This window comes from Desmodus rotundus, chromosome 6 (assembly GCF_022682495.2).
Source record: "Desmodus rotundus isolate HL8 chromosome 6, HLdesRot8A.1, whole genome shotgun sequence".
NCBI classification, from domain to species: Eukaryota; Metazoa; Chordata; class Mammalia; order Chiroptera; family Phyllostomidae; genus Desmodus; species Desmodus rotundus.
In genome coordinates this window covers 52,644,476-52,788,654 of record NC_071392.1, presented here as the reverse complement: position 1 = coordinate 52,788,654, position 144,179 = coordinate 52,644,476, and the positions used below count along the sequence as shown (strand labels likewise).

General features: G+C 38.8%; 1 protein-coding gene, 1 non-coding gene and 1 pseudogene across 5 annotated transcripts; 1 reads left to right on the top strand and 2 right to left on the bottom strand.

Annotated features, from left to right (window-relative positions):
• Positions 1-55,778: 55,778 nt before the first annotated feature.
• Positions 55,779-143,795, bottom strand: RALA (RAS like proto-oncogene A). Of its 4 annotated transcripts, none has more exons than XM_024558303.4 (6): positions 142,962-143,233; positions 125,791-125,865; positions 77,910-78,062; positions 68,027-68,235; positions 62,645-62,819; positions 55,779-57,547 (listed from the first exon to the last, which is right to left on the bottom strand). In XM_024558303.4, exons 3-6 carry the CDS (start codon positions 78,021-78,023, stop codon positions 57,425-57,427), a joined length of 621 nt encoding a protein of 206 aa, XP_024414071.1. In that variant the 5' UTR covers positions 78,024-78,062; positions 125,791-125,865; positions 142,962-143,233; the 3' UTR covers positions 55,779-57,424. The 4 variants fall into 4 exon arrangements, with proteins under 4 accessions (XP_024414071.1, XP_053782336.1, XP_024414067.1 ...); XM_053926361.2 differs by lacking the exon at positions 125,791-125,865 and adding an exon at positions 86,365-86,532; XM_024558299.4 differs by lacking the exon at positions 125,791-125,865 and having other exon boundaries at positions 142,962-143,232.
• LOC112303732 (small nucleolar RNA SNORA38) lies at positions 103,943-104,072 on the bottom strand. The gene has a single exon (XR_002974681.1). It is a non-coding gene; the product is annotated as a small nucleolar RNA SNORA38 (small nucleolar RNA).
• LOC112302796 (dynein light chain 1, cytoplasmic-like) lies at positions 136,168-138,455 on the top strand (annotated as a pseudogene).
• Positions 143,796-144,179: the final 384 nt, after the last annotated feature.

Genomic DNA, 144,179 nt, shown 5'->3' with positions numbered 1-144,179 from the left:
AGAGTAAGTTGAATCATGTAAGCTGAAAAAATATAGGGATAGAGATGATTAACTAATTTAAAGCTTAACATAGGGCCCCAACAGAGTCACCCAGACCCTCTGCTGCCCCCAGGTCTAATCTATTCTGAGATGGCCTTACCCAGTGTGGGTTTAAGATGACTGCCAATAACTATTTTCCTCTTTTTCCTCCTCCTCCTCCTGTTCTTCAGTAAACTTTATTTTGACATAATCACAGATTTACAGAAGAGTTACAAGGAAAATATAAAGAATTCCTGTGTACTCTCTGTAAATGAAAACACTTCCTATGTTTCTCCTTTATCTCACCCTACCACCACACTTCATTTCACTCTGACACCAAGTGTGTGGTAGTTTTTCCACACCTTAAGCAATTCTGCAACACCAGCTGGGTGTAGGAAAATTTAACTAAATTCCAGCACTATCTACCTAGAGATAGTATCAAATCCCACAGGTTAAGAGCTCAGTCCTACAAGACCACTCCCTCCTTTTCAGATGCCATCCCAATTCCAAATTGTCACCTGTGTTTCTGACCAACTAGCCATTAATTACAGGTTCCAACAACTTTCTCCTCAAATTCAATTACCTTCATAGAGAAGCTCACAGAATCCAGAGAAACATTTTCTTCCAGTTTATTATAAAGGATGTTATAAAGGATACAGATGAACAGTCAGATGAAGAGATATATAGAGCAAGGTCCAGAGGGTCCCAAGGACAGCAGCTTCTGTCCCCATGGAATTGGACACCCTCCCAGTATATAGATACTTTCACCAACTCAGAAACTCATCAACTCTTGTTCAAGAGTTTTTATAGAGTTTAATCTCCAGCCCCCTATGTTCCCAGAAGCTGGTGGGTGTAGCCAAAAGATCCAACTCTGTAATCATTTGATCTTTCTGGTGACCAGCTCCATACTGAAGCTATCTTAGGGCCCATCCTAAGTCACCTCATTAACTCAAAAGGAGCCTTTTATGAATGACAAAAGACACTTAGGAAATGCCAGTGGTTTTAGGAGCTCTGCGCCTCTGCTCCAGGAAACATACCCTTTAACCAGATTCCCCAGTGGTTAACTTTTTGTCCCATTTGCTTTAACATTCTTTTTCTCGTCCCCTACTTTATACATATATTATTTGCGTGTGTGTATAATGTATGTGTGTGGGTAAATGAGTTGCAGATGTGATGACCCTTTACATCTAAATACTTCAGTGTGTATTACCGAAAAATAAGAATACTAACTGCAACACAATTATCAAAATACAATGATCAAGATTAAGTATTGAACTTGATGTAACAGCAGCAGATAATCTGCAGACCTTATTTTAATTTTAATGTACTGATAACATCATTTTATTTTTATTTTTTTAGTTGTCCCACTTTTTCCCCTTTATTCTCCTCCATCCTGCACACCCCCTCCCACCCACATTCTCCCCCTTTACTTCATGTCCATGGGTCATATATACATGTGCTTTGGCTTGTACATTTCCTATACTATTCTTGATCTCCCCCTTTATATCTTCTACTTACCATTTATGATACTTATTCTCTGTATATTTCTGCCCTCTCTCCCCACCCACTCCCCCGCTGATAACCCTACATGCAATCTCCATTTCTGTTATTCTGTCCCTGTTCTACTTGTTTGCTTAGTTTGTTTTTGTTTTAGGTTCAGTTGTTAACAACTGTGAGTTTGTTGTCATTTTACTGTTCATATTTTTGATCTTCTTTTTCTTAGATAAGTCCCTCATTTAATAAGGGCTTGGTGATGATGAACTCCTTTAACTTGACCTCATCTGGGAAGCACTTTAGCTGCCTTTCCATTCTTAATGATAGCTTTGCTGGATAGAGTAATTTTGGTTGTAGGTCCTTGCCTTTCATGACTGTGGATACTTCTTTCCAGCCACTTCTTGTCTGTAAGGTTTCTTTTGAGAAATCAGCTGATAGTCTTATGGGAACTCCTTTGTAGGTAACTGTCTCCTTTTCTCTTGCTGCTTTTAAGATTCCCTCCTTATCTTTCATCTTGGGTAATGTAATTATGATGTCCCTTGGTGTGTTCCTCTTTGGGTCCAACTTCTTTGGGATTCTTTGAGCTTCTTGGACTTCCTGGAAGTCTATTTCCTTTGTCAGATTGGGGAAGTTCTCCTTCATTATTTATTCAAATAAGTTTTCAATTTCTTGGTCTTCCTCTTCTCCTTCTGACACCCCTATGATTTGGATGTTGGAACGTTTGAAGATGTCCTGGAGGTTCCTAAGCCTCTCCTCATTTTTCTGAATTCTTGTTTCTTCATTCTGTTCTGGTTAAATGTTTCTTCTTCCTGGTTCACACCGTTGATTCCCAATTTCCTTCCCGTCACTGTTGGTTCCTTGTACATTTTCCTTTAGTTCACTTAGCATAGTCTTCATTTTTTCCTCTAAATTGCAACCATATTAAACCAATTCTGTGAGCATCCTGATTACCACTGTTTTGAACTGTGCATCTGATAGGTTGGCTATCTCTTCGATGCCTGGTTATATTTTTTCTGGAGCTTTGATCTGTTCTTTCATTTGGGCCATTTTTCTTTTTTGTGTGTTAGCATGCCTATTACATATTAAGGTGCAGAGCCTTAGCTGTTCACCAAGGCAGGGCAATCTTTGTCGCTGTGTTGTGATGCTGTAAGTTGGGGAGGGGTTCGAGAGGGAACAATGTTGCTTGCTAAGCTCTCTGACGGTTTTCAGTCACTTCCCCCACTACTCACAATCAAATTGGGCCTTTCTGGTGCTCATTCCCAGGTGGGTGATCTTGTGTATGTTCTAGGACCCTGTTGATCTCTCCAATGAACTCTCCTGTGAGGCTGGGAGTTTCTCTCAGTGCTGTCTCAACCCCCACTGGTGTTTCCAATCAGAGGTTTGAGGCTTTATTTCCTCGCACTTGAACTCTGGGATGCGAGGTCTGTGTCGCTCCCCAGTTGTTCCTCCCAGTTTATCTGCACTAGAATGTGGGACCGTCCAGTCCACAATCTGCCTTGCCAAGTCCCTCCGCCTTGCCCACCCTGTTCCTCCAGCCACTGCCTTGACTCAGATCCTCTCCAGTGGTAGGAGGAGTCCGTCTCCGCTGCTCCTACCAGTCTGGATGAATGTTTCTTCTTTAACTCCTTGGTTGTCGGACTTCCATACAGTTCAATTTTCTGTCAGTTCTGGTTGTGTTTTGTTTTTGAATTTGTTGTTGCCCTTCTTTTGGTTATGTGAGGAGGCACAGTGTATCTACCTGTACCTCCATCTTGACCAGAAGTCTGATAACATCTTTTGTATAGGAAAAGAAAACCACAGGTTATGAATTGTGTTCTGTTGATCAGCTTCTTTAAATAATGAGGAATTCCCCTCCATAAAGTTGTAACGTTTTGCATTCCCACCAGCAATATATTATTGCAGTAGCACTATGAGCACTACACTTATCCATATCCACTGAGAAAAAATAGGTTCAAGTCACTCACCAATAAACTCAACTTCCGGGAACTGAGTCTATGTCCTGAGTGATCTGATTTGGGTCATATGTTTTTCCCATTTCTCCCAACCAGAGTATGGCACTCTAGTTGGGAGAAATGGGTTGTGTTAATTAGCTTAGTCTGGGTCACATACTCCTCTGGAGGAGCCTAGGGGTGGATTTAGGCCCTCTTGAAGCAAGGTCGGGGCTACTGCTCAAAGTGGGAGAATGGTGGTTTCCCAAAGCATAGTTGGGATAGTATTTCTACAAAATAGAGCAGGGTGAAAACAACAAAAATATGCAAACATACACATATAGATGACCAACATACACATATACCCCACATATGTATATCCACATATACCCCAAAACAAAAAATGCCTACTATGCTTGGCAAAAGAAAGACATACATCAGAACTAGAGCATAGTAAATGATGAGAACAATGATCCTTCTTGTGTCCTTCATATAAGTCACATATAATTTCAACTCACTCTTTTTTACATATTTTGTTCTCATTTACTATGTAGATTTGATGTGCACTTTTTAAAGTAATGGGCTGGAAAGGAATAAGATATTTGGGAATTTAAAAAACCTAGAGCATAGGTAGACTCAATTGAATTTTCCTTTTCATAAAGTAAATATTTTTCTCTTCTCTTATTTATAACACCACTTTAGGAGAGATATTTTGGTCTATCTAGTACCTGTTTTATTTATTTATTTTCAATATAATAAATTCTCACAACAGCTCTAGGTAGCAACAGAGAATTTCATATTTATCCCACTTTTGAAAAGTATGTACTAAAAAATAAAAGTGTATTGAAATAATTTCACTAAATGTTATTCAAGTAAGTAAGCTTAAACTAAGTTTTGTTGTTGTTTTTCCAAACCATAGGTCTTCAGAAATTTTGAACTTCCTAAAGGAGCTTAGATGCTACTTTTCCTCTCAATTTCTCACCCCCCCCCCCCAAACTTAAGAACTTTCATTGTTAGAATGTTTGTTTTTCTGGCTTTTTGAATGACAGGATTTTCATCTTCTACAGAAACCTGAGAGCTCTTGGTGTAGGGTGATGGTTTGTTACTGTTCCACATTTCTTCTCAAGTTTGTTTGTCTTCTGACTACAGGCTTCTGAACGACCAATTAACATCATAACGGACAGATTTTAAGCTTCTCCTGCTCCCAGCACTATCTCCTCCACAGTTTCTTTAAGCCCAGAGACAGAAACCCTCCCAGATATATCTTTTCCAAAACAAACTGATTTCTTGTTTTAGATCCAAAGAGTATTTGGAAAAGTACTTTCTGAACTTAAGTGCTTACTTAGTGTACTTTGAAGTACACACATTTAATCCCCCTAATCATTAAACCTCAAAAAGTCCTACTATTCCTTTTCCACAATTAACTTTATTTTCTACTCAGTTGAGATCAGAAATGCCAAAAGAACAAAAAACCCACCCCAACCCATTTAAATTAGTCTATTTCCATTCCTAATCAACAATTAGATAAATATTAAATAAAGGAAACCCAGTTGTGGACTTAAGAAATCTCCAAACCTGTAGAGAATTTTTATGAGTTTATTTCACATGCATGCCTGCCCAGGTTCTCTTTCTCTCTGGAGCATACCACACCTTTCTCTCTCTTCTTCCCTCAAGGTGCTTACCTTTGCTCTATCTCCCTGCTAAGCTCCAAGGGCCCTTCTTTTACCTCTGTAACTTGTTTCCTGAGCCCGCCCACCTCAGCTGGCTCACTTTCTACCACTGTGACCTTCTAAATAAACTTTCACTTGTATTTGGGGAAACAGAAGAATTTATTTCAGCAAAACTGATGGCAATTGCCAGAAGCAAGATATCAAATGCTCCAGAGAATGACAGTCCTGCAGTTTCTTTTATGTATTTAACATTAAGGAGGGAATGTAAGAAGATTACATGAAGATGGAAGAAAGCAAGGCTGGGATTGGATTATAGGATAGTTAACAAGATTATGTGCTCTCTTGCGGGTGGTTATTTCAAAAGTGTGTTAACCTAGATGCACAAGAACAGTGGACAGGGCAAAGATACACCTTTTACTAAAGAAGTTACATGCCTGGGGTGATTACCTAGCATGAACTGCCCAGTTATGAGTTTATAATCAGATCACCCTGTGATGTTACTTTCTGTATAACCCCTTTATTGTCTACACAGTGATGGCCTCTCTGCATCGTTCTCTTCATGTGGGTTTAAAGAAGGAAAATACAGAACAGTGTTTCAGGGAGGTATTGAAGGATGCAGGGAAGAGGAATGGGCCTTCAGAGAGAGAGGCAGGACACTCAGTCCTTATTTAGCTATGTAACCACAGCTAAGTCACTTATACTTTCTGAGGATTAGAACATGATATTAAAGAAAATTTCTTCAGAATTTAATACAAAAATTCATAATTCTTCCAAAAGTGACAATGAGAGTTTTCCTGACAGAACCACCAAAACTTTGTAATCTCATAAAATCAGATTTTCTGGATAGAAGTCATTTGTATGTATTTTCTAACATAATGATAAAATCTGTCCTTTCAGTTGGACACTTATATTTTAATTGAGTGAAGGTAAGAGGGTGTATTCCTATTGAACCTACTTTTTTCACCCAACACAAGGTAAACTAGAGGCCATTTAAAAGTGTTGTGCAGACAAACTATGGAAGACAAGCCTTAGGAAAAGGAGAGGAAAGCAAATTAATTATTTCTTTAAAAACAACTGATCTGACTTTGTACTGGGAGGGCATGGAAAGATCATTTGAGGCTCTTCAGTGATGCTGGCTACTTTCCTAGAAAATCCTATACCCAAAGTAAACAGCAATTATATCTTGGAACACACATTTGCCCACATTCTATGTCTGTAAAATTGGATTCAATGTGAAAGAATTTTGGAATAAAACAGAAAAATAATGGGACAAAATAGTCCCTAAAACCTGTTTTCAAAATCAAGTGGTCAAAAATGAATTTCTAAAATTCCATTTGGCAACTCTGGATGCTCTCATTACAAACCGGGGAATTGTTTTGATAAATGACCTTCATGTCTGAAGGATTTGCCTCCAGGACTTCTAATTTAAAAATATTTCACAAGGTATGTTCATTATTTTATAAGGCAAGTAATATCTCCAATTTTCTCTATCTTGTTACTTAGCCTAGCGACTACAATTAATCAACCCTTTACCCCTTCAAAAATAAAAGTAAAATGATTTAACCACCAGGAAATGTCTTAGGGGGGATTCTTTTAGATAAGTTTTTTTCATTCTCTTAAATGTTTATTACAAGCATCTGGATATGTAATAATGAACCAAAACAGAGGCACTGATCTCCTGAAGCTGGATTCTAAGGAGGGGAGACCTATAATAAATAAATATATAACATCAGCTGGAGATTAGTGCTGAAGAGAAAAACAAAGCATCATAAGGATGCAAGGAGCAGGTGGGAGGCATATGTTCCATTTAAGAAGGGTGGTTTAGGAATACCTCTCTGATAAGGTGACATTTGGGCAGAGACCTGAATGAAGTTGGGGAGTAAACTATGGGGTTATCTATGTCACAGGTGGGCACAGGTAAGCAGGTTCTTGGTGATCAAGGACAAAAAATTGAATCAAACACACAGAAAGTTTATAGAAGAAAGAGAGAGAGCAGATTTATTAAGTGATAGTACACTCCACAGAATATGGGAACAGGCCAATTCTGAGCAGAGATTGATCTCCGGGGCTGGAGGAATTCTGTTCTTATAGGGCGGATCCTTCCTGGCTAGTTTTGGTGGGCTTTTATTGCCCTTATACAAGTAGTTTTAATGCTTTAAAGCTACTCTGCATGTGGTCTCCCATGATTTTCCCTGATTGGCCACTGGAGAAGGAGGTTGCACAATGTTAATTTATTATAATGCTATTATAATGAAGCAGGGGTCTTATAGCATCTTCTGCACAGTTGCCTTCACGAGTCACCATAATTCAGTGCTTTTCCAGAAAGCAGGAACAACTGGTCATAGAACAGCGTCTCTGTCCTGTGTGGATGTCCTTTATCTTAGCCCTGGGGCACCTCTGGAGTTTCCTCCTTCCTGACTATCTCTTGCCTCATCTAGAGCAGTAGTTTGCAAACTTTTTCTGAAAAGGACTAGATAGTAAATATTTTTGGCTTTGCAGGCCACACAATCTCTGTTGCAACTATTCAGCTTTGCCTTTGAGGCAAGAAAGCAGCCACAGGCAACCTAAGTGAATGGGTAAGTCTGTGTTCTCCTAATTCCTTAATTATGGACAGTGAAATTTGAATTTCATGTATTTTATAAGTGTCACAAAATATTATTTTTCTTTTGTTTTTTTCCTAACCATTTTAAAATTTAAAGTACACCCTTAGCTCAGAAGCAGCACACAAATAGTCCATGGGCTATGTTTGTTGACCCCTGATCTTTGACCACTGATCTCAAGTAAACACTCCAGGAGAGGGAACGATTAGACCTGGAACCAGGAGCATGCATGCTTTGATAGAAATCAAAGGAAAGGTCCATCTAGAGGCATCAATTACTCATCATGGAAGACAGCCCCCTATACTCATTCCAAATTAGTTTTACCTGGTTATGTCAACCTTCTAACTTTAAGTATCTTAAGACCAAATCTGTCCTATACTGGACTCCCTTTAGAAGTCAGACACCACATTGCAGAGGGTAGGATGGATTTTGGAGAAAATCCTACTTCTTAGAGGAAGTAGGTTTTGAACTTGTTTTGTAACAGAGTGAAATGCTCAGTCTCTCCAATTCCATCTTATTCCAGCCTGCATTGTCTTCAGACTAGTGTTCTTCAGATTAATCACTCCTGCTATTGGTTTGAGTTTTTAAAAGAACAACCCTTGCTAGAAAGTGCCTTTCCCAAGGCGAAGGGGGAAATTTGTACAAAAATAATGATAGTTTGTCAAAAATTTGCAGGGGCCTCTCAAGACTGGGCTTAGATCAGCCAGGGTAAAGGACTGGGAACAAAGAGATTTAGAGATTTTGAGGTCTTCCTCAGATCCTTGCTGATGCCAGATATCTGCAGTTTTCAATCACCTCTTGCCTCTCCCATTTTCACTTCCCTTGACATAAAAGAAGACTAAATGTTGTACTTCCTTAAGACAGTTTTATAGAACCACAAATGGCACCTTCTCAGTAAATAAAACTTTCCTTACTCCAGAGATCTGACAGTTTGAGTTTTGGCCTTTGAAGCCAAAGACTTTTGGACCAGTAACAGTTTGATTTTGAAAAAAGGACGCAGTTCTAACAGACCGACAGGAAGGTAGAAAGAACATTCTGGTTAGAAGAATAACATGAACAAAGCCCTAAAAGTACTACAGTAGTGTGTTGTGGATTTCAGGTCCTTAAGATCCTGCTCCAAGTAGTGTGTTCCTGTGTGTGTAGGCCTCTAAACAAATTCTAGCCTACATCAGGATCACCTGTAGGGCTTGTTGAAACCAATTACTATACCCCACCCCTAGGGTTTCTGATTCTAGAAGTCTGGGGAGGGGTCATAGATAGGCATTCCTCGGAAGTTCCCACATGATGCTGATGCTGCTGTTCCTAGTAACTCACTTGGAAAACCATTGCCCGCAGGGTTGTCTGCTCCACAAGAAAGGTGAGGTCTAGCAATCTTCTAAGGCCTAACCGTAAAGATGGGGTAGTTGCTGAGACCAGCTCTAAAATAAAATGGTGCCAAGCCCATCGTAAACTTTCTTATGCATGAATTTCCTTCCCCTGCTGTCTTCTTTCCTACAATTATGCAGGAGGGTTCAAAATTTGTAAACATTGTTTCATGTTGTGCTTCTGTTTCTATATTTTTAAAAAATGCCATAGAGACATGTTTTTCCATCAACAAATGAAGCAACAACATGGAGTGGCATACAGCATACTGAGCATTGAGAAAGAACACTAGAGTTTCACCAGAAAGACAAAGAAATTTGGAGATATTTTGAAACTGACTCACAGAGTGAGTTTGTGTATCTTTCTCACAAATTATAGGCCCAAACTAAACTAAATTCTCTAGCAGTTAAGGATATCATAATTAAGCTTCCTGTTTACACATTTTATTGATTCTTTTGTCTAAACCATTTTTTAGAGTAGCAGGCAGAACTGAGCAGCAAGCACATTTTCCTTTGAAACCTTTCACTCAAACCAAATTTCCAGTGATTAGCAAGAAATCTGGATGGCAGACAATTGGAAAAATCAAAATGCTCCAAAAGAAATATGTTTTTAAAAACAGAAAATGCCAAAAATAAAAATTATTCTTTGTGTTCCAAAATTAAACAATGACAGTAATATAAACACAACACACACTCATATCTTAAAATGGCACTTCAAAAATATTCGAGTTGATATTGAACTAGAATCTAATTAAGAACACAGAGCAAAAACTCAAAGTTTGAATGATCAGAATAACTTCTGAGTGCTGAGCTTGCTGCTGTCCAATCCTATCTAAGAGCTAAGGCCTTGTCTACAGATTGTGTGGCCTGACAGGCTAAGGACTGTATATCACAACCCTCTTCTTGTGCACCCAGCTGTGGCTTACTGTGCACTTGATCCAAGGGTGATTTATTTCAGGCTGGCCAGCAACCTATGATGTGGCCTGGTGACAGAGTCATCTAGCTGTGAGAGCTAAGGGCTCATTGTGGACTGTAGCTAAGGTGAGGATATGAAAAAGCCCAGTTGTAAAGGAAGGACAGAGTGGGCAGACTGACAAGAAAGAAGCAGAGAGGCCATGAGTGAGAAAGCATGTGGCCATTAAGGGATAAAGGTATAGAGTTGTTCTGGATAGTCCTCTGGTCCCAGTACACATGTGTTCTTAGACTCAGCTCTCTTTTCCTTGATAGAAACTCATGTGGGTTTCTTTAAAGGTACCTAATGTCATTAGCAGCTATGTTTCTCATAGTACTGCCATTGTTTCTAACTGGGAAGGCAAAACTTTTACTTTAAAACATTCTAGTTTATAATCTGGGGAAAGAATGGTTTAGAATTAGGCATGGCTAAAAGGGCCCATTTTGAGCTCCCCACAGGGAGACAAAGTACACTGGGTCCTAGGGTCCTATTTCACCGAGGCCATCAAAACAGGAAGTTAAGAAAAGGTAAAACAAGGGGGATTCAGGGCGCTGTCCAGACTTGGCTTTCACACAGAGCTGCAGGCTACACCAAGCAGGGAGAGCTGACGCTCTTACACAGGTTGTCCCTTGACCCCGTGAAACGGACAGCAATTTAAGCAGAAACTGTACATTGTTGGATATAAACTGGGACAGACTAAGATGGGAGGTATGGGGCAGGGGGAATGTACCCACAATTTTCCCAGAAGACTGAACAGTGCCTCCCAGGTGAGACAGAGACCTCATCGTCTCCATTGTAACAAAAGCTCCCTCTAGAGTCAGGGGAAGGAGATACAGGCAGTGTTGTCAGAAGCTGGATGACCCACCTGGTACCTGCAGCTGAGAGAAAACCAGAGATGGATCCGGAAAGAAGTCAGAAGGTGAACACCAACAGCTGAGACAAATTTCACCTTGCTTTTCATCAAACTTGTGTGTTTTTGTAATTTCTCTTACTTCTTTCATTTTTTCAGTTATTTTATTTGTTTTGGGGGGGTCTTTTGCTCCTTTTCATACAGCATTTTAATTTTTCTTCTTTCACTTCACTCATATTTCAAATAACTCACTACTTTTGGTCTTTTACTTTTTATTCAGATTATATATTTTTTCATATTATTGTTATTCTAAATCCCACACAGCACTCTTCCCTGGCCTTAATCCATTTTGCCATCCTCCTGAGCTTTATAACTGTTGTTGTAAACTTTATTTTCTGTAGTAGGCCATGTTCCTATCCCTTACTCTCACTATTTATCCCGCATCTAACCTTGCATAACTGCTCTTCTCTTTTAAGTCAGCTCACATCCTTTTCCCCTCTTATAAGACTCTTATTTCCTTTCCACATTTTATAAACAATGGCTAGTTGGGCAAAATATCATGATTATTGCTGTACTTCTCCAAAAGAACTGAAATTTGTTTACTATTTGTTTGTACTTTAAATCCCATAGAATACTCTCCCTCTGTCTTACTCCATTTTGCCTTCCCCCATCCCTGATCAATAGAGTGAGGAATTTTATTTCATTTTTCCCCTCTCTCAGCCTGGGCTTTATGCCTTACTCTTATTAGTTTGCTACCCCCATCCTCTCAAAATCGCTTTTCTTTACTGTAGACATTTCATATTCACTTTTCGCTTTTGTACAACATTCTTTTTCCCATTCCACCTTTACTAAACTTCATTCAACTGTTGTTGCTATTGACCCTGCTGTGGTTTTTCTGCAATTTTGCTTCTGTTAGTCCAATACATTTTTAATTTTAATTCAAACCTCAGAATATACCCTTCCCTTTTCTTACCCCATTGTTCTCATTGCCCTTCCATGTTTTACTTACATTTTAAATTTGTTCTCTCCCTTTCTTTGTGTCAGTTCTATCCCTACTCTTATCAATTCTCCTCCCACTCAATAACATTTTCCCCTTTTAGTCATCTCATATTCCCTTTGTAATATCTAATAATATGTGTAATCTCTATTCACCTTTACTAATCTTTGCCCAGTTGTGGTTGAAATTGCTGATCTGGAAGGGGGGTTGCTTTGGCTGACATAGGTTTGCTTGTCTGTTAATACTGCTTTGTTAACCAACACCCGTACAACAGCATAAAGGGCAAAGAGAGAGTTGTAACTACCAGTAAGCCCACCAGAGAGGAAAATATACCAACAAAAAAGCCATCAACAAGTAAAGCCCAAGTACAAAAAGAAAGCCCACACAGAAGAAAGTTCGACTCTAGAGCATCCAGACAAGAAGATCAAAGAGACCACACCACCAAGTCCCACAAAACTCCTACCACAGAAGTCCATGCCACAAAGACAGGTAGGAAAACCAGAGTATCCTGAGATGCAGAAACAAACAAAAAGAGTCACCTAAAATGGGGAGACAAACAAAGAACCTCAAAGCAAAAGAAATTGAAGAATTCCCAGTAAAAGCAATCTACCAGACATAGAATTTTAAAATATGGTTATAAGGATGCTCAAGGAACTCAGTGACAACTACAAGGAACTGAATGGGAACTACAATAGCATGAAAAAGGGAATAGACACTATAAACAAGAACCAGGAAGAAATGAAGAATACAATATCTGAAATAAAAAATAATGGAAGGAATTAAACACAGGATGGATGAAGCAGAGGACCAAATCAGCAAGCTGGAAGACAAGGTAGAAAGAAATACCCAGGTAGAGCAACAAAATGAAAAAAGACTAAGAAAGTATGAGGATAGTTTAATGGAACTTCAGGACAACATGAAACATAACAACATTTGCATCATAGGAATACCAGAAGGAGAAGAAAAGGAGCAAGGAATAGAAAACCTGTCTGCAAAAATAATAACAGAAAACTTCCCTAACCTGGATAGGGGAAAAGCCATGAAAGTTCAGGAAGCACAGAGGGTCCCAATCAAGATGAACCCAAAGAGGCCTACTCTAAGACACATCATAATGAAAATGCCAAATTTTAAAGACAAAGAGAGAATCTTAAAAGCAATGAGGGAGAAACAGATAGTAACACACAAGGGAGCTCTGATAAGACTAGTAGCTGATTTCTTAACAGAAACACTACAAGCCACAAGGGAATGGCAAGAAATATTCCAAGTAATGAAAAACAAAGGGCTGCAATTAATACTATTCTACCCAGCAAGGATATCATTTAAAATGGAAGGTGAAATAAGGAGTTTGCCAGACAAAAGAAGTTTAAAAGAGTACACTTCTACCAACACAGCATTGCAAGACATGCTAAAGGAACTACCTTAACAAGATGAAGGTATAGAGTGAAAGAGTGAGGAACACAGGTACAAAAGGAAAAAATGGCAATGAATAATTAATAACCTTAAATGTAAATAGATTAAATGCTCCAATCGAAAGACATAAGGTAGCTGAATGGATAAGAAAACATGACCCGCATATATGCTTTCTACAAGAGACCCACTTCAAACAAAAGACCTGCACAGACTGAAAGTGAAGGGTTAGAAAAAAGTATTCCAAGCAAATAGATGGGGAAAATGCAAGGGTAGCATATTTATGTCAGGCAAAATGTCAAAACACAGGCCAACCCTGGCTGATGTTGCTCAGTGAATTGAATGCCAGCCTGCAAACAAAAGGGTCACCAGTTTGATTCCCATTCGGGGCACATGCTTGGGTTGTGAGCCAGGTCCCCAGTAGGGGGCACATGGAAGGCAACTGCACATTGATGTTTCTCTCCCTCTCTTCTTCATCCCTTCCCCTTTCTCTAAAAATAAATATAAATAAGACAAAAGCCATAAAAAGAGACAAAGAAGGTCACTTCATAATTCTAAAGGGAAGAATCCATCAGAAAGCTATAAACATTGTAAATATATAGGCACCCAACATAGGAACACCCAAGTATATAAGGAAAGTCTTGGAAGACTTTAAGAAAGACATAGACAGCAACACATTTATAGAAGGGAATTTTAACACCCCACTGTGAACAATGGACAGATATTCCAAACAAAGAATCAACAAGGATATTGTGGCACTGAATGACACCCAAGATCCAATGGTCTTAACTGATATATACAGAGTCTTTCACCATGAAGAAGCAAAAATATATCCTTTTCAAATGCACATGGAATATTTTCAAAGATAGACCTCATGATAAGACACAAAACAAGCCTCAACAAATTCAAGATAGTTGAAATCATATCAAGCATCTTCTTGGATCAAAATGGCTTGAAACTAGAAACCAACCTCAAGGAAAAAAACTCAAAAACATTCAAATATATGGATACCTGGAGACTGAATAACATGTTATTAAACAATGAATGGGTAAACAATGAGATCAAGGAAGAAATCAAAAAGTCTCTGGAAACAAATGAAAATGAATACACAACAACCAAAAACCTATGGGACACAGTGAAGGCAGTCCTGAGAGGGAAGTGAGTAGCAATCAGGCCTACATAAAAAAAAGAGAAAAATTTCAAATAAACATCCTAATCCTACATCTACAAGAACCAGAGGGACAACAACCAACAAAGCTCAGAGTGAGTAGAAGGGAAGAAATAATCAAGATCAGAGTAGAATTAAATGCTGCAGAGACTAAGAGAACAATCCAAAGGATCAATAAATCCAAGAGCTGGTTCTTTGAAAAGATAAACAAAATCAACAAATATTTACAAGACTCATCAAGAAAAAAAGAGAAATGACCCAGATAATAAAAATCAGAAACAAAAGATGTGAAATTACAACCAATAACACAGAAATTCAAAGGATCATAAGAAATTACCACGAACAGCTACCAGCCAAGATGGAGGCATAGACGGAAACAATTTGCTTCCTTGCAGAACCAAAAGAAGGATAACAACCAACTTAAAAACAAAGAACAACCAGAACTGCCAGAAAGTGATTTGCATAAAAGTCCAACAGCCAAGGAGTTAAAGAAACATTCATCCAGACTGGTAAGAGGGGCAGAGATGGGCAGGTGGGGAGGAGAGGATGCAGTGAGGCAAGGCAGCAGACTGCACTAGCGATCCCACATTCATGCACAGATAAGCTGGGAGGAACAATGGGGGTATGAGACAGACCAAGAAATCCAGGGTTTCAACACAGGAAATTAAAAGACTCAAAACCCCTGACTGTAATAAATCTGTGAGGGTTGCAGTGGTGGGAGAAACTCCCACCCTCACAGGAGAGTTTGGTGGGGAGACTCAGGGGGTCCTGAAATGTACACAAAGCCACCCACCTGTGACAGCACCTGAAAGGGCACAATCTGCTTGTGGGAAGGGAGGGAAGTGATGGAAAGTGGTACAGGAGTTGAGCAAGAGGCTCTGTTCCCTCTCTGACCCCTCTCCCCCAGACAGTGCCACAGTGCAGCAAACAGTGTTGCCCTGCCCTGGTAAATACCTACGGCTCCACCCCTTACTATGTAACATGTGCACCAAGACAAAGGAATATTGTCCAAATGAAAGAACAGATGAAAACTCCAGAAAAATAACTAAGCCACAAGGAAATAGACAACCTATCTGATGCAGACTTCAAAACACTGCTAATCAGGATACTCACAGAATTGATTGAACTTGGTTGCAAAATGAAGGAAGAAATGAAGGCTACACAAAGTAAAATAAAGGAAAATATACAGGGAACCAACAGTAAAGGGAAGGAAACTGGGACTCAAATCAACAATTTGGAACAAAAGGAAGAAATAAGCATCCAACTGGAACAGAATGAAGAAATAAGAATTTAAAAAAATAAGGAGAGGCTTAGGAACCTATGGGACAACTTTGAGCATTCCAACATCCAAATCATGGGTGTGCTAGAAGGAGAAGAGGAAGAGAATTGAAAACTCATTTGAACAAATATGGAAGGAAAACTTCCCAATTGGACTAAGGAAATAGACTTCCAGAAAGTCCAGGAAGCCCAAAGAGTCCCAGAGAAATTTACCCCAAGGAGGAACACACCAAGACACATCATAATTACATTACCCAAGGTTAAAGATAAGGAGAGAATCTTAGAAGCAGCCTGAGGAAAGGAGACAGTTACCTACAAAGGAGTGCCCATAAGACTATCAGCTGATTTCTCAAAAGAAACATTGCAGGCAAGAAGGGGCTGGGAAGAAGTATTTAAAGTCAGGAAAAGCAAGGACCTACAACCACGATTACTCTATAAAGCAAAGCTATCATTTAGAATGGAAGGGCAAATAAAGTGCTTCCCAGATAAGGTCAAGTTAGAGGAGTTCATCATCACCAAGCCCTTATTATATGAAATGTTAAAGGGAGTTACCTAAGAAAAAGAAGATGATCAAAAACTATGAACAGTACAATCACAATAAACTCACAACTATCAACAACTGAACCTGAGAAACAAAAACAAAAACTAAGCAAACAACTAGAACAGGAGCAGAATCACAGAAATGGAGATATCATGGAGGTTTTCAGTAGCATGGGGGAGGGGGAGAATGGGGTAAAAAGATACAGGGTAAAAGAAGTGTGATAGGTAGGCACAAAATAGACAGGAGGAGGTTAAGAATAGTACAGGAAATGGAGAAACCAAAGATCTTATATGTATGACTCATGGACATGAACTATGGAGGGGGAGGATGCTAGAGGGTGTGGGGGAGCTGTGCAGGGAGGAGGGAGATAAAGGTGAGAAAAAAATTGGGACAACTCTAACAGCATAATCAATAAAATATACTTTAAAAAAAGAAATTACCACAAACAACTGAGTGCCAAGAAATTCAAAAACCTGAATGAAATGGACAAATTCTAGAAACATATAATCCTTCAAAACTGAGTCAAGAAGTAGAAAGCCTTAATAGACATGTATCAGCTAGTGAAATTGAATAATTAATCCAAAAATCTTCTAGAACACAAAAGCCCTGAGCTGGACAGATTCACAGTTGAATTTAACCAAACATTTAGGGAAGAGGCAACCCCAATTCCTCTCAAACTATTCCAAAAAAATCCAAGAACAGGGAAGACTCCCAAACTCTTTTTATCAGGCCAGTATTATCTAATTCCAAAACCAGATAAAGACACAACAAATAAAGAAAACTACAGGACAATATTGCTGATGAACATAGATGCTAAAATCCTCAACAAAATATTCACAAACTGAATCCACCAATACATTAAAGAGATCATGTACCATGATCAAGTGGGATTCATCCCAGGGATGCAAGATGGTACAATATTTGCAAATCAATAAATCTAATATACCACATAAACAATACGAAAGACAAAAACTACATGATCATAGCAATAGATGCTGAAAAAGCATTTGATAAAGTGCAGCACTCATTTATGATAAAAAAAAAACACTTAGCAAATTGGGAATAGAGGGAATATGCCTCAACATAATAAAGGCCATATACAAGAAACCTACAGCCAACATCATACTGAACAAGCAAAAACTAAAAGCTTTCCCTCTAAAATCAGGCACAAGACAAGGGTGTCCACTTTCACCATTTCTATTAAACATAATATTGGAAGTTCTAGCCACATTGATAAGACAAGAAAAAAATATAAAAGGCATCCAAAGTGGAAAGGAGAAAGTAAAGCTGTCACTGTTTGCAGAAGACATAATACTGTACACAGAAAACACTACAGACTCCACCAAAACACTACTTGACCTAATAAATAATTTTGGAAAAGTTGTGGAAACAAAGTGAACATTCATAAATCGATGGCATTTTTTTTTACACCATCAATGAAAAATCTTAAACAGAAATCAGGAAAAAAATCCTATTTACTCTAGCAACAAGAAGAATAAAATACTTGGGAATAAACCTAACCAAGGAGGTAAAAGACCTGTAGTCTGAAAATTACACAACATTGAAGAAAGAAATTAAGAAAGACACAAATAAATGGAAGCATATATCATGTTCATGGATGGGAAGAATTAACATCATTAAAATGTCCATACTACCCAAAGCAATCCATAGGTTCAATGCAATCCTTATCAAAATACCAATGACATATTTCACAGATATAGGATTAATATTTCAAAAAATTATATGGAACCACAAATGACCTCAAATAGCCTCATCAATTTTGAGAAACAAGAAGAAAGTAGGAAGGATCACCATACCTGACATCTAAGTATATTACAAGGCCACAGTAATCAAAACAGTGTGGTACTGGCAAAACAGTCTGGTACTGGCATAGACCAAAAGAACAGAATAGAAAACCCAGAAATAAACCCAAGTCTCTATGGTCAATTAATATTTGACGAAGGAGGCAGAAGCATACAATGGAGTAAAAATAGCCTCTTCAACGAAATGTGTTGGGGATATGGACAACTAGATGCAAAAAAATGAAACTCAACCACCAACTTACACCATACACAAAAATAAACTCAAGTGGATAAAAGACTTAAATATAAGTCACGATACCATAAAAGTTGACATGTCATAGAGGAGAACATAGGAAGGAAAATCTCAGATATTCCATGCAACAATATTTTCACTGATGTGTCCACTATGGCAAGGGATATAAAGGAAAGAATAAACAAAAGGGACCTCATCAAAATAAAAAGTTTTTTAATGACTAAAGAAAACATCCATAAAATTAAAAGGGAACCAAACATATGGGAAAACATATTTTCCAATGATACCTCAAACAAGGGTTTGATTTCCAAAATTTATAAAGAACTCACATGACTCCACTCGAGGAAGACAAACAATCCAATTAAAAAGTGGGCAAAGGACCTGAACAGACACTTCTCCAAAGAAGATATACAGAGGGCCCAGAAACATATGAAAAGATGCTCAGCATCACTAGGCATCAGAGAGATGCAATTAAAACCACAATGAGATACCATGTCACACCAGTCAGAATGGCCAGCATAAACAAATCAACAAACAAGTGCTGGTGAGGTTGTGGAGAAAAGGGAACCCTAGTGCATTGTTGGTGGGAATGCCAACTGGTGCAGCCACTGTAGAAAACAGTATGGGATTTTGTCAAAAAACTAAAAATGGAACTGTGTTTTTACCAAGCAATTCCAGTACTGGGATTATACCCTAAGAATCTTGAAACACTAATTCAAAAGAACCTGTGCACCCCAATGTTCACAGCAGCACAATTTACAATATCCAAGTGCTGGAAGCAACCTAGGTGGCCATCAGTAAATGAGTGGATCAAAGAATGGTGGCACATTTACACAATGGAATACTATGCAGCAGAAAGAAGGAGGTCCTATCCTTCACAAGAGCTCTGATGGAACTGGAGAGCATTATGCTGAGTGTAGTAAGCTGGCTGGTGAAAGACAAATAACATATGATCACACCTATAAGGGGAACCTAGTCAACAAAACAAACAAGCAAGCAAAATATAACCAGAGACATTGACATAAAGAACAAACTGACAGTAAGCAGAGGAGAGGGGGGAGGGAGATAACAGGGGAAAGAAAGGAAAGAGTGCTCAAGGAACATGTATGAAGGACCCATGGACAAAGCCAAAGGAGGGAAGGATAAAGGGTAGGAGGTGGGGGTGGTTGAGGTGGGGGAAAGTGGTGGTGGGAAAATGGAGACAACTGTATTCGAACAACAATAAAAATTAATTAATTAATCAATTAATTAAAGAATCCCAAATTACCCATAAAAAAATAGGTAGGACCCTAGAAGAAGCCTGTGCAAGGGAGGGGTCTTAAAGCCTCAGCTTCATTAACTTCATACTAAATTCAACTCTGCTTACAAGTGAGAATATGATCCTAAGGCACAATGTGACCTTAGACACCTCTCTCCAACAATTATCATGTTTAATTTAAATAAAAAGTTCCCCCCAAAATTATATTTACTATCCTCATGCTTTACTTCAGTGTTTTTAAGCTATAGCTAATGAAACATTTGTGGGCAAGACCAGCACTTTTTAAAGGATGAAATAAAATAGAATAGAGAAGAAAGACATCAGGGTATATCACATGATTTAAGGATAACTATTATTTTGTGAGGCTTTTTTTTTCAGTTTTATAAATATATATGCTGGTGATTCTTAAACTCTTTGGTTTCAAGATCTTTCATGCCCTTAAAATATAGAGAGGACCCCAAAAAGTTTTTGTTTATGTGGGATATATCTATTGATATTACTGCATTAGAAATTAAAACTGAGAATTTAAAAATACACTTATTTATTACTTTTCATAGTAATAACTGTTCTGGTCACCCCAAGGAGGCACGATGAAGCGAACAATGAGCAGGATGTCTAGGAGGTGACTACCACCTAGGGTCTTTCTTCTCTTGCTTTGGCTTGCTAACTGGCTCTGTTACCAAGCATGTATTTTGAGCTGCTTGGTAACAGGCAGCAGAGTGCTCTTTGCTGTACTGCTCCCCGATGGAGAGCTTATACTTTGAATAGTCCTGCTCCATGCTGCCTTTGCTGTGTCCTACCAAGCCTATGATAGATATAACCAACTGAAGTTGGAAGTTTCAATAACTGGTGTTTAGAGCCTAGAGAATGAGATCGAGGCCCTTTTTAAAGCAGCCCTGGGTCCTGTGTCTCAGCTTTTGCCAGATGCTACCCTCTTCAGACCCCTTGGCTACCTGGGGAGTACCTGCATTGATGGAGTGAACAGAAGTGGAAGTTTTCACACTCTGCAGACAGCATTGCCATCATTACACATGCTGCTGCTTGCTGGAGATCTGCTGCTTTCATCCCTGCACTAGGACATCCCTAATTGAGATGGGACACAAGGATTAGCACAATTAAATACACTTCAGCAGTGCACTTTGCATTGGCCTTTGGCCAACAATCAGCCCTGTCTGCACATTTTTACAGATACTTGGGTCCAATCAATGGTAGCAACAATTCCTTATCCAAGGTTGCTTACTTATGGGAAAAGAACCCTGGGAATCTGTTGCCTCACAGATACCCAAAATATAAACCAAGGTCACACATACCTCTGCACATAATGAAACCACTCACCAAGACGCTTATCTTCTTTTCACTTTCAAACATTATCGATAGTAACCAAGGCACACATTTCACTTTGCAAAATACACAATGCTGAACTCTTGAAGAAGGCACTCAACAGAACTCCCTAACCTGTCTCAGATACAGGTGTCATAGAGCAGGGTAATGGCTTATTTGTTATAAATTCAAATTCAATTAAATGAAACATGGCACATTTCAGTCACCAGTCAAAAATCAGGGGTGGATTTTAATAGTGAACTTGACTCCATTTCTGGTATTTGAATGCTGACAACTTTCAACTCTACTCACCTTTTCCTCTTGCCCTATATCTGGGAAGGAAATAAAGCTCACGAGCTCCCTCCCTTTGTGCCAACAAAAAATTCAGATCACATAAAATCTGGTCTACATGAGGAAACTCACACTCCAGTCCCACCCACTATAGTGGTGGGTACAACTTTTCCAAAATTCTAATTTTCCCCCAAAAGCTCAAATTTTATCATTGGCAACAAATGTTAATAATGGTTTTCTTTAAAGTGACACACAGACTTCATTCATTTTTGAGAAAATACCTGTCAGATACTCAAGTAAGAATAAATCTAGTTTGTCTGCTAGGTATTGTTGCAAAAAGTAAAAATGATGTTCCATGAAAAATGTAACTAGTTCAGTTTGCAGATCAAACAATGGCTCAAGTGCCTTTCTTAGACAACCATTGTACTTTGGTAAGCAGCAAAAGTGCTCTGTGGGTAATTATTTCATACACAGAATGTTAAAAAGATGTGTCTGCAAGGATCAAGATCTGATCAAATTAAAGATATTTTACAGCTTTTTCAAGAATGCTTTTTGCACCCTGGCTGGTGTGGCTCAATGGATTGAGTGCTGACCTGAGAATCAAAGGGATGCCAGTTCGATTTCCAGTCAGGGCACATGCTTGGGTTGAGGGCCAGGTCCCCAGCAGGAGGAGTGTGAGAAGCAACCACACACTGATGTTTCTCTCCCTCTCTTTCTTCCGCCCTTCCCCTCTCTCTCCCTCCCTCCCTCTAAAAATTAAAAAAAAAAAAATAATGCTCTTTGGCCAGAGCCAAGGAGTGGAGAGAAGGGATTAGATATGTCCCCTGAAGGTATTAAGTTAGGCAAAAGTTGATGTTCATTATCCCTACATACCCTTGTGGGCTGAAGGGCCAGGTGAGTGGGACTGGCTGTTGACAAACAGTACCATAGAAAGTGTTCTGAGACCCTCTGGAGCTGCTCCTTATTGGGACTGTAAGTACCCAGCATACACTCCTCAAAATAAGAAAAATGAAATAAAACAAATAAAAGGAATGTTCTTAAATGATATTGGCTTTTAAAAAAGTTACCAGTGCATGGAGATGAAGAATGAAATGACTACTAGTACAGTTTGGTGCCACTGCCTTGACTGGTCCTGAGGCACCAACAAAATCACAATGATTGCTTTTCACTAGTAGTCAACACAGTGAAAAAGGACAATTATGTCTGATATTCAGAGTCAGGTGATTTGAGGCTGTGAGATGAAATAGTAGTATATTAGACAGGAAAAAGCAGGAGACAAAGTATCTGGAGTTAAAGGTTCTAGTCTGGCCCCTATCCCACTCAGCATAGAGGGTTACATGTAGAAGAGAATTAATAAATATTTTTAGGTGATTGATGAACTATGTGAACGTAGGAAATCACTTAGCCTCCCTGGGGCTCAATTGCCAATAAACTGAGGCAAACTACATTTGGAAACAGACAAGTAAGGATGGTTAAATCTTAAAGGATGCATTTTTAAATATATTTTATTGATTATGCTATTACAGTTGTCCCATTTTTTCTCCCCTTTACTCCCCTCCACCCTGCACCACCCCTCCCACCAGCATTCCCCCCACCTTAGTTCATGTCCATGGGTCGTACATATAAGTTCTGTGCCTTCTCCATTTCCTATACTATTCTTAACCTCCCCCTGTCTGTTTTGTACCTACCATTTATGTTTCTTATTCCCTGTGCTGTTTCCCCCACTCTCCTCTCACCCCTTCCCCACTGATAACCTTACATATGGTGTCCATCTCTGTGATTCTGTTCCTGTTCTAGTTGCTTGCTTAGTTTTGGGGTTTTTTTTTTAGGTGTGCTTGTTGATAGTTATGAATTTGTTGTCATTTTACTGTTCATAGTTTTTTGATCTTCTTTTTCGTAGATAAGTCCCTTTAACATTTTATACAATACGGGCTTGATGATGATGAACTCCTTTAACTTGACCTCATCTGGGAAGCACTTTAGCTGCCCTTCCATTCTAAATGGTAGCTTTGCTGGATAGAGTAATCTTGGTTGTAGGTCCTTGCCTCTTATGACTGTGGATACTTCTTTCCAGCCACTTCTTGCCTGTAAGGTTTCTTTTGAGAAATCAGCTGATAGTCTTATGGAAACTCCTTTGTAGGTAACTGTCTCCTTTTCTCTTGCTGCTTCTAAGATTCTCTCCTTATCTTTCATCTTGGGTAATGTAATTATGATGTGCCTTGGTGTGTGCTTTCTTGGGTCCAACTTCTTTGGGATTCTCTGGGCTTCCTGGACTTCCTAGAAGTCTATTTCCTTTCCCAGATTGGGGAAGGTCTCCTTTATTATGTATTCAAATAAGTTTTCCACGTCTTGCTCTTCCTCTTCTCCTTCTGGCACCCCTATGGTTTGGATGTTGGAACATTTAAAGTTGTCCTGGAGGTTCCTAAGCCTCTCCTCATTTTTTTTGAACTGTTGTTTCTTCATTCTGTTCTGGTTGAATGTTTCTTTCTTCATTCTGCTCCTAATTGTTGATTTGAGTCCTGGTTTCCTTCCCATCACTGTTGGTTCCCTGTCCATTTTCCTTTATTTCACTTTTCATAGCCTTCACTTCTTCCTCTCTTTTGCGCCCATACTCAACCATATCTGTGAGCATCTTGATTACCAGTGTTTTGAACTCTGCATCTGATAGGTTGTCTCTCTCTTCATCATTCAGTTCTGTTTTTGGAGCTTTGAGGTGTTCTTTCATTTGGGCCATATTTCTTTGTCTTGGCACACCTGTTATGTGGTAAGGGGCAGAGCAGTAGGTATTCACCAGGGTGGGGCAACCCACGTTGCTGCATTTGGCACTGTACATGGAGGAGGGGTCCAAGAGGGAGCAATACCACTCGCTCGGCTGCCCACCAGCTTTTAGTCACTTGCCCTGCTACCCACAAGCAAATTAGGCCCTTCTGGTGCTGATTCCCAGTTGGGTGGGCCTTACATACTCCAGAACCCCATGGGTCTCCCAGTGAACTCTCCTGTGAGTCTGGAAGTCTCTCCCACTGCCACAAACCTCACAGATTTTTGCAGCCAGAGGATTTTGAGGCTTTTTTCCCCCAGACTGGAACCCTGGGTTGCATGGTCTGTCACACTCTTCAGTTGTTTTTCCTGGTTTATCTGAACACAAATGTGGAACCACCAGGTCTGTCAGCTGCTGCCTTGCCATGTGTCCTCTCTGCTCTGGCTCCCCTTCTTTGTCCCTCCTACAAGTCTGGGTGAATGTTTCTTCTTCACCTCTTGGTTGTTAGACTTCCATACAGTACAATTTTCTGGCAGTTCTGGTTATTTTTTGTTTTTAAATGTGTTGTTGTCCTTTTTTTGGTTGTATGAGGAGGCAAAGTGTGTCTACCTATGCCTCTATCTTGGCCAGAAGTTCCTAAAGGATGCATTTCTATAGGGGAGCAGAGCATATGAATAATTTGATGTGCCAATTCACGTGTGAGAAGAATACCCTTTTCTGGTTTTTTTTTAAGTTGATGATAGATGGTTGGCAACATCCATTCAAATCCTTACAAAAGACCCCCATTTATTTGGAGCAAGGTGAAGAGAACAAATCCAAGTCAAATGAAAAACTACCTGTATTGGGTTGAGCACTGCCCTTCCCCCCTATTGAAAAATTCATGTTCATCCATAACTTATGGTTGTGACCTTATTTGGAAAGAGAATAAATTTAATGATTGATGTCCTTACAAGGAGAGGGAGATTTGGAGACAGATAAAGACACAGACAGGAGAGAAGAGGGTCATGTCACCATGGAGGGGGAATTAGAGCCATGCAGCTGAGAGCTGAGGAAGGCTAAGGTTTGTTAGCACATTCCAGTAGCCAGAAGAAGCAAAAAAGTTTCTCCCCTACAGGTTTCAGAGGGAGCATGACCCAGCCAACCCTTTGATTTCAGACTTCTGGCCTTCAGTATTGGAAGAGACTAAATTGTTCTAAGCCACTCAGTTTTTGGTAGTTGTTACAGCAGCCCTAGGAAACTAATACAGCATCTTAGAAAGTTTCCACTAGAGAAAAGTCAGTGTCACAAATTATGAATAGTTCCCAGACACTCCAAGGAAAATTAACACAGTGTCATACTTTGCAGCAGGAGAGTTTGAGCATCGAGGGATGGGGAGAAGTTGAAAATGAATTAAGACTGAAGTGTAAGGAAGGTAAAAGAATTAATGAAATTCTTAGGTATTCACCAGGGTGTGGCAACCCACATATGGATTTTCCTATTCTGGACATTTGACATGGAGACCAAAAGTAGATTAGTAGCTGCCAGGAGTTGGGGAGAGAAGGGAATGGGGAGTGAGTACTTAATGGGTATGGAGTTTCCTTTTGGGAAGATAAAAAATTTCTGGAATCTTCAGTAGGTAAATGGATAAATAAACTGTGGTACATCCAGACAATTTAATAATATTTAGCATTTAAAAGAAATGAGCTACCAGGCCATGAAAGGACATGAAAGAAACATAAGTGCACATTCCTAAGTATGATTCCAACTATATGACATTCTGGAAAAGGCAAAACTATGGAAACAGTAAAAAAGATTAGTGGTTGCCAGGGATTAAGGAGGAGGAAGGAATGAATAAATGAAGCACAGGATTTTTAGGTCAGTGAATGGACATAATAATGGATACATGTCATTACAAATTTGTCCAACAGCAAGAGTAAATCCTAATGTAAAATATGAAAGGTGGTTCTAATGCCTTGGTAGCATATGTAAACACCAAACCTAAGCCAGAGTGAATGAACTTGAATCTCAGAAAAGAAAATTTAAGAACAAACAGCCAACTAGGCTTTTGCCAGACCAGTGTTGCCAAATAAGGCAACACTGAAGTTATAGCCAATCAAATAACTTATTGGATTTGGTTTTGCATCTTCTCTATAAAAATCTTTCTCCTTGCACCTGTTGATGGAGGGCTCTTGCTGTTACTTTTTATTTGGTACTGCCAGATTCAAATTGATTTTTGCTCAAGTAAGCTCTTCAGATTTTAATGTTATCTCAGTTTATCTTCTAATAATCACCGTATGCTGGATATACACATTACAGCTGAGAAGAACAGCTCTAATACATTTTCCAACTCCAGGATGCTGTGATGCAGTGATCAAACAATTCAACAGAAATCTCAGAGGAAGTCTCAGGTTGTTAGGTATTCTGAATTCACAAACACTTTCCCTGCCAGACTACAGAGATGTGGCACTTTTTTTTTTTGCACCTTGGTTTTCTTTACTTTACAGTTTATTTTAGAGCTATTTCTATATCAGCACATTCTTAATCATTGCATTACAGTCTCATAACAGTACAGGCATTTGTGCTACAAGAAAACACTAAATTGTTGCCATGTTAATCATACACGGGTGGGAATTTTGTATTTGCTTATGCATGATTTCTTCTGCAAGAGATTCTAGGTGAACACAGAAAGCTACATCCTGCTGAAGTGAGCCACAGAAAGAATCCACTAGCTGCACACAGGTCTACCCCTCAAACATCCACCAGAGACTATGGCAGAATGATGTGTTCTAAGCCACACCCATCCAGGAGATGTGGTGCTCTCAAAGAAATGATTCCACTCTGGGAAGAAGAGACCACTCAACCTGCATTTCACTTTTACAACTAAATGCCTAACCTCTTTTTCTGGATACCTCATTCCAAAACACTGGAACAGCAAAATTACAAGCAGTTGAGATATTTAAAGAGACATTAAACTTCTTAAATGTAAGAGAATCACACTTTCTTCTGATATTAAAAAAGGTTCTAAACACTTATGTGGGAGAGTCTGATTAACCTGGTTGGAGAAAAGGAGTGACAAAACTGTTGCCAGGAGGTGACACTTGGTGTGCAGCTGGGAGACTGGCAACCCAGAAGTAGCCTACTGGAAAAGTGAGGCTGGTGAGCCATGGCCTTATGGAGAAGTGTGGTTCCCCTAGTGCTATTGGCAGCAAGGAAAAAGAGAGCACAGAGGGAGGAGAAATATCTTAGTGGCCCAACAGCAAACTAGAAAACTCAAGAATGACTTTTTTCCATCTCCTCCTCGCTCCTCAACACAAGTTAGTGGCTCCTAAACTCTTTGGGGTACACAAGAATCACCAAGATTTGTTGAAAATGTAAATGTAATGATGGGCCCCAACCCAACATTCAGATCCACAAAAGAAGCATCCCAGGGGATTCTGGTGTAGATGTGATTTTTAGGTCACAGCCATAATTATTTTAGGAAAAGCAAGCACGTTTTACAGCTACAATAATAACTGACATTGAATCTTGCCTGTTTACAAAGGGCTTGCACATCTAAGGTCTTATTGGAGACTCAGAATTACTCTGGGGAATCACACCCCACACCCAATGATTTCTGTTTGCAAATCCCCAGGCAGCCTCTCCAGGGCCTAGGTCAAAACAAGACCAGGGATGGGTTACTTTCATGGTTCTCAAAGCATGAGAATCAGATCACTGGAAACTTGTTAAAAGTGCAATTTGTAAGACCCCAGACCTATGGACTCAAAGATCCCAGAGTGGAGCCCAGTAATTTTGATACCAGCATGTTGCCCAGAGCAAGGAAATGCCCAAAGCAGCACTGGTGAAGTCACACTGCCAGCGCAGGTGAGGACAGATTTCCCCAGCCCCAGACAAAGAAATGCAGGAGGCCTTGCACAGAGTGTGCATGAGGATAGCAAGAGTGATTAACAAAGGGTAAAGCTCTCCTACTCTCTTCCAGTCTCAGAGGACACAGCAGCACTTGTACCATAAAGGTCAACACGGTGGCAGGGGGAGTTGCTGTCTGTCAGTCTAGACTGGGAAAAGGACAGGATTAGCTGGGAGAGCTGGACCCTTCCAGAGTGCGTGGAAGTTTGGGCTGGGAGATTTAAATGGAGGAAAGGGAAAAATGCACCCCTTCTTCCTGTGGCACCCACCAACATAGACATGTGGGCCAGTGCTTTTGCAGGACCAGCAGGCCCTGGAAGCCATGTGGCTGGGCTGTGGGCACCAGGCTCCGGATTGCACACGATGGAGTCTCCACGCAGACAGCCACAGTGGTTGGCAGCAGCCCTGGGACCCTGGTGTGGAAAGTGGCAGTGGCAGGCATAGCAGCATAGGCCCTGCAGGTAGACTCCAGGAAGGGGTCTGAAGCCAGACAGTGGCAGGAAAAGAAGCTGAGCTGCCTGGATGGTTGTGCTGCAGCTGCCTGCAGTTCCTAAAGGATGGTATTTTTTAAATGGGAGAAGGAACTCCAGGCACAGCCTTGGACTGGTCTGGCAGAGGGTGGTGGGGTTTTCCTCTGGGTGTTCTGGAGGGGATGGGCTTGAAGGGAGAAGCCTGCCATCCTCCCAGATTGTGTAGATTTTGGATAAAAGATCTCTTTCCTTTTTCACCAAACCTCTGCCTCTGGAATTTGCCTATAGGTGGTGGTGGGCAGCCAGCCCAACTTTCTGTTTGGTGACAATCTGGGTTTTAACAACCCTCCCCAGGTGATGCTGAAGACTGAGAACCACTGGGTTCCCTCAAGCAGACCCTAACACCTAATGGCATCCTCAGTGTTTAGATCCACACTACTGAGCATGGCCTGCAGTTGGAAAAATCATGGAGGGTGAACAGTGTTGCAGTAGTGATCCAGGACAGTCCTGTTTCTAAATCTTTCCAATAGTCATATGCAAACCAGTGCCTTGGGATCTGCCTATTTTTTCTGCTTTCCTGTATGACCACACTCTGTCCATATTTCCACCTCTCTCCCCTGTAAGTGTATCTAATGTTGGATAAACCTTATCAGAGCCTGACTGGTTCTCAGACCCATCCTTCCCTCCTGAAGTTCACCTAGAGGCCACTGATTTTTAGACCCAGCCTGAGCTCACTCAAGTCCTGGTTTAAGCTGTTCCTAAAGAGGGGAGTCTGGAAGGAGCACAAGCTTCATCCTCCAAGACTATATACTCTTCTTCATCTGCCTGTCTGGGTCCTGCTGCTAGTTCACACATACTACTAATTGTGGCTGCTTGGTTCCTGAAAGCTGAGAATTCTCTGCCTCCCACAGGGAAATATCTGATACCACCTGTTTCCTGCAGAGCCAGGCTGAAACAAATCCTTTGTGAAAGCTTTCCTTGTACCCACCCGACCCCCTTTCCAGGAAGAGTGAGCCAGTTCTTTTTCTGGGCTCCTGTGGCACCCTGAGCTCACCTTATAACATGTACCTCACTGCATTATGTCTTTATTTACACTGCTGAAATCCTTTTTGGACTCCAGTTTCTATGTTTGTTCCTGGCCCTAAAGAGGGGTGTCGGTAAATGCTTCTTAGAGGGAATGAATGTCAACCCTCCTCTGCATTATCAATTTTTAACTTTGGGGGACAGTGCAGTGTCCCTGAACTCTGGTTCTCCAAACTGAGGCTGAGGTAACAGATCCCAGTCAAGTTCTCAGTAAGGAGGACATATAATTTATTACTCATACTGGGGCACCTTGAAGAATGAAAGGGGCAGTATTAGTAATGACACCAGGACAACAGGCATAAATGGGGAGTGGCACCAGCAAACTGGGAGGAGATGTGGTCACCCCACCTAAGCCACATGGTTGCTTGGGCCACTTGCATTCAGGAGCTGGGTTTGGCCAGACTGGGCCCAGGTAGAAGATGGACACAGTTGGGGGAAGAATTGGGGACAGGGGTGTGAAAGGGTTTCATGCCTGAGGCAGATAACTATTTTCCATGGAGTCTACAGCCGTCCCAGACTTATGATGGCTCAAATTATACTTTTTTAACTTTACATTGTTGTGAAAGTGATACACATTTGTATAAACTGTACTTGGAATTTTGAATTTTGATCTTTTTCCAGGCTAGTGATATGTGGTAGAATACCCTCTCACGATGCTGGGCATCAGCAGCCACAGATCTGAGTCAGCTATGTGGTCACAAGGGCAAACAACCCATACTCATCAGTGTATTCATTGTGTTAAGTGATTTTGCCCAACTGTAGATGATGTAAGTGTTCTGAGCATGTTTAAGATAGCCTAGGCTAAGCTATGATGTTTGATACTAAATGCTTTTTTTGACTTATCAACTTACAATTAATTTATTGGGATGTAACCCTGTCATGAGTTTATGAGCACTGTAGTGCCAAATTTTGAACTGTGGGAAGGCCAGTTTATTTAAAAACAAAACAGAACACATTTTAAAGGTCTAATATGACCTCCAGCTGCCTTAGTTATTGCCTCATTTTTTGCATTTTTTCTAAGGTCTACTTCTCAACTCCCATTATTATCTCCTGTTTCTCCAGATGGTCAGGGACCCCAGGAAATCACCCAACCTAATTATAACCCCAATCTGTTTAGCATTTGGGTTTGAAAGCATTTTCTTTTAATATTTTTTTAATTTTCAATTATAGGTTATATAAAATTCAAGTATACAGCACAGTCATTAGACATTTATATACCTTAGGAAATGATCCCCCCAATAAATCTAGTACCTTTTCTGGCACCATATATAATTATTACATACATAATTGACTATTCCCTATGCTCTACTTTACACCCTCATGACTATTTATAACTATCAATCTGTGCTTCTTAATCCTTTCACCTTTTTGCTCAGACCCCCAACCCTCTCCCCTCTGGCAACTGTCAAAATATTTTCTCTATCTATGAGTCTGTTTCTGTTTGGATTGTTCATTTATTTTGTTCTTTAGTATATAAGTGAAATCATATGGTATTTATCTTTCTGTCTTATTTTACTTAGCACTATACCCTCTAGGTCCATCCATGTTGTCACAAATTGCAAGATTTCATTCTTTTTTATGGCTGAATTATATTTCACTATATGTATATACCACATCTTCTTTATCCATTCGTCTACTGATGAGCACTTAGGTTGTTTCCATATCTTGACTATTGTAAATAATGCTGCAATGAACATGTGAATGCATATGCCTTTTTGAATTAGTGTTTTGACCTTCTCTGAATAAATACCGAGGAGTGGAATTGCTGGATTCTTCTTTGTCTCTTGTTATAGCCTTTTCTTTAAAGTCTATTTTATCTGGTATAAAGTATTGCTACCCCAGCTTTTGTTTGTTTGTTTCTATTCTCATAAAATGTGTTTTTCTATCCCTTTACTTTCAGTCTGTGTATATCTTTTGATCTGAAGTGAGTCTCTTATGGACAACATATGTAAGTCTTAAATATAGATATATTTATCCTCACCTGAGGACATTTTTTTTTCATTGCTTTTAGTGAGGGAAGAAAGAGGAGACAGAAAGAGAGACAAAGGAAGAGGCATCAGTTGGTTGCCTTTTTGTATGCACCCCAACCAGGAACTGAACCTGTGAACTTTTGGTACATGGGATGACACTCCAACCAACTGAGTCACACTGGCCCGGGACACCCTGTTTCTTTTGATTGGAGCATTTAGCCAATTTACATTTAATGTAGTTGTTGATAGATATATATTTATTGCCATTTCATTATTTATATTTTTAACTTTTTTTCTCTTCTTCTTAAAGAAGACCCTTTAACATTTCTTGTAATATGGGTTGGATGGTGATGAACTCCTTCAGCTTTTTCTTGTCTGGGAAGGTTTTATCTGTCTTTCAATTCTAAATGATAGCCTTGCTGGGTAATCATGGTTGTAGGTCTTTGCTTTTCACCACTTTGAATATTTTGTGCCAATTCCTTCTAGCTTGCAAGTTTCTTTTGAGAAATCAGCTGACAGTCTCATGACAGCTTCCTTGTAGGTAACTAACTGCCTTTCTTTTGTTGCTTTGGAGATTCTCTCTTTGTCTTTAACCTTTTGCATTTTAATTATGATGTGTCTTGGTGTGGACCTCTTTGGGCTCATCTTGGTAGGACTCTTTGTGCTTCCTGGACTTATGTGTTTATTTCCTTCTCCAAGTTAGGCAAATTTCCTGTCATTATTTTTTTCAAATAGTTTTTTAATTCCTTGTTCTCTCTCACCTCTTTCTGGCACTTCCATGATGCAAATGTTGATACCCTTGATACTATCCCAGAGACCCCTTAAACTGTCTTCATTTTTTAAGATTTTTTTTTCTGTTTTGATTGGGTGTTTTTCTGCTACCTTATCTTATAAATTGCTGATTTAGTCCTCTGTTTCATCTAACTTGCTGTTGATGCCTTCTAGAGTACTCTTGAGTTACTGTATTCTTCAATTCTGACTGGTCCTTTTTAATATGTTTTCTGTATCCACTTTTTTATGTTTTCTATATTTTTGTTGAAGTTCTGACTGAATTGATCTATTCTTCCCCTAAGTTCATTGAGCATCCTTATAACTACTGTTTTGAACTTCGAAGCTGATAGATTGCTTGTCTCCATTTGTATAGATTTTTTTCCTGGAGTTTTGTTCAATTCTTTCATTTGGGACACATTTCTTTGTTTCCTCATTTTGGCTGCCCCTGGTGTTTGTTGCTATGTATTAGGTAGATCTGCTAGGTCTGCTGGCCTTGATAAAGTAGTCTTATGTAGTAGGTGTCATGTAGGGCCCAGTGGCACAATCTTCCTTGTCACCCGAGCGAGGTACTTTAGGTATGCTCCTTGTGTCAGGTGTGTGCAGCCTCCTGTTATAGTTGAGCCTTGATTTCTGTTGGCACATCAACGGGCAGGATTGACCCCCCCCAGACCAATGGGTCACAAGGACTGGCAGCAACAGTGGAGGTGCTGCTGTGCAGGGGCCCACCCCATCAAGCAGAACTTGCCTCAGAAAGGCTACTTGGTGCCTAACACATTTACTCTTGTGTGTATTTCTTATGGAAGTGGTTGGGTGGTGCTGTAGCATGGTCTGAAGCTGCCCACTGGGTGGACTGTCTCTGGGGCTTGCCAGGTGGTGCAGGGGAAGGTCAGCTGCAACCTATGGCCTTCTGGTAGGTTCCCAGCATGAGCTATAAATTGAGCTGTAAAGGGTTGCCATCTGTGCTGGGCTTGGAGCTACTTGGGAAAATCCAAACTGTGAATCAGGGCCAGCTGCTTCTAGTGCTTTGCTTTGGGCTGCTTAGCAAGAGGTAGGGGCACACTGAGGGCAGATGCTACTTGTTTGGGGTTTTTGGACCTTTGAAAGATTTTTTAAAAATCTAAATCATGAGTTAAAGCAGGACTTTTATATGCAAATGCCACTGGAAGTGGCTTGGGTGGGCCCCAAAGTTGTATGGGGCAGTGTCTAAGGAGTCACTAAGGAGGGGTGAACCATGCTCGCCAGGTTGATGGAGATTCAGATATGGCACCTGCCTGTACCTATAGTGGGAGGGCTCAGAAAAGGAACAATGGCCTCTGACAGCACTTTCCTATGGGAGAAATCTGACCCCCCTTCCCTTGCACTGAATCTAAACAATTCACTTCCTCTCCATTTGCCCCTGGCACCTTTCAAGCTGTTGTGCCAGTGCTGGAGCTCAGAGGGAGTGAGTCCAAGTAAGTCCATGAGTGGACCCTTTAAGAAGAATGCCTGGGACTGCAGAAACCTTTCATCTCACTCAGCCACAATCTCCACTGGTTTTCACAGCCAGAAGTCATGGGAACTTCTGTTCCTGGCACTGGAACCCTGGACTGGGGCGTCTGATGTGGCACTGGGACTCCATACTCTTCAGGGGGGCCCACAGTCAAGATATCTTTCCTGATTTTTAACAGCTCGTGGGTGTGGGACCAGCCAATGTGGCTTCTTCTGTACATCCTTAGTTATAGGACTTTTGTTCGGCTAGACAACAGGCAGTGCTCAGTGATGGTTGTACAATTTCATTATAGTTTTGATGTGTTTTGGGGAGGATTTACTTACTCTGTATCTCAACATGAAGAAATCAGAATGCATTTTCAGGTGCTTGTTTCTTTGGGGCCACACAATGGCTTTCTGGGAGGGGAATGCTTGGAATGACTAGATGTCTGTCACAGAAACACAGGACACAGCAGAGTGTGAATAGAAGGAATTGTGGGTATATAAACATACCCTCTCCCTTGCTAGGCAGTCTTTGACACCATTAAACAGAATGCTTACCATTTACTGTCTTACTGTATCAAATCAGAGGGTTAAGTTATTCCCATGACAAAAGGACCCCCATATTACCAAATGGTCCCTCAAAGAAGCAGCCTCTTGTGTGCGTATACATATCAGATCCTTAAATGCTTAACAGAGGGAGAAAGCAAAAGTTGGAGTGTTCTAAGTTGTGGCTTATTAAATGTCATTTAAAATGAAGATAAAATGAATCTGAAATTATGATGTTACAAAAAAGTACTTTTCATGTATTTATCTTTAAATGGTCATTTTACTAGTAATTTTATTTTACTTTACTAGCAGGAACTTGAAAGGCCAGGTATTCAGCTCAATATTGGACCCAGGGAGAGGTAGGTGACTGGTTCTCATTACCACAGCTAGAAGGAGGCAGACCTGAGCCTCTGATTCAGTCTGCTTAGACCCACACCACCTCTGAGCCAGGGCCACCCTATCACCTGCTTCCAGCCTCCACCCTAATGTACCAGGGCCACTTCCCTGGGTCTCTTCAGGTCAGAGTAGTGCTTTCCTAAATGATTGTTACAATGCCACCTGATCATAGATCTCCAGTGCTTGGTTTGTAGGAGCCCAGGTGTGGCTTCTCTCTAGACAAGAGAGAAGAGCATTGTCTAGCAGATAACCTACATGTGCTTCCCCACACATAACTCAGGACTAATCTCAGGACCCACTCCTCACTCACTACACCCAGGCCACATGCATCTTTTCCATCTTTTCCCTTCTCTGCATGTGCTAAGCTTCCTCCCACCTCAGGACCTTCTCCCATGTGGTTCCCATGGTTGGAATGTTCTTGCCCTTACTGGATTATCTCCTGAATCTTTTCCTATAGAAGACTGAAATCTCTATACATGCTTTTTGAGATCATCTGTCTGGTTACAACTCTCTCCTCATTACTTAGTAGTACCTAGCACAAAAATACCCATGAAATGACCTAGAATTTAGGTGTTTTTCCCTGCTAGCTCACATAGAAACTTTTGCAGTGACACCAGAACTGGGAAAGCTTCCAACACCACCACGCAATTTTAGATTTTTCCCAAATTCTAGGTTATCTTTGCTCCACCCTGAAATTAAAAGTCAAAGGGGCCTGTTACTATTCAAATATGAACATTCTAAATAATTGTTTACAAACAAAAAAGACAAGTAAAATTTGTGTAAGATACTGAATTTGTGAACAGTAATCATTTCTTTTTTTGCACAGTGTCATTTAAAACCTCCATGGAAGAAGATTCTATTCACAAAAACAACCAAAAACATAAGCTAGCAGGGAATAATTTAAAAAGAAATATGTAAAAATGATATTTAAAAACTATAATACTTTGTCAAGAAACATAAGGATTTTAGTAAACAATGACGATTCTCTAAATTAACATTTTAAATTCACCTATGTGTTTTGCACTATCCAAGTCAAAATGCTAACCTTAAGCTTCCTGAGTTTTTTACCAAATGATAATAAAACACAACTGTATGGAGGAATAGCATACAAAGATAGCCCAGAAACTCTGAAAAGGAAAATAATGAAAGGGGGACTCGCCCCCCTCCAAACACTAAAAGACACAAACAAGAATGTCTGCAGTGGCATTATTGACAATAACCCAAAATTAGAAAACATCCACATGATCATCAACAGTAGAGTGGATAAATAAATTGTATATTCATAGAATGATGCAGCAGTAAGGAATGAACTCCTGCTACACCCAACAAGGTGGGTGAATTCAATAGATGCAGCGATGGGTGAAATAAGCTAGTCTTCAAAGAGTACATACCATATGATTTATTTACATAGAAATTTCAAAAATTGAGGTGATAGAAGCTGGAAGAGAAATTACCTTTGGGGTGTGAAAAATAATATAAACTGAGCCACTTCAGAATGGACTCGGAGCTGCCATTCCAGAGGCAGCTTGCACATTAAGTGTCTTGCACGTCCTACCCCTCAAACCTTTGGAATGTTAAAGCTGGGCAAAATAACTTTGGACTGGGCCTAAAGCCGCATTGTATTCTGAACAACTGTTTGTTATGATTATGGGACTGAAAGTTAAAAATTCTCTTTAGAGTTACAATCACTATATTATTTTATCTGCACTTATAGGAATTCCTTCCTTAGTTTACTAATAACCATGGAAACATCTTCTTTCTATCCATGAAATTATTCCTCAGGCAGAAAACTGTACTTGAACAACAGTAAAATTTGAAAGTATTTAATAATAATAATAAAGAAATTATTCCCCTTCCCTTTCTCATAAATACTTCTTGCCTTCGCCTCCTAATGGAAACACTATTTGGGTTTCTGCCTAAATCAGTGCTTCTTGAATAGCTATTCTTTTGGATCTCAAATTAAATGCTTGTTGCTTTGGCCTTTTATTTTTAGGTTAATAGAGGGGCAAAAGAGAGGATTCTGGTGTGATGGTTACACTAGAATATTTACCATATTTTTTCGGACTATAAGACGCACCCCCCAATTTGGGAGGAAAATGGGGGTGTGTCTTATAGTCCTAATGTAGCTTACCTGGCTCGCTGGCGGGGGGGTGCTTATTTATGTTATTAAATATTTTACCACATTTTTTGCTTCAAAATTTTTTCTCCTATTTTCCTCTAAAACCTAGGTGCATCTTATGGTCTGAAAAATGATACTTTTTAGAAATTCAGTGTTAGAATTTACCAGAAAACGCAGCAAAAAAAAAAAATTATTCAGCAACATGAATAAATTCAAAAAGTTAATATTGAGTGAAAGAAATCAGACATAACTGAAAACACACTGTATGATTCCATTTATATAAAGCAAAAACATAGTCAAAATCAACCTATGATGTTAAATGTCAGAAGTGTTTACATCTAGAAAGGTGAGAGCAAGTAAAGTTTCAAAGGATGCATGAGAGAGGTTCTGAGGGTTCATATTTTTGTTTCTTTTTTAAATATATTTTATTGATCATGCCATTACAGTTGTTCCAATTTTTCTCCCTTTTATTCCTCTCCACCCTGCATCACCCCTCCCACCAGCATTCTCCAGCACCCTTTGTTCATGTCCATGGGTCGTACATATAAGTTCTGTGCCTTCTCCATTTCCTATACTGTTCTTAACCTCCTCCTGTCCGTTTTGTGCCTACCAATTATGCTTCTGATTCCCTATACCTTTTTCCCCCATTCTCCCTCAAACCCCTTCCCACTGATAACCCTCCATGTGATCTCCATTTTTGTGACTCTGTCCCTGTTCTAGCTGTTGGCTTAGTTTGTTTTGTTTTTTGTTTTTAGGTTCAGTTGTTAATAGTTGTGAGTTTGTTGTCACTTTACTATTCATACTTTTTTGATCTTCTTTTTCTTAGATAAGTCCCTTTAACATTTTATATAATAAGGGCTTGGTGATGATGAACTCCTTTAACTTGACCTCATCTGGGAAACACTTTATCTGTCCTTCCATTCTAAATGATAGCTTTGTTGGATAGAGTAATCTTGGATGTAGGTCCTTGCCTTTCATGACTGTGGATACTTCTTTCCAGCCCCTTCTTGCCTGCAAGGTTTCTTTTGAGAAATCAGCTGACAGTCTTATGGAAACTCCTTTGTAGGTAACTGTCTCCTTTTCTCTTGCTGCTTTTAAGATTCTCTCCTTATCTTTGATCTTGGGTAATGTAATTATGATGTCCCTTGGTGTGTTCCTCTGTGGGTCCAACTTCTTTGGGATTCTCTGGGCTTTCTGGACTTCCTGGAAGCCTATTTCCTTTGCCAGATTGGGGAAGTTCTCCTTCATTGTTTGTTCAAATAAGTTTTCAATGTCTTGCTCTTCTTCCTCTTCTTCTGGCACCCCTATGATTTGGACGTTGGAACATTTAAAGTTGTCCTGGAGGTTCCTAAGCCTCTCCTCATTTTTTTTGAACTGTTGTTTCTTCATTCTGTTCTGGTTGAATGTTTCTTTCTTCCTTCTGCTCCAAATTGTTGATTTGAGTCTTGGTTTCCTTCCCATCACTGTTGGTTCCCTGTCCATTTTCCTTTATTTCACTTTTCATAGCCTTCACTTCTTCCTCTATTTTGCGCCCATGTTCAACCATATCTGTGAGCATCTTGATTACCAGTGTTTTGAACTCTGCATCTGATAGGTTGTCTCTCTCTTCATCACTCAGTTCTATTTTTGGAGCTTTAATCAGTTCTTTCATTTGGGCCATATTTCTTTGTCTAGTTGCACCTGTTGTGTTGTGCTAACAGAAAGATAAGCATTTTGTAATAAACATATGGTATACATTATTCCTTCAAAGGAGGAGGGCCTGAGTAAAAGATAATGCTGACTGCTAGATCATCATTACCAGAAAGAAGAGTCATAGATTGACTATTTTTAAAAATTTAATAAATACTTATTGAGCATCTACTTTATGCTAGGTATTGTGCTTCATACTGGGGAATACAGACAGACAATTACAGTTCAGCATGATATCAATAATGGAGAGGAATTCTGTGGAAACCATAAAAAGGACTCCTGTCAAAGACAAAATCCAGACAAGTAAGTAAACTGATTTTATTCATGTATTGGATTAGGAAGAGCCCCTGAATCTGAAGATCAGAAAGTCTAGGTAGTGTGGTTTTGCCTTAGTCATTTATAGAGAGTATACAAGTTACAGGTATGGGGGACTTAGTGTTGGGATTTTTTAAATATAGTTTTTTAACAATCTTTACCTGAAGATATATTTTTATTGATTTTAAAGATTTTATTTATTTATTTTTAGAGTGAAGGGAATGGAGGGAAATGGGGGAAGAGACACATCAATGTGCGAGAGAAACACCAATTGGCTGGGTGCCTCTCACACATCCCCAACTGTAATCCAGGCATGTGCCCTGATTGGGAACCAAACCAGTGACCCTTCGGTTTGCAGGATGATGCCCAACCAACTGAGGTAACCTATCAAGGCTGTTTTTATTGATTTTTGAGAGAGAGAGAGAAACAGAGAGAGACAGAGAGAGAGACATTGATGAGAGAGAAACATAGATCATTGCCTCCTGCATGTGCCCTGACCAGGGATTGAACCTGCAGCCTTTTGGTGTACAGACAACACTCCAACCAACTTAGCTACCCAGCCAGGGCTATTTGGATTGTTTTGCAATGAGGAAAAGTCTCAGTCACCTAAACAGGAAATGTTTATCTCTGTGTCTAGCTTATTTCAAGGGGACAAACTGTTCTAATTTTAGCTAATCACTTATAAGACAAAGAACAGGACATTGGCCAGGGACAAAAGTGGAAGTGTCTAGGTTTGTTTGGCCTTGTCACTCCTACGCAAGATTTTGTGTATGTGTAAAAATGCTTTTCTTCTTTTTCTAACTGGTAAAATTTCAAATACATGGAAATGTAGAAAGATTAGTATGATAAATTCTTATAACAATTTTCTTTCAATAAGTATCAAAATGTGGTCACACTGATAACCTCCTCCCTCCCTCTCTCCCTCTCTCCCTCTCTCCCTCTCTCCCTCCCTCCCTCTCTTTCTTTCTTTCTTTCTTTCTTTCTTTCTTTCTTTCTTTCTTTCTTTCTTTCTTTCTTCTTTCTCTCTTTCAACAAATCCTAGACATTGTGTCACTTTCATTCCTACACCCTTTGATATGCATCTGTAAAAAATATTTAACCAATTTTGAGTTTCAGGATGGCTTCCTAAAAGAAGTGACATCAAAGCTGATATCAGAGGATGAGTAGCAAATTACCTGGTGAAATTGTAGGTGGCAGGGCTGGAAAGAGGAGTAGGGTGTGTTCTAGATGGAGGGAACAGCATGTCAAAAACTTCAAGGTGCATTTTGAGAAGAAAGGGAGCCATAAGAGATGAGTGTGGAGAGGTAAGCTGTGTATCTTTCATAAAAAGTTCTGTGAGCCTGGGGTTCTAGAAGGCCTAAATTAAGTAGAAGTGAGAAAGGAGGAGAGGCAGTATTGAAAGATTTCTCTAGCCTACCCACATGGAGTCCTCTTGGAGCAAGTCCTTACTGTTCTGGGGTCCACTTTCAGTTCTTCCCTGAAGTAGGGAACATATCGCCTAGTGGGCCTCAAAGCTTCATTCAAACAAGTAAAATATGTATTTGGGGTCTCAGTTCTCTTGTAGAACATCCCTCCCATTCCTGCTGGAAGAGGTGGGCAGGCTTGTCCACCACCCTCTGGGCTGTTAGATTAGAAGTAGGGACTTGTCTTTAACTGGTTTATTCCTTCTGAGATCCACTCAGAGAAGTGGAAAGACCTATTTCCTTGAATGAAAGAATGACGACATTATACAATATGGTTGAGTTCACAGGTCAGAAAAGATCTGACCTGGCCACAGAGATTTTGAAACTATCTGCAGAGATGGCACTTGAGGTGAGAAGTGAGCTTAGACCAGTACCCAAAAGAATGACAATATTTAAGTGCCTGGCAGAGGAGTCACATTACATCTTGGTATCATTTCCTTAAGCTTCATAATTGCCCCTAGTTCCTTATTTTTCTTACATTTAACTGTGTTCCTATAGTAAACGTTACAAAACCCTTAGTGTGGCAAAGTTCTGTGGCCTTGTCTTTGGGGATAGTGAAGACAGGAGGAGCCTGGGATATAGGGTCTTATTCTACAGCCGGTTGGGGTACAGACCTCAATGAGGTGAGAGTGAGGTTGAGACAGGATAGTAAGAAGCTAGGAGAATTCCTTGGCAAGTGGAATAGGGAAACTGAAACAGACAGCTGAACAAACTGGCTGAACAATTACAGCCAGATACAAAATGTGCCCTACCTGGAGATAACATCTAAGCCTCAGTTGTATTTCAGGACCAGGTCCAGAAAAGCAGGAAACCAGGTGGAGGATACTAGAACCAACTGCAAGGACAATAGACCCCCTGCCCTGTCACTAACCCATCAGTGGAGACCAAGACCCAAAAGGGCACACCTGGAGAACTGATGAATATTCTACTGAACCCTCCCCAGAGATCTACCCTAAGATCCCCACCTACAAGAAAGAGGAAGCTCTCAAGACAAAGGACCCAGCCTGTGGCTCTCCCTCTGGGGAGCAGCCAGTGCCATTCCCTTTACCTCCCCGTACCCCACCCAACTTCTTTTCCCACAGACCCACATCTCCTAAATTCGTAGGCAGTGGGCAGCTCGCAGATCGTCCCAAGCCAATCCCCTGACCCTGTCCCCAAAGCTCCCTTTTCTCTGACTTCCCAGTGGGCTAAGGCAGCCCAGCCTAGGCCCTCCTGTTGCTTCTTCTATGCTAAGCCCTTCCTTGTTTTACTGTCCCCAGCTTTAATAAAAGTATCACCTGGACTCATGTTGTGAAATCTTTCTTACAGAAAGTCAAGGGCCCACACACTACCAGCTGGTCCTAGGCAGACCCACTCAGGGCCAAGCCCCCTGTCCCCATAATAAGGTGACTAGGATGACAGGGAAGCAAGCTGAGTCCCTGGGAATCAAACAAGTGGGAGAGGGGAGGGGAGGAGGAAAGGCAAGGGAAGCCAGACTAGCCAAAGGAGGAAACAGTTAACAGAATAATAATGGGGAACCCAGCACAGAATATATATTTAATAAGACTCACTTTCTTTACCAAAAAATTAATTCATTATATGAATTAATTTCATATAATGGTCATAATAATGGTCATTAAGACATTATAATGACCATTTATTAAATGCTATGTTATTAGCAACTTTTCTGTGATTTCATATAATTCTAGGAACACTTCACTAAAGAGCGGTTCTCAGGCCTCAGTCCACAAATGAGGAAACCAGGCTCTAAACATCATTCAGTGCCTTGTTGATTTTACTGATTAGATGCTAGAAATGATTTAAGTTCTAACCTAGCCACTTTATAACTGTGGGATATGTGGCAGGTCCCTTCATCTCCAACCCCTCAAGGCTTGGAACCACAGGCCTACACAGCTCTAATGCTCCCGTGCTCCCACTCTTGGTTCCAAGTCTCAATATCACCATTTTACAGATGAGAAAACTGAGGCCAGATGCAATCCTGGTCTAGAACCTAAGCTTCTCATGAAGAGCCTCTCATTTTGAAGCAGAAGCTGCTTGCCAAATATCACCAAAAGTGTCTTTTCTCCAGTTCTGCACAAGAAAAACATGCCCAGAGAAGGAGAGACTAATCCCAGGTCCTGATACAAACACAATGCTAGAGAGACCACCTGACTGCAGACCTGATCAGGTCTGGGCGCCTCCCTCACAGCGCCTCTCTAGGAGAATGGCCAGCAAGGAGTATCTGGTTAGTAGTTTCCAGGCACTGCCAGGTAGTCGCCTCTGCCTGGGGATCCCCTCTCCTAGAGCAGTCGCCATGGAAACAGCTTCCCGGATCTCCAGAGGGTCACAGCTCTCCCTCCTGCCCTTGTCAGTGGTATGCATCGATCATTAAGATAGTGGGAGTTCAGTGACATGGACGGTAGCTGGGCGGGCGTGGGCAGGGAGCTAAGCCCCGACAGGATGTAGTAGAAAGGCACAGCTTCCTCTTTTGAGTATCTGTTTCTCTCGAAACCTCTCCAAATTCCCTTCTCCCCTGACCCTACCTGCTTCTCCTCCCAAATCCAGTTTCAAAGTTGGCACAGTGGTGTGCTCTAGGAGTGGTGGTCACTGGCCAGGGCAGGGTGGAAGGGGAGAATTGTTGGAGAGGCTGCACTGATACTTTCCACAGAAGGGGGAGTGGGTCTCAGGCAGCCACTTGAGGAGGGAAATGCCACCCTGGAAAACAGAGAAGTCTATTCAACCAACTGAGGTGTGCTTGGAGGGAGGGAAGGGTTGGCTAGAGTGCAATTGTAGGGAGTTCTAATGCCAGGCTGTCCCCACTTGTCCTGCTGGAGATGGCCAGCACAGTGAAAAATGTGGGTCTGTTGCCACAGAAGCCAGGCTGACATTCCTACATGGCAGGCATTTATTCATTGGCATCTATGGGTGAGTGGGACAGTGGGGAGGGGAGTGGCTTTATCAAATATTCTTTGGACCCAGAAGGTCTAGGTGCTATTCCTCAGATGGCCATTGAACCTGGCTCAGCCCAGCTTGGTGGAGAATCTGTGAATAGAGGTCAGTCCTCCCTTCTTTCCTTTCTTAGTATGTATTAAGGAACTAACTATGAGCCAGGCTTGTGCCAAGTACTAGAGATACAGTAATGCATAAGACAAGATTCCATCCCTCAAGGAGACTGCATTGTAGGATGCATCTGAACCTGAATTCTAGACTGCAATGCAGCCTATGCTCTGAAGGAAATCATTTGTGCTGAATGTAGTGACCAGATCATACCAGATGTGGCCCTAAATTTCAGCTTCATTGAGCCATAATTGACACATAAAATTAAAAGATATTTAAAGTGTGCATCATGGTGATTTGACATATATAAATTGTGAATAGAAGCCCCCAGCTAGTTAATTAGCACATCTATCCCATCATATATTTGTCTTTTTTACACTCTTTAAAATTTCAATTATAGAGTTTTCAACTATAGCCACCATGTTTTACATTAGATCCTCTTATTAACCTTATAAGTTTGTACCCCTTTATAACTTTTCCATATTTCCCCCATCTCTAACCCCTGGCAACCACATTGCTACTCTCTGTTGCTATACATTTGATTTTGTTTATAAAAGATGCCATATATAAGTGTTACCATGCAGTATTTGTCTTTCTCTGTCTGGATTATTTCACTAAGAGGATATCTTTTCTTGATAACACATTGACCATGTCCCCCAAACTGCCCCTTCCCATTGCTAGGAGTTGAGGCCTTAGGGCTGTCTTCCCAGGCTCCTGCAAGGTATCCATCCCACCCCCTCTTCTCAGCATGTTCCCGGTGGTCTCAGATGGATGAAAGGTTTCACTCAGAAGAACAGAGCTGGGTTTGGGGACCTCAACCCTTACCTGAACTGCAGTCCCAGTAGGGAGTAAGTGGGGCATGGACAGGGACATGATGTTGAGGTTTGAGGGATTTGGGGATGGTCAAAGAAAAGGTATGCCCACAAGAGGTGGAAACATGCAAGCTTTAACAAAGTTGTGCTTGAACAAATTTGATGGGAAAGGGAGTCCTCCACAGCATGAGAACATCAGAGCACTGGCACCATCTAGAAGAGGAGAAGGGCAAGGGGGTTTACAGGGGATAAGGGATGGAGAGGGGTTTACATCTCTGGGAGGAGTTAGTTTCTCAGCAGCACGGTGAGGAGTGTCTGGGTTGAAGGGTAGCTTGGGGTCTTATTACTACTAGGCTCTATCTTATTTATGGTTGGCAGACATGAGGTAAGATACTTTTCACAGTGTATATGAAGCAGGAAAGCTCTAAATGGCTAAACATCTGTTTTGGAGGGCCAATTTTTGAAGTAAATTGATGTGTAAAACTTTGAGTTGCACACTGGCGGGCCTTTGAGCTAATGGGTCTTACTTAGCCCACAGTGAAGAAATCAACAACCTATGAAGGCCGTCTTTGGCTCATTTATATAACACATGGACTGAATGAGGATAGAAAGGTCTGTTGGCCTTCCTTCTACGCACGAATTTGACTCAAGGGCCTCTCAGATAGCAAATGAGGATACCTCATTGTGGGCATATTTACCCTCAGAAGACTCCGAAGACTACCATTTAAGGTCCTTCACGATCTGGCCCCACTGGCTTCTATACTGCTGCTAAGTGTTGTGATGGCATCCTGGGTAGATAGTCTTCTCAGATTACAACTTTCCTCGTGTCATTATCCCACTTAAAAAAGCTTAATCACTCAAAAATGGCCACTTTGCCCCACAAATTGGGTGGCTTAAAACAACAGAAATTTGTTGTCCTACAACAACAAATTTAAAAACAAAAACCAACCAGAACTGAGAGAAAATCGAACTATATGGAAGTCCGACAACCAAGGAGTTAAAGAAGAAACATTCATCCAGACCAGTAGAAGGGGCAGAGACAACAGTCAGGGCAGAGAGGACTCACAGCAAGGTGGCGGCTAGTGGACCAAGTGAGGTGGTGGCTTGCGGACTGGGTGGTCCCACATTTGAGTACAGATAAACTAGGAGGAATAACTGGGGAGCCAGAGAGACCATGCAACCCAGGGTTCCAGTGTGGGGAAATAGAGCCTTAAAGCCTCTGACTCAAAACACCTGTGGGGGTTGATGTGGCAGTGGGAGGAACTCCCAGCCTCACAGGAGAGTTTATTGGAGAGACCCACAGGGTCCTAGAATGTACACAAACCCACCCACTGGGAATAGCACCGGAAGGGCCCAATTTGCTTGTGGGTAGAGGGGGAAGTGACTGGAAACTGGCAGAGAGCAGAGCAAGTTGCACTGTTCCTTCTAGGACCCCTCCCCCACATACAGCCTCACAACGTAGCAATGTGGGTTGCCCGTCCCTTGTGAACACCTAAGGATATGCCCCTTTTATGTAACAGGCACATGGAGACCCCCCCCCCAAAAAAAAAGTCCCAAATGAAAGAACAGATGAAAGCTCCAGAAAAAATACAACCAGGCAACGAAGAGATAGCCAACCTATCAGATGCAGAGTTCAAAACACTGGTAATCAGGATGCTCACAGAATTGGTTTAATATGGTTGCAAATTAGAGGAAAAAATGAAAGCTATGAAAAGTGAAATAAAGGAAAACATACAGGGAACCAACAGTGACAGGAAGGAAACTGGGACTCACATCAATGGTTTGGAGCAGAAAGAAGAAAGAAACATTCAACCAGAAAAGAATGAAGAAACGAAAGTTCAGAAAAATGAGATGAGGCTTAGGAACCTCCAAGACATCTTCAAACGTTCCAACATCCAAATCATAGGGGTGTCAGAAGGAGAAGAGGAAGACCAAGAAATTGAAAACTTATTTGAACAAATAATGAAGGAGAACTTCCCCAATCTGGCAAAGGAAATAGACTTCCGGGAAGTCCAAGAAGCTCAAAGAATCCCAAAGAAGTTGGACCCAAAGAGGAACACACCAAGGGACATCATAATTACATTATCCAAGATGAAAGATAAGGAGGGAATCTTAAAAGCAGCAAGAGAAAAGGAGACAGTTACCTACAAAGGAGTTTCCATAAGACTGTCAGCTGATTTCTCAAAAGAAACCTTGCAGGCAAGGAGGGGCTGGAAAGAAGTATCCACAGTCATAAGAGGCAAGGACCTACATCCAAGATTACTCTATCCAGCAAAGCTACCATTTCTAATGGAAAGGCAGCTAAAGTGCTTCCCAGATAAGGTCAAGTTAAAGGAGTTCATCATTACCAAGCCCTTATTATATGAGGGACTTATCTAAGAAAAAGAAGATCAAAAATATGAACAGTAAAATGACAACAAACTCACAGTTATTAACAACTGAACCTAAAACAAAAACAAACTAAGCAAACAAGTAGAACAGGAACAGAATCACAGAATGGAGATCAAATGTAGGGTTATCAGCGGGGGAGTGGGTGGGGAGAGAGGGCAAAAATATACAGAGAATAAGTAGCATAAATGGTAGGTAGAAGATATACAGGGGGAGGTTAAGAATAGTATAGGAAATGGAGAAGCATGGACATGAACTAAAGGGGGAGAATGTGGGTGGGAGGGGGTGCGCAGGGTGTAGGGGAATAAAGAGGGGAAAATGGGACAAATGTAATAGTATAATCAATAAAATATATTTAAAAAAAGAAATTTACTGTTCTACAGTTCTGGAGACTAGAATCAAGTCTAAAATCAAGGTGTTGCAGGACCATTCTCTCTCTGAAGGCTCTTGGGGAGGAATCTTCTATTTCCTCTTCTAGCTTCTGAAGTTTGCCAACAATTCCTGAGTTCATTGGCTTATAAAAGGTAGCACTCCTATCTCTGCCTCTCTTGTCACATGGCTGTCTTCTCCCTGTGCGTCTCTCAGTGTCTGTGTCTCCTCTTCTTACAAGAATACTAGTCATATTGGATAAGGTACTATCCTTAATGACCTCATCTTGGGCTGATTACATCTTCAAAGATCTTATTTCCAAATGAGGTCACATTCACAAGTACAGGAATTAGGACTTCAACATATCTTTTTAGGGACATAATTCAACCCCTAATACCAGGTGACCTGACTAACTTATGATTAAATGAATGTGATGGAAATATGGAGGAGCTTCCATAGACCTTTCTGAGGGGGGTTTCCTTTGATCTCTCTCTCTGTCTCTTCTTCTATCCTGCTGCCTAGAACTTGGATTCTGATGTTAAAGCCAAACAAGGTAGAGGAGTCTGGGTGTGACACAGTGTGTAATATATTCCCAGCCCTGGACAGCCAACCTGGACTTTTACTTTAGAGAGAAATAAATTGCCAAGTGTATAAAATTCCTTATTGTGGGGTTTCTAACCCTATAGCAGAACCCAGTTCTAACTACTTACTACACTTCATGTTGTCCTGGACTTGGGGCTTCTTTGTGAGATTTGGTTTCTCCTTGGAGTTGCCAAGGGGAAATGAGCACAGGTCCTTTTACTTTTAAATCTTCAGACTAACTTGAGAATTCTATCCTGCATACACTTTCTCAGAGACAGTCACTGGCACCTAATCTCTCTCTTCATCTCTGACTTATCTCTCCATTCTTCAGTTCAGAGGGTCTTAATTTCTCCTAGGGCAAGAAAATAACTGTTCTCTTACATTTATCCAAATCGATGATGTCTGCCATAATCTGCCTGCCCTGAGTCCCCTGGGGCTTTGACTTTTGAGATTCAAAACACTTATCTCTTTCTTTTGTCTCAAAGATGTAGTTTGAAAGTCAGAAATCCAGAATGGACATTTTTGTGTTGCTTGCATGCCCTTTTTCTGTGACTGTGAGCCCAGGTTCCTATAGCTGATGCATGAATAGGGGAAACGTCACAAGGGACCACAAATGACCAGGAATGAGCATTCACCAAGATGTAGTGTCAGAAAATGCCAGTGCTGTAAAAGGTGTTTAAGAATTTCCCCCGGAAAAAGAGGTCTGTGTTCAAATAGGTTTGAGAAAAACTCAGAATATTTAATATGCTGATATGCACTGTGAGGTAGATAGACTGCAATATACCCTAAATTAAATTTCTACCCAGAACCATTTACCAACACATCAAAGCACAGGAGGGTTCTGTCTTCCAAAATACATTTCTAGATAAGCACATACCTTTGGATTGCTGCAGAGACAAAAATGTATCCAGGAGGAAACACATTGGTACAAATGGTGGCCTTTGGGGAGCCAGGGTGGGAATTAGGCTTTTTTCCCTCTCAGTGTAGAGCTTTTGATGTTTTTGGCTTATGTTTACCATGTGCATGTATTAAAGTAGATACAATAAATTTGTGGAAGTTTATATGAACCTAAAGCTGGATATCCAGTTAACATATTTAACTGAATTCTCCTTAAGAATGATAGCTGCCACCCTGTACTGAAGGTCGTCATAAGAAATATCCCACAGAAAGTCATCGTTGAGACAGATGTAAGGATGACATCGAGGACACCATAAAATAGGAAAACAAACTAAAAGCAAACAAACAAAAACAAAAAGATGATTTAACTGCTCTGGTGTGCAACTGGATCTAACAATTTTTTTAAAGCTTTAAAATGCAGCCAGAGCAGTGGCTGGTGTAGCTCAGTGGATTGAGCATGGGCTGTGAACCAAAGGGTCGCCAGTTTGATTCCCAATCAGGGCACATGCCTGGGTTGAAGGCCAGGTCCCCAGTAGGGGGCTCGCGAAAGGCAACCACACATTGATGTTTCCCTCCCTCTCTTTTCTCCTTCCCTTCCCTCTCTCTAAAAAACATAAATAAATAAATAAAATCTTTAAAAAATATATTTTAAAAAATGCAGCCAGAGTTGAGATCCACAGGGATTAAGAGTGATCTTTTTTAAAAAAAAACATAAGTGTATATATTTATATTTATTTTTTTATTAAAATTTTTTTATGATCTCACCTTTAAGTGGAACCTAATCAACAAAAGAAACAAGCAAGCAAAATATAACCAGAGACTTTGAAATTAAGAACAATCTGACAGTAACCAGAGGAGAGGTGGGAGAGGATAATAGGGGGGAAGTGTTTTCAGGAACAACTATAAAGAGTGATCTTTAAGTCCTCATTCACTAGCTGTATCTCTTGTGCTGGAAAAGGCACTAGGCACAGGAAATTCAAAAGTGAGTGAGTCAGTCTCTATTTTCAAATGGCTTCTGGAGCTGGAAGTTGCTTTGTTTCTTATCAAAGACTGGTCTGGAAAGAGCCTCTGTGCACCCACCTCAGGTTCCTGGTTTGTACCAGGGCTGGCTGGGGCTGAGTTCGCCTGTTCAGAACTGAACTGAGTTTAACAAGCCAGCCTTGGAAGATAAAGAACTTTGGGTCACCTGGAGGCCTAAGAGCAGCTTGACCCTTCCAGGCACTCCACATTTCAGATCACCCTGTCAGGCCTAGGAACTGTAGAAGGGGTCTGCCAGCTTGATTTATAACCTGGACTAACTGTTGGCATTCTGAGTTGGAGGGAGGTCATTGGAACCTTCAATCTTGTAGCCAGTTGGGCAGAAGCACAGGTAACAACCTGGGCTTGTGATCAGCCTCTGAAATGGAGAGCATTCTTGTGGGAATGAACCCTTAGCCTGTGGAATCTGATGCTGTCTCTTGGTAGATAGTGTTAGAACTGAGTTGAATTGTAGGACACCCAGCTGGTGTCATAGAGCATTGCCAGGTGGTGTAGGGGGAACCTCCCCCACACACAGTGGAGCTAGGATATAGAATCCAAATAGCTATATACCTAAAAGCAGAATTCCTGGATCATATGATAACTCTGTTTAGCATTTTCAGGAGCTGCCAAACTGTTTTCCAAAGCAGGTATACTATTTTGTAGACTCACCAGCAGTGTATGAGGATTCTAATTTTGCCACATCCTTACCAAGACTTGTTATTATCTATCTTTTTGACTACAGCCATCCTAGTAAGTGTGCAATAGAATCAGTTGGTTTTGATTTGCATTTCCCTAATGTGTAAAGATGTTGAACATCATTTCATGTGCTTATTGACCATTTGCATATCTTCTTTGGAAAAACATCTATTTGAATTCTATGCTCATTTAAAAATTGGGTTAATTGTCTTTTTATTATTGAGTTGTGAAAGGTTTTTCATATAATCTAAATACAAGTTTCATCAGTTGTGTGATTTCCAAATGTTTTCTCCCCTTCTTTGTGTTGTCTTTGTATTTTCTTGATTGCATTCTTTTGAAGCACAAATGTTTTTAATTTTGATGAAGTCCAGTTAATCTGTTTTTCTCTTTAGTTTTTTGCCTAATCTCAGATACTAAAGATTTATTTCTATATTTTCTTTTTAAGCATGTTATAGTTTTAGCTTTTACATTTAAGTTAGTGATTCATTTTGAATTAATTTTTTGTATATGGTATGAAGAAGGTGTCCAATTTAATTTGATTGTATGTGGATATCCAGTTGTCGCAGCACCATTTTGAATTGTTGTAGTAAGTAACCTTGTCCTAAACCCATCAACTATAAGTGTTAAGACTTTGTTTCTGGACTCTTAATTCTATTCCATTGATTTATTTGTCTGTCCTTATGACAGTACCTCACAGTCTTGATTAGTCTAGCTTCGTAGTAGGTTTTGAAATCAGAACATTGTTCTTTTTCAAGATTGCTTTGGCCATTAAGAATCTATTGAATTTCTATATGCATTTTAGGATCAGTTAGTAAATTTCTGCAAAAAATCATTAGGGATTTTGATAATGTTTAATATATTAATAATTTGGGTGAGTACCTACTGCCATTTTAGCAGTATTAAATCTTCCAATCCATGAACATGTCTTTCTATTTATTTAGGTCATTCTTTTTTACAACATTTTAAAAGTTTTTAGATTATGAGTTTTGTACTTCTTTTGTTAAATTTATTCCTAAGTATTTCATTCTTTTCTCACTATTGTATATGGAATTATTTTTCTTAATTTCATTTTCAGATTGTTCATTGCTACTGTATAGAAATACAACTGATTTTTGTATATTGATATTGTACTCTGTAACCTTTTTGTACTTGCTTATTAATTCTAATAGTTTTTAATGGATTCCTTAGGATTTTTTTAAATATACAAGATCATGTCATCTGCAAAAAAAACTTTCCCACGCCCCACATTTAAAAAATTAGTTTACCTTTTAGAGCAATTTTAGGATTGCTGCAAAATTGGGAGAAAATTACAGAGATTTCCCATATACTCCCTGCCCCTCCTCCATTATGAATATTCCCCACCAGAATTGTACACGTATTACAATTGATAAACCTACACTATTATTATCACTCAGAGTGCACAGTTAACATTAGGGCTCACTCTCAGTGTTGCACATTCTATGGGTTTGGACACATTCATGACATGCATCCACCATTAGAGTGGCGTATAGAGTAGTTTCACTGCCCTGCGAGTCCTCTGTGCTCTGGCTATTCGTTCCTCCCTCCTCTAACCCCAGGCAACCACTGATCCTTTCACTGTCTCTCCATAATTTTACCTTTTCCAAAATGTCAAATAGTGGGAATTATATACTATGTAGCTTTTTCAGATTGGTTCTTTCACTTAGTATGCATTTAAGTTTTCTTCATGTCCTTTTGTGGCTTGATAACTCACTTTTTCTTAGTGCTAAATAATATTCCATTGTCTGGATACACCACAGTTCATTTATACATTCACTTACTGGAAGACATCTTGGTTGCTTCCAGGTTTTGGCAATTATGAATAAAAGCGGCTATAAACATCCATATGTAGGTTTTTGTATAAACATACATTTTCAGCTTCTTTGGGTAAATATAAGGAACATTACTGCTGGATCATGTGGTAAGAGCATAATTTAGTTTTGTAAGAAAAGTGGCTGTTTCATTTTGTATTCCTATCAGCAATAAATGGGAGTTCTTTTTTTGCTCCACATTCTCACTAGCACTTGGTGTTGTCAGTGTTCTGTATTTTGGCCATTCTAATAGGTACGTAGCAGTATCTCCTCATTGTTTTAATTTGAATTTCATTGATGACATATGATGGGGAATATCTTTCATATGCTTATTTGCCACCTGTTTATCTTCTTTGGTGAAGTGTCTGTTAAAGTTAGGCCCAGTTTTTAATTGAGTTGCTTTTTCATCGTTGAGCTTTAAGAGTTCTTTGCATATTTTGTGTAATAGTTTTTCTTCAGATGTCTTTTGAAAACATTTTCTCCCAGTATATGGCTTGTCTTTTCATTCTCTTGACAGTGTCTTTCATAGAGCTGAATTTTAAAATTTTAATGTAGTCCAGTTTATCAAAATTCCTTCTTTCACAGATTGTGCCTTCAGTGTCATAGCTAAAAATTCTTCACCAAACCAAGGTCATCTACGGTTCTCCTATGTAATCTTCTAAGAGGTTTATAGTTTTGCATTTGTGTTTAGTCTATGGTTCATTCTGAATTATTGTAAAGGGTATAAGGTATATGTGTGTGTGTGTGTGTGTGTGTATATATATATATATATGGTGTGTGAAAGTCCAGTTGTTTCAGTATTATTTTTTGAAAAGACTGTCTTTCCTCCATCAGATTGGCCATCAAACACTTATCTATTGAATATAAGAGCCGCCACTTTATATCCCAGTTGCCCAACTGCAGGGAGGAGGAATATCTGAGGTGGGCCTTGACCAGGAGTGGGGTTTAGACACATTATTGGTGAGGGTAAGGTGGGCAGAATGAACACTTACTGTCTCCTATGTCATAGGCCACATGCTTTCAGTTCATCCCTACCCTATCAGCAATGGTCATTGACCAGAGGAGCCTGGGGAGATATGAATACTAAGTTTCTGAGAAGACTGGTGAAATTTTTTCACAATAAAGTATGTTCCTTATTTGTATTGTACCAGTGTTCATTTATTAGTTGTGACAAGTGTACCCTGTCAACATTAGTAGTAATTGGAAGAAAGACATACAGGAACTCTTTGTATAATCTTTGCAACTTTTCCATAAATCTAAAATTATCCCAACACAAAAACTTATAAAAGACTTGAACATGTAATAAAATAAAAATATGGAGACTATATTTGGATCCCGACTCAAACAAACAGAAGTATTTATGGGTGAAGTGATATAATTTCTTGGGATTACTTTAAAATAGGAAAAAAATGTAATTGGAGAAAACGATGAAAATGATGGGCAAAATGTTGGTACATATTGAAATTGGGTGAAAGATGCATGGGGGGGTCTATTATACTATTCTCTCTACTCTTTGAGTAACTAAATTTTTTCACAGTAAAAGTTAAATAGATAACACTGCTCCATGGATATGAGTCAGTGACTCCCCACTTTTCAATCTCTCAGGACTTGTTTCACACTTTAATAGCACTTCCTATGTTGTTTCACAGTATTCACGGAACCTTTCTTCTTTCTGGTCTGAAGGCATTACTTATTTTTTAATCTCTGTACCAACCCTATTCACTCCAACACTTGTTGAGCATTAATATGTGTACCAGGCCCTGTGCTACCCAGGAGACATGATTTGTAAAAGCAGGCATTGTAGCTAATGCAATGAACTTACACTCCAGGGGGGCCCACAAATATTAAGTACTTGTGCCAGTAAATGTAACTGCTGTTGTGTTATGTGAGAGAACTGTGGCATCCGTTATAAAGTTTAGTCTATACACAAGGAAACAGAGTTGGCATGTGATTTAACTCTTAAGAGGTGCAGCCTGGAATTCCTTACACTTCCATATAGGCATTCCCTTTCTGTGGAAGTCCAGAAGTTTGCTGTCATACCTGCTCCTTTTCCTCAACAAGATTTGACTCCTAATTGTTGGCTTCCCAGCTCCCTATGGAGTTTTGGTAAAGATTGAGAATGCAGATGACCAAACCTCCCTTCTCATTGACCTGCCATCCATCTATAGGCAGTTGTCCACCACAGCTGCATGCAGGGTTGCTGGAGCAAAGGAATGGGAATAGGAAATTATTTTGCAATGAAAAAAAAAATGGGATGAAAGCTTCTGACCTGTTAAAGGAATGCTGCCTCTTCACTGATGTCATAGAAAAAGCACTCTAAGGCCTGATTCCACATTAGAGCTCTGCACAAGGTTCTCCCTCCCAGCACTTGCTTTATTAGCAACCAGGCTGTAAGGACAAGAGGCCTCTTTTCCATTCACAGCGACCTCTGCAAACTTTCTGAAGACAATCATTGAGCAAGTGGCCGCAGCCTCGGGGAAGCCTTGGGCATTTCCCACCTTAATACAGGCTGCTGAATAATTCTAGTCTCCACTCTGCTTCTCCTTCACTGTGCATGGACTTGGGAGCCAGAATACTTTACTTCCAATTCCAGTTAATCATTACTAGCTTTGTGGCCCTGGGCAAGTTATTCAACTGCTCTTTGCCTGTCTCCCAACTGCAAAATAGGGGTTAATGATAGCACCTTCAAAGGATTAATATTAAATGTATATAGACATGGCATCTTGATACTGGATGAACTATGTGCTTGCTGCCATTATTAGGGTTGAAGATTGTAAGAGGGGGAAGAGCCCAGAGTAAGGAAACCTATCTTCATTTCCTCTCCTTATGCATGGGTCCCCTAACTCATGTTTGTCCTTCACCTGACATGCTGGATTCCCAGCAGTGCCCACAGTAGGCAGTCCCTAAGAATGTAGTGAGAACTAAAGGCGGGAATGGAGGCCTCTACGGACCTGCCACTCCCACTTCCAAAGTAATTTGCTGAAAGGAGATTTCTAATACTGGGTTAAATAAAAAGGATTATTACTTTGAAACCTTCACAGGAACTTTTGGTAAATGTCTTTAGTTTTATTTTTAAGGTAGTAATACAAGGTTGCCAAACTTTAAGTTTTATATCCTTGTCACAAACTTTTGAGACATGACATTTTGATTCAGTTTGAGAGAACTTCATTTAATGGTACACATTTAACATCACACTTATTGGTGTTAAAAATGAGTCCATACAGTGGTTAAAATTATGACAATTGTAATTTAAATGGGCTTGTTGTGGCACGGCTTATGAGTTAAGAAATTAAAATGAACTGAATTTTGAAAGGCTGTGCTCAATACTGGATCAGGATCAATTGTTTCTAACACACAGGCTATTTGATAGTTCATAGGACACTATTTCTTACCAGACCCCAAATGAGAAAGAGAATGGCTTGAAGCCTGGTGAAATGTTAACAGGGTGGTAACTCCTGCGCCAATTTAGAAATTAGGTAGTCTCTGGGGATCATTCTGATTAGAAAATAAATAAAAGCTGTCACTCTATTCATTCTAGAGTTTAGTAGTATTATAAAAGTAATGTACACATCTGTGACTTTCATGACAGCATAAGAATATCTCCATGGAACTGTGCACATAGGACTCTTCCATCTAGACCTGAGCAACGACAATACTGTTATTTAGGGAATCTGGTGTTATACAAAAGTACCTAAATCAATAGCTCAAAAGATTTAGTTGTTTTTAAATATCTGGTAAAGATACCTCGGTTGATAAATCTGAATTTTACATGTCATATTGTAAACATAAAGTAACACCACCAACATTTTTTTTAAAAAGGAAGTTTATTGGTCTTTATAATGGCTCAAATTGCAAATAAAGCAATTGGGTAGTGGCATCAGCCTAAGACATGTCATGTGTCTTTGTCAGTTGGCTTCATAGCACCTCAGTACCCAGGAGAGGAAAGGTCTCAAAGAAAAGTAATAATGTTAGTGGTTAGGACCCCTGGTTAAATAAGACCACAATAAGTACACATGGAGAGCGCTGGGCCTGTGGAGCCAGTGTTACATTGGTCCTTTAATTCTGCACATGGTATATAGTCTGTGAAAAATATGAAATGAAAGATGTACATCTCAAACCCTTTAAGGACAAATATTTAACATGACAAGCCAGGTGTAATATCTAAAGAGTTGAGGTTCTAAAAAGCCTATTTTTGTTTACATAACACATCTGTGTCCTGCAATGCCTGAACACATCTACGACTTACTAAAATTAGGATTGAACAAAAAAAAAAAACAAAAAAAAAAAGAGAGGGAGAGCGAGAGAAAGAAAAATTCTGAATCAACTGTCTTAGCTCCATTCCCAAGAAAAAATCAAAAAGCTGTCAGTGGTGGATTTCCCATTGGAATTATGTTTCAAAATAGCGTGCTAGAATGCTTCTAGTGGGCATACCACACAATGGTAACACAGGCCTAGTGTCTGGCCTGTGTACACCGAATATATTTTCTGCACTATACTCATGTTTGATTGCTTGATGTTAACTTGAAGGTAAATGTAGCTACAGTGTTCTTCATTATGAACACAAACAGATTACAAATACTCCCAGTAATTTACATATAGCCAAACTAATCTCATGAGTATGAATTCAAAAATTAACAGCTGGCAAGCATGAATACTTTCCCAAACTGTTCTAGTGCAAAATGCATTAGCACTGTTGATGTTTTTCCTGTGCCTGTTCCAAAGAGATAAAAAACTTAACACATGCTTATCACTTGCAGAAAGGGATTCCAGGGACTAGCATCTTAAAGGAAACAAAACTGGTGTTGAAACCTTACAGTCCAAAATTATCTTACAAGTATATGCTGGTCCTTCATTTTAAAGCACAGTTTATAGTTAATTAAAAGTGATCAGGAGCTCTGGAACCTTACTTTGAAGAACCAGAGTATGGCACACATTTGAAATTTGGACAGATTCCTAGCAGACAGTTACTTCTCAAGAATCTTCTGTATGAAAGTTGTACTCCTTACCAGGTATATTCTCTCACCAGGACACAAGGGGCAATGGGCCCATGTGCCAGTGAGGACACACCTGGAATGATGTAACTGGGTATCTTTTAGTTCCTAAATTAAGGCATATTCAAAAATTTCCATGTGCAAGTTTACACCACTTTTCTAAGTTAATCACCAGGTAATTAATGCAGGTTCACAGATAAATTACTCTCAATTTAACTATATGCAATAATCATGCCAATAACTTTTCTTCTATATTTTGCATAATAATGGTTAAAAAAGTGGTACAGTTTAACAACCATCATATTCACAATTGTCATTTTCAAGGCAGTAAAAGACCAAGACATTTTTAAATGATATAAAATAGCCTTTCCTCCCATTCTCCTTCCCAGTGCACCCCTTTAACAATTTAAGAAAGACTGCCCTCAAAACACAAGCTCATACATTACATTCAGAACTGTGATAATGTAGGCAATTATGAAGTAAGTTGAACTTTGCTTCTTGGTGAAGCCACATTAATTTCTGTTTTGAGTGAATCTGACTTTCAGTGGAGTTCCAATTCATGCTTTTAGTGACACACAATTTCCAAAATGTTAAAGTAATTTCAGTCAATTGAGCCTTCAATGGCAATGCTTATAAATTATATTTATTAGTATGGTGAAGATAAGAAAGGAGTTTAGGCTTTGATTATAAAATGCAACATCTTTCTCTGATTCTCTTGGCTAAACTTTTCCTCTTCTTTTTTCCATTTTTTTCTTTGCTATCTTCCATCTTTCTGGCTCGAATTTCCCTCATTAAATCAAAAAATACCTAGAGAAAAGAAAAAAGGGTAAGTTTGGTACTTCTTGAAATCACAGCAGTAAACTTTGGACATAATATAATAATAAATATTTAAGAGCTCTTGTTTGAGGAATATAGGGAGAGGAAACCACAAAACTGAAGTCTACTCTTAGTGAGAAAACTGGGAAATTTTTTGTTCACGTAATATAACCTGATCTTTCCATTAAACTTTCTAAGATAAAACTTTAAAAAGCACTACAAGTGATGACAATTCCAAAGATAAAACTCAATGGATTACATCTGAATTATGAAAAAGCCTAATTATGGAACACTTTGCAGATTTTAAAAAGACCACGGTGCATCTATATTGAATGACATGGAACAAACTACAAGAACTTTTTGTTGTACAATTTCAAAAGCAAACCACAGACCCTGTCAATCTACATACACAGAAATACTATATATATATATATATATATATATATATATATATAAATAAAATAATTTATTATATATATAATAAAGCATTTTATACTTTATTTAATACTTTTTAATATAATACTTATAATTAAAGTATTATATTATTAATACTTTACTATATATATAAAATACTTTATATATATAAAACATAAATACACTATACATTTATATACCACATACTGTGAAAATACTATTTATACAGGGGAAAAACAAGCAAACACAAACTCCCCCTTAGATTCTCTATGCCTGCCTATAAATGCAGGCAACCGTCTGGGAAGATACACCTGTTTGCAGTGGTTACCCACGGGGGGCGGGGGGGGGGGGTGGGTAGTGGAATGTGGGTGAAGAGTGACTCACTTTTTCCTCATACTTTTTCCTCCATATTATGAATTATTCTTTACACAGTAAGCATGTGTAAATGTACAATAAAAAAAAAACCCCACAAAATAAACTTTTTTCACAGGGTGGATTTAAAATCTGCCTCTTTGAACCATCTACCTAATGGTCTATTTGGAATCCAGGTGAGGACAGGCATCTTGTAGGGAGCTAATATCTATCTGCTTTCTGCAACAAAATGTGGTACCTTCCCATTTAATAGAAGGAGACAACAATATTGACACTTACTACCCCAGAAAATCTGTTATCAGGCTTATAGTAGTGGATGACACACAATATAGGATATACCAATCAGTATTTTGAGTAAAATAGTGAGGAAAGAACATGGGCACCAGAGTTGGCCATTCCCAGCCCTGTGAACTTGAGTCAGGCAGGTACTCTCTCCACACTTCAATTTCCTCATCTAAAAAGTGAGCATGAGAATAGTATTTATGCCTCATAGGGTTAAATGGTTAGCTCTTGCCACAGTGCCTGGTTCTTGTAAGCAATAATGAATACTACCTCTTGTAAGATTATTTCCTCAACAAAAAACAAAAACAAACAGGAAAAAAAACCCCATAACCTAATTCTAGAAAATGAATAGTAGTGGCAGGTTACTTTTAATTAGCCACTGAAGTGCTTTATCTGGTAGCCACTCTTCAGATTGTAGCAGTACATAAAATTATGGTTTTCAGTACAAACTTGTACCTCAGTTTAGAAGTAGCCTCATTTAATGTAATTCTGCTTTGGAGAAGTAACCATTGACTGCAGATTGTATTTTCCAAAACTGGCCATAACAATATTTTCTATGGTCTTTTCCTGAATCCCGCCACTCTCCATCAAGAGGTGGAATCTATTCCCCTTCCTCCTGAACCTGGGTGGAAATCTATGACTACCCCTATCAATGGAATGAGGTGGAAATGAGGTTAGGTCATAAAAGGTGGCATGTTTTCTGCCTAGCTCTTATTCACCTGTGACAGCTGCCCTTGGCATACTCTGCTACCCTGTTGTAGAGAAAGCCTAGAATCACACACAAAAAGGTCACATGGAGAGGAACGGAGGTATCCCTGAACAACAGCCAGCATCTACTAGCTAAACCAGACATGAGTGAACAAGCTTTTAAAACCAATGTTTAGAAACTTCCAGTCCCCAGGCTTCAAGGTTTTTGGCTGAGGCACCAGACACTGTGGAGCTCAGACAAGCCATGCCCACTGTGTTTTGTCCAAATTCATGGCCCACAGACTATGTAAGCATAATAAACAGTCTCACTCATTAAGTTTTTGGAGTGTATTTCATTACACAGCCATAGTAAATAAAATAGACTTATACCTTTAACTTTTCTCTTTTGAAAAGTAGTATGTGCATATGGCAAAAAATTCAAAGACAGAAGTTCAAAAGGGTATTTACAGTGAAAAAAGCATACACCTGTGACAATTCCCTGGCAACCACAGGTACTAGATTCTTACATTCCCCCTCACGCATACATATGCATGTATATGTGATGAGTGAGTAAAAACAGAGATGGCAGCAAACTATAGACATTGTTCTGCACTTTGCTTTTTTCATTACTTTATGTTAAAGATTTTTTCATACCAAGACATTTAGGTCTACCTTCATTTCTTTCAAGGAGTTGTATAGTACCTCATTATAAGGACACAACGTAATTTAAATCAGTCCATTATTGGAAACTGGATACATCATCTTTTGCTTCTACAAATAATGCTTCAATGACTACCAATGAACATACATTTATGTGGAAATTTTCTGTATAATAAAATTTTAGAATTCAAATTGTTAGGGTCATAATTTTGATAGATCACAGCCAAACTGCCCTTCCACAAACACGAATGTTTCTGTTTTCCTATACCCTGTCCAACAGTGTATTTGCAACCTGTTGCTTTTTTCCAATGTGACAAGTAAAAAAATGTTGTATTTTAAAATTGCACTTCCTTTTTTATAAGACAGACTAAGCAAGCCTCTTTTCAAATGTAAAAGTAATTTGCATTTCTTTTCTGTGCACACCTGTTTAATGGTTTTGACCATTCTTCCATTGGGTTGTTAGTTTTTTTCTTACTGTCCCACAAGAGCTCTGATATTGCTCACCACCATACCTCCCAAAGGCCTCTGGTACTAGCAGATGACACTGCAAGGACTATTAGAAGGACAGTTTCATAGCTTGGACAGTTACCGTTCACCTGTCCTCCCTACTCCCTTTAGTTCCAGTATGGTTTAGAGTCTGTTCTACAACCTGCTCAAGACATCAGTTAGGAGGAAACAAAGTATACAAGGATATTATATATGCTGTTATGATGATGTTCAATGTTGCCTCTCAAAACCCCAAACATACAACCTTAAAACATATTTTCACTAATACTTTAAAAAATATTTGCCATACTTTAGAGAAAGCTGGTGTACTAAGTAGAAATTTTGTAATATTTATTTTGTACAGATATCTTGGACCACAGCAATCTATGTGACTAAAAAAATTCCCTCTCAGAAATGCTTTGGCTGTGTCTCATAGATTTTGGGTTGTTGTGTTTTCATTTTCATTTGTCTTGAGGTATTTTGATTTCTCCCTTGACCTTGTTGTTGACCCATTCATTGTCTAATAGCATGTTAATTAGCTTCCACACGTTTGTTTTTTAGTTTTCTTCCTGTAATTGATTCCTAGATCCATAGCATTGTGGTGGGAGAGAGTGCTTGATATAATTTCAATCTTCCTGACTTTTTTGGGACTTGTTTTGTGGCCTAGTATGTGGTCTATCCTACAAAATGTTTTATGTGCACTTAGAAAGATTGTTTAGTTGCTTTGGTGTGAAATGCTCTAACATATTAATTAAATCCATCTAGTCTAATATGTCAAAAAAAATTTCATCAGTTTAGGATCGTAATGACAGTTTTAAGACCTTCAGTAAATAAACAAAAGAATGTCTAATATTTTTAACCTAATGACTTCTGGATCAGGGCAGTGATTCTATAGGCACAAGCAGACGAATTTACTAAAACTTGAGGCCACCTAGAACAGTGCTGTTAGTCAGCAAGCTTCACAGGTCCACAGTCTGTGCTCCTTATGAGATAAAAAGTATGCAAATTCTCAGGTTCCACTCCAGAACAGATGAATCAAAATCTCTGCGGGGCAAGACCCAGGAATCTGTTTATCAAGCTTTGTAGGTACTCAGTTGGGGCCTAGCTGGTTGGAGATTGATAAAGAAACCCACTCCCCCTCCCAGGTCTCTAAGCACCTGTGCTGCCTTAGCACAACAGGCAGTGCTTCCTAAATACTGAAGATAGTCTGTGGCAGCAGGATAAAATGCCCCTGGGAAGGCTCCTGGGAATGAGTAATGATGTTCCTCTCCTGGTCCCCAGGAAAGGCCAATCTGAACAAAGTGGGAACCTAAGGAAAGGATAGATTGTTTCCCTTTCCACTCAGTGAAAAACAGAGGTTGAGGGTGGGGAGTGGAGTTGTACAGAGATTTAAAAATCTTCTAATCTAGGCTCCTTCATCTTGGGAGGCATCTTCACTTTAAAATGGGGCTGGGCAAAATAAGCCAGGTGGTGATCTCAAAGGTGAGACCATATGATCTCACCTTTAACAGGAACCTAATCAACAAAACAAACAAACAAGAAACATATAACCAAAGACATTGAAATTGAAAACAGGTTGACAGTGACCAGAGGGGAGAGGCGAGGGAATTTCAGGGGAAAAGGGTGAAGGGTTTGTAGGAACAATTATAAAGGACACATGGACAATAACAGCTGAGGGGGGAGGGGGCTGTGGAAATGGGAGGGAGGTGGGGAGGGCTGGGGGTTGGGCCGGGGTGGGGGGAAAAGGCAGAAAACTGTACTTGAACAACAATAAAATTAAAATAAATTAAAAAAAAACGAAAAAAAAAAAAAAAAGAAAGAAATGGGGCCAGGCAGGTGTCAGCTCTGAGGACTTGCACAAGTCCTTCCTTCTAAATCAACCAGCCAATCAAGACAAGGAGAAAAGAAAAAAAAACAAGAATTCAGGTCAGGAATTCTATCAGCACTTAAACAAAAGTAGATTTTTGTTACAGGTGTCTCATGTTGTAATGCCTCTTGTGAAACCAAGTGACGAAATGAAGTAAGAAATTCCTAACATGCTGCCCTTGAGCATTCAGGGCTGATAAAAATCAACACGTATTAAATTGTTATTTGAAAGTCTCAGAATCTCTCAACAAAATGGAGCCAACCTAGTTAAAGCAAATCAGCCTATTTTTAACATGTGATAGTAAGGCGAGCCACCTTTACCTTGTCAACATTAGCACGGGTTTTAGCAGATGTTTCCACATAGTTAACATTCCACTGATCGGCTCTGGTTTTCGCCTCTTCTACAGAAACCTGCCTTTTATCTTCTAAATCTGATTTGTTACCAACCAGCAGAAATGGAACATTCTCATCTTCTTTTACTCTTAAAATCTGCTCCCTGGATAAGAGAAAATGGTAAGGAAACATTAACATTACCTCTGTGTGTTAAAATAACTAAATAAATACCATCTGGTTTTTGGCACTTATTTGTTTTTATATAATAACAACCAGCTTATTTATCCCATAGTAGGAAATGGGCAGCACTTCCTCCTTATTAATAATCATTTGAGTTACACATTCACTTCACTGAAGAAAAAAATACCCCAAGGAAGACAGTATAAAATACGGCAGATGAGGTATGAAATAAAAGTATCAAATGCAACTTCCCCCTAAAATGCTTTCCAGAACCCTATCTCCTCAGATTCCATTTGGCTATGGCAGTTCTCAGTCCTTCCTTGTTTTTGATGGCCTTGACAGCTTTGAGAAGTGCTGGTCAATTTGTAGAAAGTATCTCAACTGGGATTTCTCTGATGTTTTTCTCATGATTAAGCTGGTGTCATGGGATTTTTAGGAGGACACAAGTGGAGAGAGTGACATTCTTATTAAATTATATCAAAGGGCCAACTAAATGTTTTTAAAGCCCTACACATGCCAGAAACATCTGGAAGTCAGCTCTTGAGTATAGATTTTGCATGTAGAGATAAGTTTAATGCTGTGAACGTGTCACCAATTTTAAAGGTATCATGGTTCTGCCCTTTCTAGTCATGTGACTCTGAGCAAAGTCTTTTTTGCCTGTTTCCTCATCTGTAAAATGGAACTATAATACCTTCTTTATACAACTGCTGTGAGGATTAAACATAAACTGCTTAGAATTGTGCCTACCACACAGTAAATATTCAATAAATGTTAGCTGTTCTTACTATTATTAATGCATTAGATAATGATGTTTTCTTGTCAAATCAACAAACAGAAGAAATTTGTAAGATTTAGGTGTACTATTTTACAGATGCCTCTCCTTTGAAATTAAGAGATGTTGAAAACTACAGAAACAGAAATACTTTAGACAGAGAAAATTAAGGGGATTATTAGAATGACAGATCAGCAAAGTACATCTGACTGCACAGGACTCTTACCATGGTGTTTGAGGCTGAGTGTAAGTCTTCGTCAGGGCTTATTTTCAAATTAGTGTATTTTGTCCCTCTTAGCGTCTGCTGAAAACCGCCAGTACCTCCACTGCTGCTAACAATTTTGAGTACTCACAATGTAGCAGGTGCTTTAAATGTTTTAAGTGCTTTAGACCGTTGTCTTATTTAATCCTTACCCTAAACCCATGAAATTAGTCCGACCTAGTATTGTCTGTCATCCTACCACAGATAAGAAAAATGGGCACAGAGAAGTTATGTAACTTGCTCAGAGTTACAGTTAAGTAGAACTAAGATTTGAATCTGAGAAATCTAACTCCAGAGCACACATACAACTTCTACACTAAATATTATGGGGTCTCCCCATAAAGGAATATCTAAGGAAACAAACCCTTTTCAAGAAGGTTTTGTTCCCAAAAACCATTTCACAAGAGACCCCTACCTCTGACATGGAATGAACACCAATGTGTCCACTGGGCATTATGATGAGGGTCTCTATGTTACAGGACATTTCCCCTGCATGGCAAAGTTACAAACGAGCAGAGGGAGACCTTTTTATTATATTTATAGTCATCAGAGCAAACCTGTGGGAGAAGATGAGATAAAAGAAAGGTGAAAGAAAAATGCTGATCATATAAAGAAAATTTTACCTTTCTGAAAAAATGTTTTCAATTAGTTTTTTCAACTGAGACTTAGAATTGATACCAACAAAGTAACTAGTGATATTATAATATGATGGCATAGAATACTTTAATTATATAGTTTAAAAACAATGCCCTACATAAAAATGTTTAATACATTAAAAAAAATACATACTAGTGAAAAGGGCTGTATGTTAAAAAGGAAACTTGCCATATACCATTTTAACAGCATGAAATGGAAAGGCCGTGTGGCGTTACAGAAGACCCATCACTCGTTTCGTAGGAGCCAGCACTGCAGAGTTGTTACGATCGGGAACATGGAGGCAGACCTCTTGGGTTTTAACTGCTTTGCCATCCCTACATGCATGACCAGGGGCAAGTCACTGAACCTTTATGTGCTTCAGTTTCTTCATTTATAAATTCGGATAATACTTTAAAAAAATTTCACATTTAAGAAGTCACTAACTTTAAGCATCATGTATTTTATGCACCACTAAGAAAAATTGCCGCTAATTATAACTTAAGATGTCATACTATATATAAGAGATAGCCCTGAGTTAAGCAGATGACAAAAAGTAAGAAATATGTGTCTTAGAATCTGAGAAATACCTCACAGATCTGCCTCATCTATGCTAATAATGCTTTGGAAAGCATATGGCACATGGTAAGGAAAGTATTAGGTAGTGTTGTTTTTCTAATAATAAAATATGGACCATACCTATAGGTACCCCATCCTTCACTGATTTGTACTAACCTTAAATATCCTTTTAGAAAGGAAAAATGTTGATGGAGCATCATATTTGGGTGACACAGGCTAAGCTGGACAGTTCTACAGAGTACTATATTTCCTACCACTCACATTATTTCTTGCAAAAAGGATGTCAACACTCACCATTATTGCTATTAAATTTATGATGAATTTGTGAAGAGGATTTTGGCCAAACACAATCTCTTCCCAGTGCTGGTAACACATTTGCTATTACTTTCTTACCCAGTTTCCTTTGTGACCAACTGCCTAAACTAAGATGTTAATAATACCTGACTTATCACTAAGTCACACTAACCACCAGGAATGTAAGATTGACTCTTCTTTGTGACTTCAGCACTTCTGGTCATATTATATATAACGATTAATTTATTTCTTAATAACTACCCACTAAGCTATCATGAGTCAGGTACTTCAGGAAGAACTATGACTGAAATTACAGCATGATTAATGCTATCGGAAACATGGCCATGGGAAACTTGGACCTACTGGGTTCAGAGGTGAGAACACAATATTCTTTAAAGTTACTAAATTGGGAAAAAAAGTTAATAAGTTGGGGTTTTATTAGCTACTTTCCTGAATGTCAAAGACAGGTAATGCTATATCTAGAACATTTATACACATTTGCTTAATGTGATGTTCCCTTCAAACTGAGTTAGAGATGCCGTTACAGAATTTTAGAATAGGAATGTAACTTTACAAAGTGGTCCAGCTTCTTCATTTTTGACATAAGGAAAGTGAGAATCAAAAATAGTGAGAGAGTCTTCTAACATTTCTACCAAATGTTTACTAAGCATTGTATGTTATATGCTAGCAATTGTGCCAAATACAGGTACTAGAAACACTGAGATGGATAAGAAATGGGTTCTGCTTGGCTGGTGTAGCTCAGTGGATTGAGTGCAGGCTTACAAACCAAAGGGTCACTGTTCGACTCCCAGTCAAGACACATGCCTGGTTTGCAGGCCAGGTCCCCAGCAAAGGACATGTGAGAGGCAACCATACACTGATGTTTCTCTCCCTCTTTCTCCTTCCCTTCTGCTCTCTCTAAAAATAAATAAATAAAATCTAAAAAAAAAAAAAGAAAGAAATGGGTTCTGCAATCAAGACTTTTTTACTGAGTCAGGAAAAACACATATAAATCAAGCTCAGTATAAGAGTGGTAAGTGTGCTATTGGAGTGGGGAAAGAAGATCGCATACAGAGATGAAAAAACAATGGATTCTGTCTTGGTGGTGGGAGGACCAGGAAAGACTAAATAAAGGAGCTAATATTTGTGGTGTACTTTGCAGGTTAGACCACATGTACTGCTGACAGTATCAAAAATCCCCTTCAGATAATCACTAGTCAGTTATTAAGAACTGTTATTTATGGGAAGGGCAATGCATTGGAGGTACAATAGAAGGGTAATGAATGACTCACTGTAATAGCAATACCTCAAGATTTGTTCTCTTGGCATAAAAATACCTTATTTCCTTGAAATACCACTTTGTCTTTGGCGACTATGGTGATACAACTTATTCCATTACATGAAATAGAACCTGCTATGACATAACAAGCACTTAAACATTTGCTGAATGAATGGAGCATTGGCATTTATATAACTTTCAATTTGTCTCCTAACATTACAAGTTACCAGAATCTGCTACCTTTTGCACTTTATCACATACAAAATTATTCCTTACAGAAAACAACAAACTTAATTTTACAAATAAATCTATATTTTTAAAGGTTCTTAATGATATCTTTTGTAAGAATGTTCTCTTAGAACCCTTTAAGTTCTTGAGACTTTCAAGTGTATACAAAAAAGAATACTTAAGCCCTGGTTTAGTTTTTTGCTCAGACACCTGAAATGACTTCTTTCCTCATCTGTGGAAATCCTTCTTACCCTTCAGGCTCCTCTATTTCATGAAGACCTATCAGTTTCTCTCCCCTCCTGGATCCCCTGTAATGCCGTAATGGTAACTTCTCATGTCTCCTACTCGTGGACTAACTTGCTCTTGATTTCATGCCTTATTTAACTAAGCTGAGTGAATCTCAAAAACAGGATGCAAACATTACATGCTTATTTTGTGCCCCCCATACCACAGCAGGTGTATAATACAAAAATAAAGACAGATAATTAAAGAATACTTTTGATTATGCAGGTAGTATTTATGAGACTGCTCAGGAACTTATTTATGACACATTTCTTTTAGGTATAAAGATAACCTTTCTCCTGTTTACCGACCTCCCCCAAATCAAATCAAATTGATGACAGATTTTGATGAAGAGAACAGTAAGATATAAAAGAACTGTATAACACAACCTAGTGTGCCAATCTATGGTATTATTATTTCTACTAAAAATTTCAGTTCACGCTGTCAGGACTATATTGTGAGGAAGATGGCAATGTGCCCGCTGAGCATTACACACGTGTTGAGAAAACAGTAACAAATGAAGAGATTTAAAATCAGGGTCAGAGCTCCATTATGGGATCCAAGTGTCAACTATTATGGCAGTAGCAGTATTATACTCCAAAGAGAAATACTTCCATAATGCATAAAGAAACTTTGGGTAGCGGGGCTGCCACAAACTCAAGCTTAATGCACTGGGCCCTGGGATAGCATCTGAGTATAAGTACATAGTGGATAGAGCTACACACTGATTTTAAGAGGGAATAACCACAATCAGACACAGAGTGAAACACTGCCAAGTAAGAACCTCTGGCTGTCCACTTGTTTCTGGGGAAGAAACATTTATGCAGTAAGTCAGAGCAACAACATTACTCCCTGACATACCTGAAGTCAGCTGTGGCTGCAAAGGATTCCATTTCTGTAATAGAAAACACACAGAGGAAACCTTCTCCACTCCGAAAGTAGTTGTCTCTAATTGCAGCATAGTCCTCCTGCCCAGCTGTATCCAAGATATCAATCTGTACTTCCTCCCCATCCAGCACTACCTTTTTCCGATAGCTGTCTGCTTTGGTAGGCTCATAGTCCTCCACAAACTAGAAAAGATGAAAAGCATATCCATGTAAAAATTATCTTTACTTTTCAAAACTTATTTTGAAATGTAGAGTCACATGAAGTTGCCAACATAGTACAGAGAAATACCGTACCCTTCATTCAGTTTTCCCCAATAGTAAAAACAACATTAATTTTCTTTTCCTTTTTATTGAATTTATTGGGGTCACACTGATTAACAAAATTATAGAGGTTTCAGGTGCACAAGTCCAGCACACTTAATCTATACACTTGTATCGTGTATTTAGCACCCCAAGTCTCCATCCATCACCATTTATCCCCTTATACCCTCCTCTACCTCCCCTAGCCCCGCCCCCAGCAATCACCACACTGTTGTTCATGTCCATGTGTCTTTTTTTCTTTCGTGCTTGCTCTCTTTTTTTCAATCCCTACAATTTAAATTTTCATTTTAGACAATTTGGCAGCTTCCTCATTTGCAACAAGTGGGGGTTGATCTACTACCTCTACACTGTTTACAGCTTGAAATGTGTGCCTTTTCTCTCCCTTAAAACACTACCTACAAAAAACTATTTCACAAATACAAGCACACCTTTGCGATACTGCAGATTTGGTTCTAGACCACCACAATAAAGCAAGCCATAGTCTTTTTCTGGTGGAGGGGTCTTGCCTTTAATTTGTAAAAAACATAAAACACATGAAGTGCAGTAAAGCAAAATGCAATAAAATGAGACATGCTTGTATTTTATTAAATGTGTAAGAATCTCTATGTGAATCTAAGTATCAATTTTCATGCAAGAATTGTGAAAATAACTTGAGAGTAAGTCCATATTTAGGTAAACACTGAAAGTATTGTACCATTAAATCTTGAATTTTGAGATCTGAAAAATGTCAAAAATTTGAGAATAATAGTATAATTAAACAAGTTTACACTCCTATTTCTATTTTCAACTTCATAAATCTCACCTTGATATTCTGATCAGTGCATTATTAGTGTGGGTATATATATGAACACACTTTTGTGAGGTTTTTATTAGTTACTATAAATATTTCATTTTTGAATATTTCTTATTTGCTCAAATGTCTATAGTCTCCTGCTAGAATGTAACCCCAGGACCCTGACTAGTGGACTCATCACCATATCTCCAAAGCCTAGTGCCTGGTACATAATAGACACTCAATAAATAATTATTTTTAGCCCTGGCTGGTGTGGCTCAGTGGATTGAGTGCTGGCCTGAGAACCAAAGGGCCACTGGTTCGATTCCCAGTCAGGGCACATGCCAGGGTTGCGGGCCAGGTCTCCAGTGGGGGGCTGCACAAGAGGTAACCACACACTGATGTTTCTCTCCCTCTCTTCTTCCCTTCCTCTCTAAAAAAATAGAATCTAAAAAAAATTATTTTTAGAAAATGAACACAGTTTATTTATAACTGTAAAAGTTACAAAATATTCTATACTTACATGTTAATGTCTTACAAATATTTATGAACATTAAATAAATATTAAATATTTATGAATATTAAATGAAGGCTTTACCATTCATCAAATGTCAGAAATAAGAATATTCTTATTTTTGACCTCCTTATTGTCAAGGAGATAGATTCAGGATTAGTTTGAAAGATGAGTAGCTTGGTTCCAGTCAAGATGGCAGAGTAGGTAAACTCTGTGCTCGCCTCCTCCCACTACCACATCAAAATTACAACTAAATTATAGAACAACCACCTGAGAGCCCCCTGAAGCTAGATGCACACAAATCCGAAAAGTAAGGATGTAAAGAACCCATGTTCAGACTGGTAGGAGGGGCAAAAACGTAAAATAGGTGTGGCAATTAAGTACCAGGAGGGATATCTTGGCTGTGGAGGTTCCTCTGAGGAGCAAGTGGACCCAGCCTCACACCAGGCTCCCCTGACCAGGGCACCAGTATCTGGAAGAACAGTCTGCATAACATCTGGCAGTGAAAACCAGCAGGTATTGTATTTGAGAAGAATAGGGGACTGCTGGAGACTGAGGTGGGTGAGTCTCTTAAGAGGCCTGCACACAGATTCACTTGCTTACAAAGAGTTGCTCTGAGCTCCAGTGCAGGGACAGCAACTCAAAAACCTCCAGCAATATCCAGGGAGAACTAAATTGGCTAACTTCAGAAGAGGGATGGAGGGGGAGAGGTCAGGGCAATTGTCTCCAAGGACAGAAGTCATGGTTCTTGTTGAATGCCCCCTTCAACCTAGCTGGCCAGGCACAGGTGGGAGCCAAATCTGTGCTCTACTTTAACCTGGCTAACCCCATTCACCCCACCCTGGTGATTCCCTGAGACCCTATCCCACCCAACTCACTTGCCCAGGCCCAGCCTCTTCTAGTGGCTCCTCCAAACAAGCACCCTGCCTTGGCTACTGCTTTGAACTTTCGCAAAATGTCTCAAAGAATCACAAACCCCAAAGAAGCAGTCACTGACCTTGGCATGCAATGTAGCTCTTGTAACTAGCCTCAAGCCCAGAAAAGGTGGTTACCAGTCTCAACTTGCATGGTTGACTCTCTATAGAAGGCCCCAAACCTGGCATAAGCAGTAGCCAGTGTTGGCCTGGAACAGAACTTCAACTAAGCAGCCACAAAGCTGGCAAAAGTGGTGTGTGGCCTCAACTTGCACTATGGTGACCACCAAAGGATCCCATGACTGGAACAAGTAGCATCCAGCCTCAGTAGACAGTGGGGCCACTCCCAAGCACCGTTAAATCTAGCACCAGAAGCAACCAAATGCAGATCATTTTGAAGCTTCTACCTGGAGGCTCTAAGCATGACACAAGAGGCAGCTGACTTTGGCCACGCACCAGAGCCTTTTCCAGAAGGCTTCAGACCCAACATACCCAGTGACCAGTGTCAGACCATACCATAGCATCACCCTACCAGCTCCGCAAATGACAAACCCAAAGGCTGGACTCAGCAGGCACCAGTGCCCCACTAGAGTGACTCCCGCTCCAAGGGGTCAGTCAAGACACAAAAGCAGGACAGCTGTAGTCATGGCTACCCTCATAGCCTGTCAGCCTGAGGGTCAACCCCACCCACTGATGTGCAACAGCGAGCCCCAACTGCAGCAGGTGGGACATTCCTGCAGCATCAGGCACAGGTAACCAGAGAGACTGCACCACTAGCCTCATAGAACAACTTCCACATAAAAGGTCATGCTGCCAAGACCAGGAGACATAGCAAGATCTACCCAGTAAACAGACACAAACACACAAAGATAGCCAAAATAAAGAGACAAAAAAATTTTCCCAGATGAAAGAACAGAACACCAGAAAAGGAACTAAATAAAATGGAGACAATCTACCAGATACAGAGTACAAAACACTGGTTATAAGAATGCTCAATAAACTTAAGGGAAGAGTAGATGAACTCACAGAGAACTTACACAAAGAGATAGAAACCATAAAAGAGAAAGAACCAGTCAGAAATGAAGAATACAGTAACTGAAATGAGGAATGTATTAGAGGGAGACAACAGGAGATTAGATGAAGCAGAGGGTAGAATCAGCAATATGGAAGACAAGGTAGAAGAAAACATCCAATCAGAACATCAAAAAGAAAAAATAATAATAATAAAAAAGAATCGTTTGAATCACCTCCAGGACATCAAGCATAACAACATTCACATCATGGGTACCAGAAGGAGAAGAGATAGAGCAAAGAATTGGAAACCTATTCAAAGAAATAATGACTGAAAACTTCCCTAACCTGGTGAGAGAAATAAAACATACAAGTCCAGGAAGCACAGAGAATCCAAAACAAGATGAACCTGCAAAGGCCATACCGAGACACATCATAATTAAAATGCCAAAGGTTAAAGACTAAGAGAGAATCTTAAAAGCTGCAAGAGAAAGACAGTTACCTACAGGGGAGATCCCATAAGACTTTCATTTAATTTCTCAACAGAATCTTTGCAGGCTAGAAGGGATTGGCACAAAATATTCAAAGTGATAAAAAGCAAGGACCTAAAACCAAGATTACTCTACCTAGCAAAGCTGTCATTTAGAATAAAGCAGACAAAGAACTCTCAGATAAGAAAAAGCTAAATGCCTGGTTGCTGTGGCTCAGTGGATTGAGTGCCAGCCTGCAAACTGAAGGATCGCTGGTTGGGAGTGTGTGAGAGGCAACCAATTACACACTGATGTTTCTCTCCTTCTTCTCTCTCCCTGCTCTTCTTTAATAAATAAAATCTTTTTTAAAAAAAGAAACCTCCACCCATTGTAAAAGAAAAAGAAAAAGAAAAAGGAGTTCACCAACACCAAGCCAGAATTACAAGAAATGTTAAAGGAACGTTTTTAAAAGAAAAAAAAAAGATCGAAGATATGAATACTAAAATAAAATGGCAATAACTACAAAACTATCAATAATTACTTTAAATGTAAGTGAATTAAATGCTGTAATCAAAAGACAGAGGGTGGCAAAATAGTTAAGAAAACAAGACCCAACCCATGCTGCCTACAAGAGATCCACTTCAGACTGAAAGACATGTGTAGACTAAAGAAAAGGATGGAAAAGATATTTCATGCAAATGGCAGCAAAAAAAAAAAAAAAAAAAAGACTTTAAGACAAAGGCTATAAAATGAGACAAAGAATAGTGTTTCATAATGATAAAGAGATCAATCCAAAAAGAGGACAGAACTCTTGTCAAAACATCTATTTAACTACTCTAGGAGCATGTAAATATATAAAGCAAACACTGACAGACATAAAGGGAGAAAGCAACAGCAAGACAGTAATAGTAGGGAACTTTAACACCCCATTGGCAACAATGGGTTGAACATCCACATACAAAATCAACAAGGAAACAGTGGCCTTAAGTGACAAATTAGACCACATGGATTTAATTGATATTTTTTGAGCATCTCACCCAAACGAGGCAGAATATACATTTAAGTACACATAGAATATTTTCCAGAACAGACCATATGTCAGACGACAAAACAAGTCTCAAGTTTAAGAAGACAGAAATCGTATCAAGCATCTTCTCTGACCACAATAGTATGAAATTGAAATCAATTATAAGAAGAAAACTGAAAAACACTCAAACAGGTGGAGACTAAATAATGTGCTATTAAATAATGAATAAATCAACAATAAGATCAAGGAAGAAATCAAAAGATACATTGAAACAAGTGAAAATAAAAGCACAACAACCCCAAATCTATGGGGCACAGCTAAAGCAGTTGTAGAGGGTAAATTTTAGCAATACAGGCCTACCTCAAGAAGCCAAGAAAGCCCTGGCCAGGTCGCTTGGTTGCTTGGAGCATTGTCCCCATATGACAAGGCTGTGGGTTGGATTTCCAGTCAGGGCACACACAAGAACCAACCAATGAATGCATGAAATAGTGGAACAACAAATCGATGTTTCTCTCTCTCCCTTTTCTCTCTCTAAAATCAATCAATCAAATTTTTTTAAAAAGGAGCATGAAATATCTCAAATAAACAACCTACCCTTAAACCTAAAGGAAATGGAAAAAGGAATAAAGCCCAAACTGAGTAGAAGGAAGGTAGTAATAAAATCACAGCAGAAAAAAATTTAGAGAGTGTAAAAAAAATTAAAAGATCAATGAAAGCAGGAGCTGGTTCTCTGAAAACTTGAACTGATAAACCTTTAGCCAGACTCATCACGAAGACAGAAATAATTAAAATCAGAAATAAAAGAGGAGAATTAACAACTGACACAACAGAAATCCAAAAGAATGTAAGAAAATACTATGAATTGGACAAGCTGGAAGAAATGGAAAATTCCTAGAAACATACAATCCTCCAAAAACTAACTGATGAGGAAGAAACAGAAAATCTGAACAGCCCCATAACTATTAATGAAAGCAAGTCAGTAATCAAAAACCTCCTAACAAGCAAAAGTCTTGGACCAAATTATTGTAACAAAACATTCGAAGAAGAATTAATACCTATCTTTTTCAACCTACTCCAAAAAACTGAAGAGGAGGGAAGGCTCCCAAACTCATTTTACAAGGCCAGCATTACCCTGAAAACAAAACCAACACAATCACTATTAAAAAAAGAAAAAGAAAAAAATGAAAATTATAGGCCAATATCCCTGATGAACATAGAGGAAAATCCTCAAAAATATTTTAGCAAGCTGAATTTAATAACACATTAAAGATCATACACTGTGATCAAGTGGAATTTATTCCCAGATGCAAGGCTAGTTTAATATTAACAAAAGTCAATTAATAAGATAGAACACCACATAAATAAAATGAAGGTTAAAAATCATATGGTCATATCAGTAGATGCAGAAAAAGCATCTGACAGAATCCAACATCCATTCATCATAAAAATTCTCAGCAAAGTGGGGATAGTGGGAACAGATCTCCATATAATCAAGGTCATACATGACAAACCCACAGCTACCATCACCCTCAATGGGAAAAATTGAAAACTTTTTCATTAAGACCAGGAACCAGACAAGAATGTTCACTTTCACCACTTTTTTTCAACGTAGTATTGGGAGTCCTAGCCACAGCAATCAAAAGGGAGTGGGGGCTGGGGGGCGGGGAAGACATCCAAATTGGAAAGTAAGAATTAAAACTGTCATTATTGGCAGATGGAATGATACTATATATAAAGAATCTGAGTCAACCAAAAAAACTACTGGAACTGATAAATAAATTCAGTAAAATACCAGAATACAAATGAAATTATATACCACACTCATGGAGAGAATTAACACTGTTAAAATGTCCACACTATCCAAAGCAATCTACATATTCTATTGTAAACCCTATCAAAATATCAATGGCATTTTTCACAGAACTAGAACAAATAATCCTAAAATTTGTAAGAGCCTGTATAGCTAAAGAAACAGAGAAGAACAAAGTTGGAGGTATCACACTACACTATAAAGCTATGGTAATCAAAACAACATGGTACTGGCATAAAAACGGACACACATATCAATGGAACAGAATAGGGAGCCCAGAAATAAGCCTATGCCTCTATGGTCAACTAATACATGAGAAAGGAGGCAAGAATATTTAATGTAGTAAAGACAGTGTATTCAATAAATGGTGCTGGGAAAACTGGACAAACGAATGCAAAAACCTGAAACTGTGCCACTTTCTTAAACCATATACAAAAAACCCTCAACTGAATTAAAGGCTAAAATATGAAGCCCGAAACCATAAAATTCTTAGAAGAAAACATATACAGTAAACTCTTTGACATCAGTCTTAGCAATATTTTTTTTGGGGGGGGGTATGTCTCCTCAAGCAAGGGTAACAAAAAAACAAAAACAAATGTTTCTGTGTCAAACGAGAGTTTTTGCACAGTGTAGGAAACCAACAAAACACAAAGACAATTTGGCGAATGGGAGAAGATATTTGCCAATGATATATCCAAAAAGAGGTTAGCATCTAAAATTCATAAAAAACACATACAACTTAACACCAAAAAAACGAACAATTCAATTAAAAAATGGGCAGGGGACCTGAATAGACATTTCTCCAAAGAAGACATACAGATAGATGGCCAGTACACATGAGAAAACATGTTCAGTGTTACCAATCATCAAGAAATGCAAATTAAAACCACAAGGAAATATCACCTAACACCTGTTAGAATGAATCAATAAATCAAGAAACGAGAGTTGACAAGAATGTGCAGAAAAGAGAACTCTCATGCACTATTGGTAGGACTCTAAATTGGGGCAGCCACTGTGGAAAACAGTAAGAAGGTGGCTCATCAAAAAATTAAAAATAGAACTACCATATATTCCAGCAATTCCACTTCTGGGTATTTATCTGAAGAAATACAAACCACTAATTTGAATAGATATATGTACCCTATATTCACTACAGCATTATTTACAACAGCCAAGATATGGAAGCAACCTACATGTCTATTGATAGTTGAATGGATAAAGATATGGTACATATGTACAAAGGAATATGACTCAGTCATAAAAGAGAATGAAATCCTGCTATTTGGGACAACATGCATAGACCTAAAGGGTGTTATGTTAAGTGAAGTAAGTCAAGACAGGGAAAGACAAATACCCTATGAGTTTACTTATATGTGGAATCTAAAGAACAAAACAAATGAGCAACCAACACAGATACAAACTCATAGAGAACAAATTGATGGTCTCTAGATTGGTGGGGGATTTGTGGAATGGGTACAAATGTGAAAGGGATTAAGAAGTACAAATTGCCAGTTATAAAAATAGTCATGGGGAGATAAAGTACAGCATAGGGAATATAGTCAATAGTATTTTTTTTTAAATCAATGTGTGGTTGCCTCCTGCACGCCCCCTCCCCTACTGGGGACCTGGCCCGCAACCCAGGCATGTGCCCCAGACTCGGAATTGAACCTGCGACCCTCTGGTTCGCAGGCTGGCACTCAATCCACTGAGCCACACCAGCCAGTCAGTATTAATTTAACAACTATGTATGGTGACAGGTGGGTACCAGACTTATCAGGGTGATCACACTGTAAGTTATTTAAATGTCTAATCACTATGGTGTACATGTGAAACTAATATAATATTGTGTATCAACTATAATTGAAAAATAAATTATAAATTTTTTAGAAGATGGCAATGCTTTAAAAAAGGAAAAGACACTGTTAGTTAAGATGCTAGAAAAAGTACTTTGTGGAAAAATGTCTTATAAGCCTTAATTTTTGAAAAAGAAACCACTATTCTTACCATTTGACAAAAGTAAATAGTTCGTACACTTTGATTTAAAAAAATGAAAGGGTAGCTATAATATGTAAATGAATAGAATGGAAAACAGACTTGAACAGATAAATTAGTAATTTCATTTAAAGCACTATTTCAATTTTCCCTCTGTCCAAATTTTTTATTATAGTCATTAACAAGTGGGACAACTCATGGATTTGAGAATTTTGTGTGTGTGAAAAAAATGTTATAGAGGGAAGAATAGAAGGAAACATCAGGTGGTAAAAATCTCCAAGATTTTTTTTCAAGAGACCAGGTTTAAACAGGCTGGATAACCTTTCTAAGGGTTTGTTTTCTCATCTGTAAAAGGGGGATACCACTACCTATCATATAGGACTATTATGAGGATGAGGTAAGAAAGAGTAACTGCAAAACCCTGCTTCTACTGGGAGGAAGAAGAATTAAGGATAAATGCTTAAATTAGATTACCAACTCTTAAATCATTTAGATTTGATAAGAGTCTTCTAGGGAAAGAATCTGGGTTGATAAGGTTGGATATAAATACACCCCACAAATCTGTTAACCTGTCTAGCAATTATATTTTAGGGATAAAGCCTTTACCTGTTTAATGGTGAATGTAGTGCCATGCCAAATACACAATAAAGAACATTTTCATTAAAGTTATTAAAGAACACCTTATGTATGTTAACCTCAACTCTCAATTAGGTACTATATGCACTAGTTCTATTAATTCAAGGTGAGAATTGGCATGAAAACACTAAAAATAAGCCAAGTTTAGATGGCTAAAAAATAGGTAGTGTTTCCAGTTTTGTTTTGTTTTTTAAAGTATAAGGTTTTTACAAACCTCGATGATAGGTTATATCAAGTTGTGTGTAAATGTGGCTCTAAATTTAAAAGTAAAAAATGATGCATAGCTTTCAAAGATTCAAGGAATTTATACAAAATAGCACCAAAACTAGGGTAGAGAAATACTCTCTGAAAGCCCAAACTATTGATATCCATTATAAAATCAGCACATACCTCATCATACATGAACTGTAGAGTCAGAGCGGACTTGCCGACACCACCGCTGCCCACCATGATGACTTTGTGTAAGGCCAAAGAATTCTGACCCTTGGGCTTATTTGCGGCCATTTTATATCACAGAGTTTTCACCAAAGGATTAAGGAGAATCTAAAAGGAATGAGAGAATAAGTAATGCTTAGTACATTCATGATATCCTTATGCTTCAAGATACTAGTTTTCATCCTGTGGTGATTTTAAACATGGCAAATGAAGTATGCTCATTTAAGGGAAGAATCACATCAGAGAACACCATGGCAATAAAGTAAATACATTAACTCAAAAGCATTTCTCTTATAAATAGTTTTCAACAACGAACTGTGACCAAAAGTGGAAATTTGCCAATGCAACCACATTAATAATAGAGCTGTATGAGAATATAATCACACAGATAATGAAAACCAGTTAAATTTCGATCACTTTGTTTTCATATTAACTTCTATTGGCAATAACTACAGAGATGTTTCTTCTAATTCCGGTAAGAAAGTGAACAACAACAAAAAGATTGTCAATTGAAAGGCTTACTTACTTCCAGTTTAGAAAAGAAGCAGCTGCATTCCAACAACTTGGTGGTAGAATTACCAATAGAATCCAACACCATCTATCCCAGTTCTCAAATATCCTATCTCTGGAACATCCATGTACTTTGGGGTGAATGGCCAATAAACAAATGTCTGGATCCTGGATCTCATGTGCCCTCCCTTTCCTTGGAACATGCATCATTTGTTTACTACATGTACGTGCTCAGCATTGAAAGGACAGGTTCCTCCAGAAGCTGTAGTGGTGACGTACATTAATGGCACCCAGTTACCACTGGCCATGGTGCTAGGCCTTAGAAATGGAGGCCATGAAATCACAACAAACACAGTCTGTGTGGAGGCCCAAGCAGAGATCTTTTATTATTAGAAGATCCAGGGGACTGTACCCTTCCTTCTCAGTATCTCTTTGACTTATTTCGGCCACATATATAGCTTTCCCAAGTTGCAGCTCACAGACAACACTCCATCCTGCCTACCTCCCTACCTTGTGCCAATCTCTCCCACCTTGGCTGCATCATACACACACTCGTCTCCTTTAGTTCTTCATATGCTCTTCTCCATCTCTTGGCTTTGTTATGCAGTTTCTTCCAGCTGGCATATTCTTATTCTAGCTGGCTAACTCCTCTCAGTTTTGGGGTCTCAGCCTTATCGAAACTCAGCCTAACTTAGGCTCTCCCCTGCCCTTTGCTCTCCTTATTGCATCAGATACTTTTCCATCATAACCACCATCAAGTTGAAATTGCTTGAGTCATTAGTTGTTTTAATATGGGTCTTCTTCTCCAATATACTAGAGGTAACCAGAGGGCAAGGGCCATGTATTTTTGGCTTAAGGTAACTAACATGGCTCAGCAAAATCAGCCATTCAGTTCATGTGTTGAATGAACAAATAAACAGTTGTTCAAAGTCTGATTTAACCTTGGGGAGTGCTTTAGGCTGTACTGATGCAAAGTAGCTCTTGCTACGAGAGATTCAATCACAGGTCTGAGCAAGGACAGTCTGCCTGGGGTCTGTGCCTCTCACACTGTCTGCACAGGGCATTAAGACCCGGGCACTGCTTCAGGCTGCACCCAGAAATCATTTCCATATGCCTAATTGCCCAATACAGACAAGTATTAAGAAAACAGACCCAAACAATCTTGCTGCTCATTTAACAACATGAACATGTTAACATCCTTTGAGTCTGCTTTTAATCTATATGGAGCATAATTGAGATCATACTATATATGAAATTTTTATACTGTTCTTATCATATCATAATCATTTTAGCAGAAGCATCTTGAACTGTGAATTGTATAGTAAAGGGTTCATTCACACTTGGAAGCTGGAAGTTCAATTCAACTAAAAAAACCCCAGGAATTGAACCCCTCTTTTTCCTGGGTACCAAGGACATGATCAATAGATTCTAAATGATATCAATGCTCATTAATAGTGAAAATAATATACTTCAGACAAGTAATTAAATGTCTGAAAAATACCAAGCCTAAGCAAGTTTATGGAGCATGCTGTTGCTCGTGTGCCTACATAAATCAGGAAATGACTTCTTTCTCACTATCATGATGCTTACTTGGAAGTTGTAATCATTTCATGGCTACATAACTAGTTATTTTTTTAAAACAATGAGCACTACATGAGCTCAGGGTGTTACCGCATCAGTTAATACTCTAGAGTTGTGTGTATGCACATTTTTAAAGCAAAACATTTAGCAGTTACATAAACTGGGTTGAAACACCTCTTTACAGAACAATATACAGTCTGTGACTTAGAAAAGGCAGAGGTTCAATCCCAAAGACATTTTTCCAAAGTCCAACTATTCCCTAATAATTATGACTTGCACATCCCATATTTTCAAGAGGCTATTCACAAAAAGAAGCTCCTTCCAAAAACACACACCTCTTTTCATTTTAAAAACTTGGCATTCTGCAATTTAGCTCCCAATCCCTAGTCTAAATGCTGGTTTGATGGTAAACAAGCCAAAGCCCTACCTACCTGGAACTTCAGACAAAACAAAAATAAGAAAATTCCATTTTTCATGCTAAGTGCAACAAAACAAGTAAGGGGGCACTAGGATAAAAAGTGGGGGGAAGATAACTAGGAAGATCAAGGATGACCCCTCTGAAGAGACGACATCTGAGCTAAGGTCTGAGTTTTATGAAGAATTCAATTCTGAGAGAAAGAACATTCCAGACACAGGGAATAACACATGCAAAGACCTAATGTGGCAGAGGATTTGACACGTTCTAGGGACCAGAAGGCCAGAGTAGATGGAGCCTTGGGAATAACAGGAGGTGAGACTGAGAGATAGGAGAGGCCAAATCATAAAAAGCCTTGAAGGTTGTGGGAAGATGTTATAGTTTTATTACAATTATTATAATGAGAAGCCTCTGGAGAGTTTTTAAGCAGATTTGTGACAGAATTTCATTTATATTTTAAAATGATTACCATAGCTGGCATATGGCTGGATGCTAGAAATGCAAGAATTGAAAGCACAGAAGGCTATCCCATAGTCCACATAAGAGAGACAGAGGCTTGGGCAGGGGTGGTGGCACCAGTGGCAGAAGCAGCAGCAGCGGCAGAAACGGCACTAATAAAAAGTACAGGTATAAGTACCAATACCGCCTATTCTGGGATGGCCACAGCAAACTTTTACTGAGTCTTCAATAATTGTTAGGCATCCTTCTCAGCACCTTACGCATATTAACATAGTTGGGCACCACCTTTCACGTGTGAACAAGCCTATGAGATGTGTACTATTTTAACTTTATTAGAACACGAGGAATCTGGATCACAGAAGATGACTTGCTCAAGGCTGAGCCAGGTTTCAGATGGGGGCTGCCTGGCTCTCCTAACCACTATGATGTTTGGGATACTTTTGGAGACACGGTAGGCAGGACTTGATTGACTAGATGGGGAAAAAACAAGAGTAACTTCTAAAAATATCTCAATGTGTGGTGGTACCATTTCCTAAGATGGAGAAAGATGAAGGAAAGAAATACTAAGTTCTGCTTGTGTATTAGATATCAAGTTGGAGTTACTGTCTAGGAAATTAATGTTCCAGTCTGGAGTTCAAGGGTGAAGGAAGAGAGGGCTACAAAAGTTTGAATGTCAGTTTACAGATGGTATTTAAAGTCACAAAAACTGAATGAGCTCCTTGGGGATATGATGAAGATGGGTTAAGAGAAGGCAGCAGAGGACAGATACCAGAGACAACCCAGCAGTCTGGTCCAGGAGGAGGAGTGGTCACTTAGGAGGAAATCCAGTGATTATATAGTCATAGAAGTTAACTGTTAAATCCTGCTGAGAATGAGATGAACTATGATGAGATAAGGGATGAACAGAGAAATGATTACTAGATTTGGCAAGATGGAGACTGCTAGTGACCTTGAGAAGAGTCATTTCACGAATGTGGTAGGAACTATAGCCTGAACGGGGTGGGTTGAAGGGAAAACAGGAGCCACAGAAATGGACTGTAACTCTGAAGATGAACGGTGGGTGCCATGGATAGACAGGTTTTTTGTTTGGTTGCTTTTTAAATTGTTATTAAGAGATGTTTATATGATAATCACCTAAAATATCTGGTCTCCTCACACCAATACAAAAGAATGGAAAGGCATAAAAGTTACATTAAAAAATGTAAAATAAAAGTCATATAGTAAGTTTGATAAATTTTACAACTCAAAAAATTTTTACTTAGCAAAATCTTTAATTAGCAAAGTAAAAAGTTAAAACTGAAGGAAATACTTCCAATTTACTTCAAAGGTAAGAGGTAATTTCCCTAAACAAAAATTTACTATAAATAAGATCACCAATTACAGGGATATGTGCAAAAAACATGAATAGTTACAGAAAAGGAAATACAAATGGCTCCAAATATGCTCAGCCTTGCTGATAAAAGAAATACAAATAAAATTATATTGAGACACCACTGTTCTATCCGTCAGATTGATAATATGTTTGTAAGGGTCAGCAAGCTATAGGCCCCTTGGCAGGCTTTTTTAGAATGGTTTTATGTTTTTAAAGGGTTGTAAACAAAGCAAAACCAAGAAGAATATGGAAGAGATGCAGAGGATCACAAATCTAAATGTTAACAGAAAAAGTCTGTCAATACCTGGTGTAGAGAAACAGGTCCATTCATTTATTGCAGTAGAGGTGCAAGGCAGATACATGGCAGGACACTCTTCACCCATTTACTTGGAGGCAGCTCAAACATATTGTTTAAAGTGGAAATAAAAACAAACCCAAAACCCTGAGATGTTGAACAATGTACCTGGTATGTTATGAACTACATACAAAGATGAGAAATAAGGGTTATTTAAGAATTTACTAGCTGGCCCTGGCCGGGGAGCTCATTTGGATAGAGTGTCGTCCTAATACGCTAGGGCTGTGGCTTTGTTCCCTGGTCAGGGCACATATAAGAAGCAACCAATGAATGCATAAATAAGTGCGACAACAAATCAATGTTTCCCTCTCCCCTGTCCTCTAAAATTATTTTTAAAAAGAATTTACTTGTTTATATATCTGAAAGAATATTAAAAAAATGCTAACACAAGGTTCCTGTGAGGACAGAAAATAAGTCACTGTTGGATAGATATGGAATAGAGGCTTTTTGCTTTATAACATTTTGATTTTTGTATCACGTGAATATATAATTCACTTTAAAAATAAAATTAGTCATAAAATAAACCAATAATGTAAACCCGTTTATTTCTTGCATTCACTTGACAAGAAGTGCAATTAACTACCTTCTTGGTACCATGTATAAACTAGAAATTGAAGACTGAACCTTAATTTTATTTTATTTTTAAGTATATTTTATTGATTATTCTATTACAGTTTTTCCCCTTTATCCCCCCTCTGCCCTGTACCCCCCAACCCTCCAGCATTCCACCCTCTTAGTTCATCTCCATGGGTTGTACATGTAAGTTCTTTGAGTCCTCTGTTTCCTATACCATTTTAACCTCTCCCTATTTTATGCCTACCAATTATGCTTTTTCTTCCCTGTACCTTACCTGTCCCTCCTATTCCTCCCTTCCCCCTCCCCACTGCAATCCCTCCATGTGATGTCCATTTCTCTGATTCTGTTTCTGTTCTAGTCGTTTGCTTAGTTTTTGTTCTTTTCTTTTAGGTTCATTTGTTGATAGTTGTAAGTTTGCTGTTATTTTACTGTTCATATTTTTGATCTTCCCTTTTCTTAGATAAGTCCCTTTAACATTTCATATAATAAGGGCTTGGTGATGGTGAACTCCTTTAACTTGACCTTATCTAGGACGCACTTTAGCTGCCCTTCCTTTCTAAATGGTAGCTTTGCTGGATACAGTAATCCTGGATGCAGGTCCTTGCCTTTCATGACTTCAAATACTTCTTTCTAGCCCCTTCTTGCCTGCAAGGTTTCTTTTGAGAAATCAACTGATAGTCTTATGGGCACTCCTTTGTAGGTAACTGTCTCCTTTCCTCTTGCTGCTTTTAAGATTCTCTCTTTATCTTTAATCTTGATGATGTGCCTTGGTGTGTTCCTCTTTGTGTCCAACTTCTTTGGGACTCTCTGGACTTCTGGGCATCTATTTCCTTTGCCAGATTGGGGAAAGGTCTCCTTCATTATTTGTTCAAATAAGTTTTCAATTTCTTGCTATTGTTCTTCTCCTTCTGGCACCCCTAAAATTTGGATATTGCAACATTTCAGGTTGTCCCAGAGGTTTGTGAGACTCTCTTCACTTTTTTGAATTCTTCTTTCTTCATTCTGTTCCAGTTAGATGTTTATTTTTTCCTTTTGTTCCAAATCATTGCTTTGAGTCCTGGTTTCCTTCCTGTCACTGTTAGTTCCCTAAATATCTTGCTTTATTTCATTTTGGGTATCTTTCATTTTTCGACCAAGCTCAATCAGTTTTGTGAGCATTTTGATTACCAGGGCTTTAAATTCTCCATCAGATAGGTTGGCTATCTCCTCATTGCTTAGTTCTCTGCCTGAAGTTTTGCTCTGTTTTTTCATTTGGGCCATAGTTCTTTGTCTCAGTGTACCTGTTAAGTTGTAAGGGGGGAGGGCCTTAGGTATTCACCAGGGCAGGGCAACCCTCCTTGCTGTGCTGTGGCACTGCCTGTGGAGGTGGGGCCAGAGAGGGAATAATGCAGCTTGCCTGCTTGGCTCTAGCCTACTTTCCAATGAACTCTAGTGTGAGACTGGGGGTTTCTCCCACCACGGCCACCGCCATAGTCCACAGTCAGTTCTGAGTCTCTTTTTCAGTTCAGCCAGCCCTGCCTGCCCAGTCTGCCATCTTGTCACAGTTTCTCTCAGCTGGTCCCGCCTGTGTGGTCTGCCGCCTTGCACGGATTCTTACCAGTCTTGTTGTTCTGGTTGACTGTTTCTTTAATTCCTTGGTTGTTGGAGTTCCATGCAGCTTGATTTTCTGGCACTTCTGGTTGTTTACTGATTTTAGATTGGTTGTTATCCTCCTTTTGGTTGTGTGAGGAAGTGAAGGGTTTCTACCTACACCTCCATCTTGGCTGGAACTCTCCTGAGGGACTGAACCTGAATTTCAATTAAAATATGACTTCTCCATTTGTGCATGCACTTGTGTTTTCCCACTTCAAGTAATGACATAGGTATTCTTGAATTTCAAACTGGTTTATTTGGTTCCTCAATGATTATTTTCTACCTTTTACTGTTCAATTTTTACACGTAGTATTCTAGAATAATACTATAGAATTTATTTGGTTATGGGTGGGCTCAAGTTTTTCAATTGTTTTTCTCTGCTTCATCCAGAAACTAAGCACCTACACAATGCTCACAGTGTGTCATTTAGATTCTGAGTTACCTGATTCTTCCTCTCTCCCTCCTTCCTTCCTTCATCAACAAATATACCCGAGTGCCTACCTTATTATGTAAGGCACTGTTCTAGTTGTTGCAAATGTGAGCTGAATTCCACAGGGCTAGGTCCCTGCCCTCATATGTTTAGTTAATGCATATCCATACTGTATTAGTTTCCTGTTGGCGGTGCAAAAAGTTACCACAAACTTATAGAGGTTTCAAAGAAAACAAATGTATTGTCTTACAGTTCTGGGTGCTAGAAATCCAAAATGAATCTCGAGGGGCTAACTCAAGGTGTCAGTAGGGCGAGTTCCTTCTAGAGGTTCAGTGAAAGAATCTGTTCCTTGCCTTTTCTACCTCTACAGGCTGATTTTCCTTAGCCCTTGGCTGCATTGCTACAGTCTCTGCCTCTGTGGTCATATAGTCTTATCTTCTATCTCCTTCTTTTAAGGACACTTGTGATTACATTTAAGGTCCACACAGATAATCCAAAATAATCATCCCATCTTGATCACATCTGCAAAGTCCCTTATACCACAGAGGGTAACATTCACAGATTCTGGGGATTTAGACTTGGATATCCTGTTGGGCCATTATTCAGCCCACCACATATAGAAAGTGAGTCAAGGCACTTCAGACCACACATTGTCAATCCAGACACTAAGTTCTCTATTTGAAACTTTAAGAAATTTTCTAACAGCCCTGGCTGGTGTGGTTCAGTGGTTGAGTGCCAGTCTACGAAACAAAGGGTTGCCGGTTCGATTCCTGGTCTAGGGCACAAGCCTGGGTTGTGGCCCAAGTTCCTGGTAGGGAGTATGCAAGAGGCAGCCACACATTGATGTTTCTCTCCCTCTCTTTGTCTCTCCCTTCCCTTCTCTAAAAAATTAATAAATAAAATCCTAAAAAACATGTTTTTCCTAACAAATGATCAATCTAGTTCTCCAATACTTGATAAAGAATACCTGCCAATGATGATATTAAATACTCCCTTGCCCACCAAAAACAAAAAACCCAATGACCTTTGTATTTCCAGAGTTTATTATCTGCTTTAGATTTTCGTAATAAAGACACTTACTTTTAGCCCTGGCTGGTGTAGCTCAGTGGATTGAGCATGGGCTGCGAACCAAAGGGTCACCGGTTCGATTCCCAGTCAGGGCATATGCCTGGGCTGCAGGCCACGTCCCCGGTGGGGGGCCATGTGAGAGGCAACCACACATTGATGTTTCTCTCCCTTCCCCTTTCTCTAAAAATAAATAGATAAAATTAAAAAGAAAAAGACACTTGCTTTTAAGCTTTTAGTCTAATAAAAATATTAGCTGGTAGAAGTTCTTACTGACAGATTCCTTGCTAATAAAAAGATTAAATAAAGCAATTCCCTATCGTCCAACTTGAGCAGTTCACTAAAGGTTTATGCTAACTATAAGTTTAGTCCCTATCAAATCATTACAAACTATTACTAATCACAAGTAGGTAGAGGCCAAATTGGTGACTTGCTTTCAAAATGTAAACTATTTCATATAAACAACTCACACATGACACACTCCTTATCTGTATTAAGAATATCCTCTCAATTTAAAAACCCCAAGAATTTATGGCTGAGTAAATTCTGAGTACCCCAAGAATCAAGTATAAAATGAACACTTTTAGAAGAGCTAAAATATACTCGACCAACTCTGTTTTGGAAAGGATTTAGGATTATTTAGGTTTATTACCAGGCACAGGTAATATCACTGGTATATTTTTCCAAACATTTACAGAACTGGTATTATCAATTACTTAATGTTCCAGAGCATAGAGAAAGCTTGCAAATTCTTTTCAGAGAGCTAGCTTCACAGTGATGCAAAGTCCTAACAAAGACAGATTAAAGAAAAAGTAAGTTGACTGACCTATCATGTGAATATGGTGCAAAAATTCTAAATAAAAAATGTTACCGATAGATAAACCAAAGTGACCAGCTGCAATTCAATCAGATATGTAGGAATGGCTTTATATTTTAGGAAGTCAATATATTGTTTTAATAGAAAAATCATGATTATCTCTACAGGATCTGGAATGGTATTTGATAAAATTCAAAGTCCACTGCTTATAAAAACCCTCAGAAAGGTAGAAATTTATTGGCATTCACTTAATACACACAGAAATTGGCTATCTTAAAACCTAAACCATAAAAATATCATGTACTTAATGATAAAATAAAAGCATTTCCATTAATGTCAGGAATAAGATAAGAGTGCCCACTGTCATCACTCTTACTTAGCACTGTGCTAGAAGTAGTATCGGATGACATTAGAAAAAGGAGGTAAATGAGCATTATAATCTGATAATATAATTTCATACTTAGGCCAAAGGAATCAACTGAAAAATTGCCATAAACAAGAGATTTCGAAGGGAAAACAATCAATGTAATACATTATAATCAATATATTATATATGAAACACATATTATAGTCAATACATTATATAAAGTAAATATAATAAAGAGTACATAACTAAACATAAAATTAACACAAGCTACTTGATACACATGAAGATAATGATATTAGGTAACATTAAGGGTGACTCAAATAAAGATATATCCAGTCCTTGGGACAAGACTGTATGCTGGGAAAGGCACAAAACTCTGATAATAACATAAAGAATATTAATTATTAGATAAAAAGCTTTCTTCACAATAATAATAAAACAGTTAAAAGACCTAGAAGTGATGTGATCTATCACCAGAGTCTTCTTTACCTTCAATACCTATTAAGAGAATTTCGGATGTTGAAAACTGGCTTTAACTTTCTCTTTAAAGGCAGGTTCATTTACATACAATAAAATCATGCTTTCCATGAATTTGGATAAATGTACACAGTAATGTAACCACCACCACAATCAAGATATTGAGCAATTTCTACCATTTTGAAGTATGCAATTAGCTCTATAGGAACAACATTCAAGGTTAGAAAGTCCCTGAGGCAATGTTTCACTTTTGAAATGTTAACAACTTAATATTTTCTAATTATCCAAACCACACTGAATAAGGAGAACACAAAATTATAATGAAGGATGAACTAAGGAAGGCAATATTCTGTCTTCAGGGTACAGTAGTTTACTGGTGCTTTAACATTTGCATTGTCTGCATAATAAAATGTTTAAGACTTGCCAGACATGCTGTCAGACATCAAAGCATGGACTCATAAAATCACAAAGGCTCAAATTACTTTATCTGCTTGGCTCTTAGTATGTTTGTAAACATAATGTCAAAATGAATAAAATAGCATATGTAAGATGTTCAAATACACATAGTAAATATGGGTAATATACACATTTAGGCATTTTTAAGAATGCCCTATCTTTTTATGCAATATATTCAGCTTCCAGTCAGTGCAAAATTATTACCAGCATCAGAAAGGTAAAGCCCTCAACACAGTTAAAGCTAACAAAAATTTTCTAGAACACAGGAGGAAGTGATGGCTGAGACTTGAAAGCTAAAACATAAGCAGACCAGGTGAACCTGGGATAGTGGTGAGATAAAGCTAAGAAGTAAAAAGGGCCAGAAACAGAACTTTACATGCCAGGAATTTAGATTGTTATCCTCTGAAGAATGGAGTACCACCAATTTTTAAATAAGAGACTATGATTCAGATAGCAGGGAGAACAATCAGAAGGTTCTAGGGCAACTATGACTTGAGTTTGGATTAGGGAAAAGATGTGGACAGAGTCAAGAAATGGTACGGAAAAATAATCAACCAAACCTAAGATAGATTAGATGTGAGGTGTGAAGGAAGGAAAAGAGAAAATTCAAGCAAATTCCCCTTTCTTTGAAAGGGAAAGGAAAAGAAGAGGAAGAAGCAGCTTGTATTAGGGGGTATGGGTCGTAAGAGTAACTGGTGCAAGGAAATGACAGAAATGAATATTCTGTCATTTTGATTTTAATAAATCAAAATATTTTTTAAAAATTTGAGTACAGTATAGCTTGAAGATAAGCAGCTTCCTTACCCCCAGCCCCAGTGGTTTTGCTACTACATTATGACTTAATTCCAGCAATGTTGAGAAATAAGTAACAGGACAATAAACTGCTATTTATAGCTATTTTAACCTTTGTCTTTGAACCCCTAAATGTGCTTTTAAAATAAGGTTATGTAGTTTAGAAAAACTTTTAATAATTCTTAATGGTAAAGAATATACATTTTGCTTCCTCTATTCCTAAGCTAACCCTGGAAGGAGAAATATCAGTATCCTGAATTTTAAACCATGTGAATGTATTAGTTATCTGGAAATTAAATACATCAACAGCCATTTACTGAATTTACCAGCTACAAAATTGGGTAAAGAAATATTCAAAGCCTGGATGCTTAATATAACTAATAAAGTATAGTTTATATTCTGCTTTTGGTTCTACCACATATGAGCTATAAATAATGTGTATATACACTGTTACTTTTTCCTACTGATATTTATGAACTTGATATTGTCTGTGAAACCTTTGCTAATTTAAAAAATGCAACCAAAAAATTAATCATGCCTGAATAATCCAGCTTAAAAATTATTCAACTGAATAAAACTTATTAACCCACATATTAAAAGAAATATTTACAAAAATTTAACAATAAACAGTCATTAACAAATGAAATTTTTTAAAAGATCTATGTATACATGAAGAAATCTGTTAGATCCCACTTTTTAATGCATGTATCACTAGTAAGTTAGCCCTCTCTTTGTATAGTAGTTTCTCTAATCTTTTGGTATGCTTTTGGATTCTCTTCATGTTTCTTATGCCCATTTTCTGAGTCAACATGTATTCACTGAAAGTCAGATAGTGTGCTAGGCACTGGGAGGGGGTGGTGGGTGGGTATGTACATAACAACTCAGGATCGCTGACTTCAAGGATCTTACAATCAAGTACAGAAATGTGGGAGGAAGAGGGTTATTAAAATTTTAATACACAAGTTTGCCTTTTGCATCCTTTTCAAGTGATAGTTGCTTTCCTTTCTTTTTTTTTTTTTAATCATATGACTTCACATATACGTGGGACCTAAAGAACAAAATAAATGAACAAACAAAACAGAAACAAACTCATAGATACAGAGAACATTTTGATGGTTGCCAGATAGCAATGGGGTTGGGGAGATGGGTGAAAAAGTGGAAGGGATTAGGAAGTACAAGTTGGTAGTTACAAAAATCATGGGTATGTGGGGTATATAGCACAGGGAATATAGTTAATAATGTTGTAATGGCTATATGTGGTGTCAGGTAGGTGCTAGACTTGCCTTAATGATCACTTCATACATTATATGGATATCTGATCACTGTATTGTACACCTGAAACTAATACAGTATTGTATGCTGATTGTAATTAGAAAATAAAAAAAATGTTTAAAGAAACTGGCATACGTCATTTTATGTAAGACATGGCATAGAGATTATACACCTGAAAAAAACCCTTAAGTGGTAAATAATTTCAAATACTTTTAAAAAGTTAATCAGAGATATAGATGGTCATAAGAACCAAAAGAAATTCATTTACAAAATTTCTTACTTAACCAGTGGAGAGAACCAAGAAACAATCAACTATGACCCTATTCATAGTCTTTAAGCCAGTTCACACAAGAGAACAACCAGAGCAGCTCCTGATTACTGGGCTACAAAGAAATGTCCTTCTGCATGTCCTTCAACTGAACAAGGTCATACACTTAACTGCAGGGATCTGCAAGTAGCATCATGGTACTTGTAGACTCAGATGAGTCACATTTAAGTGGTTATTGCTTTTCTACATTGTTGACTTCATCGCTGCACTTTTTAATGGCTAATACTTCAGCCCATATATAAGTTAGTTATTTACCCAGTCCTATAAGAAAGTAGAGCTGTTTAGAATTATTCAATATTATAATGGATGACATCCTATTTCTTATACTTAAAATGTTTTCTGTGAGGTAGATTCCAAGAAATGAAAATGAATGAGTGGATTGTTTAAGGTTTATTAGGTACACTGTCCAACTGCTTTTCAAAAGTGTCATACAATTGTTCACAACACTCCTATTAGCAATGAGAATTAAAAAAGTTTTAAGTATATTTTATTGATTATGCTACTACAGTTGTCCCAATTTTTCCCCCTTTGCCCCACTCCATCCAGTACCCAAATTCCCTCCAGCAATGCCCCCCGTTTGTTCATGTCTACAGGTCGTGCATGTAAGTTCTTTGGCTTCTCCGTTTCCTATGCTATTCTTAACCTCCCGCTGTCCATTTTTTACCTACCATTTATGCTTCTTATTCCCTGCACCTTTTGCCTCATTCTCTCCCTTGCCCCTCTCATCTTATAACCCTCCAAATGATCTCCATATCGATGATTCCATTCCTGGTTCTGGTTGTTTGCCTAATTTGTTATTTTAGATTTAGCTGTTGACAGTTGTGAATTTGTTGCCATTTTAATATTCATAGTTTTGATCATCTTCTTTTTGTTAGATAAGTCCCTTTAACACGTCACGTAATAATGGCTTGGTGATGATGAACTCCTTTAAGCTTTACCTTGTCTGAGAAGCACTGTTATCTGTCCTTCCATTCTAAATGATAGCTTTTCTAGATACAGTAAACTAGGTTGTAGATCCTTGCTTTTCATCACTTTGAGGTAGATTCTAAGAAATAAAAATGAATGAATGGATTGTTTAAGGTTTATTAGGTACGCTGTCCAACTGCTTTTTAAAAGTGCCATATAATTGCTCACAATACTCCAAGTAGCAATAGGTATTCTTTTTAAAAAATACAAATTTTTATTTGATTACATGAAGAGGGTAAACTTTTTTCCATGTATTTATTTATTTTGTGAATTGTTAATTCAAAACATTTACAACACTAATTTGGCAACAGTATGTTGTATAATTTCAGCTCACCATGGGCTAGGCTTTCTTTCCTCTTGCTTTCCTGTTGGGAACCATCCTGCCTGGTTTCAGAAGCTGTAACCCCGCCAACAGGTGAAAAGACCCCATGGCTAGGGCCCTTGGGACCATAAGCCACTGAAGAGACAAAATTTACCCTCCCAGCAATGGTGCAGCCTCTGCCCCCTTTACTTCACTATGCCTGGCCCCTGGAGGATGGCTGGGTAGTCAATGATGGGTAAGATTCCTCAAGAAAGGTACAACCTAAGACAGGCACAGTCACAAAGGGGACCATCAGGGAAGGACTTAAGGGATTGTGGGGAAGGGACAAAAAACCCTCACCCCGTGGCTTTATCATCGCCTGAGTCCTCATTCCATCTGTAAAAAGTCTCCTAATCTCCTGGCTGCCTAGCTTTCCCCACCTGATTCAGGCCTGGAACAATGCCGAATGAGGGTGCAGCACTGTGCCAGAACCCACAGTTCATAGAGGTGGTTGATCAGGCCTAAGAAAGAATACATAAAGTCCTGTAAAACCTGCTTTGCTAAGAATGACCTCAACTTAAACGTTAAGGGTCCAAGCACAAAATAAGTTTGTTTCCCGAGGTTTTACAGCTGATTGGCATCACCCTGTCTACTAGACCTTGACTCAAAAGGACCCCCGTGATCCCACAAATGTTATCTGTAAACCATACTTCCTTTCTTTGATATGCATCCCCATGAAAGCTAAACTCAATAAAAGCCCATTGAGAGAGAGGTTAAAACGCCTTTCTCCTCTGAGAGACTGGTCAGCCTTTCCTCCCAAAGCAGATAATGTCTTGGAAGAATTATTCTCATCCATGGTGGCCGGAGCCCCCACATACTTTTCCAGTCCACTTGTAGCAGGTTTCCTCTGTTGTTGGGTAGATCTGCTCCCTATACCAGATCGAGAGGCAACAGACTGTGTTCATTGGCATTTTAAGGAACACGTTCACTTCAGGGTTCATGGGCAAGAAATAGGTTGATAGGTTCAATCTTTCTCCAATTACCAAAACAAGGAGAGTATACGCTGGGGGCCACTAACTCTTTCATTATAACTCCTAGTCCTCAGGTTGAGAGTTGAAGAGTTTTTTGAAAGTAGATTTCCAAAATTAACATGGGAACCAATGTTGCAATCTTCATATGATTTGGGTGTGTGGGTAGGCTATCCAGCTAGCTCTTAATATATCCTATTTTAATTATCATTTATTCTGCTCTCTGTTCATAATGACTTAAAGCTTCAGGACTTGATAGGGAAGAACAGATTCCACTGGCAGCCTTCCCTCTTGGGTATGCTGGGCAGGGGCTTCCCCCTCCCCGGCTCATCCATCAAAGTCATCTATTTTGTCTTCTAGAGCCTGTAAAGTCTCTGCTTTTGCTGATGGTCACTCCATCTGTTCTCATTCTCATTGCTGTTATGGATTTACAAATTTCTGTCTGTAAATTTCTTCCCTCTGTCATTTCACAGGGAGTTGGAGACACAGATGAGTTTGACACATGAATTTAGACTATTGGCTTTCACTATAAAAGAGTTAAAATCCTAGTTTGAATTGATTTTGGAATCCCCAAATATCTCAAATTTAGATCTTTATTTGAGATTCTCATAGTTTCTAAATTTGAGATATTTGGGGATTCCAAAATCAATTCAAACTAGGATTAGCCTGAGTTTTAAAGAATACAATTGTTCAGAACCGGTTTTAAGAATAAATCAGTTTCCTGACTCGATATGCATTATGAAAAGATGCTTACTGAAAGTATGGCATAACAAAATGTATAGGAAACATCACATAAAAAAATTTTTTTAATACTCACCCAAGGATATGTTTGTTGATTTTAGAGAGAGGAAGGGAGAGAGAGAAACATCGGTGTGAGAGAGAAACATTGATCAGTTGCCTCCCATATCCACCTGATTGGGGATCTAGTCCACAACCTAGGTCCATGCCCTGACCAGAGATTGAACCTGCAACCTTTTTGGTGTACAGAATGATGCTCCAACCAACTAAGCAACCTGGCCAGGGTGCAAACAACACTTTTTAAATTAAAAACCTCCTCTGGTAATATAAGAATATATATAATTACACAACTTGAATATTATCAATTAAATTCACTGCAAATTTGTTTAACACAGATTCATTTCCAAGGACTATCTTGAATGCCATTGAGAACTCCTAATCCTACCATTATCTTTGATCACTGTTCCCACCCCCCACCCCATACAATTCACAGAGGCAAGGGACTTAAGCCCTTCCTTCGCTTGATGATTTTTCATGATTATAGAAGTAACATACTCATCATATATATGAGTAATTTGGAGAGTAATGAGAAGAGGGGAAAAAGTCACCCTGTGTCCCTATCACTCAGTGTTACTATTTTAGATTTTTATCTTTTACAGTACTATCTTACACAAGACATTCAACAAATCAAATGGTTCAAGAAGGTGCAAGAAAAATTCCAAGAAAAGCAGAAAAAAAGAGATTAAGAAAATCACAATACATGGAAACAGGACAGTAATACTGGACAAAAATAATACTTTCATTTATTGAGTGTTTGCTCTGTCAGACACTTTTTCAACTACTTGATTATCTCACAAGACTCTCAAAAAACTTTATATGTATAACTACTATCTACATTTTACAGATGAGAAAATTGAGCCATACAGAGCTTTTTTAAAAAAAGCCCCAAATCACATTGTTGGTCTGGAGCCAGGATTTTAAAAAATCCGGATCCTAAGCATTCACCATCTAAACTTTACTATCATTATGGGAAAAACTGGTAAGAATGAACTTTCTACAAGGCTTCGGGACACACAGTTTTAGAGGTAATTTCTTTTATTATTTTTTAAAATAATATTTTTTAATCTTTACTGAATTTTTTCCCATTACCATTTAGTCCTCTTATATCCCCTACCCCCAGCAATCACCACCCTGTTGACCATGTCCATGAGTCCTTTTTCCTTTTTACACAATCCCTCTGCTGAGGCAATTTCTTTTAAACATAAAAAGGTCATTCTCATGGGTAGCACAGAAGGCTACCCAAATCATTTTATTTGGGCAATAAAAGTCAGTGGTACCAAAACAGCAATTGCAATCATACCCACCAAAAGGCCATATTACAATTGCATTTATTCACAGTAATTTCATAATACATAAACACCTGAATTTTATCTTAGTAACAAAAGTAATCCATTACAGTTATGTGTTTTATCCCAGAAATAATAGCTTAAGAATGCAATAATATAATCACATGCATAGCCCCAATGACAAAAGCCATGTAATTAACACAAAAGAAGAAGGCATTTGACATGCAGACCCTGAGAAGGAAGATACCTACTAAGACGGAATCCCGGTGGCTTAACGAGGTTTAAAAAAAAAGAGCCTAGCAGACATTTCTAAACAGGGGTTTATCTATCTTCCTGCACTGTGTTTTTGCACCAGTCTTTATAGAGGAGTTTCTGGAATGCTGTTCAACCAAGAGAACTGAGGCCTTTTTCTCTCTAACTGGAGAAGTACATTTATATTCCCCCCACAATAAACATCTTTGCTAACCAATTAGAGCAGCTCCATTCTGATCAATCAGAACAGTGCCTTTAGACCAACCAAATTTCAAGGATTTGGAGTTCTCACTTGCATAAGGATGGACCAATCAGGGACCAGGAACAAGGACTTCTGTCCATTTAAGTCTGCTCCCATCTGGCTCTGGGAGTGAACTTTCAACAAAAATTGAAGACTGTTTCTCTGGCTGGAGCTGAAACACCAAAGTTGTCTGCTGGAGCAGACCAGAGCAGAGCTGAGTGGCCTAGCCCCTAGGCCACCTCATTACTGTGCTGTATAACTGCTGAGCTGTCCACAGCCCTGTTGTTTGCAAGGCTATGCTGTATCACAATTGAGCCATTTTGCACTGAAAAAGTTTCCTTCTTCATTGCATCCCAAATTGGGTATTCCTGTTAGCACTGAATTGGGATCAACGACCATCAGTTGGCATAAAATTCAATATTCCTTCCTGATAAAATATTTTTCTGAGTTAAACATCCAAGGCTGCCCATCGATAGTGCATCCATGTATTGCTAATGAAATGCTTCACAAATTTGAGTCATTTTTCTACACTAACCTTTCCTGTATTTTTAAAACAGTATATATACCTTCATTTTTAACTAAAGCAAATTAGATTTAAAAACTAAAAAAAAAAAAAAAAAAAAAAAAAAAAAAAAAAAGAGGAAATTCAAATTACAGTAAACAATAGTGGGAGATAGAAAAAAATTTCAGAATTCTCTTTTTGGGGTTTAAAAAAGAAGATTTTATTTATTTTTAGAGAGAGGGGAATGGAGAAAGAGGGGAGAGAAACATCAATGTGTGACTGCCTCTTCCGCCCCCCCCCTACTGGGGTCCTGGCCTGCAACCCAAGCATGTGCGCTGACTGGGAATCCAACCAGCGATCCTTTGGTTCACAGGCTGGCACTCAATCCACTGAGCCACACCAGCCAGGGCTCTTTCTGGGTTTTAATATTCTTGTCTACGGTTGCCGTGGAACTAAGAGAAAAAATTTGTGCACAATTATGAGCTTATCTACAGCCCGCTTACCCAGATTTCAAAACTAGTTAATAAGAGCACAACATACAAATTACCATCAGTGAAGGGAGACAGCTACTGTTAAAAGAAACTCCCTCCATTTTTTCTTGGCTACGTTAAAATTATAAATCATGTACGTAAGCTATGTTGTAAATTAATGTCAGGTTAATCCTGAACTGCAGTCTGCTTACTACTATCTCTTTTTCATGAAAAAGCAAAAGTGTATTTGAAAAGTACAAAATTCTAAGTTTTAGTTATATGAGAGATAATGTTAAGTTACAAACTAGAAGAAAAATGACTTTAAAATTCTCTTAAAATCATGAAAATATCTTGTAGTACTCTAGATTTTCCTGCCCCAAATGAAGTACTGATAAATCTTAATGTGAGATTTGAGCATGTTTTAAAATTAAAAATGATAGTAATTTGAGGAGTCACAAAACTGAAGTTTCAGTTAATGACCTGCCTACTGACAGTATCAAGAACATACTTATTTTTGGAAAGGAACTTTTACATTGAAAGAAACTGGAAGGGACACTTTCCTCACAGGTGTTTCTAAGCAGGAGTATGAATTAGAATCATTTGGGGAACTTTTATAAAATGTATTTACCCAGGAGCCATTCATGAAGGTCCTGATTCACCAGGCTAGGATGAGGAGTATATATATATTTTGTAAAAAGCTGCCTACATAATTCTAATTTGCATCCTTGTTAAGAACCATCATTCTATATCCATAAAGTTCAACCATATGAAGTTGACAACATGAGGTTTTTTAAGTAGATGAAAACAGCAATTTCATATGGTTCATCTAATAGAAAGTGGCCAAGGATTAAAAACAACTAACATTTACTGAATGTACTACTTTGTACCAGGCATTAAATTCTTTATACCTGCTGATCAAAGTTTGATAACACTAGGCAAAAATATCCTGGACTTTGTATAGGGAGGTGAGGGGGATAGACAGGAAATTAAGAAAGGGGAGGAGCTGAGTCAGGGATGATGCCACGGATCAAAATATTGTCATGTATGAGATAAAGACCACTGGGGTTATAGACGGACTGACTGCAGCAGGAGGAGACACTGGAGAACATTAATTTAAAACAATCCCACATACAGCAAGTTCCTATGGGGTCAAAGAAGGGACACCCCTCCTCGGTTATTTCCAACATGACTAACAGCAAGAATATGGACTAGAATGTATGTCCTATTACTCTTAAGTCAGACAAGGGAGGAGGAGGTGGGAGTGAGGGGGAGAGGAGACAGTGAGCAAGAAAGTGCTCTGTCTTTCCAGGGGCTTGTTTATTCCGTACAGTCATGGCTCATCAAGAATGGTCAAGAATCTTAGGCTGGGCAGCAGGCCCATGCACAAGTAAACCTCCAACCTTTTCCAACATTTAAAATTAAAACATTAAACATGTGCACCTAAATTCAACTACTGGTCAGAAGCAAAGTTATAGCATTTCATTATCATTTGAGGCTTACAGGCTTCTACTAATATAGAGGACAATTTCATGGTCAAAGAGATAATATTGATATTTGTAAGGTCCAGGCCCTATGGAATGTGTGATTTTCCTGGGGACTTCATCCAATACAATAGCCTTAAGTATATTAGTCTATTTCTTCCAATTTTACATGTAATATGATTTTAACAAGCTACTTTCATTTTTAACTTGAAGGTTCACAACAAAGTATTTTTTTAAGTCAAGTAAATATGATGCAACTAAAGAACCACAGAAGGTAGTCTTAAAACAATCCAATTCTTGCATTTTTTTGTATGATTAAGTAAGGAGGGGTTGAGAAGAGTTAAGTCACTTGTAAGAAATTCCACAGAAAGTTGTGGTAGAGTTAAAACTGGAACTGACCCAAGATGGTATGTCCAGCAGATTCTGTGTGCCTGTGACAGTATAGTCGGATCAGATGTGACACCACTGTGTACTTGCAAATAACTTTTGAAGCCAATATCCCTTACTGTCATGTCACTCTTTCATTCTACCCCTAAATCTAGGGTTAAGTTCAAGGGATGGGTTGAGTATGTCTGTTTTACTTAGTAACTGGTACCACTTAATAGGATTCCACATTCACCAATACATCACCCTGGAGGACTGAGTTTAACTAACCTTCGGAGGGACTGGCCTCAGTGAGATCTAGTACTGTCATGTTATGCCAAGAATGCAAAAACAGTCTTGGTTTCACAGTGACAGGTGCTATACGATAACAAAGAGACTCGTTATAATAGACTCTCTTTAATAACAAAGCATGGTTGCCAGTTAGTTGGCTTTCTCATAAGTCACCTTTTTTCCTTTTTGGGTTCTTCCTGTCCTCAAGGATCAGTAGTGACCTCACTGAGAATCATCTGATCCCAAATTAGCGAACCTTGCACCTTTAAAGGTTTGAAGGGAAGAAAAATAAAATATTAAAGCTCTTACATGCTATTTTACAAAATTTCATATTGAGAAACAGAAAGCATGAATAGATGAGGCCTGTATTTAATTCCAGGAAACTAAATTGCTAGGCCTAAACAGACTTGTCATTCTCATAAACCCAAGAAATAAAAGCAAGAAAATTCAGGTAGTTCTGAACTTTGAACTGCTAGTTACAGTTCAGTTGACAGGATGCAAATATAATGTACAAAGCATGGGAACAAATTTAAGATATCAGAATAGGGGTTTTGACCCTGATACCCCCCAAAACTATATACTAACTAAAAAACCAAAGGAACTTACACAAAACCCATTATTAATGTTGCCTGTCATTTATGTGAGTGCAACCTATCATAATAAGAAGTAAAATTACTTTGACATGGCTTATTTAAAATTCTTCAAAGATTGTGTATTGAGCTTAGGTTAAAATCTGAATTCCTTAACACTGTCTCCTCTCATTTCCTTTTTCATTCTTCTCCCCTGAAACATTATATACCTTGATCCCAATGCATTTTTGAATTTCTAATAATGAAATATCTGTGGACAATTTAAGGAAGTTTGGCTTAAATAACAAGTAACATGGATTTGTAGGTAGTTGAACAATGGTACCAAGAAAGATTAACGGCCCATGTAGGGACTGGCATGACACAGACTGGGAGAAAATTTTTAGAATTTAAAACTAGAATAACTGAAGAGAAAGAGACAGATTTTGGCTCACTGGCAGAATCTTTCTGATTATTTACTATGGTAAAAAATGGAATGACCTGTCTGTACGCTCCCATTAAAAAACTCAGACTGTGCTGATTAAATTTAAATTTATTCTTATACTATAAATATATATTATAGCTCTAAGATTACAAATTTAATGCATACTTAATATCATTTTAAATCCATGGTGAAAGAAGTTCTTGATCCACACAATTTGATCAAAGCATTTTCAATTAACTTTTGGAGATGTGAATGTATGTATACATAAAGGTAAAGAAAGGTATTTAAACAGAACCTCTTCTGTGTAGCATTTCCAGCCTTCTAACTGCTTTCCAGGTCTGAGTGGCCAACTCCTTGGTGGTTCCAGGGCATTCTGGTAAAACACCTATCAGTGTTTCTCACTATGCTAATTATTGGGAGCTTCTGAACAGCAAAAAACTTTTTTCAGTTCTGTAACCCCAGCACGTAGCATAGTATCTAGCAAATAACTAGTATAGACATATGCATTTGAAAAAAAATTAATCTCTAGAAAATAACTTTGGAAACAGGTAACCAGGCTGGGCAGAATTCTGAGACATTCCCCCAGGAAGAACAAGAATCCCAGTTAAGAAATGTTGATTGAGGAGATGGGCAGGGAAAGTAGAGCCAGCAAATGAAACATACTACTCTCACATCTGATAATGCTATGTTGTATTACCTGGAATTACAATGTATTATGCATTATGGACAAAATGAACACTGGTCTCAGAAGCTAAGTTTGCTTTTATGCGACTAATGTTTTTAAAAAGCCCCTGAAAAAAATTAAATAGAATTGTCAGAGAATTCTGCTAAGTTAAGCTAATATTTAATACTTCACACAATTTTCTCAGTAAATTAATACAACTATATCAATGTTATATACCATTTGACTAGAAGCTGTATCTTCTGATAATAAAGTCATTTACTAAAATCACTACAGCAAGTGCCAAATCTCTGCAAAACTTTTTTTTTTAATATGTGTATTTTGAAGCTTAAGAGTTTCAAGCACATTGGATGTGCTATGTTCTTATATCCAACGCAGTACATTTATGTAAGATATGTTTATAAGTAGATGAACTATATTTGCAAATTAACTGAGGACATGAACATCCCAGTCTCCTTTGAGAACCCAACAAAGTCTATGAACCCTCAACACAGAAGCACCCCTACCACAGTCTTAGTTGAAAACAAATATAAATGTTACAAAGCTTATATTTACCAGTTATTGCTTTTGCTGAATCTGTATGTGAATTATTAGTAAGAAGTTATATTTTTTAAAGGTTAACACAATTATGGCTGTGAATAGAGAATTAATGGCAAAAATATTTCTGATAACATTATTCATATTAAAAAAGGATTAAATTATAGATAGCCATAAAGTGCATCCCCTGGCTGGTGTGGCTCAGAGAATTGAGTGCCAGCCTGCGAACCAAAGGGTCACCGACCGGTTTGATTCCCGGTCAGGGCATAAGTCTGGGTTGCAGATCAGGTCCCTGGTGGAGGGTGCATGAGAGGCAACCACACACTGATGTTTCCCTCCCTCTTTTTCTCCCTCCATTAACTCCTCTCTAAAGATAAATAAATAAAATCTTAAAAAAAATTAAAATGCATCAAGTACTGAATGACAGTGGAAAATGCACACAAAATATGTGAAAGCAGCTTACAAACAGTATTTATGTATGAACTTGTCAAAACAGATATGCATTAGTACAAACAGGAAAAAGATTAGATAGCAAAATAAAATTTCAGTAAGAGTAAGTAATCTAAAGAGGAACATAAAAATGTTTATTTTCCAGGGCTTTTTGCTTATAGGTATTCCAGTTTTCTACCATGAATATTAATTGTGTAACCAGGAAAAAAAGTACTTAAAACAGTAGTTGTGGTTGGGCTTTAATAAAATCAGACTGTAACAAATGGCTGCTACGGGCCAATTATGAAAATACTGGTCACATGGCAAAGCTGAAAGTACACAAGGTAATACACAGAATTTTGTAGCAGGTCTGTGGTAGCCAGCCTCCAAGACAGTTCCTCCAAAGCCCAACCCTTCTGGTATCCACACCCTTATGTAGTCTCTTCCTGTACTGTACCAGCTTTGATCTGTGTGAACAATGTATTAATAATACAGCAGAAGTAGAGGCATGTCACTTCCAGGACTAGGTTACAAAAGACTGAGGCTTGTGTGCTGGGCACTCTCACTCTCAGTCTCTACAAGGGAAACAATGTGAGTAGTCGGTCCTATGATAGAAGCCCATGTGGCAAGAAATTGAGGGCTCTTGCCAACAAACATGTAAGATAGGAAGCCAGTCCTCCTAGCCAAGTCTCAGATGATGGCAGTCAGGTGCAATCAGATGACTACAGCCTCATGAGAGACTGAGTCGACACCATACTGCTTGCAATTCTTGATCCACAAAAACGGTAACAATAAATGTTTGTTGTTTTAAGCTGCTAAAATTGGGGTCATATGTAACATATCAAGAGCTGACTATGTGGTTAGCTTACAGCTTTGGAGACTAGGACCCTTTCAAGAATCTACCTTTGGAAAAGCACCAAGGCTATAACTCATTTTGCTCTAAATCCCAGGTTCAGTTTTCATCTGACCCAAACCACAAATGGTATTTGAATACCTTTTCAAAATGTTCAGTTCCCTAGATTTGCCTTTTACTTCTTCCCCCATCTCCTGCTCATATGTCAACCCATTTCCTCTTTTAGTTACTGTAAATCAAGAGTTGGCAAAGTCCCTCTGTAAAGAGTGAGTTAAAATTTTAGGCTTCTCTCAGAGTAGTTGCCTAGGCAACTACTCAACTCTGTTGCTGTAGTTTGAAAGCAGCCATAGACAATATCTAAATAAATGTGAGTGGTAGTGTTCTAAAAACAGGCGGTAGGCTGAACTGGGATCTGGAACTGTGGTTTGTCAACCATCGCTATAAATGAAACTGATCAAGATCCATTAAGAGTAATGCTTCCACTCACATAGTAGATCCCATTTCCTCTAGCTGACTCAAAAGATATTGCTCTGGAAATCCCCATGCACCATCATCTCTACTTGATACAAACTTGTTTCTTCTATCTTAAAAACCAAAACTTTTGAACTGTGCTTCCATTTCTGGAACTTACAGTGTCTAATTTTGCTCCTCTTCTCCTCTTCTAAGCCTACACTTACCAACCAGGCTTTTGTTAAGGTCTTCAATGATCCCACATTGCTAGATCCAATAATCAATTCTCAATCTTCATTTACTTCAATTAGCAGCTGGCCAAGATAACCCCTCCCTTTCTTAAAATACTTTGATTTCCAGAATACCACAATAACTTGTTTTTTCTCAAATCTCTATGGTTGCTTCTTTTCCATCTTTCTCTCATTCTAAATGTTGGTGTCTCAGGATTTTGTTTGGACCTCTTTTTTCTATCTATACTCATTCCCTTCATCTCTCTCTCAGTACACTTCTACATGGGATGACCCCAAAATTAATACATCCAGATTTCATCTTTCCCCTGAACACCAGCCTCATATTCAGCCTACTCAACTTCAACTGGTTGTTTAACAAGTACTTCGGACTTAGCTGTCTAAAATGTAAATTGCCCAAAACTCAACTCCTAATTTCATCTTACTTCAACCTGCCCCTCAGCTTTCCCTTTATCAGGAAAGGGCAAATCCATTCTTCAAGTTGCTTAGGCCAAAATCCTTGAGTCATTCTTGACTACTCACTCGCAAATAACATCTGATCTGCTGGCAAATTTGTAAGCTCTACCCTCAAAATATATCAACTCTTCAGAAGGCTTCCCATATTACTGAGAATAAAATAAAAGCCTTACAATGGTCTAAAGAACTAAATTATTTCCCACTCCTTCTACTAGAAGATTAACACAGGCTCACTCCCTCCTTTAGTACTCCTCTCTGTAGAATGTAAGATTCATAGGACAGAAAATTTGTTTTAAACATTAAATTAAAACTTTATTGAACAAAAAACACTCTACAGACACATGATCTGATGGATTAGGTTTATATTACATGCAATGAGGCTGGACATGATAGTATATTAACATGGAATGTTAAACAAATTAGTATTTTTTATTTTTTTCTACATGGGATGGTGATCTTGAGCCTTCAGGGAACAAGCTGGCCCTAGATTTCTCCACGTCCACATTTCTTTGCCTCCAATTCTTACGTGTCCAAAGACAGGGAACCATAGACATGCCTTCGTAGGAGGGTGCAAATTAGTATTTCTCATTGTACAAAACTGTTTATGTAGATGACACCCAAGAAGAAAGGTATGATACTCTGCATTTTCGCTAATCATCTGTGGTTAGTTTCAAAAAGACATTTGAAAACAAGAGAACATTTCTTTAAGATATATTTCAAATAAATTAGTTGTATGTGTACTACTGAACCTCCTTCTATCTCTCTTGCATACCAAATAAAATCTTAGTGCAAACATCAAAGTTGCTGGTCACTCCAAAAGACTATTAAATTCATAACATAATACAAGTTCTGAATTAATGTTCATTAAGAAGGGCAAAATCAAAAATCCAGTTACTGCAAAATTCATTTAGGCACACTTAATAGTCCACCCTAAGCATTTCTTCTAAATCTCACATTAAGTAGTAAAGCCTATTTATAGTACTAAAATCCTATCATTCAAGCATCAATGATTACATTTCAGAAAAAGAAAACCATTCATTTCAGCAATAGTAAGTATTACTGCTATAGTCCAAGAAAAAAAGAAAGAAGAAAGAAACAGGGAGGGAGGGAGGAACCAGTATCCATAATAGGATACAAGGGGAGAAATTTTTCTGTTTGCTGTTACACCTCTTTTATCTTAGATAGTGCCTGTCTCATAGTAAGTCCTTAAGAAATATTTGTTGAATGAATGAGTTAACTGTGAAAAGAGACAAAAAAAACCCCAAAAACCCAAAACCCAACTTTCTAAGTTGATGGAAAACTTACTGGCAAAACAAACTGTATATTAACCTTTTTCATTTCCCATTTCACAGTGTTTTTTAAACAAAATCAATTCCCCTGACTTATAGCAGAAAGAAGACTAGAATGTAAGTGGTCCTAGATTCTGCCACATACTAGCCTCTAAAGACTTTAGTTTTTCTGACTTACTAACCTTTAATGACCACGATTTGAACATCTTATTTTACAGATGTGAAACTTGTACCCCTATAAAACCTGAACCAAGAAACTTGGACCCCTATAAAATCTACAAACTTCCAAAATTTTGCATATGACTTTAGAAGCTTATGAGATGACAGATGCTCCCCAAACACAGAGGGATCTGACCACAGCCTTTAAAAAGATTATGGTGACAGGAAAGTACAAGTCTGACTTCCTGGAAAAAATGTCCTGTTTTATAGGTCATACCAGCTGATGATTTGGTAGAAGTGAAACAAACACTGATATAAGGGCTTAAAATGTTCAAGGCCTTATATTAGATATTTAAAAAGTTACTTCCAGTATTCAGTAACAACACTGGAAGGTAGGTAGGAATTTCATTCTTTGTTTATATTTTTGTAACAGACCATGTAAATGAGTCCCCCAAAGTTATACAATGTGTCCGAGATCACGCAGCTAATAGACATGTCCAAGATCACATAGCTAATAAATAAATGGCTGAGTTAGAATTCAAATACAGGCCTACGAAACTCCAAACCTACATCATTTCCAATGTACCATATACGAAAAGTTTTGGTTACAAGGGCACAACATATCTGGGATATATACCAAAGTGATCTTTTGATCAGAGAGGCAACTAGCTGGGTTTTATCTCTAGTATATTTCCAAAAATCATCTTCCTAGCTGAGTCACTCGTCAGTATGAAGGACAGTTACAGAATTCACAGAATAAGCCCCATAATGGCAGAGGCTATGCAAATGGCCTACTAGAAAGAACCTGCTCATAAACTCAAGTCATGTTTCATAATACAAACTAATATATATTACTGATTATTTTTAAAGGAAACTAAAATTTGTAGATGAATGCTTACCATGTTCTAACATTTCATAGTATTTATTTATCAAAATGACCCTATAAGGTAGACATCAGATAGATGAAAACACAAGCTCGTAAGACTATATAAGGGATAATGCATTTTCAATATTAACTATCAGTTGAGTGGAGATGTGAACAGAGTCATCTCTTTCCAACTACTGCTGATCATATCTTGGGTGTTCACAAGATACTCAAACTCAAAATGATTTAAACAGCATGTTCTTTCTCCTACATTCCCCATTTCAATGAATGGCATCATCATCCACGCAGGCTCAGGTACACACACTGGGAACTTCAGTTATTCTTGATGCCTCTTCCTTTTCTTGTACAATTCATCACTATATATCCTACCTCTTTAGTATTTAAAATCCAGCTTCTTTCTCAAACCCCAACTCAATTTAGGACATAATCATATCAGCCTGAATTATTCCAACAGTCACATTATCCCAACCTAAAAACTTGACCAGTTCCGATACATTTCCTGGAACAAGGATCTTGATAGCAGGCTTATATATGCACCAGGATGAATATAAAATGAGCCACTGGAGTACAGGAAAATATTAGAACTTGTATTTATACATTTCTAATCTTAAAAAATGAAATAACTTAAGCTTTACTAATAGGCAACATATGCATTGAGACTGACATCCTCACTGGGTCTCTGTCAAATGTGGAGTTCAAGAGGGAAGACAGTGAGCGTTACGAGAAGTGGAAAGCAGTGCTCCACTAACTGTTCCTCTACTTTCAGGATATTACTGTATTTTCATTTACAATATCTAGGCAGGTGATTTACAAATAATTACCTAAGTTTTACCCCAAACACCTTTGCAAAATGGAGAATTTAAGAAATCACAAACTGACGATTCAATCAAGGGCAGGTAAGCAAGAAGACAATGGCAGAGCTTTAACTTATTTCACTCCTAGTGTAAGTTTTTCATCAGCACCATGGAAGAAAACAATTACAAAATAATCAGATCTGAGAAGTAGGCCAAACTGAAATGGAAGACTACTTGTAATACGGATTTACAGATCTATGAGTAATTCTGTATTAGTTAGGTTTAGGTCTGGCTGCTAATGACAGAAAACCCCAAATTAACAGTTAAAATGTAAAAATTAATTTCTGTGATACTATCAGTGAATGGAGATAGGCAATCCAGGGTTAAAATTGTGGCTCCAAAATTATCTAGCAACCAGCATGCTTCCAGTTTTTTAGTGGTTATCTGTCCTCATGGTTCAATATGAATTTCAACAGTCATTACAAAGTAATACAATATGAACTTCAACAATCATTACAAAGTAAGTTTAAGACATGCAACCCTACTCTTTCTTTAAGAACCCTTACTGAAAGTTTCACACATCATTAGTACTTGATTTCACTGGCCAGAAATTAGTCACCCAGCCACAGTTACCTGTAAGAAAAATTGGGATATGCAGTCTTTATTCTGGGCCGTAGTTGCATGCGTGCCCTGCCAACATCTGGGAACTTCTTTTACAAAAGAAGAGGGACACTGAGACCAGCCATCTCTAACATATATTGTAAATGATAAACCTCACTGTTGTTCCTTAGTGTGTTACCCAAGGTTAACTACAATATTAAAATACAAATAGATCTGAAAATTGAAGTTTTTTTCCCAAGTCAGTCTGGTACAAACCGATTTGAGGCAAACCTGTCCTGAATAGATAAGAGACTATGAGGAATGTCTGGAAAAAGTCCAGCCACTGTCAATATAACAAGAATGGTTTGCACAACATCGATGTTACCTGACAGCCAAGGAGAGTGGACTGTAATGCTCATGCATTAGCAATGATGACTTCACTGTACTCGTCAGTAGGGGCAGTAGATGCTGTTGAGTGAACATGTGTACTGTGTGGCCATCACACTCAAAATGACAGAGTGAGTAGAGCAATGAATCTGCATCGAATTTTGCCTTCAGCCTGAACATTCCTCTGCAGAAACTATTCAGATGATTCAGAAAGCTTTCAAGGATGATGCAATGAGTGTAGTACAAATAAAAGTGTGGTACAAACATTTCAAAGATGGTCAAGAATCTTTCAAAGTGATTGATGTTATGGAAGTCCTGCAACAAGCAGAACACCTGAGAATATTGAACGTGTAGGGGCTGCAATCAACAAAGATCAGTGACTGACAGTGTGAGAACTAGAAGCTGATCTGGGGATTCCAAAAACTACTGTGCCTACGATTCTGATGCAGGATCTTGGCATGAAACGTGTCATGGTAAACTCTGTCCTGTGGCTTCTGCTACCAGAGCAGAAGGAACATCATATTGCGGTTGCTAATGACACTGGAAGAACTGTGTGAGACCCAAAGGTGCCAATTTGAAGGGGATTGAGGTGTCATTGTCCTATGTACAATGTTTCTTGTATCTTCTTCAATAAACACACTTTTCATATTACATGGCTGAATACTTTCTGGACAGACTTTGTATTTAGTTAGTTATCCCACACAGTATAGTCATACATTTTACCACGGAAATGGTATTTGATTAAAGGGTACTGCGCCAAATTATGTAATATTTAGTATAAGCATGAAATTATCTTTCTTAAACTATAAGAATTCTGAATCCTAAGACACATCAGACCTGGAAGGTTTTAGATAAAGGACTACAGAACTATAGTAGGAAATAACAAGAATGATTATAAGTATGTAAAACTAAGTAACCAGAACAAGAAAACCTCCACATTTTTCAGTTATCTTTAATTTTTTTTATTTACTGATTTTAGAGAGAAGAAAGGAGAGAGGGGGACAGAAAGAAACATTGATTTGTCATTCCACTTATTTATACATTCATCAGTTGCTTCTTGTGTGTGCCCTGACTGGAGATGGAACTTGCAACACTGGCATGGTAGGATGACACTCTAACCAACTGAACAACCCAGCCAGGGCTTAGTCATCTTTAAAGTAGTGCAACACTGGGGAGCTTTCTGCCAAGATGGAGGCGTAGGTAGGCACACTGTGCCTCCTTGCACAACCAAAAGGACAACAACAATTTTAAAAAACAAAAAAACCAAAAAACCAGAACTGACAGAAATCCAACTGTATGGAAGTCTGACAACCAAGGCGATAAAGAAGAAAGATTCATCCAGACCGGTAGGAGTGGCGGAGATGGGCAGCCGGGCAGAGAGGACTCGCGGCAAGGTGGCGGCTGGTGGACCCAGTGAGGTGGCAGGTTGTGGAACGGGGCAGGCCAGGCTGCAGCTGGCAGACCCACAAGGTGGTGGCTGGCAGACCCTGCAGCCCCACATTTGTACATAGATAAACCGGGAGGAACAGTGGCGGGGGTTGGGGGGCGGGGAGCAAAACAGACCTCGCAACCCAGGGCTCCAGCACGGGGAAATAAAGCCTCAAATCTCTGATTGAAAACACCCGGGGGGGTTGAGGCAGCAGCAGGAGAAACTCCCAGCCTCACAGGAGAGGTCGTTGGAGAGACCCGCAGGGGCCTAGACTGTGCACAAGCCCACCCACCCGGGAATCAGCACCAGAAGAGCCCAATTTGATTGTGGGTAGCAGAGGGAGTGACTGAAAACCGGCAGAGAGTGGAGCAAGCGCCATTGCTCCCTATCGGACTCCTCTCCCACATACAGCGTCACAGCGCAGCTAAGAGCGTTACCCCACCCCGGTGGACACCTAAGGCTCCGCCCACTTACGCAACAGACCCACCAAGACAAGAAAAATGGCCCAAATGAAAGAACAGATGAAAGCTCCAGAAAAAATACAACTAAGCAACGAGGAGATAGCCAACCTATCAGATGCACAGTTCAAAACACTGGTAATCAGGAAGCTCACAGAATTGGTTGAATTTGGTCGCAAATTAGATGAAAAAATGAAGGCTATGCTAAGAGAAACAAAGGAAAATGTACAGGGAACCAATAGTGATGCGAAGGAAACTGGGACTCAAATCAACAGTGTGGACCAGAAGGAAGAAAGAAACATCCAACCAGAAAAGAATGAAGAAACAAGAGTTCAGAAAAATGAGGAGAGGCTTAGGAACCTCCAGGACATCTTTAAACGTTCCAACATCTGAATTATAGGGGTACCAGAAGGAGAAGAGGAAGAACAAAAAATTGAAAACTTATTTGAGCAAATAATGAAGGAGAACTTCCCCAGTCTGGCAAAGGAAATAGACTTCCAGGAAGTCCAGAAGCTCAGAGAGTCCCAAAGAAGTTGGACCCAAGGAGGAACACACCAAGGCACATCATAATTACATTAGCCAAGATTAAACAAAAGGAGAGAAACTTAGAAGCAGCAAGAGAAAAGGACACAGTTACCTACAAAGGACTTCCCATAAGACTGTCAGCTGATTTTTCCAAAGAGACCTTATAGGCAAGAAGGGGCTGGCAAGAAGTATTCCAAGTCATGAAAGGCAAGGACCTACATCCAAGATTACTGTATCCAGCAAAGCTATCATTCAGAATGGAAGGGCAGATAAAGTGCTTCCCAGATAAGGTCAAGTTAAAGGAGTTCATCATCACCAAGCCCTTATTATATGAAATGTTAAAGGGATTTATCTAAGAAAAAGAAGATAAAAAATATGAACAGTAAAAATAACAAACTCACAGTTATTAACAACCACACCTAAAACCAAAACAAAAGCAAACTAAGCAAACAACTAGAACAGGAACAGAACCACAGAAATGGAGATCATGTGGAGGGTTATCAACAGGGGAATGGGAGGGGGAGAGGGGGGGAAAGGTACAGAGAATAAGTAGCATAAATGGTGGGTAGAAAATAGACAGGGTGAGGGTAAGAATAGTGTAGGAAATGTAGATGCCAAAGAACTTATATGTATGACCCTTGGACATGCTATAGGGGGGGAATGTGGGAGGGATGGGGTGTACAGAATGGAGTGGAGTGACGGGGGGAAACTGGGACAACTGTAATAGCATAATCAATAAATATATTAAATAAATAAAAACTTGCCAAAAAAATAAAGTAATGCAATACTGAATCAAAACTTTGTCTGAACTTAGTAAGTGCTTGCAAGCATCCATTAAGGCTTCTCCATAATGAGATTCACATCACACTCCATTAATACTTGTTGTTCCTGCCAAGGTAAACATGGCTAAAATAACATGTAGAAAATAAAAGGTATATTAAAATGCATTCCACTATCAACAAATACTGCTAAAAACCACAAAAGTTTTAGGTAACAAGAATAAGATTCTTAACACACGTAGATAAAAGTACAAATGTTTCTAACATGTCAGCTAAAATATTTTCTGGATTCTACAATAATATTATACACAAAAACTGCTTTTTATTTATGAAAAAGAAAGAGGCACCAGAGAAGATACTCTTCAAAAGTTATTTCTTTCATAAAAACAATGCAATACATGGAAGAAACATGTAAATATATCACAATGGGGATAGCTGAATGAAAAAAAGGGTTCTAGGGTAAGCATGTAGAGGCAGTGGCACATATGAAATATATTCTCTGAAAAACTCCCAGCTTTCATAATAAAACTGAAACTGGAAATGCACAAAATATTATAATGTCATTAATATAGTTCAATTTATAAAAATAAGACCTTTAAAATACAGAAAAGAAGAGAAGGAATTGTATCCCCACTCATTTTGTGACACCAACATCATCTTGATATGAAAACCTGAAAAGGACATGAAAGAAGGGTACAGGCCAACTTCTCATGAACACAGATGTAGAAACATTAAAATACCACCAGACCGAACCCAAATGACATGAAAAAGTCAACACACTGTGAACCAACTGGATTTATTCAAGAATACAAGGTTGGTTTACACATTTACAAATCAACGTAATTCACAAAAAGGGAGAAAAGTCATCTCAACTGATGAAAAAAAAATACATCTGATAAAATTCAATATTCACTCATTGAAAATCCTTAGCAAATTAGAAAGTGAGGAAACCTCTTTAAACTGATAAATAATATTTACAAAGTCTTTACAGGTGAAACAGTAAATATTTTCCCCATGAAGTAAAGGACAGGACAAGATTGTTCACTACCATCACTGCCAGTTAGCAATGCCATGGATATTCCAGTTAGTGCAGTATACAAGATCGAGAAATAAAAGGCAAAAGATGGGATAAGAAATGGTGAAACAGATTATTCATAGGCAACATTCCAAAAAGAATCAAATAATCCATAGTACCAAGTAAACTTAGCAAATTACTGGAAATAAGGTCCTAACTTATATTTTTTAAATAAGTAGTAATTACTAGGTAAGAAGCTAAAATGTGAGACCTAAAACAATAAAACTCTTTAGAAGAAAACACAGGACAAAAGTTTCATGACATTGGATTTGTCAATGATTTCTTGGATCTGAAACCAAAGACACAGGTAAGAAAAGAAAAAATGGACAAATTGATCTTAATGAAAATTAGAAGATGTTGTGCATCAAAAAAGGCTACTAACAAAGTAAAAATGAAACACATAATGGGAGAAAATATTTACAAATAATATATAAGGTATTAATATCCAAAATATATAGAGAACACTCCTAAGAATCAACAAAAATACAAACATGATTTAAAAATGGGCAAAGGTCTTGAACAGACATTTCTTCAAAGAAATGAATGACCCATCAGTGCATGAAAAGATATTTAACGTTACTAATTAGAGAAATGCAAATCAAAACTATGAGATACCACCTGACATCTGTTTGGATGGCCACTATCAAAAATCAAAAACAGAAAATGGAAAACAAGTGTGGGTGAGGATGAAGAGATACTGGAGCACTTGTGCACTCTTGGTAGAAATGTAAAATGGTACAGCCACTGTAGGAGGCAGTAAGGTGGTTCCTCAAAAAATTAAAAAAGTTACCATATGATCCAGCAATTCTACTGTTAGGTATGTATCTAAAAGGATTAAAAGCAGGGTCTTGAAGAGATACTTGTATACCCATGTTCTTAGCATTATTCACAACACTTAAAGCAAAGAAGCAACCAAAGTGTCTGTAGATAGGTGAATGGATAAGCAAAACTGGTATATACATACAATGAAATACTATTCAGCTTTAAAAAGCAAGGAAATTATGCAATATGCTACAACATGGATGAACCTTGAGGCCATTATGTTGAGTGAAATAAAATAAACCAGTCACACACACACACAAATACTGTATGATTCCATTATTTGAAATACTTAAGAGTGGATGAAATTATAAAGCAAAAGTATAATAGTGGTTACCAGGGACTAGGGGGAGGGGAAACTGGGGAGTTATTATTTAATGAATATAAAGTTGCCATTTTACAAGATGAAGAGTTATGGGGATGAGTGGTGGTGATGGTTGCACAAAAATGTGAATTTATTTAATACTACTAAATTGTACAGTCAAAGATGGCTAGGATCGGGGGGAGTGGTGAGGCAAAAATGGAGGCAACTGTACTTGAACAATAAAAAAAGTTAAAAAAAAAGAAATAAATAACAAACTGACAGTAACCACAGGGGAGGGGGAAGGGAGATAACGGGGAAAGAAGGGAAGGGTAAGGGTTGTCAAGGAACATGTATAATGGACCCATGGACAAAGCCAAAGGGGTAAGATTGAAGGTGGGAGGTGGGGATGGGATGGGTGGGGGAAAGTGGTGGCGGGGAAATGGAAACAACTGTATTTGAACAACAATTAAAAAATGATGAAAAATACATTTAAAAAGTTAAAAAATAAAAAATGTCCACTATGAAAAATAAACTATGTATTGCTGTTCAAAATAAAATGATTAAGGTGGTAAATACTATGTATATTTTACCACAAAAAAAGGTGGAACCAAAAAATTACATAAAATTAAAAAAATATATTAAAAAATATGAACGGACACATGGACAAAATCAAGGGGGAGGGTGGGGGAGGGAGGTGGGTTCAGCTGGGGTGGGGTGGAGGGATGGGGAGAAAAGGCATACAACTGTAATTGAATAACAATAAAAATTTAAAAAAAATATGTACATAACTGTATTATCAACTGCTGCATAACCAATTACCCTAAAATTTAGTGGTTTAAAATAACATTTATTTTAATTTGAGAAGCGTAGCCAGAAGGCTCTAGTTCAGGGACCCTCATGAGGGTGCAGCCAAGAGATGTTGGCATGCCATGGCTGGTGTGGCTCAGCGGATTGAGTGCTAGTCTGTGAACCAAAGGGTTGCCAGTTCAATTCTCAGTCAGGGCATATGCCTGGGTTGCAGGACAGGATCCCTGGTGCAGGGCATGCGAGAGGCAACCACACATTGATGTTTCTTACACACTGATGACAGACTGCAGCGATCTGAAGACTTAAACAGAGTCGGAGGATCTGCTTCTAAGATGGCTCACTAACAATGGCTATTGTGGCAGGAGGCCTCCGATGACAGCTGGCTTCCTCCAGAGTGATTCAAGTGAACAAAGCAGATGCTGCAACTTCTGCAATTGTCTTTTATGACAGTCTTAAAAGTCACACAATGTCATTTGGTTGGCCCTATCAATGTGTAAGGAAACCAACACAAGGGATTGAATACCTAGAGACAAACATTTTTGCTGGGCATTTTGGAGGATGGTGATTTTACATAAAAAACTGTAAAACAATGAAGAGAAATTTTAAAGATGACTTAAACAATACTATAGGTCATGGTTATGGGTTTGAACACTCATTACTGTAAAAATGTTAATCTTCCCCATTGAATTTACCTATAGATTCAATGCAGTCAATAAAAATCCCACCACGTTTTTTTTTGTAAAAATTAACAAGCTAATTTAAAAATTTGTACAAAAATGCTAACGCCAAGAACATCCAAGATGATTTTGAAGAACAGCATCAAAGTACTGCAGAGGTTGGCAAACTAGGTTGCGGTTTGTTTTTTTTTTTTCCTGTAAGTTGATTCAATTTTTCATAAGACACATTTTTAAAAAAATTGTTGAAACACTCAAATTTACAGAAAAATTACCAGTACAATACAAAAACCTTTCTTCCCTTAAGCCATTTGGGAGTAAGTTACTGATACGATGCTCCATCTCACCTGAACACTTTAAACAGACAATCTACTGCTATCATCATTAGGAAATAAACATTAATACATTCCTACCACAGAATCCTCAGACCTTATCCAGTGGAGAATCTTGAATTCTACACTGGGTTAGAATAATGTGTTGTATCTAGTTATGGCATCTCTTTGGTCTTATTCAGTCTGGAAGAATGCCCTATAACTTTGACTTTCAAAAACTTAACAATTTTGAAAAATCACGAGTCAATTATTTTGTAGAATATATCTTCAAAGGATTTTTGTCTGATGATTATATTCAGATTATGCATATTTGGCAGGAACGATACAAAGTTATGCTGTTTCTTCTGTCTGCATTTCTTTTTTAATACTTTATATTTTTAGAACAGTTTTATGTTCATAGCAAAATTCCTCATTTTGTAAATAAAGTTTTATTGGGACATAACCACTCCATCTGCTTACGTATTGTCTACAGCTACTTTCTATTTACAACAGCTGAGGTGTGTACTTGGTTATAACAGAGACCATCTGGCTTGCAAAGCCTGTAACATTTAATATCCAATATTTGGCCCTTAAAAAAAAAGTTTGCTGCCCTGGTTGGTAAAGCTCATTGGATTAAGCACTAGCCTGCGAACCAAAGGCCCAGCAGTGCAGTTCCTGGTCAGGGATCATGACTGCAGGCGTGTCCGAGAGGCAACCAACAGAGGGATGTTTCTCTGCACATCACTGTTTCTTTCCATTCCTTCTCCTCTCTCTAAAAACAAATAAATAAAATCTCAAAAAAAAAAAAAAAAGTCTGCTGACTCCTACTCTATTGACTATCAGGATGTTTAAAGCTACAGTTGCTCTGGCCAAAGTGGCTCAGCTGGTTGGAGGATCATCCCGTAAACCAAAATGTCACAGGTTCAAGTCTTGGTAAGGGCTCATACCAGAGGCAAATCATTCGCTGCTTCTCTCTCACATGATGTTTCTCTCCCTTCCTTTCTCTCTCTAAAAGCAATGCAAAAAATGTCCTCAGGTGAGGATTTAAAAAAAAAAACATTATAAAGCTACAATAATTCAGGCAGTGTGGTATTAGTGAATGGAAAGGCCATTCACTAATGGAGTTGGCAAGCTTTTACTGTTATACATGTAATTGTGTAAAATGCGCACACTTTGAAAGATGATCTTGCCAAAACACCAACTTGAAAATTAATTTCTAAACTGTTTAAATCTACCGTGTCACTGGATTTTGAAAACATTTATTAAAAGCATACTCATAAAAAAGGAACACTTTTTGATGAATCTGAAAGAAAGACTGACAAGGAAAATGAAAATAAATTTCATTTAAAAATCTGTCCTTAATTGTAGATAAAACTGAAACTGAGCACTATCACTAAAGAAACATAACCAACAGCTAATTCTCCTATTCTGATCTATATATCTTTATGAGACATCTATTTCAACTATGACAGCCATTAAAACAAATATAAAACAGACTGAACCTAAAACCAAGACCTCTGAATCACCGTATCACAAAGAGTTAACCTCCACTACAATGAACACTCTACATAAGCAGGAATTTTTGTATATTTTACAGTGTACTATATAACCCTAACTCCTGGAACAAGACGTAGGTAATTGTTACATTTATTTTGAACTTTTCCAACCTTATTACATATAACCGACAAAGAGAAATTGTATATATTTAATGTGCACAACATGATGATTTAACATGCTAATTATTTGTTGTATGAATGAGCCAAGACTTTCAGAAGTTATAATCAAGTACATTTAATTACACTGCTCATTAAAGTAATTTAGTGCAAACAAAATATTTTTATACCATTAAAATAATATTTTATAATTTTGTTTATGTATTTTAATCCTCACCCAAGGATATGGTTATTGATTTTAGAGAGAGAGAAAAGGGGAGAGGGAGAGGGAGAGGCAGTGAGAGAGAGAGAGAGAGAGAAACACCAACTGTTTATCTCCCTTATGCACCTCAACTGGGGATTGAACCTGCAACCTAGCTATGTGTCCTAACTGGGAATTAAACCCGCAACCTTTTGGTACATGGGATGACGCTCCAACCAACTGAGCCACCTGGCCAGGGCAAAATTTTAAAATAGCTTATAAAACCTCTCATTATTTTCTAATTTATATTTTGTGGTTTATAATGTACACATGTGCATGATTTAAAATTCAATACATACATGGCAGTTTCTAGAATCCTGAACTGATGGGCACATGATCAAAAATAGTTAACTCCTCTGCAGCAAAGGTACTCAAAGCATATCTAGTTCATGAAAAAGAAAAAACAAATTTGATAGTATATATTGAAACATACAGAGAAATGTGACAATAATTTTGTTCAGCTTTTAAATGGGCTTGCTTTGTCTTTTTAAAATTTCATTTTCCTAGTAATTCATTTTTGTTGTATTTTATAGAAGTATCAGCTAAGTATAGTCATTTTAAAAAATAGTCCTTCACCAGAGATAATTTCAGAAGCACTGATATAGAGAATAGTCAAAAGGCAACAGTGATCAGAATGCTTCCTAATTTTTTTTCAATGGCTCACTGAGGGCCTGAGATAAGGGACTCTATGATGTGCCTACAGCTCTCCCTACCCTCTCCTATCAGGCTCTTTTCTCTCTCCTCCATACCCCTCAGGAATATGTCACTATAATCATTGCATGAATTTTAGTCCTAGTCCTGAATACTGAATACTCAACATCCAACAAAACCGTATCCACCTAACTCATTTTCCCTGGGGGCCACCTAAGCCTTGCAGTTGCCTTCAAAGGGCCGAATGTAATTTTAGGGCTGTATAAATGTAACTACTCCTTAACTAGGGGCAAGGAGCTCAGTGCTGCTGGAGTAGAAATAAGGTGATGGGACGGGTAAAACAAGGCGGAGGGCCGGATTCAGCCCACAGGCCTTGTGTTTGCCATCTGTGCTTTAACCAAACTCCTATTTATTCTCCTTGTGATCACTTCCTAGAAGGCTTTTACAGGGAACCTATCCGTGTGGAATGGCAAATGTAGCCCAGCCCTATTGGAAACCCCATAGGCATGTTGCGGCACACAGGATGCCAAACCCATGGATTGGTTCTCCTGTGGGAAACCAGGCCTGCATTATACCTAGGCTGCTTGGAGACTTGCTCTTGCTAAAACGCCCTCACCAAGAGCTGAAGTAGCAAATGCTTACTGCATATCTTTAAAGTAATTTCCTGAATTCTGTGCTAATTCTCCCAAGGACTGAAGTGTAACCAGACCAATCACTTTCATCGTTCCCTTGCATTTGCGACATTTTTTCTTTGTTAATCTGTAGGAAGTAATCAGTAACATCCTTTCCTTAGCTATCTGTAAGAAGTAATTACCTAAAGCAAACTTAAGCATAATGAATGAGAACCTTCTTTGATGTATGCTATTAGAAAGCCAATAAAAGCCTGTCAAGGTAAGGGTCAAGGCGCTCTCCCCTTGAGAGAGTGGCTGTGCCATCCCTTTTTCTCCACAGGACTTTGGTAGTCTGTGTGAATTTGTCTCCTCTCATCCACAACACCACGGACACTGCTGGCCAAAGTCTGCATCAGGCTTTCCCTGTTTGTTAAGCCTAAATTATGTCCTGTTGCCTGTATGTATCTAGCACAATGAGTGCCCGGCACACAATATGTACTTATTCATTCAACAAACAATTTATTAAGCAAGAGCTATGCTCATTTCATCACATCATACAGTCTCCCCCAAAATGTTATAGCCTCCTATTCAAAACTTTATACTCTACTAACTAAATGGATGTTGATCAGCTTCAAATATTAAAGAAAGGGCAAACAAAACAAGCTATAATTTCTAAAGGTTAAAAAATACCTCAATAGGCCTGGCTGGTGTAGCTCAGTGGATCAAGCATGGGCTGCAAACCCAATGGTTGCCAGTTCGATTCCCTGTCAGGGCACCTGCTTGGGCGGCAGGCCAGGTCCCCAGTAGAGGGCGCACAAGAGGTAACCAAACATTGATATTTCTCTCCCTCTCTTTCTCCTTCCCTTCCCCTCTCTCTAAAACTAAATAAATAAAATCTTAAAAAAAAATACCGCAATTACCATTATTCTTTCCTTTCTTGTTTCATTTACAAAACTACTATTGCCAATATGTTCCACTTTGGGGATGAAAAAAACACATATTAGTAAAAAGTCTGATCTCAAAATTACTTTCATATGGCTGCCTTAAAAGGAAATGTTTTTTTTTTTTTTCTGAGCGCAGCTATGGTACCTCCACCCTGTGACACAGACTTAAAACGTACATTTATTGACTAATATTATAAAAATAAACTACAAAAAGAAAATGTGCCTAGGCATTTTCATTTATTTGATAATATGTTATACTGACATTAAGTTGAAAAAATGAGCCCTGAATTCTAAACTCAAACAATGTCACAATTATAGTCTCAATATTTTAAACCAAAGAGAATTTAACATTTTTAAGGTTTCAGAAAGTTATCAAAAATTCTACCTGTATCATATTTCTTAATCTATCCATGTAAAGAAACAACACAAAGTAATTTATAAGCAGAAATTGGGTTTTCGACCTTTTGCAAATATCTGTCAAATGGTGACATACATTGTACACCGAACACTGCAATTGTTTTTTTATATGAAGTTACTAGAATTTCACTAAAAACACAGATAAGCTTACTATCCCACAGTCCTCAATGGTGGTAATGCTCTGACAAGGATTTCTTCAAGGTTTTAAACAATCAAAAAAAGACCCCATAAATATTCTGGCACTGTACATTTTAACTAATATTTTTTTATTGAAAAATAAACTAAATACTTGTATCAAAGATTTAAATACACAATAAAATTACATACAGTTTAAACTCATAAGAGTTAAGGACCATATCTATTTGACTACTTATAGCAAAAGAGCTACCAAATCTATAGCAGGGATTTGGAAGGAAATGAGATGATGAAACAAATTCTGGTATTTCTGGAATAATACAGTCTTATTTTTCTACTTCCTAACCTAAAAGAAAGCAACTGCTAACTAGGTAATTTAAAAAGTACTCATATACATTTTTACAGGAAAATATAAGACATAGTTTATCTTACTTAGCCTAATATTTTCTCTAAATACTTAACAACTGACAGCAGAGGGAGTGTACCAGAATGTGCTAAGACATAAAGGGAAGTCAAAATGTGATAAACCTTAACACATCCAAGATGGGAAAGCCTTGATAATTTAGCCAGTTACAAGAAATGATAGATGATAAATTCATAGATTACCTTCCCAAATCAATAATCAGTGAATGAATACCCACTATTTACCAGGTATCTTATTATACTTAATACTTAACATACACCCACTGAAAAATAATCTTAAGAATATCCCAAAGAGACAATAATCAAAGAAAAACAAGCAACTGAGCCATCAGAAACAGCATTTGGGTAAGACCGTGTTTTAATTTTTGAGTTGTATTACACACAGATTTTGAGTTCAAAATTTTATGTCTCACAAATTCCTCAAATTTACTAAATAATTTTTTTAAAAAATTGATAAACCAGAATTATAATGATCAATAATTATCCTATTCCTGGAGGCTATTATGAGTTCAGGGCAGTTTTCTTGGATTCAATAGCCCCAGAATATGGAACTCTTAAGTTCTCCTATAGTCATTTTATAGTCCTTCTGCCTCCCTTCCTTTCATAGTTGTCCCTCACTGATTACTGCTACCTATGTGCTGCATTCAGCAGCAGCATCCCTTTACCCCTAAAAACTGTTTGGAAGCAAGCTAAAAGGCATATTGTAATAGATACAAAAGTGAAGTAGGTTCTGAATGATGGCCTAATTATTTTCTTGAGCATGGGATGCATAGTGGCTTTTAGTACTAGGACCTAAGATTTTGGGTCCTAAAGATTAAGATTTTAGTTTTAAAATCTTACTTTTAAAATCTTACTTCGTAATTCTTAATGCTGTAGCCTTAACTTTCCTAATTTACCTCATAAGGTTGTGATTGAATGATTAAATGGAAATAATGAGTCTGAAATCACTTAGATTAAAGGCTGGCCACAAAAGATAATCTGCAGATTCTAGTAATTTCCTCTTCTCTAAATTTGTTTCATATTTTAAGGTGTAAAATTTGACCTACAAAGAAGTGAATGTTACTGTATTAATTTAGAAGGCTGTAATCAGTTTGGTAAGGAAATAACTAACAGGCAGACATTTTGGGAAGCCATCAAGGAAGTTATCTGTCATCTTCAATTACTTGAAAAAAGATGTAGATAAAATAACTACTCTAAATTCTGTCAACAGATGAGTCATTTGACAAATACTCAAAAATATGTTCCTGTACTAAGTGTTTCTCCAGAGAGCAAATCAGGAACAAAGAGAAGTCACAGGACAAGAGACTTCAGTTCAAAACAAGAATGGACTCTTAAATATCAAAAAAATGATATAAATTTACATAAAATCATTACAAATGTTTAAGTGATAGCTAGTGGTTGGGTAATTTTGAGGAGATTTTTGTAAAGGGTGGAAGAATATACTAGACGACCTTTTAAAGACTATTCTAAACTATATGAGAGATGATGCATTTTATATAGATAATCCAAAACCAGAAGTTCCATTTTCACACTGAAAATAAGAGTACTGAAAGAGTATGGAAGCAAACACAAATGCCACATGGTATCCAAAGTTACTGGTTCAATTTCATGACAGTATTTACATATCAGCTCTATCTGTATTAAGAGTTTAGATAAGAAATACTTCAGGTGATAAAAAATATTCCTTTTTTGAGCAGGAAAATCACAATTACATCAAGATTGTCATTACCATCAGCATACACATCATATACCCAATGTCATAAAAAGGAACCGGGAACTATCCTTACTTAAAAAAAATCATTTCAAAGATGAATCATATAAAATATGGACACTGACAAAGTTTGAGAGTCCAAGTAATGAAAGAGGAGAGGAAGGAAACTAATTATAAAAAAAACTGATGTCAGCAATCTGTAGGAATGTAGGAACTTGAGACAGTTGGTATACCTCCATTCAGAGAACTAAAGAAAAATACATAAAGGAATGCTCAAGAGAAATTAACCTTTACTAGTAGCACTTTTTCTTATTTAAGCAAACTTATGTGATCTTTGGTTTAACCTAAAGCATTCTACATACCTCTTCCCACCTCCCATAGAGGTGAAGGGCTGACAACCTACATTAACAATGCTAACCTGATAATTATGTAACAAATTATCAGGTAACAAACATGATTTTTTCCAAGAGTAGGTTTACAGTTGTAAGTATGCAAAACAGTTTATTCTTGTATTATTTTTATTATTGTATTCTTTTCCATACACACAACTGTAAACCTACTTCTGCTCTACCCTGTATTAACCTTCTATTCATTACTTTTGTTTTACTCTCATAAAAGTGGACAAAAAGACACAACATCCCTAGCACCATCCCCAAAGTGGTGGACATATTACCTATTTGGACAGTACCTCTTCCTCTAGAGGGAACCTCCTCTCCTTACTGCATTATTATTATTATTATTATTATTATTATTATTATTATTATTTATTTTAGAGAGAGGAGAAGTGAAGGAGAAAGAAATGGAGAAACATAGATGTGAGAGAGAACCATCAATCAGCTGCCTTCTGTACATGCCCCAATTGGGGACTGAACCTGACTTGCAACCCAGGCATGTGCCCTGATCAGGAATTGAACCAGCGACCTTTCTGTTTGCAGGATAATGCCCAACCAACTGAACCACACTAGCTGGGCTCCATATTGAATTATAACAGGACTATAAATCAGGCTGTTCCACCTTCCTCAAAAGCAGAGCAAGAGACCCAGGCCACCCAGAGTACTCCATTTCTTGGGCTCTTTTGGTAGGGCTAGTGAAGAAGATTGGCTCTTCCTGCTGTTATTGAGAACTGAAATCTGGAGACGAAAGTGGCCATACTACATGAAGTCTGTCAGTAGAATGAAGAAAGAAGCAGAGCTGAGGAAGGGAGAGAAAAATAGCAAAATTTTGTTTTGCTTAAGGTAGGGTAAATTGGATTTCTGGCTCTTGCAACCGTTAAAAGAGCCCTAATACTTATGGTATATTTCTATTTGCTTCTTGTGGTTGAGAAAGGAATAGTTTCTCACTGCTTAAATGCAGAAAAAAGAGGAAGGTGACTATCACTGCCATTGACTCTGCTTTAATACCAGGCATATGGAAGAATTAAGAACAGAAATCTACCTATATTCCAGCCCCCACAAAAAGTCCCATGGCAAATTAAAAAAATTAAGCATGGTTCATGGTTAACATCATCACAATAAAATGCATAGCACTCTGTGAGAAAATCTTTGCAAATCACATAACTAATAAAGAACTTGTATCCAGAATACACAAAGAACTCTTGACTCAATAATGAGGAGAAAACCCACTTTTTAAAAAATAGGCAAAAGATTTAAGTAGACATTCTGCTAAAGAAAATATGTGAATGGCTAATAACCACATGAAAAGATGCTCAAACACCATCAGTCATTAGGGAAATGAAAATTAAAACCACAATGAGATACCATTTTATACCCACTAGAATTACAATAATGATGATGATGATGATGATGATGATAATAATAGTAATACAATTGGTAGAGATGCAGAGAAACTGGAACCCTCAAACATCACTGCTGGGAATCCAAAACGTACACTTTGGAAAACAGTTTGGCACTTTCTTTCTTTTTTTAATTGTTGTTCAAGTATAGTTGTCTCCATTTCTCCCCCCACCATTCTCCCCCACCCCACTTGCCTCCACCTCCCACCCTCAATCCTACCCACCTTTGGCTTTGTCCACAGGTCCTTCATACGTGCTCCTTGAAGATCCTTCCTCTTCTTTCCCCCATTATCCCATCCCCGCTGGCTACTGTCAGTTTGTTCTTTATTTCAATGTCTCTGGTTATATTTTTACTTGCTTATTTGTTTTGTTGACTAGGTTCCACTTATAGGTGAGATCATATGGTACTTGTCTTTCACTGCCTGGCTTATTTCACTTAGCATAATGCTCTCCAGTTCAGTTTGGCACTTTCTTAAAAGGTTAAATATAAATGTACCATCCAAATACATAAATAAATAAAATGTTAAAAATAAATTAAAAGGCAAAAAAAATTAAAGAAACAAAAAAAATCAAAAAAAGAAAAAAGAAAAATCAAAAATTTAAACAACCACACAAACAAACCATCCAATCAAGCACTCTACTTCTAGGCATTTTCTTAGGTGTTACAATAGTATTATGGTTATACAGGAGTATGCCTTTATTTTTTGAAGATGCAAGCTGAATTACACAGAGGTAAATTCTCATGCTTCCAACCTTCTTTCAAATAATTTAGGAAAATAAAGCATCTATACTTAGACAAAGCAAATGTGGCAAAACAATAATTGGTAATTGGTGAATAAAGTAATTCAATTTACAACTCAACTTTTTTTGTAGGTTTGAAATGTTTCAAAATTCAATGTTGGGGGTAGGGAGCGATCTCTTATTTTAAAATGTAACCAAATGTAAAAGGAATAACCAAGGCAATTCTCTGTGCATTTCAGAAAGAGGTACATAATTGATGTGTAAAGACCTTCATGGGTTTGGTCTATATGGTAACAGAAGGAACATGGGAACTAAAAATAATTATGCAGAAACTTAGCAAACTGAAGTTTCATAAAAATGCTATTGCTAACAAATACTTTTTGAAATAATAATTTAAGACAAAGCAACATAGTTATTAGTTTGTGCTGAAATCTTAAGTTATGGGTATGGATATGGGTATGATGGTCAATAAAGAGCACCTATCCCACTTATGTCTCTTGGCTGACATAAAGAACAACTGACATCATGTGTACAAAAATGCTAAGTTTCAATTTTTAAAAATTTAGTTTCTTATACCTTGTACCTTCCTGGTAAGGGTAAGAATAGAAACATTGTATTGAACCTAGCATCATCTTTGGTTACTCTTGTCCATCCATAATTGGAGTTCCTCAATTCTGTAGTCAACAATGCACTAACAATTCTCCAAAACATTGTCAGTGTTCATTATAATTTCCCTTCACTTCACTATTCCCTTCACTTACACTAACAGGCGTTTTGTCTTACTACTTGCTATGCCACAGTATGTAATACATGCTTTTAACAATTTAAAGTTTTAACAGCTTGAAACTCATCAGACAAACTAGTGTAAAACAGAAATCTTAAGAGTCAAAAGAAAAGTTCACCTGGAACCTCAAACATAAAGAAACATTCATAATTTTCAAAATAAAAAATACATTCTTTAAAGAAGGCCTGAGAAAAGAATGAGAGGGGGCTATTAAGTACTTTTAGTAAAATGCTGCCTTTGTCTTGGGTGGAACACCAGAGTATGCTCTTCAGTAAATAGTTTCTTAAAGTAAAGGTAAAGATGCTTTGTTGTAGCTAAAACAATTCTTAATCACAAAAATTCTGAAATTCCTGTATTTCTTTTTATAAATTCTGAAGTGGTTTACCAACTTATTTTTGTTTGAAGTGTGGTTTTTTCCCTTCTTACCTTCTCTTGCAAAAAAGAAGGAAGGAGGAAAGAAGAAGGGAGGAAGAAGATGGAGGATGAGGCTTCTGCTAATGAATTGAATAGAAATCTAACATTTTATATGCCTTTTGAGCTGTGTAACTTAAGATTTGTATACTTGATGATTTGTTTTATTATATAATTGGTAAAATGGTGGTATTTATTAATGTTAGTTCAACCATATATTTATACTATCTGGGAATGTGTGGTTATAGTTCTGTGGGAGAAACAATTTGTCAGTGTCCACCAGCTTGAAAAAAATCTAGTGTGAGAGCTTAAACATGTAAATAATTAATAAAAAGCATTTATGAAAGAAAGAAAGAAAGGAAGAAAGAAAGGGAAGGAGGGAGGAAGGATTCTTAGAAGTGAACCTCTAACTAAAATGTCTAGGAAAAACCTAGGATATGCTAAGATGCAACATTACCTCAAACACATAGGACAGCTTAGACACAGTACACCAGCAGATGAAAGAAGGCAGAAATCATTTCCACTGGGATTGCTATAATCAAAAAGATGAACAATAATAAATGTTAGTGAGGATGTGAAGAGACTGGGACCCCTCAAACAATGATAATGTTAAGGTGAAATGGTGTAGGTACTTTAGAAAAAGTTTGGCAGTAGCTCAAAATATTAAACATGAAGTTACCATATGACCTAGTAAATGAAAACACATGCCTATGGAAAAACATATACATCAATGTTCATAGCAGAATTATCCAACAGATGTCAAAAAGTGAAAACACCCAAATGTCTATCAACATATGAAGGGATGAACAAAATGTGGTATAACCACTCAATGGAACATTTTTTTTGGCCACGAAAAGGAATGAGGTACTGAAAGATGCTACAACATGGACAAACCTTGAAAAATTATGTTAAGTGAAAGAAGTCACACAAAAAGACCACATTTTTACCATATGTAATTTCACTTCTGGGTATTTATTAAAACAAACAAAAAGCACAAACTCAAAAAGACACATGTTCATTTGCAGCATTATTTATAGTAACCAAGATATGGAAACAACTTAAGTGTCCTTCTAGGGATGAATGAGTAAAGAAAATGTGAGACACAGACACAAACACACACAAATTATTCATCCATAAAAAAGAATGAAATCTTTCTATTTGTGGCAGCATGAACGGAACTTGAGGGTATTATGGTAAGTGAAATAAGTCAGACAGAGAACGACAAAACGAACAACAAAAACAGCAAGGTCTCACATGTGGATCTAAAAAAAAGAAAAAAAGAAAAGAAAAACCTAAGCTTAGATATACAGAAACCAGACTTGTGTTTGCTAAAGGCAGGGTAAATGGAACCAAAAGGTACGAATTTCCAAAGATGGAGGCGTAGGTAGATACACCATGCCTCTTCACACAACCAAAAGGAGGACAACAAATTCAGAAACAAAAAACAACCATAAGTGCCAAAAAATCGAACTGTATGGAAGTCCAACAACCAAGGAGATAAAGAAGAAACATTCATCCAGACCAGTAGGAGGGGCGGAGGCGGGCAGTCAGGTTGGAGAGGACTCTCAGCAAGGCGGCAGCTGGGGGACTGCATAGTCCCCCATTTGCATGCAGATAAACTGGGAAGAACAACTGGGGAGCGAACAGACCGCACAACCCAGAGTTCCAGCGTAGGGATATAAAGCCTCAGAATCTCTGACTGAAAAAACCTTTGGGGATTGCAGCAGTGGGACAAACTCCCAGCCTCACAGGACAGACCCACAGGGTCTTAGAATGTACACAAACCCACCCACCCAAGGAATCAGCACCAGAAGGGCCCAATTTACTTTTGGGTAGTGGAGGAAGTAACTAAAGCCAGCCAAGAGCCGAGCAAGCAGCACTGTTCCCTCTCAGGCCCTTCCCACACATACAGGGCAGTGATGTGGGTTGCCCAGCTCTGGCAAATACCAAAGGCTCCGCCCCTAAATATGCAACAAGCGCAGTGAGACAAAAAAAAAAAAAAAAAAAAAAAAGTAACCCAAATGAAAGAACGGATCAAGGCTCCAGAAAAAATACAACTAAGCAATGAAGAGATAGCCAACCTATCAGACACACAGTTCAAAACACTGGTAATCAGGATGCTCACAGAAATGGTTGAGTATGGTTGCAAAAGAGAGGAAAAAGTGAAGGCTATGCAAAGTGAAATAAAGCAAAATATACAGGGAACCAACAGTGAGGTAAAGGAAAACCAAGACTCTCATCAACGGGTTGGACTCCAGCAAGAAGAAATGAACATTTGATCAGAACAGAACGCAGAAACAAGAGTTCAAAGAAATGAGGAGAGGCTTAGGAACCTCTACGACAAATTTAAATATTCCAACATCTGAATTACAGGGGTGCCAGAACATGACAACGAGGACCAAGAAATTGAAAACTTATTTGAACAAATAATGGAGTACTTCCCTAATCTGGCAAAGGAAGTAGACTTCCAGGAAGTCCAGGAAGCCCAGAGAGTCCCAAAGAAGTTGGACCCAAGGAAGTACACACCACAGCACATTATAGTCACATTACCCAAGATTAAAGATAAGGAGAGAACCTCAAAAGCAGCAAGAGAAAAGGAGACAGTTACCTACAAAGAAGTACCCATAAAACTATAAGCTGATTTCTCAAAAGAAACCTTGCAGGCAAGAAGGGGCTGGAAAGAAGTATCCACAGTCATGAAAGACAAGGACCTACATCCAAGATTGCTTTATCCAGCCAAGATATCATTAAGAACGTAAAGGCAGATAAAGTGCTTCCCAGATAAGGTCAAGTTAAAGGAGTTCATCAACACCAAACCCTTAGTATATGAAATGTTAAAGGGACTTATATAAGAAAAAGAAGATGAAAAATACGAACAGTAAAATGACAACAAACTCATAACAGTCAACAACTGAACTTGAAAAAACAAAAACAAACTAAGCAAACAACTAGAACAGGAACAGAATCCCAGAAATGGAGATCACATGGAGGGTTATCAATGGGGAGGGGTGGAGAATGGGGGAAAACATGGAGGGTTATCAATGGGGAGGGGTGGAGAATGGGGGAAAAGGTAGAGGAAATAAGTGGCATAAATAGTAGGTACAAAATAGACCAGGGGAGGTTAAGAATAGTATAGGAAATGAAGAAGTCACAGAACTTATATGTACGACCCACGGATATGAACTAAGGGGGTGGAAATGCAGGTGGGAGGGGGAATTCAGGGAATAGGGGAATAAAGGGGGGTAAATGGGACAACTGTAACAGCATAATCAATAAAACATATTTGGAAAAACAACCCCCCCAGAATTTATAATGCCCCCCCAAAAAAATACAAACTTCCAGTGAAAAAATAAATAAGTCATGGGGCTTTGATATAAAACATGGTAACTAACTATAGTTGGTAACATAGTATTACATTTGAAAGTTGCTAATAGAATAATCTTAAAAGTTCTCTTAAGGAAAAACCATTTGTAACGATGTATGCTAACGGATGTTAACTGGACTTACTGTGGTGATCATTTTTCAATGTACAGAAATATCAAATCATTATGTTGTATACCTCAAACTAAAGTGATGTTGTATACCCATCATATCTCATTTAACAACAACAACAAAAAGACATATTGCATGATTCCATTTATGAAGTCCAGAAATTTCCAGAACAGGCAAGTCTGTACAGATGGAAGTAGATTAGTAAAGGTAGCCCTGAACTACACACCATTGAAATACGCAGGTCCACTTATACATGGATTTTTTTTCAATAATATGTACAGTACTGTAAATATATTAATATTTTCCTTATGACTTTCTTAATAACATTATTTCCCCTAGCTTACTTTACTGTAAGAATATAGTATATATTATTTGTATATAACATACAAAATGTGTTAATCAATGGTTTATGTCATCAGTAAGACTTCCTGTCAACAGTAGGCTATTAGTAGTTAAGTTTGGGTGAGTTAAAAGTTATATACATATTTTCAAATGCACAGAATTCCATGCCCATAACTCAACACTGTTCAAGGGTCAACTGTAGTTGCTAGGAGCTATGGAGGGTGGATTGAATCAGGAGTGGTGACTAATAAGCATGTGGTTTCTTTCTGGGGTAATGAAAATATTCTTGAAATAGATAGAGTAGTGATGGTTGCACAATTCTACAACTACTGGATGGTACACATTAAAAGGGTAAATTTTATGGTATGTGAATTGTATCTGAATAAACTTGTTATTTAAAAAAAAATCCAGCCTCCCACATCCCCAAAATGAGTAAAGGACATAAAAAGGTAATTCAGAATAAAAAATGTAAACAACCAATGACTGTACAAAAACTTCAAACAACTGTAACCAAATAAATGTAACTTTCCAAATAAAGTAAAACATAAAGACAGGAATAGCTTTTGTGATGTGATCAAGTTTTCTTTTTAATTCTGAAGGACCAAGACAACTACTAAAAACCCCAAGCAGTGAATAAGAATAAATGAAGAGACATAGAGAATTATCTTAGTTGTAATGTTTAGACACATGAAATAGGGAGACCTTGGAGACTAATAGATAGGGTGGTGGGAAACTTACTGATAATCCAAGGATTAAGAGACCAGGGTTGGTGTCCCAGAAACCTAAGTCCTCAGAGGGTTGAGATTTTCTGTCACAGACAAAATGTCTTAGGCAGAAAGACCAGGGGAAAGAGACCGTCCTCAGACTAAAAAGGTGGGGGTAGAGGAAGGGGAAAAAGAGGGAACAGAAAAAATGAGCATCCTGACCAATCCCTGCCATCAGGATGGCAGCATATACCAGAGGGTGAACCCTAAGGGTCTTCAAGATGGGAGTGAGGGCTCTTAAGGGGAGTCCCTCACACCCAACCGAAGGCTGAAGTGGATGCCAGTTTGGCAGCAAGACCCAGGGAGTAAAAGGCAATGTGGGTTCCAGGAAAAGTGGGGATAGACAACGGTCCATGGACCAAGAGTATTCACCAAGTGAGTGAGAGCTCCTCAACCTAGGGACAAGAAGAATTTATTAAACACCTGTAGGGAAAATGGAGTTAGTCAGGCTCCCTCACCTGGACTGTGGCCCACGTGCACAGAATGAGGCTGTTATATACCCTGAAGGTCAGTTTGGCACCTTGCCAGCTTTGTGTGCACTTAGTATGTAAGAGAGTCAGGACTTTCTGATGTGCGACATGTGGCTTGTCGTGTGCAAGGATCACCCCACCCCAGAATAAAAGCATGTCAGATATCCCGATGGGCTCCACAAATGTTCTACTGTCTGCCTGAATCCCATGTGATCCTGCCCGAAAGGCTTAAGGACAACTGGCTAGGGGGCAGGATTTGTGGAAGATGGAGCCATCGGGACCCTGGGAGGGGGGATTAGAGGGGTGGACAGCCACAGTTTTGTAATATTCAATGGCAGGGCTCCTAGCGGCTTGGGCTCCACCCTAGGACTGGCCCAATGTTAGTGGCGCACCAACCACGGTACAGAAGGCCCTATGGGTAGTAGGGGAGACCCTGGGTAAAGCCTAGTGCCCGGGCGGCCATGTGCTAGGTGTTTCTTACAGCTTTGCTAGCTGTGATGGAGACAGTGCTTCGCGATGCAGCAAAGTTACACGAACTCTGAGGAAGAGAGGAAGCCTTGGAAGCCTGGATCTGTGCCCTGGAGAAAGACCTCCTAACAGTGGAGCCACAGCGATCCCCCTTCCCAGTGGTAGTGAAGGTTTAGGAAGAAAAGGAGGGGGAAGAACTGAGTTCCGTGTGGGCCCATCCAGTAAATACAGAAGACGAAATCACAGAAGCCTATGGCGCCTGGGGAGAGTTTAGATCTGGACAGCTTGTGGCCATCTTTCCCTCCCACATCCCGCACAGACTTGGAACAAGTTGCTGGGAGCAACTGGGCCACAGGACCGTAGCCTGGGTCTGGTGCTGTGGTGGCAGTGGTGTGGGTGCCTAAAAAGCTCTGCTCCAGGCGTGCTGATGGGGGAGGTGGCGACAGTGGAGCCCACGGCCTCCTCAGAGGGATGCAGCAGCAGGTGGGAGGGACAATGTCTTGAGCCCCCTAGGTCCCTCAGCAAAAAAGTGAACCCGTGCGGGTGACTAGGACCTAGGTGTGGTCCCTACAAATTTCCAGCAATTCCTAGCTTTAGCAGATACACAGGCAGAATCTTCTGTATGGAAACCCTGAGAAGTTTCCAGGGCCTAAGGCCTCCACTGATGATCATGGGGGGCACAGTGCAGCCCATACAGCTCTCCCTGGGTACTGGACACTTGTGTACTATGAGTCTCCCATTTCTGAGTATATCCTGGGCATTGATGTGCTCCAAGGAGTGTGGCTGCAGACCACTGTGGGGAAGTTCTGCTTGCAGGTGCGAGTGGTAAAAGCTATTTTGTGGGGGCATGCTAAGCACCCCCGAGTTCAGTTGCTGCTCCCCACTAAGGGTGACGGCAGTAGAAGACCATGTGGTCTACTATTAAAAACTTGGGGTTTACCTGTCACTTTATCAGAGGTACAGGAAGCTTGTGAGACCTGTGTTGTCTGCTCACAAGAGCATTCACGGAGGACTGTGGGAACCACAGGACAGGTGATGCGGGGATGAATACTACTGCCCCGATGGCAGGTTGATGTGATTGGACCCCTACCTAGTTCAGAGGAGTATAGGTATGCAATCACATGTGTGGACACGGCCACTGGACTCTTGGCTGCATACCCTACAAGCCTGGATCAGAAAGCAGTAATAGCAGCATTAGAGTGCTTTTGCGCTGCTTATGGGTGACACTCGAGGAGTTGTAGGAGGGGGGCCCAGGTCCACTGGACGGGTCACTCTACTGGACTGCTGCTCCAATTCAGTTACAGGTACAGACTAAAGATGCTTTGCTGAAACCAGGCATAGGAAAACAAGGAAACATTCTGTTGCCTGCATCTGAGGTCCTGGAGCGTGGACAAACAGCCACCTGGATGTGGCCTTCGGAGATAAAAAGTCTCCTACATGCGTTGGGTGGCTCATGTTGTCCCCTGGGGACAAGAGGTGGAGAGAAACTTGAAAATAGTGCCCTGGATAATTGGGACACAGCCCCCAATCTTGCGAGTAACATATCCAGGGCCAGAAGACCATGAAATGCTTCTCCCTGGCACCTTTGTGATATCCTTATGGCCCATTCTGAGTTCTCCACTGTTATTGCAAGCAGATGCTGAACCCCTAGCCAGGGTGCGAAAGGGTGCCTAGTAACACCTTAGTTGACTGGGTACATACCTTTGCCTCAGTGGCTAACCAATCAGCATGCTGGATCTGCACTGAAATCCCCCTTGGCAAGGCTGTCGGCCTCCCATGGTACATCTCTCCAGCTTTTGTCTCAAATTGGACTTGGTTACAACACGAGTGGAAGAGTGCACAGTCCTTATGGAAAGCTACCTGGACCAACATCTACACTGTGGCAGAGTAGCAGAATGACTGACCCCAGCTGTTAGTCAGCTACTCCATATGGAATGATTTGGGGTGGCTAACGGCTGAGGCCATGGAGTGGACTGAACCAGCCCCCCTGTGTATTGAGAACCTCAAAAGACAAGCCCAAGAGGGCTGGACTCTGATACGTCTGTGTCAGAAGCAGACTTTTAAGCATTACTGGAAAGTGCCAAATAACATGTGGGCTGCAGTTCTCACAGGGGCCCTCTAGGTGTATGGCTCACATGGGTAGCCTTACTTGTCTGGGAATTGGACTAGCCATTGTACCTGGGGGTGGCCTTATTTGCCTGTCTCCTAGTTGCTTGTTGCTGTAGTCTATACTGCTGTTGTGGCATTTGGGTGCAGGGCTCTGCCCTCCTTGCCAAGGGACCTTCGCAGAACACACCCTCACATAGATTGTACGGTGAGGAACCTGAAGGGGTGGATTGTAGGGAAATGGAATCAGTCAGGGTCCCCCACCTGGATGTCTGGGCGACTGTGGCTTGGCAGTGTTCATGTGGCCTTGAGTAAGGGCTTGCATGTGTAGAATGAAGGAAGCTCTATTATATAACTGAAGGTCAGTATTGGCACCTTGCTGGCTTTGTGTGCACTTAGTATATAAGGGAGTAGGTACTTCCCGATGTGTAACATGTGGCTTACAGCGTGCATGGATCGCCCCACCCCAGAATAAAGGCATGTCAGATATCCTGACAGGCTCCAGTACTTTTCTTCTGTCTGCCTGAATCCCGTGTGAACCTGCCAAACCTTGAGAGGCTGCAGGATAACACCCCAACTACCATCACTCCTACCATGGCAAAAATGGACAAGAGGCCTTGAACTGAGAATTGTAGAACTTCTAAAGAGAAGCTCCCCAGCCTAAGTGACAAGAAATTAATAAATATCCTATCACGAGTACTCTTGCGAAAGGAAATACTTAGAATGGCAGAGATAGACAATGAGATGTGAACTGGGAGTTCACACAAGCACCCAGATAAACTTGAATAAGCATCTACAGAAAATATGCTACTTGAACTTTCTGGATGAATCAGATGGCAGTGAAATGAAAACTCTCCAAAAGCTGGGAGACTGAGCACTGGTGTGTGCCTATAGTTGCGTGTGTGCAGGATATTTGGCCAACAACTGATCCTATACCAACCCATCACTTCCAGCTAGAGAACTAGGTCTTCATAAATGAATTCTGGAGAAAGAATTGCCTCAATGTCAAATGATCCAGACCCTACAAACTTGTCTAGAACCATGCCACAGCTGTGTACTCTAGGTCATCCCAATAGATAACCTCATCTACAAACTTGCCTTGCCAAATGACCTACAGACACAAAGACCCAAGCCATAACCACATCAGTGCAAGATGAGCCTAATTCACCTGCAAACACAAAAGCCACTTAAGACTAAGAAAGCCTAGAGGCGGAGCCCTTAGATTTTCATAGACCTATAGCAGCTTTAGCCTAGTGGTCACTCTGTGGCATTCATTACTGGCTGAGTGAAGACTACAATGAAGTTTGGAAGAACTGTGTGGAGAAGCAGGAACAAAACTCAGGACTGGCTGCATAAACCATGGAGCAGTTCTAACCTTGCTTGTACTTTGTTGCTGTCCACCAAGAAACTAAACCTTTCGTGCCTCTTACCACATCCATCTCCATTGAGCATCTCTTAACATAGATAGTGAAGGACTGCAGTCTTTGAAAGGCACATCTATTGCTAAATTAACATGCAAATATTCATCTCTGTATATCCACAGAGAAGATAATATAATAAAGCAATCAACATATCGACTGAAAACACGTAATACTGCCGTTTCACACTGTTCTGGAAATATTAATCAAAGCAGTTAGATAAGATAAAGAACGAGAGTCAAACATTGGAAAAGAAAAGGATAAAATTTCTGTCTACAGGTGACAGGACAGTATACCTGGATCTAAGAGAAGCAACGATTTAAGTAACTTAAAGAATAAGGATTCAGCAAGGTAGCAGTAAATCTCCAGAAATCTCGTATGACTAAGGGGGAAAGGGTTTTTTTGCTTTTGTTTTTTAAAGAAATGGCACTGGACAACTGGATAATCATGTGAAAAAAGATAAAATTAGATGCATTCTCACACCATATACCAAAATATAGTCCAAATGGATCAGAGAACTGTGAATAAAATGAAACTCTATTAGCACTAGAAAGCATGGATGAATTCCTCTATAACCTGGTAGGGAAAGGCTTTCTACCTATAACTAAATATCCAGATGTGATAAATTTAACATTAATATATTTGGCTACTCAAAAACAAACTTTTCCATAGCAAAAACAAAAACAAAAAACCCACTGTAAGCAATGCCAAACGACAAGTGGGCAAAATATTTGCAACATATGTCAAAGTTAAATGGCTAATATTCTTAAATATAAAGGACTTTTAAAATCTGAGGAAATAAAGACCAAAAATTATTTAGAAAATAGACAATATGAAACACAGAATTTTAAAATGTTAAGAAATGGTCCTTAAACACACACAAAAATGTTCTATTCACTGGTACCAAGAGGAATACAAATTTCAACCATACCAGGACACTATTTCTCACCCTTGAGAGTGGCAGAAATTCAAGAACATGACAACATACTCTGTTGGTCAGACTGTGGCACTTTCTTCCCCCTTTGCTTTCTTACTTTTCTTTCTGTTTTTTTCTTTTTTGTTTTTCTATAATACAAAAAATATAGGGTGTGGGGGAATAAATGGTGCTGGAAGGAGACAACGTGGGGTGGTGAGCACAATACAATATGCAGATGATGTATTTTGGACCTCAGTTCTTGAGTTTGGCAAAAAACAAACAAACAAAAAACCCCAAAATTCAAAGCCAGGAACTCAAATTATGAGAAAGTTTATTTAGAAAGTTACAGAGGTAGTAAAAGTGAGCCACAGATGAAGTGGGCCAAGAAAACAAGTCACAGAGGCAAAGAAAGGCCCCTGGAGCATAGGAGAGAGGAAAGCCAAAGTGTGGGAAGGGAAAGGAAAGGTGGGGTGTGTTCCTGGGAGGGAGAGCACCAAGACTGTAGCACTCCTATACCCTACTGCTGGAATTCAATAGAGTACAAGTAACTGCATACGGACAGGAATTTGGCGATGTCTAATAAATCTCATACATGCATTTATCTTGAAGATATACCTGCAACAATACAAAAACACATATGGTATGCAAAGTTTTTTATTATAACATCATCTGTAATAGAAAAATACAGGAAAATACTTAAACGTCCAAGTATAGAAGAATGGTTGAACAAACCACGACACATACAATGGAGTACTCTGCAGTTTAAATGAAAGTTATCAGTTTTTTCAAGTAGCTTCAAAATTATTAGGACATAAATACATATTAAGTTGTTTGGACCTAACTATTTAAGAAATTAAACTGTTATGTGTTTCTTTTGACCTAGGGATGCTATGAAAAAATAACTGACATAACAAGGCTGCCACAAACTGAGAAAGTTTGGGTTTTGATAAAGGCCTGTGAAGATTTTTTTAAGAGTGTATGTGTTTGTAGTTATAAGGTTACTATGGATTGTGGTTAACAAAATTTACAATAGGCACATGAAGATACTGTCCATAGTATAGCAAGAGCTGTAACAGACTTTATGGTGGCACATAAGAGAAGCAACTAGCCCAGTCTTGAGAGTTGCTGTTCATTTGTTTTGTTTCTTTCTGCAGAAGAGTGTCAAGAGAAAGAATATAATCAAGACACACTTTTTGGAGACATATGACCTGAGTTCTTAAGTACCAGTAAGAGTATACTAGACTAGGGGAATGAGTGGCTATAATTACAGGAAGAGGAAATGGGGGACTGAGAAAAGTACTAGATTCCAGAAATCTGGTATTACAGGAACTAATATCCTGGGAGGAGAAAAAGAGATGAGGCTATAGGGCTAAGGAAGGAATAGGTCTTGAAGGTTCTGTACATGAAAGTAAAGATAGAGATGCGCCATGGCTTCAGTAGCAACGGCTTCTCCAGCCATTGCTGGAGTGAGCTTCACCAGCCCCTCCCCCAGAAGATGGTTGCAGTTGGCCAGCACCTGCTCACTGTAACCTTGTGCGACCAAAACCATGTGCGACCGAAAGGGGGTGATCAAAAATGCTGGTATGTTGGAGGAGATGCAACAGGACTCCATGGAACGTGCTACTCAGGTGTTGAAGAAATATAACATATAGAAGGATATTGCAACCCATACTAAGGAGGAGTTTGACTAGAAGTACAAACCCACCTGGCACTGCACTGTGGGGAGGAACTTCAGCAGTTACAGGACATGAATTCAAATACTTCATCTTCTTCTACCTGGGCCAAGTGGCCATTCTTCAAATCTGGTTTAAAAGTGGACTGTACCACACCCCCAATGATCCATTCAAAAACAAGGATTGCAGCCTAAATTCCAAATACCAGAGACTGAAATCTTCAGCCTTGCCTAAAGGAATACCTTGATCTTGAACCTTTATTGTGTTGATTTGTACAGGGCATTCTCTGTATTCATTTGTTATGGCTATAAACAATTAGCAAAACAGCTTCCATTTCTATTTATTTTCTATTCCATACCTCTCTGCTCCATGTTCTTCCTCCTCAAAATCCATTCCTTTCCTACAAAAATAAATGTTGGAGAACTTAAAAAAAAAAGTAAATAAAGATAAAAGCAGTTTGGATTTTATTAATGGGCAAGAAGGAGCTGCAAAAGGTTTTAAGCAGGACAGTATGATGACTGCTCTAAGTGTGGAGAAAAGAGGGGGCGGTGATGGGAGCAGGGAGCAAACAGAGACTAAAAGGTTGCTGCAGTAATCAGGCATAGATCTAGACAGAGCAGCTGAACCAAAGCACTTGCAATCACTCAGTGGTGTGGAAAACTATTTCCAATGCATCACTGTGCTAGCTACTCGACTGCTTAAGAACAGAGAAGCAAGAGATCTTGTGGTTTAGATAACCACAATCATGATCTTTGTGAAAATCTGGGATCTTTGCCTCACCTTCACAATGCAGTTGGGAGTAGAATTCATTTCACAATCTTGCTGTTTTATTCTTCAAGGTGACACTGTCAAACCTTGATATTTAGGTTCAATAAGTGAATTCAGCAATGAAACTAGGTCCCACATTTCAAAGAGATTACGTGTGTCAAGGGTTATACCTACTGCATCTCGTACAGGACTCTAGCTGTGAAAGCCTTTAAGAATAGTATTATATAAAAACAGACACAAACATCAATGGAACAGGATAGAGAGCCCAGAAATAAACCCACACCTTTATAGTCAATTAATATTTGACAAAGGAAGCAAGCACATACAGTGGGTTAGAGACAGTGTTGGGAAAATTAGGTAAGTCCAGAAAAATGACACGACATCACACAAAAGAATAAATTCAAAATGAATTAAATACTTAAATGTTAGGCTTGAAACCATAAATATCCTAGAAGAAAACATAGGCAGCAGAATCTTGGACATTGCTCGTAGCAATATTTTTTCTGATTTACCGCCTCAGGCAAGATTAACAAAAGAAAAAATAAATGAGACTACATCAAACTAAAATGTTTTTGCACAGCAAAGGAAACCGTCAACAAAATCAAAAGACAACCCAATGAATGGAAGAACATATTCACTGATATATCTGATAAGGGGTTAATATTCAAAATTTATAAAAAACATAAAACTCAACACCAAAAAAATAAAAAATCCAATTAAAAATGGACAAAGGACCTGAAGAGACACTTCTGCAAAGAGGACACACAGGTGGTGAATAGACATATGAAAAGATGCTCAATGTCATTAATCATCAGAGAAATGCAAATTAAAACCAAAATGAGATACTACCTCACACCTGTCAGAATGGCTATCATCAATAAATCAACAAACAACAAGTGCTAGTAAGGATGTGGAGAAAGGGAAACCCTTTTGCACTGTTGGTGGGAATGCAGACTAGTGCCACCACTGTGGAAAGCAGCACAGAGTTACCACAAAAAATTAAAAATGGATCTTCCTTTTGACCCAGTGACTCCACTTCTGGGAATATATCCGAAGGAACCCAAAAGACATAAGCATCCCTATGTTCACTGCAGCTTTATTTACAATTTCTAAGATATGGAAGCAGTGCAAGTGTCCACTAGTAGGTGAGTAGATAAAACAACTATGGTAAATTACACAATGGAATACTACTCAGTCATAAAAAAAAAGAAAAGAAAAAAGAAAAATTTACCCTTTGCAAAAGTATGGACAGACCAGAAGAACATTATGCTAAATGAAATAAGCCAGTCAGAAAGACAAAGATCATATGATTTCATTCACATGTGGAATCTAATGAACAAAGTGAACAAGCAAAATAGAGACTCATAGATAGCAGGCTGATATCTCTGGGGGGCTGGGGTTGGGGGGTGCAGGAATATGGACATATACAACAGTGTGGTGATTGTGGGGGGGGTAGAGATCAAAGAGGGCATAATGGGAATAAATGGAAAAAATACAATAAAAACAATTTTTAAAAGAATGGTATCATAGTATTTATGGAAATTTGCTTTTTTGGCTTGTACAGACTACCCTCTTGACATTGAGGAATTAAGTCTTCACCTCCATGTATATTTAAATCAAAAGTACAAATTCTCTTCTAAAATTTACTCATAAGTCTTTTAAAAACTCAGAGCTTTAATTTCATTTTTTTCTATATTATAATGAAATCCTAATGAGTGCAATAAAGTGTGTTAGAGCTAAAAAGAAAACATAGGATAACTGTTACTTTTGAGGGCTTGATAATGAGCTGTTTTTACATAGAACTATGTACTTAAAAAAAAAGAAAAAGAACAAGAGTGGAACACCTCGGTCTGAATTTAGCCCATTTAAAAGTGTTTTTTGATACACCAAGGTTGAGGGTTTGATCCCCAGACAGGCACATACTAGAAACAAGGAATGAATGCATAAATAAGTGGAACAATAAATCAATGTTTCTCTCTCTCTTTCTTCTTCTCTCTCTAAAATCAATAAATCAAAAAAATTTTTTTAATTAAAAAAATTAACTGCACAGATTTGGAAACAGTGAAGAGAATTTTTCTAGCACCAAATAACAATTAGACCTTACAAGAGTTTTGCCCTCTTTAAGCCTCTATATTAAACCCAAAGAGAAAATGATATATGGTCTAAAATGGTAAAAACAGACCTAGTACACCTTAGTTTCTTTTACTGTTCCTCCCAATTCCCCATAACCTCTCTCCCATCTCCATTAGTGAAAGAAAAACCAATACTCGTTCAGGAAAGGTTACTAAAGATAGGTTTTCAAAAGTCCTGTCAAATCTCAAATACTGATACTTCAGAGGTAAAAAGCAGTCGTTAAACACCAGAGTTGAGTTCCTAATACTCTTTTCCCCAACATTTATATGAACAATGCCCAACCACTTTTTTCATCACCACACACATAGATAAAACACTGTGTTTGTAGGCACACTGGAGATAAAACAGAAGAGTAGCTGCTGCCTTGGGCCACCACCTGGCTAACGTTACTAGTAACCCCAGCCCCCACATGACCAAGTGCTGAGATCAGAATCTCATCTTCCTCAGCCTTTTTGGATTAACTGCAATAACCAACACTCTCAGAAATCTTTACTTTCAAATCCAGACTCTGCTACACACTAGCTGCCTAGCCACCTGCAAATAACTTCACTTAGTAAAGTGAAGGAAAATTATCTTTCTTGCAGAGGCATTATGGAGATTAGAAATAATACAAGCAAAGCTTTTATCAAAGGGCTAGGCAGGCAATGAAAGTATGAGGACTGTTATTATCAGGAGGGTTGATGAATTCAAAAAGAGAAATCTGACCTTTGTACAGTGGTAATGTCAATGAGGTAAGAAATTGCAGGTTTCCCTCTCCTTAGATGTCTTAAGAATTAAAACATTCTGTACAACAGTGGAAACCATATACTGTCTCCTTACTTCTGCAAAATCATAATCTTTTTCCTCATTAACAGCCTCTTATTCTAGTATTTTTAAAGTGATTTTCCTTGCCACCCAACTAGTAAGGACTACTAGTACATATTACACTGATATACACATATACAAGAAATGATTCTAGTACATTTATTTACCTTCTGTAGAAGCTAAGCTTGGAAAACCAGTGCGTACCACCACCAGATATTTGTAAAAGAAAGAAGGTATCAGCACTTTTCTATCTGGACCTCCCTAAAGTGAAAATAACCCAACTATCTATAGATAAAAATTGTCCTCCCCCACAAATGGTAGACAAAATTTTCCTGTAATTAGCCCTTTTCCCCTGAAGGTCCTGTGAAGAAAGTGTTGTATGAAGAATTGCTTCAAAATAGATGATACAAATCACTGCACACTCAGCAGACACTCTAGAGAACAACATCTGGGTCTCTGAAAAGAAATATGAACGTAGCTATTGGTAAATTATGCCAAGGTCATATCGGATGCCACAGGATTTCATGTATCCATGGGGAAAATGAGCCACAACAAGCACTTCGGTGATTCACCTCATTTTCTAAACGGTGGTAACTTGACCCAAACTTAAACCTACTATCACCAGGAAATCATTGCTTGATAACCTTGGACAAACATGCTCAAGTAGTAAACCTTTACCATACACAAATTATTGTAATATCCAGACACAATACCCCAAATATAATTTTAACCTCTCAGGGGATGACAGAGTTCTGGAAGGACAGCAAAGAATTCTTCTTAAAATGTTCTTTGACCATGCTAAAGAACAGACAGACAAAACAAAGTCTGCATGTGTCAGGAAACTGGAATAAAAATACAAACAAACAAACTCTAGCCCAATAAAGTGACTCCTGGAAGGCAACTGTGAGCTCACCTACACTTTCACTCATTCAATGAAGAAATGAATGGATGGCCCTGGCCCCGGTAGCTCAGTTGGTTAAGACGGTCATACCACTACACGAAGGTCACGGGTTCCATCCTCGGTCAGGGCACAAACAAGAAGCAATCAATGAATCCACAAAAAAGTGGAACAACAAATCGATGTTTCTCTCCCCTCACCTTTCTCTCTCTAAAAATCAACAAATAAAAATTTTTAAAAAATAAAGTAATGAATAACTTCTTTGTTCCGGACCACACAACCTCAAACACAGAGATGAGTAAGACATGGCTTCTGCCCTAAAGAAATTCAAAGTCTAAAAATAATGTTTTAGAGTCAGAATCATTTTACAGTAACGTAGTATTAACAAAGATAGAAAAACACAAATAAGATTAAATAGATTAATAAACATAAGCTAAAATGAATGCCTTCTACTGTGAGTTCACTAATGAAATTTGTTACCTTTTGGAACATGATTAAAGTTGTAATTTACTTTCAGGACAGGAATTAACTTGTAACACCTGTTTTATAAAGGTCCCCCCCCCCCCACCACCAAACACAATTTGTAAATTAGGTGTTTCTTGGCTTGACGTGTAGGGCGTGGCACTGGAGTTCTCACACAACTTCCATGACACCTGGATGAGCTCGCACAAGTCTGGACATTCTGGTTTCCGAAGCAAAGGCCAGTTAACTCCTTAATTCTCCCTAAACCTTAAAACAACACTGCGAGGTCACCGCCGCCCACTTACACACATAGACCAGACTAATGCATACAAATCACATCTTTCCCTTCTGGAAAACCTTTAGGAATGGACTACAGAGAAAACACCCCTCAGTCAAAATATCTATATTCTCCTCTTCGTTTTAGGGGCTGGATTACCCGAATATGGGTCAAACCTGTGCAAGAAGCCCAGTTCAGTGCGGAAAATCTAATGATTTCAGTCTGAAAAAGCCATTCCTTTAACTGCCACAAAACCCTGATGGAGATGCTTAAAAAGCAACTGCTGTACAACAGCCAAAGAGTTGAAAGAAAGGGAAGGAGGGGAAAGGGGCGGAGTGTGGCGCTGGGACTTCGGTGGCGGGGTGGCGGGCACCGCCCAGGCGGGGTCTTCGACGCGCAGGGCCAGAGATAGGGTGACCTGCATGCAGACGGGGCCAACTTGGAAAGGGTGCCGGGTGCGGGGTACCTCGCCGCAGTCACCTGCCCTCGGAGGTGTACTCGCCCTCCTAGTAGCGATCACGGTGCCCCGTATTCCAACCGGGGCTCGTTCCGGGGTAGAAGGCGGGATGTGAAATCCCCCTGGCAAGCCCAGCACCTGGGCCTCGAGCGGCCCCCACCCCAGCCCTCCATCACTCACCTGCACCGCACACTAGTCCACCGCCCCGCGGGCACCGGAAGCCGCACTGAGCTAGCTCGAGCGAAGTGTCCCCCGCGCCTGTCTGGAAGGCTCCGCGCCGGGAGCAACGGAGGAGGAATCAGACGGGCGGAGGCAGTGCCTGGGAGGGGAAGGAGGAGGAGGAAGAGGAGGAGGAGGAGGAGGAGGAGGAGAAGACGGGGAGGAGGCGGACTCTGTGCACCCAGATCACAAGAGTTCCAACCTCCTCCCGGACGCTCTGCAGCTGCAGCCACAGAGCACTTCCGGGGCGCTGGGGAGCAGGGAGGGCCGGCGGGGGAGGGACTTCCTGTTTTGGGGCGTAGCCGAGAAGAGATGGGGATCCCAGCTGAAGAACAAAGGTTGGGAGGGCGCCGGCTAGCCGGCATCTACCTTCTGCGTGTTGTGGCCCGGCTTCCTTTTTATTCCGGCGGCCCCAACCCTAGATCTCTGCGCCGGGCGAGGTGAAATCACGTCCCAGGAATTCAGGAGTGGCTACAGCCTCGTGGAGTTTCATGGAACTGGGCGTCGGCGCCGCAATGTCTTGTTTCTCTTCTGGGGGCCAAGAAGGGTTCTTGGGGAAAGGAGGGGAGACCCGAGGACGCCATCTTGCTTCTAGGGAGCAGCTCCTTCTCCTTGGGCGTCCTAGGGTGGAGGCCTCTGCGTTCTGCGGCCGGGGTTTTCTGGAGTGGAGCCGGCGGCGTGGCTCGTCGCTGGCTGAATTCTAGGAGATGGGTCAGTTGCCTGCCCTGGCTAGAGGAGCTCGGTGGCTGCCCCGGACCTCACATCGAACTGCTGTGAGAAGTCGCCTGCTTGGGTGGTTTAGAGCCTATTATGAGGGGGCTGGATGCTCCTATAACACTGCAGGTGTGGTGTGGCACCAAGATCATCCTGCGGCCCCATCCCCTGATTTGGTAGCCTGAGTTAAAAGTAGTTCCACAAAATCAGTTGGTTTGTTTAAATCATTACACAGGTTCGCAATAGATCGTTTGCCTAAGATTTGTTAGCAGCTACAGAGCCTTATCTTTTGACTTTACACCCTGCCCCCACATTTGAGTACCAACTCCGTGCATGGTACCACACATTCAGTGGGTAGACAGACATGAAAGCATATAATTTTGATTGAAAGTATGGTATATCAAGATACATGGAGCAGGAACACATAACTTTACTATGTGTTAGATTTTAAAAGTAAATAGGGGT

Bases quoted from the DNA above. Each gene is read 5' to 3' on its own strand.
- RALA (XM_024558303.4), bottom strand. From the start codon at position 78,023: ATGGCCGCAAATAAGCCCAAGGGTCAGAATTCTTTGGCCTTACACAAA. The intron at 68,236-77,909 runs GTATGTGCTGAT...CATCTTTTCTAG, and splicing joins TACAGTTCATGTATGATGAG to TTTGTGGAGGACTATGAGCC. The intron at 57,548-62,644 runs GTAAAGGTGGCT...TCTTTTCTCTAG, and splicing joins CCCGTGCTAATGTTGACAAG to GTATTTTTTGATTTAATGAG.